Raw genomic sequence first — 144,179 nt, 5'->3', positions numbered from 1 at the left:
AAACCACCTTTAACTATCTTAAGCTAATTATTCTAAGAGCATTTTTGTCAAAGTCGCACTAGTCGGCATATTGTTGTTAAATTAGTTTAAATTTGTATGATATCTTCAACATTACACAGAGTTCAACAAATGCACAAAGTTGTATAGAATCATTATCTTTCAATAAAACCAAGCTTTCAATATCTACGAAATGCTTCCTTGACAAAGAAACGATCTTTATCGCTAACGAGATCCTCGTGCCTTCGTTATTTCGGACCATCCTATGGATTCACCGAAACAATGTGATGGACTTCACCGAGTCCAAACGGATGTATCCCATCCTCCTGTGTATCCTGTCGCTTGGGGACTTTGTTCTCCAAATCCGCCAAGTAGAATGCAAAATTCGTCCGACTCACCCGAGGACGTTGAAACGGTATTCCGTTCGATTCGCGATGGCTATCGTGAACAAATTGAATAATGATTGAAATATGTTTGCCCTACCGCAAGTTCGTATTTTCTTTTCCCTTTTCGTACAAGTTAGGTTGTTTCTTTTAATATTTGGGGTTCTTCGACGTCGCCTAAAGAAGCGAAAGGGGCCACTTATTGAGGTCGGCTGTGCCATTGATCGTTGGACAGGCGCGACACACGATCGCCTCACGTGTTGAATTGGGCGGTTGTTTTCGTTGACTACCTTCTTACTCTTTCATTTTCCCCTTTTCACCACCTCGAATGTTTGCCAGATTATTGGTCGATTTTTGTGTACAATTGGTATGCAGAGAACGTGTCGAGAACGCAGCAGTAGTTTCGACGGTGGAATTAGCAATCGATCGATCGATGACGTGTTCGATTTCGCCATCGTCCAGCTGATGTCAGCAGCGATAGAATAGTGAATAATTTAAAGCCACTGACAGACCCCACAGAGCGTTGATCGTCGTGATTTATTCCGACTGAAAGTTCGATGGACATTTGGACAACAATAGCCCAAAACCATGGAAAGTAGTTTTACTTCAAAGAAATTAAGTTTTATTTGAGAGACTTTTTAATATCGCTTCTCACACGGGACACTTCTTCAGAACTGAAATAATCGTAATCATTGTTGCTCACTTTGCCACTTCAAACCACACAACGCTCAATTGGCACACGCTTCAATGAGTCGTGCGTAATGTAATGCGAACCGGTTGACGCCACACCGGGAAACGCTTTTCTACTCCGTTGCACAGAACGCAATCGCCAACACGCAGCAGAATGTGGTCGCATGTTGGTAACGTGATAAATGCAACAGTAGGGACACCCTTTTCCTGCATGACCGACCTCCGGTTTGCTACCGATGTCCCGGATGTCCGAGGGCAGCGAGGGGAGCGCACGAGAAACGGCATCGAATCGATGTGTTTGCGTGTGGATGCGTTAGTGTTTACAGGTAAAATCGAACACAATGCAACCAGAGGCAGTAATAAACTGTTTGCGATGCATTTGCACCGTCCTGCCGCATTGGAAAGCGAATAACTTTGATCCATTAAGTGCAATTGGATGCATCGATGCGTCGGTGCAAGGTTCGCATGTGATGAATGGAAGTGGAATGTGAAGATAGAGCAATAAAATAAAAATGAAACAAATTTCAATTCGAGCTCGCAAAACTGGAAGCAAAAAGCGGATTTTTTGCATGCAAATCTCTTCTATAAGCAGAAATAAAAAGATGATTGTATGCGAATGTGGAAGAAACAAAACAAATCGACTGTTAGGATGCAAAAAGCGAGCTTTAGGAGAATCAGCGCGAATTAATACCTGTCGGGCATATGAGCTATTGGGAGTGGAAAAAATGTTTCCATTGTGTGGAAAGCTAATTGAAATATCTGTAAAAATAGAAACATTCAATTGTTTTATCCATTTGCTGAACGAGAAACGATACAAAAAGAGTTGGAAATATTTGTTGAGAAATAAATCAACATAAGCTGGCAGCAGTCAGCAAGGCACAGGAACATACAACAAATTCTGCCAAAAGAGTCCGTTTTAACCATTTTGCCCCAGCTTTGCTCCCCTTTTTTAATTCAATATTAATAATTGAATTTGAGTTGCAGTTGGAAAACAGCACGAGCTAATTTCCTGTCCAACTGCTTCGGTAAACTATTTGATGCCCACCGTAACAGAGGATTACTATAAAATAAGAACAATTGTTAAAAAAAGGGTGGAAAGCACAATATGATGACTCGAAGGCGCTGACCAATAATGCGACATGCTGGTTACTTCACTACAAAGGGTATCCATAGTATGAACGCCTTCTCTACAGCACACAGCTTGGGTTGTTGTAATAAGCTCGCAATGGTTCCGGTCCAGCCCGATGCCAACACAATAATCGTTTATTTTCGTCCTTCTTTCCACGAGAACGACTTCCTACTTACGTTGCACCGGAAATGTGACGGTGTACTCACAGACAAAACCCCCATTCCTTACACGTACTACCAGGTGGTCAAGAAGAACGGTTCGATACATTTACAGTCGATTGCATAGAAATGGCATTAACATAATAAGGTGCATTTACCCGCATGTGGTTGGGGTGTGATGAAGTTTTTTTTCCCTTCGCAATGTCCTTCTTGACTCGTTCTCCACAACCCGGTAAATGTGTTTTAAAATATGTTTTCGTATGTCCTGTAACGTTGTCCACCGGAAGACACATAAATAGCGTCGCTGTTGGTCATAATTCGCGTCCATCCACCACAAACAGGAAGTGTGATTTGTTTTCCACATTGTAGCAGTTTCTTTTAGGTCCATTTACGCTGGTTACCAGAGTCGATATGGACAAGGACCGTATTCTCTTGGCTTTGGTTCGGTCTTTTCCCCCCACGAGTCGCTAATGTGATGCTTTACAACAATAGAATTAATTTAATTATCCCACCGTCATCAGAGGGTTGCGTCCACTTTCATGACGCTCTTTATGGTTTGTCGCGGCTTGTGCTTTTGCCATGAAGATCCGTTTTCAATAACTCGCGTCGTGTCGAGGGTGAATCACGGCGGCCAAGCAGTTCCGTTTCGTTGCTGGGTTGCTGCTTTTGACGCTCGAGAATGAGAATTTTAAAACGCGTACCATTTCCATCCGGAAGTTGTTCTTTGCAGCTCCGTGGACAAGAAACAAACGAGGTCATTAATGAGAATTTACGATTAGCTCCATGCGTCCATATTTATCCACCACCGGAAGCATTCCGAATCAAGCCAGTTTGTTTGCAAAATGGTTGTCCCAGACGACGGAATCTCCGGTTCTAAGCAGACCGGTTCCTTATCAAACACCAAACTTGATTCCATTCCAAGACCTTTAAAAGGTATTCGCCAAGCGATGGATTATCTTGGTCGGGAACCGTTCTCCATCGATGGTCATCGGCCTGCCGACTTACGCCCACGTCCAAGATGGTGGAGACACGCTGATGAAATCGATGAAAAATCGAACGTCACCGGGCTTAATGTCCTTGCTGTTCGAGCAACGTTTGCTGACTCGGCAACCGTTCGATCAATCTGGACTGGTGGACTGGTGGTTGGGGAGTTGCGTTGACGCCCGTTCGGTTCTTTCGATAAATCGATGAAAAGATGATTAATGATTTGGTGGATGAAAGTGGGATTAAAAGCCCGTGGAGTGACTGTGGTTAATCATCGCATGTTCTGGTGTGGGAGAATACAAAACGAAAGACATTAGTATGGCATTCAAAAACAGATCGATCGAAGCGAATTGTCCGCATGTGGATGTGCTGAATACTTCATCAACATTTGCATATTATTTGTTTAAGTTTAAATTAAAAGCATTTCCAAACATCTGAAACGAATATTTGTGAGAAGTTGGACAAAACAAACTTCTGCTTAAAAGTAATGAGCATGAAAGTGCGAACCAATAATCCCAGATTAACTTCTCCTGATTAATGATTCCTTTTATTCGATAAAATTGTTGCAAAAATATCCATGCAGTTGGTGGTCACTTCCTGGACTGAACTGCACTTAGTTCCAACACGTTTGGCACATTGTTACGCAGCTTTCGATAAGTCGCTCGTGGTTAAGCTGATGACAAATGTAAGCAATGATCGATTTCATTTCCAAATATAGACTATCATTTGCACCTCTTTAGAATGATTGCTCTTGCATTTTTAAAGATTTTAGTCACTTTTAAAGAATATTACAATCCATCACTGATTGATATTCATAAATTAAACTTTCTCAGTATTATTGGAACGCTTTCCTTATTATATAAATCAACCGATTTCAATGTTTGATAGCGATGCTTCATTTTCTGATCAGCTTTTCCTCATGATGGTGCTACTTTTATGAATGTCTTCTCCTTCTTCTCTTGCTCCACAAATATCAGCTACTTCCAGAACGTAAATAAAGTTCCGATTGAAATGTTTCAACTCTTCGAATTCCGATACGAATATCTCGTCCCAGAGTTCGTTCGACGTGACATCCGCTTGAACGAGATGGAATTCAACGAGACTTAAGTCCCAGTCTTGTTTCAGGAAAGCAGGAAAATGTGAAAAGAAACATATAAATAAATCCATGTCACATAATTCTATATTCCGAACGGTGTTTCCTAATTTCCTGCCTCTGATAGTCGTGCTGGCAAAGGAAGGTAAACTTGCCCTCCACGTGCTATCTGTCTACACCGTGGGGAACTTCCAAACCACCACGATGAATGCGAATCTTCTTCCAAATCTCACCGTCGACATACGACTTGAGTGGATTGTAGCAAAAATGATACCTCAAGCAGAGAAGCATAATTTATTATCATCATTTCTATCATCGCTACCGTTGTAATGAGACTGCACGGAACATCATGACCTCCAGCGTCAGGGTGAGAAGGAGACAAGAAAAATCACCAAAAAATGATAGAAGCTGTGAAAAGAAGCAACTTAGACGATGAAGTGCTCACAATCTTTCCATTCCGTTGACGAAAACCTTTGAAAGTTATTCATGGTCTCACGAGGACGCTTGCCGACAGTAAGAGAACCATCGAAAGAAGATTTAAATCAGCGAACAGAGCATGAGAGGCAACCCGACAGCGGAAGTGAACCGATTTAGAGGGTTCATGGCAGGAATTGGTGATGAAATATCTTCAGAAGGGTTATGTGACGATTTTCCAGCAGGAATCGAGTGAACGAACTGAACGAGCGAGAAAAAAACCATAAGCAATCATGCTTCGATGATGTAGCAAGGCTCCAAGTGGCACCTACCCGATATGCAGTCGGAGAGAAGTGTTTAAAAGATTATTTTTTCAAACGTTTGCGTGTGGGTGGTCTATGCGAAGAATGGGGTGGATTTCCTGTTCAGTAGTGGATGATGATGTATCGCTGGGTGACAGGTTCACAGATGACAAAGATTGAGTCGAAAAGGATGTGCGTTGGAATATCAACTGTAGGAGTAATTGCATAAAGGCGGACTTTGGGAGAGCAAAAATTGTATTTTTTTTATTAATATTGGGCATAAAAAGGGCAACGAGAATCATTCTCATTCATTTCGGTTAGACGAATAAAGTTCCAATCTCCAATTTATCATGCTTTAAACATTCTTTTCCTGATGTGAGCTTGATCGTTTGGAGATTGAATATAATCTCCAGGAGTAGTAATCTAAAATGGCAAGAATGTCTATCTTTGTTTACTATCTGTCACATTGCTTCCTACAAGAACCCCACAACTGATCGATTATGGAGCCTTACAATTGTCGCAATACATAAAATCATTCTTACAAGAGAAAACAGAGTAAAATATCATAAATCGGTCATGAAAATATTTGTCACAAGGTGAGCAATCCTTCACATTCTTCCTTTTACACCGAGAACCGATTTTTTGTGAACCAACAATCTTCATAACTACGTAAAAGTAGCCCAACAGAACGCACTTCACTGGTTTGATAAATGTTTTACCATTGTACCGCACTTCTCCAACGCTGGTACTATTTCTCCAAAGACGTTTGCATTATTATTCTGCGTTCTCGTTCTGCGACAAAACTAGTTTCACCGGAAACACTCGTTGTTCAACACTATCAAGATGAAGGTGGCAGCAGCCGAGTGCATAAATTTCACCAGCATAACGCAGTAACTCCCCGCGTCTTGTCGCTCTTTCTCTCGCCTATTGGAAATGGTTAAGAGCGAACGTTTCCCAAATGCCGTCAGAACATTTCCACTACCTCAGGGAAGTACACGTTACCCTCGACGACTTTATTTTCCCTCTTCCAACTCCGAATGTGCGATAAGTCGCGGAGTGTTGCACGGCGCCTCCAAATGCTATCTGTTGCGCGGTTCCGTTGTCATTTCCTTGATACTTTCCGTGACAACTGGAACCCGCAAGAGACCCGCGAGCACACTGCAACCGATAGGAAAGTTCCTCCTTCTCATCCCTATTGTGGTCCTCCTGCCGGGTGTGCCTGGGTGTGGTTGCAAATAAAACCTGCTGGTACCTGCAGGTCATCATCGGAACTAGATAGACAATATATTTTATTTGTGTTTCCAGGAGGAGGTTTATCACACTCGCGAATGGAGTACGATCGTGTGGTGTGGTTCACCTTGCCCCTCGCTTCTGAAAGAACTAACAACCTCCCAACGCTTTAGGGTTGACAGTGTGCCGGTTGGGTAACTATGAACACATATTTTCACCTTGAAGTGCGTATCACTTTACGATATGACACAGGCACCTTGTACCTTCTAGTTCCCGGTTAAGGGTTCCGCTTGGGTGAATCCCCGACTCACCGTCCATGGGTTTTGTTGCTGTCTCTAAAGTCAATTCCAAATAATTTTCGGTGCACATAATTGCAAACCGTTTTATATCACTATCTCTAGAATGAATTCCATTTGCACTTATAAAAAACCTGAAGACCAGGACTAAGACCTTGCTGACACCGAGTCCTCTTCGTCTTCTTTTCCTTTTGCCCTCCTGCAAATGTGAGTGTTTGCTCATATGATATGATATTTATTTCGAAGCAATCCAACTGCAAATGGAAATGTCCAACCGACAGTCGGGACTCGAGCGAGCGGTTGTTTCTTTATCTGTCAACCGTGCTGGAAAATGCAATAAAGGATGCTTCCATAACTCGTCTTGGTCGCCGTACTCGGGTGGGTGATATAAATAGCGCATAAACAATAACCCGTCCGACTAGAAACAAACGAGCCGGTGGTGGAGCCGGCTTCTAAATCGCGTCAGAATCCATCCGAGTGTCTCCGTTGTCTCTTCCGGCGGATGGGATATACTGGACTTATCCGATTCTTACCGGCATGGAGTGTACTGAAAAAATGGAAACCCATCTCCCACAAAGACGTTTCACCCCAGGCCAAACAAAGTCCAGACCCGGTTGGAGCAGATAAAGTTAATCGTTTCGTGACGAGGAAAGCGAAGAGAACCAAGAAGTAGCCACGAGCAGAAGAATCATCGTACAATCCTATCCGGGAAAGTGTCACGCTCGTTTGCAAATGTGTTGATTGTTTTGAGCGCGTCAGTTGCGAAATGGGATTTGAGCAGGAAAATGGTGAGGAAAACCCGAAAGTATACAATTATGATGATACAGAGAGAAAAAGAGTTGCGATGGAAGCAGTCGTGTAGACCAAAAGGAGTCACTGATGGCATTTGAAATATATTTATTCATGTTATGTCTAGTGTAAACGATTCTTCACCACTCAGAACGAATAAAAACGGGCTAAATGCAAACTTTAATACTTAATTTCATATAAGAGATCCTTGTGGCGACTAACTGCAATCCAATACTCTCAAACTAACAAAGCCCAAAATAATCATCACTCTTTACTCCACAAAGAACTGTTATTATCCAGAAGAGAAACAAATCAATTTTGAAGGACAATAATTAAACCAAACATGTATTACCAATGAAAACTTTATTAGATGGTCGGACTTCCACCTGCATTCTTCGAAAATGAACGAAAAATCAGAAAACAAATGGTGTTCATCCAATCGCTCGATGTCTATCAGTCGCTCTATCCACCGAATTTAATCGATCAGAGAAATTAATGGTGTTAATTTGATGGACAGCTGCAATGTTCCCGGGAGCCGTACGACTGTCCCAACACATACTCATTATGGGCTGTTTACATTATGAATTAGGCCGTTAGCCGTGGCGTACTGTCTGTCGGTAGTGACCCAGAACGGTGGCGTAATGTTTAGATTGATGAGGCCCGATTACAACGACCAAAAGCCGAGCTGAGCGTTGACAGTTACAACCGTCCCAGTCGGCTCAGCGATCAATATCGTCGCCATCATCATCAACGTTGATGAAACGTGGCCACTGTTGTCGTCATCCGGGACGAATTGTTCGGCCCGAGAATGGTTGTTATCGTGGTGAAAGCAAATGCCAAGTGAAGGGGCACTGGAATTAGGCACTTGACATTCAACATCTATTTCCTAGGATTCCGTGCTACGAATGGTGATTAAGGGCTTCTGGGAGGCATCACAGGCTGATATGAGCCTTTCATCCAAAACACACACCGAATGTTTAATTTAATACAAACGAAATGCTACTTAATCCTACGTTGGGGAGTTTTTCATCGAATGTTTTCTTAATTTGATCAATCTTATCACTTTCTACACTTTTTTCCAATAGACACGGTTGTTAATTAGGTCTTTGTTTTAGCTTTGCTAGATAAATAACATTCTCCTGTAGATATTCATTGATCGAAATTCCCTGTGTAAGCTTCCCTTTTTCGATCTAATTAACACTTCTGACTTCCTTTGAGATCAAATAAACCATTCGTCTTCTTTCCTGCTTCTACTCTCATCAAGCAGCCATACAATCGTAATCAGGTTAATCGAATAGAACTCACACACTCGGTTGGGCGGTAACTTACCATATGATTAAGCTCAACCGCAGTGGCGTGAGTTCACACCATATTCCATCGGTACAACTCCGTCGAATGGTGCCCGTTGGTTGGATAATAGTTGTTTAGTCAAATAATCCGTTAATGGGGTGTAATTTTCGGCTTTTTCTTTCTACAGAACCCTTGAAGCAATTGGAGTGGGGGCACACTTGCCCCTCCACTCCATTCGATTGGCCACGGTCAGAGCGAAACAATAATTATGTTGTTAATTTCGTCCAGTTGTATGTGTTTTTCCCCGGGACCCGGGGAACGATGAAAGGTTACCTGTTTTATGACGTTTGTTTTTCACATTAGCACCAGCCACACCGCTCTGCTGTATAATTTGTCTCATTAATTATGCATCTGCTCGTGCCGCATTACATTACGGTCTGCTCCCGGTGCGGTGCGTTGTTTGTTTTATGGTGCTGTTCTACCCCTAGATCAATAAGCGATCTGTTGGTGGGGTTCGTTGCTTGCCCGATCGCTCAACTCTTTTGTCTATGAGTCGGTATTGTGCTCGATTTAGCACTCACTTATGGTTATCGCTCGTTAATAAAACACTACCGATTGGACTGCTACGCAATTGGGGCAAATAGCTACAAAATGACCGAAGGATTCAGTTCATTGGTAGCGAAAGGCGATAATCATCATAATCCTTATTGTAGAGTGGTCTGAGAGATGGAAGGAAATAGGGCCGTAAATAAAAAGAGCTGCATTATTTAACACTACTTCTCCGTCTACTTGCGTTGGAATATTCGACATTACAAAACCTCATTCATTTTATTACTTTAGTTTGTCCGCAGTGCCATTAGAAATGATTTATAAAACTTTCTTCAACGACTCAAAGTACCTTAGGAAAACATTCATCATCAACTGATTCGAACGGAGAAAGGTAATTCATTCTACCTTTCACTGCTTTCATTTGTTTCGCAACAATTCTGTTCGATTGGGACATTCATGTCTCGAGTTCAATGATGACACACGAAACCCGTTAAAGCCTGTTTCATTGCCTGTTTTCGGCATGTTTTGGGTCATCCCACCAACAGACCATCACCGACCATCACAAACGCATGTACTTTTATCCGCCTCAGTGTGTGTCAATTTACTGCAATTTTATTGTTCCGAGTGATACGATCGGCAGACGAATCGAGAGAGGGAGAGAGGCGCGAGAGAAGATCTTCGGAACGATCGACCATTGAAGAGGATGTCCAACGCGATGTAAGTAGCGTAATGCTTACGATTCACGTCACACCGACCGTTAACTGTTAGCAAAAGGCTGTCGACACAATCGGAATCAGTCGCCATCGTCAGTCTCCTGTTCCTTCGTCTCGTCGTCGTCTCATCTCCCCAGGCACCTCGTTCGATCAGTGCGCCATGATAAACCTAATGGATCGCAGGCATACGATCTAAAGTGGTTTTATTTATTTTATTTTGCCTTTTCTTCACCCTTCCAATCGCCCGTTCGAACTGGACCCCCAGGTTCCGTACCTCCGATAGGACAGAACCAGCAGCACGCCAAATCTACGATTCGCAGATCCAAAAATGGCTGTTTTTCGTTGGTTTTTGGTGTGTTTTTGCCGTCCCAGCTTAGATTGGAGCGCTCAGATTGGGAGACGCTTTCGGACGCAGTCGTACTTTTCGCCTCGCCATCACTATCAGTGACTGAGCTGCTTTTCTTCTTGCTTGGGCTTATCAGATAGCGCGCTTCCTCGGTTGGTCGTGCTAATGTCAGAGGTCCTTGACTTGCTGCACGGTGCGGAGATATTATTCCGTCAGTGTCCCAGTGGTGGACGGCGCGATACAAAGGCTGATGTGTGATAGCTTAACTAAATGGACCATGATTTGGGGTATCAGAAGACCGAAAACCTTTTACTGCTGGCTCTGGCCGACGGTTGCTGTGGCTGTGATAGGATTAGTTCGAGAGCCAGTCCGTGCTAATTAATAATCCGAGTTTAATGAATCATACACTCTGCGGTAAGCCGGTACGATCGCTGGAGGTGCTTCTAATCTGGTGAATGGTTTACTGAAAATGAAGCCAAGCGATAAACGGCGTCGTTGTGCCAATATCAGAAATGTGCTTGAACATTCTTGCGGAATGCACATCATTACTTACCATCTCATAGGCATGATTACACGTTCTATTGCAAAGAAGTAGTGCACCACAAAGTCACCCACGAAGTGAACCAATTTATCTTCGATAGGCGCCATTACAAACGATCGCCGCCTGCTTGCCCCTAAAGGGTGGTTATCCAGTGACTAACTACACAAAGCGCCTGAGCTCTTTGAGAAGCTTCTCCAGGGCTACAATTTTACATCGCAACCTTATCCGCAAAACTCCAGTGCTTTCTTGCCAAGGAAAAGGGTCTCATGAAGTCGCCAGAGAGGACGGACCATGGCGCGACAATTTGGTATTTTGCGATATATTGTCGCGATCAGCAATCCCTAAGCCGACGAAAAATGGTTTACATTTTGACCATATCATCTCTCGTTCTCTCTACTCTCGTTGACTTATCTCTGTTACCCTTGCTTTCGCCCATTCTCGTCGCTTATTCCGCTGGTTGCTGTCCGGTTTAAGGTAACAAAACTAAAGACTTCAACGGCAGCAACAGCAACGAACCGACCTACACTCCCGCCTATCGTCGTCTCTCTTTGACCCCGGTGGAGTCTGGCGCTGGCGCTTGGCGGAGAAGAATGATATCAGTTTCCTTATCGCCATCCAGCACTTAAAGCAATAAATTACGGAAATTCTTCCGCACCACCATCGGTCGAGAACCACCTTCGGGATTTATGAAATCACTCGGGCCTTATGTCCACCCCAAACAACCTTCCCTGTACACGCGAGCCTTCACTTTGCTTGCGTCGGATGGTGCGTTGAAAGCTTATCAGGGATTTATTCCCTGCGCCACGTTCTTACCGGTCCTCGCCTGCCCAGCCTTAGTAGATCGCAAATGGCTATCCGTTGATAGTTGGTTCTTTGTTGGTGTGCAAGTCGAGAGAAGCAACTGAATGCAGATGTAAATCCCGCCCTCTATTCCTGGCCGGATGGTAAAGGTTTCATCGAAAAATGGTCAGCGATCTTACCAAGCTGGGGGAGATTAAGGCCTGGCCAGATTTCCGATCGTCTTAAATGAAAACACTTTTTGTCATCGACATTATTTTTATTAATCTTAAAATATTAGGGAACTGGGCGGAGAGTTGATAAACATTTCAAAATTGAGAAAAACAAATTGAAATTACCATTAAGTTTGGAACAGCGTAGAAGAGATGAAGATGATTTAGAATTGACTTGTGGCTTAGATCCTTTAAAGTGTCTTCTTTTGGAAACTGATAAAAATATCCAACAGTTTGAGTACTCCATCATGCTCAATGGAAGAAAACGATCCCCTCATCCAAACGAACACTTTCCTCTGCATCTTTCGGACACTCTCTCGCATTCTGTAGTTCACACTCTCAGCATGGAGATTATTATTAAACCTGCGATCATCCCCTCAACATACAACTGCGCTATTTATGTACCGAGGGATTACAGTGTTGGTGAACATTGCTTCGACTCCGATTGGCCAACCGGCCAACCGCTTCGGTATGTAAACGATCGATTCCAAACACGCTACTCCCCAATGAAGCTGCGAAGATAAAGCAAGAGAGCAAAAGAAGTACGCGCTGGTGTGCAAGGAACATACTTTCAAGCACCTCGAAACGGGATGAAAACAGAATAGTCCGATAAAAAGCATGGCGAAGTTCTGTGGTGGAGCAAAACACAATTTTTAAAATGCAGAACGAAAGGGTGTATGCTTATTCGACCGAGACGACTGGCACCGCCCCAAATCGCGTGTACAGAGCGGAGTCTACGCGATCGACGGAAGAAAAAGAAACACTTGGAAGGTCTCTTTTCTTGTCCGTTTGTTGTGGAGAATATGGCTTTTATCAAGAGTGAAATGTTCCAGTTGATGTTGTGGAGGAATCCTTTTGAATGTGTGTGTTCTCCTTAATTCAATGTCTAATTAATTATTCAAATTGTGGACCAAATAATACCAAAAAGGTGCTACAATGTGGACTTTGGAAAAAAATACTCAAAATTTGATTAAAATTGTAGATAGTTTTGAATTGGTTCACTGTTTTAGCTGCGTTTGTTCAACCCTCTCCGATACAACAGAGCAATGCGGAACGATATGCGGCTCGAAATGCAAACAATAGATACTTCCAGTACACATTTTATCTGCACCTAACAAACGTTGTTTTTACATATTCCAACGTCCTCACGGCCGATGGCGATAAATTATCTCTCCACCAAAGGTAAATCCCAAGCCCTAGCGTAAACGATTACAAACGGTACGCGAGTGAACCTGCCGAAGGAATCCATCCACCCGGATAGACCAGATTTTGATTAGTGTCGTTGACCGAATGCTTTTTTGCTACGAGTCGCGAGCGTATGTGTTGTTGATATTACACCGAAAAAGTACCAACACACGTTGACAGCGACCGCCGTCAGCGTGATATCGATGCTGAAACATAAATCTTATGCTTAGACCACTTGCGTACCCTCGGACCACACCGGGTTTGGGTTGTGTAGTCGTGATTTACATGCTTCCCGATATCACACCGTCCCGGCCTGGACATTTCTGAACGCGATTGACAGTGCGAAAAATTGGACTTTTCCCTCCACTTTGGTTCTTCGGGACTTTGGGTCGAAGTTGGTCGAATCAATCGATGGAGTTGGTGACATTTTACCGCTTTCCATAATCGAATGATGGTTTATCGAGTGGGTGATTGGGGGTGAAAATGGAAGGGGGAAAAAAGTCCTTACGAAGGGGATTGTTTGTGGTAAGTGAACGCTCTTATCTCACTTCAACCACAAACAGCATTCCAGGAGGATAACGGCGTTCTGTTATAGAAGAAAGGTATCTTCTCAAGGAAAGTGTTGCCAGAAAGTAAACATTCCATCGTTACGAGTGCCGATTTTCCAAAAACGAATTATAAATTCAAACGCGTGATGGCCATCTGAAAAGCAGTTTGTGTTGATGGACAGCAATAGTAATTGCCTTGGGATGAATTTCAGGGGAAGGAATCGTTAAAGTTCTTTGACACCTTCTTGAGGAAAAACCATCCAAAAAATGGGTCTCATGTTGCGATGCTGTATTTGAAGATTAATTTGTGTTTTAAGGCAACTACACATTGGTAGAGTTGGTTAATAAAACACTTCATAAAACGAGAAGTTTCATTAGTATTGAAATAACTTTTATAAAACCACACATTCTATAGTACAAATCAAACCCAACTCAACTTTCCGGATTTGTGTGTGTCCTTCCAATGCGTCTCTCTCACAGCTCTCTTATCGGCCTCAAAACACCGACTCCAGTGTGTTATTACTGCAGTATGGCGGTATCGCCCGTCGCTTCCATTGAACGAAGGCGTTGATGAGGAAAATTCCATATCAGTTGTAAATTAATTACAACCTCCCGAAAGGTACTCAACAGGGAGAGTTGGCAATAAAAATCCAACCCAAATGTCCTGGCGCCTCGTTTCCCTTATTTGGAATGGAACTCCGGGTGGAGTTGTCCCCTAGCATGAACAGAGCAGAAGCAAGCATATGTAAAATTTGAAATGCACCTCTGAAAGCGTCTGATTTCAACTTATCGAAACCATAACACCCACGTACGTTATTTCATGGCTCAGTACCCACAACTCCACACGAACCACTGAGCTGTGAATGTGAGCTGCGGTCGCATAAACAGGTTTGTCAGTTCATAGTCTTTGTGCTAACTCTGGAGGCTTTCTGGAGGCCATTTTTTAATATTAATCATACCAAGAGCTGGCCTGTTGATTTATCTATGGCGGTGAAGGTTAACTGGAATATTTGAAACATTTAACAAATATTACTCACGTATGTACTCTATAAGAGAGTTGCGTGGAAGACAGAGAACTTTCGATGGCAGATAGGCGAGGTTCTTTGATGTATGTAAGAGCACATTGAAGGATTCGCCAAACGACAAGCAGAGCTCGACAAGCACTAATGAAAGGGTAGGCAGCCACTTAGTCGGAAACTTCCTGCATTGAATCGTCCCTTTGTCTATTTGTAAATGGTTCCGAATGCATTCTTGTCAGTTCCGGTATTGTTTCTTTTCTTATCTTTTCGCAAGCTTGTAACATTTAATCCAAACTCACTTGCACATCAGCAACAACCTACCTGAAATAGTTTAGTTGTTCCTGTTTCCGATGATGATAAGTGGGTCTGTTTATGCTCCCGATCACGTTCCCGGTTGTGCACGATCGCAGCCCCACCGGCAAGAGTTCCTATAAAGCCACACACTTTTTGCCTCGATGGCTCGTAGTAATTCTTCACGATGGTTTCCGCCCGGTTGTGTGTCGGTGCACTAGTTTCTTTAGGACTGGCGGGGGCTTTTGGGTTTAGTGAACACAGCAGAATCGAAACTAGTCTTGTCCAGGCACAGCATGAATGTGTTACGTACCTGAACCTTCCGAAGCACCGCCTGTACCAGTATCTAGTGTATAATTATTCGAACGATGCCAAAACTAAACTTATGATCCGCTGCGTCGGTTTGATACTGCAATGGTGGAACTCGGAAGGAGTCCTTAACGAGCACGTCATTGAGCAGTACTTCCTACCGGACGCTGGAGACACGACGTACCGTGAGCGAACGGCTGTCTGTGTCGAGACTAAAGCACCGGAAGGTGATGCACTGTGCAGCAGAGCGTTTGAAACGTTCCAGTGCTACCTGCAGCAGTACGGCGAGCTTATTCACTGTCCCAAGGTGGTACCTCTGAGTGACGAGCGGCTTGCCGAAACCATGCACTTCTGTCTGGACGTGTTGAGTTTGCCGCTGTCGTACTTCGAGAACTGTACCAGCTCGGCTGAATTGTTCCTCGCCACAGACCAGTCCCGTTGCCTGCTGCGCTGTTTCGTCATCCGGGCGGGACTTTATTCGGACCAACACGGACCTTTTGCGGAACGATTCAGGCTACAGTTCGGTCCACTCAAAGCGGACGTCTTCGACAATGATCTGGAAGGTGACTACTGTGTGACTCGGTTGCGCCGCGAAGGATATGACGAATGTTCGTTGGCGGCACGGTCTCTTTACGAGTGTTACTACTTCGCGGACACCCTTCTTCCGACCTTCGAGCGCATAATACCCATTCTACAGTTAGTCATGTTGTCTACATTGGACGATTCATCCGAAGAGGAGGGGATTGATACAAGTTATTGTTCAACAAACAAAATAAAACAATGCGAATAGCAAAACCGCGTTGCGCCACTTTCTATCGCGTTTCAATGTTATAAATAAACACGAAATTGAAAATGGTGGGTTCCTTCCGGGAGAAAATAAATATAAAACATTCCTTCACCGCGTACTAAAGCTCCGGACGAAAATGGGTATGGTGATAGATTTCGTTATTTCAGCTTGCTACGATTTGGGATGGTGAAATTTATTGTCGATTTCCCATACTGTTCCCGCCTGTCGAAGCTACTGTCGCTTGGAGTCATCTTTGATAGCAATATCCTTACGGTTACGACCGTCCTTCGAGTCCTGCACTGTGTGACCGTGCATAAATTTCACCTCTTTGGACATGGACATCTCCCCGTGGCCATATCCGCGTTTTATGTTTCTTGTCGATATTTATCCAATTTTTATCCTCCTTTCCTTCTTTCGTTGCAGGTAAGTTTCGCTGCGGGATGAAATGCGATAGAAAGATGATCCTTTGCTTCGTTTGCCGCTAGAAGATCGATTGTTTCGAAACCGTAAGTGAAAAATGTTGATGATTTATGGCACATACAGAGGAAAAAACCATCATTGACTGGTGATTTAGTCCACTGAGTTAAACGAATATGATAAAAGAGTTCGACCACCACCGGCTGGAACCGGAAATCATGCTCTGCAAAGATCATCAAATGTGTGTAATATCCTTTTGCAACTTCTCATAAAAATCGTCCGACACCAACGTGTGCTGACTACAGATTACAACAAGCACACTGGAGCACATGCGGACCATTCCAACCGGCAGCCATTTATCGTCCATCCAGCACGGAATGAATGGCAATAATCCGACGCCAACTTTTACCCGATAATGGAGTGTCAAAATCGGAACCTATCGAACGTCTTCATCATTATGCAAACAACCGATCCGTTCCGTTCCGTTCCGTTCGAACGATATTTTGGAGAGCCTTCCGACCACACCTTTCCAAACTGGCGAGGAAAAATCGATAGCAGGCAAGCGCTCGATCGTTGAACGATCCCACCGGAAATGGGAAAGCTGTCGCCTGGTGCATGCTGAAAGTCGTGCATTTTTCATTCCATTCCCATTCTCCGGGCTCCGGGAAATCTTTCCGAATATTATTACGACAACGGAAATAAAATGTCGTCGTTTATCGTGTCGTTGGTTTGGAAGAAGGCATGCTGGAACCGGGCGAGAAACGAGATGTCGGATTAGGTGTCCTTCTTTATGCGAGCACTGGGAATGGGGATGTTTAGAAACTTCTCTTCTCTGCTTGCAAGCAGGAAAATCAGCATCGCCTGCTTCAAAGTCCTCCCATTCCCTGCGATGACACAGCATGAACAGCGCTTCTTGCTTTTCTCTCCAACTCCAACGGCCCAAATGCTTGAGCGAACCCTTTTTATCGTGTTCGCAGTCGAACAAATCTTGTGCGATGCAGTTTCGCTATAAATTGTGTGATACGAAATTTTATAAATAATATTTAACGTCACCCAACCCATGGGACACGGGATGCCATCTTGCGGAAAACCGGGGCGCATTGGATTGTGGTTGGACGGTTTTGACGCGTTCGGAACCAATCCGGAATCCGATTTCAGTGCAAGGCAACTCAGCGATAGGAAGCTCCGGGATGCAACGATGTTCGGTATCAGTCCGACTGCAGAGCCTTTTCTTCTTGACAACGGCCAACCGAAGGAAGACCACTTTTTCCTGCTTTCCGCCAGTGCAAGCTCTGCTGCTCTGTGTGTTTGCAGATCGTTTCGTCCTTCTACGGACTCCTCGTTACCGTCGCCCCCCACGAGACAAGTTTCGTCGAGGAAGCGAGTTCTTTCCAACTTCTCCAGTGATTTCCTGCCTTGCCATCGCACGAAGGAGCTATCACTTCGCACTGATAGCCGTTCTCTTCAGCTTCGTCGGATAGCACTCAACACACAGCGGCTCCGAGTGTAAGATGTGCAGATCCAGAGCAAAAGCATGCACAATCGTTGTGCTGCAGCCAAGGAATGCATTTCAGGCTGCCCGTGCAGAAGGAGCAGACACAGCACGGATGGAAACGCCGATGAGGAAATGATGATGAACTTTATGAAGCGTCAAACCGGGCAAAGAACGTTCCGAGCGAACGTTGCATCGCCGCTGATAACGACTCTAACGAGCGGGCTAGTGAGGACGCCAGTGCTAGTGGGATCCTTCAAGATACACACACACACCCACAGAAATGCACCCTCTTCTGTTGCATGGGAGGGGTGGATGCTAAGAAAAAGAATAAATATCCCCTCGAAGGACAAGGACAGTGGCTGAGTGGTGAGAAATCAAAACCGGATGAAGCCGCAAACTTTGTTTCGTTAAACGACAGCCTCGGTGGTTGCTCAAATGGGACATAGAGGACGGCGATGGGGCTACGGGGAAGATTCTTAAAATCGCAGTATCGTGAAGATTTCCTGCTTTCGGTGTGTGTGATTTTGAAAATGGTAGACCATCCTCGCTAAGAAAAGTTTCGAAATCTGCTCAATCATTCTGGTGCATCAGCATCTCTAGTGAATCGTTCTCGCCTGCCTCACTCTCAGTCAAGGATCACTCGTGTTGCTCGTTTTTCCTTCCTCAATCCATCCGACATATCGTGCTTATCATTTGCTCAAAGACTAGTCCTGCTTTTTTTGGTGCCTTAACCCCAAAGAAATCCCTTCTTTCACATCGTTATCCTAAAACTGCCGACTCTTTCTTCTTCTCTATCGCCATTGTGGTAAAGTGGCCACCGGGAATAAAGCATTCGCTCATATCGCTTCCGGTCGACTGGCAGTTGGCAACCATTGGCATCGAATGCTAATCGAAATTGGCTTCAAGAAGGGGTAGAGGCGATGGTAGTCCCCATCCTGCCTGGCAAGTGCACATTCTCCTCTAGGAGTCATCGAAATCACCCGCTGCATCTTGCACTCGTTGTTTTAGTTTCACCCTTCAGTCCTTTTTCTGCTTTTTTTTTCAAACCCTTATGTCAGCTGGTTCCACACTCGCCTTCTTCCTGTTTCGGATGTACAATGGTGCACTAACTGATGTAAAGATGAAGCATCAGCTTCTTTTTTCCTTCTCTATTCCACATCATGATTGATCGACTGGGGAGGAAATCGATCCGAAGCAATGATGTTTGCTTTTCCGATCAGGCTTAAACGAAACGCCGGGACTGGCATGGTGGAAGAGACTGGACCTGCAGTCGTTGCATATCACTCGAGCATTTTCTCATCAAGGATTTCCCTTGGTGTTGCAGTTATTTAAAGCGAAAATGGCGCAATCATGAGCGATTGATTGAAGCGAATATCCCTTCTGCTGGCGTGAGCACTGATAAGAAACGGAAACAAACGCTGTTCGTGACCAACTGGGGTGTTTTGGTTTTTCTGGCGCTCTGTGGTGCTAAATTATAGTCATTGTTGCTATTTCCAATTGGATGTTCTGCTTTTCTTGGCTGTATTCTATCTTTGACTTTAAATAGCTTTACCTAGATAGCGTAAATTCAAGAAAATAGACAGCTGGATAGCGTAAATAGCAAGAATTGTTGAATTCCTATAGAAAATATCCTGGTCACGGCACCAAAAATTGTTCGTCGATATGCAGTTTTACCCGTTGCACTTATCAACGATCGACCTATTATTTGTTTAATCAAATGAAGAACTCATCTCAATTCGAATTTCACTTTTCATTACGCTCTCAACAATCTCTGATAAAGCTTGCCAAACACTAAAAAGTTATCTGTAGTCTAAAAACGGTGCAATTAAATCTTGCTCAATGCTAATCACTTCAAACATTCATCAAACTTCCTGTCATCGCCTTCTACAGTTCTTCCCTGTCGGAAGTTTCCCACGGGTTAGAAAAATCGCCTCCTAAACGGTGCATGAATTTTCCGAGCTTCCATGAGCGAACACGCGAAAGAACCACCGTTGTTTCGTACGTGGTCACTGGTTTTTGTCCGACTGACATTCTCTATGCAGCTCGCGAACGATGTTTGAACTTCGGTGCATCAACGGTCGATTACAATTGACCCGAAAGCATCCCTTCGCCCTGCGCCTCTCTGTTTTCCCATCTACACCAACCGAGAAAAACTGGCGACATTCCACGAAAAACGCTCGTTCCCTCATCGCACAACAGCAAACTGCATCAGAATTTCGCGCCAACAGCCCATGCCCCAACAGCAAACGAGTTGAATGGAAGGCGCAAGAGGCTAGGGAAAAATGAAACCGAGGCACAACACAAGAAACGCGCACTTTTCTACTGCAACTGCTCCACATCGAACGCAACGTGCGGTGCAATCACGCACTTTCCATCGGAAACATCCTCTTTCCAGCGGTTTTCCCTGCGAGAAAATTCAACCCACGGTGAGAGATGGAGGCATTTTCCTCCCAATTTGAATTTCCCTGTTTCCGGCCGGAGAAGGAGAAACTCCAGCTGCAGTTTGATTGCAAATGACGATTGTCAACGCTCGCCATCCAAGTTCAGTTGTGGTGCAATGTGTCTCTCTGCAGAAGGAAATGTGTTTTGTGTGGGAAAATCGAACGGAACGGCCTTCGGTTTGGAGCGATGGATGGTTTGATGAATTAGATCCAAACATCACCACCCATTCTGGCAATATTCAGTTGGCAAAGATGAACCAACAGGACCGGGTGGAAATTCGTTCCTAATCGAACGCCAAACGAAAAGCTACGGCGCCGACGCCATCAGCAACTATCCGCGAACGAACGAAGGACTGGTTGACGGTTCGACGGGTATCAATTGAAACAACTCTTGCCGTTGGCGCACAGTCGAATGCATTTCCAATGCACCGCGATGCACCGACAACGATTCTTCCGCCGCAATGATGCGTGTTTTGTGCTGTTGTGTGTTTTCGGGTGGTGAGCATTGTTCGGAGGTTTTTTCTTCCCAACGTCGTGTGACGTTCCCGTTCTTTCCTGTGGCGACAAGACTCTATCTCACTCACAACAAAGACCCAAAGCATGGTTACCACCGGCGGGGCATTATTCAAGAATAGTTTCATCGAATCAACTCGCACACTGATTTCAAAACACACGTCAACGCAGTCCGACTGGAACTTCCACCAAAAGGTCCTTGTATTCTTCGCTGCCTTCCTTCACAATTGGGCATGTGAGTGCATCAAATCAATAAGCGTCCGGGAAAGGGTTTCGCGAGAACCATGATGGATTCGAGCCATGTAAAGATCACATCCAAAAAAGTGAAAAAAGCGTCCCCTACGTCAAACTCTTTTCGACAGTTGGACTCTATCGGCAACGGGCTTATCACTATCGAATGTCACCGCGCTTCCTCTTCCATCCACAGTGGGAAGTTTCCCTTCTCCGTTTTCCGCTATCGCCTATCCCCAGCGATGACATGAACGTACACGAGGACGTTCCACGCCAGTTGTCTCGGTTGACGTTTGCGAGATTAGACATCCGGCCAGAATGCGGATGGATGGACATGTTTGTTCCGATCCGAGGTTTTTTTTTGTAACCGGTACGATTTCCCAGGCATCGGTTTTTCCCGTTTCAGTGCATCGATATCTCCCTGCTTGCTTGCTCCCGCTGCACAATGCTGGTTGCAGTTCTAATCAAATGAAAAGTTCGCTTTTTGCGTCTTCCTTGTTGCTGAAATCGGCGGTTGTCAGTCAGTCCGTCAGTGTCCGCTTATCCGCACTGTCCAACTGATAACGTCTGGTCAATGGCATCGGTATTTCGCCTGTCTGCATTCGGCGCTGTTGATGCAGTTTACAATTGTCATACGAAACAGCAAAACGTCAAACTGCAGCTCCATCGATCACGAGCGACTAGGCGTCTCCATGAATGCGTCGCTTTCGCTGAGATATTTACTTTTTCATGCATCTCACTCTTCTCACCTACTGTGAAGTGTTTTGTGTAGGTTCGAAATCTCTCACCTCACGCGAAGGGTTTCGTCTCATTCCCTTATCGCGCTTTACAGCAGGATTATGGTGGAGATTTGCAGATGAGGTTTTTGCTTCACAGTTGAGTGGATGGTTGGCCCCGGTTTAAATAAATCCGATCGTCAGCCCCTGATAGTGTTTTTCCAAGTCTCCCTTCTATCCTGTGCATCCTCGCAACCATCCGCAAAGTGTGATTATTCGCGATTTTTCGCGACACTAAACGGTCACGCATTGTCAGCAGTTTGGGACTCGGTGTTGTGCGGCTTGCGAAGGGTTAGGCGATGTTTTCTGCGCATTTCCCGCACTGAGATGATATTTTTTATTCGTCTGCAGACCTGGAAAAGGGTTTATAAAGTTTTTTAGTGAATTTTTAAAACCATCCCCATTGACCATTAAGCTAAAGGGAGACGGGATAGTGTCCGGTTTGTTTGGGAAGATTTGAGAGATTATGCTGATTTGGTTGGGATTCTAAGCAGGAGCGTTACATGTTTCAATGGCGGAGAATGGTTTTACGAGTACTGGCAGGGATGTTTTGTCGGATAAGAAGGAGAATTTGAAATGGTCTGAATGTGACAAGGATTAAGTGGTGATCTCTTTTGGATTGACTCTGCCAAAGGAATTGGCGCTTGTACTGAAAAATGTTCAATCATTTTGAAGAATGAAAAACTGAGAATTATCTTAAGCTTTTTCCCCAAAATTAAAAACCAAGCGATACTAAATGCATTAAATACCTTCAGAATGTTTTAATATTATTTTTTAATGACTCTTTATCCCCATTTGTTCCCCTGCATCCAACGAGGAAAGATCCATTAAAACAGATTTCACCGATTAGCATGCCAAATGCCGGGGACAATTTGCTTATTTAGATGGGAAAAATCATGCCGGGGAAGATTGTGCGCTTTTTAATTCCTTCCTGCCATCAACGCGTGCAGTTGTCCCTTTCCTGCGGTCGATTATCCTACGCTTTTCAGACCATTTGGCTTCTCCGGAATGTTTAGAATTTGTGCGTTCTAATGGCGAACGGCGATAATCTTTTGCGCGAATGAAAGAACCCCCCGGACTGAAGGAGAATGCCAGTGTGTATCCAGCAAAAGGTGACCAAATGTTCTTTTTTAATCACCACTGCACCTTCTAGGACGGAAACGAAACCTTCCAGAAAAGCTGCCTTTTTAATTGCAAACGCACCATCGCCATCGTTTATGTTCATTTTCACCGCCCCCGAAGGACAGGTCGCGTAGGTCAAACTTTTATTTCCATTTTTTCTTCGACGTGGCCGAAACAGTGTCTTTAATTTTCCGGCATTTTATAGCTGACGCATAAGGGGTCACCTCGAAGGACATTAGGCAAAGGGACGCGCCGTACAAGACGCGGGCGTGTTAGAGACGATCATTAAGATGTCGTTTTATTTACCATTTTCACGATTAGTGGTATCTCGCCACGGTGTCCAGTATCCGAAAGGTACGATTTTAAAACTGTCGCTTATCGCTCGTATCCTTCCCGTAGTCCCCGGTGGAACTCCCCGTCCACTCCACCGACAGGAAATGAACGATACCAGCCATGATCCGTCACCCTCAAAACCAACCCTCCCAGGTTGCGCCATCGCGATTGTTGTGATGGCGACGATGATGCTGATGATGGAAAAATGAGAGGATTAAAAAAGGTGCACGATATGATGTAAAATATCATTCGTTTATCATTTTTTATGGCGACTCTTTCCTGGCCGCTTTCCCGGCCTCGTAACACCCACCCTTCGGACGGAGGGGACGCTTTGTCATCAGCAACAGTGAGGCTTGAATGTGTTTATGCTGCTGCATCGCTGCTGTTCTGTTGTGGATGAGGATTGGGGTTGAGTTTTAACTGCCAGTCAAGCACAGTGTAAGTGAGATAAAACACGCGAATACACCCACACAAATACGATGTCGCACAACGAAAAAAAAGGAGACTCACGGAGTAAAGTGTTACATGCTTGTGATGAGCTTTATCTACCGGTCAGGTGAGCACATCCTGCAAGGAAGCACAGGACGATACTCCAAAAAGGCGTTCATCAGAGTGTCCTTTCCCTAGCGGACGTTTTCAAAAACATTCCCAAACAATCCAAACTTCCACCCTTCACCCATCACTCACGAGTAACTCGTCCGACGAATCCTTCCACAACTCCACAACGCCGAACGAACACGTGGGCAAGTGTCTGAGAATGAAACGGAAATTAAATTTGATCCATTTGAGAAGATTATCGCTTCCTTGCCACTGCGCCAGCAACACCAGACGTCCTCGGGTGCAAAACAGACACCCAAGTCCGAATGGATTCACCTTGAAAGGGAGCTCCCGACGGTAAGCAACACACCGGAAGGACGTTTTGTCGTTCGGACAGCTGTGAAGCACACACACAACCACCAACAGCAGCACTGGCAAGTCGTGCCTCGTCTGCTAATGGGTGTCGGAAATGGGTTGGAATTCTTTTTATGTCGCGAAGGATACGACCGGCAGTGTTTAGTGATGTCGAGTACGTGAATGATCCCTCCCCGGACGACGAGCCGGTCTATTTGAACAACGTGATGCTGATGGTGTAAAGATAAATAGAAGAATTTGGCCCGTGCAACACTTGCTCGTTTGTAATCAATAATTTTTGGCAACAGGAGGAGGTATTTCGAAACGGTTCTAGCTTATTGGCAGCAATGTTTAACTCTCCTGAATGAATTATTGGGAAAAAGTACTCTCCTCTTTGTACCGATCCGAAGAGACTAAGTCACTTGTTAATTAAAATAATTTTGCCATAAATCCAACACTCAACCAGTTTTATGACACCACGCTCACATTAATGGTCTGTACATGTGCGATATGCCACATGCTGCTACCTAACTGAGGCTCATCCTTTTCACTCCCCATGCAAATGCATGTCCCACTGTCTGGTCTCTACCATGTAGTTTCTTCACCGCCAAGAACAAGGAAAACTTTTCCAACTGCTTCCTCAACCCATTGAAGGCGTTTTTCCAACACACGGCCACTCTCCGAAACCGCTTTTCCTGTTTCGTTATCAGTTGCTCCTCTCAATTCTCGAGCTCCCTTTCAGGACTTGGTCGCCATTTGGTCGGTTTTCTAAGCTCCTCGAGTCCTCGATGGCAATGCTAAAGGGTAAGACCGTATGTGTGTATTTGTATGTGGTTTGTTTTGATAGCCTCTTAATAACATTATATCGCTTTTCCGTATCAGCAATCGCCCAGCAACAGAAGTGCCGTGTGGCAAGCACGAACCACCACCACATCGCGACCATTCTTCAGTCGAACACAACCCGTGCACCCTTCCTTCCTGCCGTTGCCTTCTGTCCTTCATCGCCCACACAGCCATCTTATCTTCCGCACGCCAGCTTCATCATTCGACCAATCTATAAAGCGTGTGCATGTGTGTTCGGGAAACAGGATTGTTGTCCTTATCAATGTCCTTTCCATCGCTGTGTCTCGGTTCGCTCTCCGAAGGACGCGCGAGAAGTGTTTGCCCGATCGTATCCCGGTCGCGAGTGAACGTAAACAAACCCATGCCCATCCTCCGACAGCCTTCGACAGCGAGTCCTTTGCCAGGGGCAACGATGAGTGTGTTCGTTGCCTCGCTGATAAGCAGTTTCAGGGTGAGGGATGGCAAAATCTTAATCCACTGCTCCTTTGCCTCGAATGAGAGGCCGCCGGTAGATGCCAGCCGGAAAACGCCATCCATCAGATAAGGGATGAATGAGTGGTAAGGGCTTACCTTGCCAGAAGAAATCGTGCCCATCATGGAGATTCTCAACAACACACAAGGGTTCCGTGTTGTCGTTGGTAGAAGAGATGCGATTTTGATCTGAAGCAGTCGAACGTGTTTCAAAGCGTGTGATGGGGATGAAAGAAACAAAATCGCACATAAAACCTGGAACGAATGCGAATGCTCTGCACCTTCATATGTAATTACCTTTTTATGCTTAGAAACATTCCACACATAATAATGTTAAACTTGAACGAATTATCTCATAGTTTGAAAGTAATATTCGAATGACTCATACCTTTTCTATTTTGTTGAAGGAAAGAAAGAATAATAGAAATTATTAAACGTTATTGCTTAATTATATCTCCCTAGAAGTTGTCCTTAGAACTCTTGTTGATTACATAGAAAAGTTTACTCCAATTTGTTCCTAAAGTTCATGAATTTATTCTTTTATAATTAGTCCATGAAGTAATTATTTTGTAAATACTAATTCATAACATTCTTATTCATCTTTTCATTTGAATTTCCATATTATTTAAGGAAATAAAAATGTCTATTTACTTATAAATAAATACTTTAAACACGGAATTATAGAACCTTTAAAAAAGAAGGAACCCCTGCAACATCCACAGAACATTGCAAAATGCAGGGGACAGTAAAAAATGGCTGAAATTTACACCCGAATATTGCTTGATATGAATACGGCACAAAGAATGGGGTTTTATCTCACATTTTCCATTCATTCATTGCAATCTCCACCTCACATCTACCATACCATCGTGCCCATGTCCGCTCACACCGACCCCATCCCGCATAAAGGGAACACCACGTCCCCACCATCGTTCCCAAAATGGCTTCCTTATCTACCCGGCCAAACAGACGGAAATGTATTGAATCGCTCCCAAATGCATCGGCCGGCTTATCTTCGGCTTCACTTCCGCATCGAAATGCGTGCCCCCTTGCGGTTGTGTGAGTGAGTGAGTGTGTGTGTTGGTGGTTGGCTGGAAGGATATATCACCCTCGACCACCCTCGTTGGAACCGATACGCTTTTGCCTTGCGCCTATCTTCCGTCGGCGATCGGCATTTCAGTGCGCCGTTTTTGGTCTCCGGTAAGAAAAAGATGAATGAGGATCATCGCGTCGACGGGACGGGATAGAGAGGGACGAGCACGAATGGTCGTCTGAGGCAATCGATAGGACGCGATACGGGATGGTGGATGTGGAATGGGGGTCGGTTTGAAGCAATGGCGACGAGATAGCACCGATGAGATAGTGCGCGAATCGTGCAGCACTTTGCTAACGATGGCCGAATCGTCGAAGAACGAGCCATATCCTTGCGTTCCGTACGGTGAAACAGGTAAATATCCTAGCCATACAAACACAAGAAGAGAGAGAGAGAGGAAGGAAGCGAAAGATGGAAAGATAGCAACCAACGTTGCCTCGTGCGTGGTGGAATTGTAGCACGACCAAACGGCGAACGTGCGATAAGACTGTGGACAGCGAGGAAAATAGGGTTTTCCCTGCTCCGGAGCGCGATAAGGAACTGTTTTCCACCGTTTTCCACGATCGAACGCCAAGACACGCAGCGTAAAGAAGCCATTACAGTGTGAACGAAAGATAAATAGATGGAAAATCGTGCTGGAAAAGGATGATGCGATCAGTGCGGCAAGCAGAAATGTTAGTAGAATGGCCAAAAAACGAGAACAAGCTAAAGATAAAGGAAAAAATCGACAGGACGAACAGGACCAAGAACAACACCCGATTGGGAGAGTAGATATGAAGGGAAGAAAAAAGAAACTCCCCAACACGGTTGGTGAAAGAAGTGAAGCATTGGGAAAAAGCGTCCCACCGCCATAGATAGTGAACCGTCCGATAAGACGCCGTTGTCTGTTCGTTTGTGTGCTCGATGGTACGATTTATCATGGCAAGGATAAGAGAACGCAGGTGGAGATACTTTTTCCTCGACGCGATCCAACCGAATCGCGCTGGAGGATCTTGAAAGCACGGAAAGCAAAACTGCGATGTGGAAAAGATAGATAGCGAGTCCTGCCAGCAATATGAAAGAAATGAAGCGACCGGCTTGAGTGAGATGGAGTGAGCAGGAAGTGAGACGAAATGAGAGGGTGGGGGATTCCTGGGGGACGGAGGGAGAGGATGAATGGTTCGTTTGTTGCATGAATTTTGATCTTATCAAGGGACGTCGCCATCGTCGTTTTGCCATTACTGTACCGTGAGTCCTGCCACGAGTCCTCGCCCGACGGGACATTTTCCCAGACGGAAGAGTTTTCCAACGGCGCGATAAGCAAACGCAACGATGTGTCCTTGTGCTGTCCCTTTGTGCAGGTGGACTCCGTTCGTGCTGGACGGCTCGAGGACGAGTTCGATGCAGCGAAATCCCATCACGGTCACGGCAGTTCACATTCTGCCGTATCTGTTGTGCATGCCAAAAGGAACCTTCGGGTGGGGTGGGGATCGGTGGGAAGAGCCCTGAGTCCTTATCAAACAGCACTGATCGCGCCGAGATCCACCGCAGGTTGTCTCTGTGTATGGGACCGGGTCGCATTTCTCTATCGCCGGTTCGCCATCGCCATTTGTAGCGGTAATCAGCGGCACTCCGGCACTCGAACGGTGACTCCACTCCACCCAGACGGGTTCTCCACCATCCCGGTTCCGGTATCTACGTTGTAAAATATAATAATATCGTTATCAGTTTCCATCAATCAGGATCCGGGTCAGTGTGGTGTGGAGAAGGAGGATGTGCAGTGGCCGTACAGCGAACACAGCGTCAACATAATGGTTTAGTGGTGGCGTCGTCTCGCAACAAACAAAACTCCAACCGAAGGACGAACTTTTGGCCAAAGTCCTCCGTATCCCGTCGGAAGGAAGGAACGGGAAGCGAGACGGATGGGTGAACTCGAAAGCGAGATAAGAACCTCTTTTTGCTTTGGCTTATCGGTCGCTTTCGATCTTTCGATCCACATTCCTCGCTGGGGGTTTCTCGTCGATTCCGTCGTCGGGGCCGGGTTTTCCCGACTATCCAGACATGCCACGGCACGACAGGAAAGCATTGACGGAAGCGAGTGTTGCTCTAACCCAAAACAAATGATTTCCTACCACCATGCTTTTTGGCCTCTCTATCCTAGCTTGAAGCACTAAAACTGAATGAAGGACGTCACAGTGGAGGTAGGAGTTGAATGTGAGAGATTCGATGGAAGGGTGCGTGGAACTAGTGCGAGGGTAGTGAGCGTGATTCCGCCCCGTGGCTTCTGATTGATGGCTTATGATAGTCTGCCACTACGCACAGGTGCATCAGACTGATTGTGTATTGCACTTTGGCACACAGAATACGCATCCACCTACCAGAAATGCAATTTTCTGTTTCCTTTTTGTGTAGACCGATTGCTCCAACTTCATCTTCCGAGGCCCGAATTTCCTGGACGATATCGGCTTCGGGACGACCCTTCCGAAAAGCATCAACATGACCCCGGGAATAGCTTTTATGGTCGATCGGACAAGCTTGATAAAGACCGGACTGGATCGATCCGTGCCCTCCGTTCTTCGTGCTTGCTCCTCCTGCGTCCGATAACGAACAAATCTCCCTATCAGCACCGGGCGTCCATTTGCCGTGCGTCAATTATCGGGTGGCTCTAGGACCGATGCCAACGAGGCACAAGAAGAACTCGGTGCTCAGCGCACGCAGGGATCCGATTATCTTCGGGATGCCACAACGAACGGGACTCAGTTTTGGGGAGCACTACACGAACGCTCTTATCGTGATCTTTCGTCGCTCCATTCGTCTGATTTTTCGGTGCACGCTGCAGACATGCTTTGGTGCTACAAAAAAAGCAGGGAAACAAAAATGAAAGAAAAAGGAAGTACCTCTCGTGGCAAAACTTACCCCTCTGGAAAGGTCAACTTCAGGTTCGTATCCTTCGCTGTGTGGCTGGGGGTTGAGTTGAAATACGATATTGAACGGTCTCGATAACGAACAGGTAGAAGTAAGCAGAAGATGATTCGACGTTGTTTTCGTACCTTCCAAGCTCGCACGAAGGATTGCACCGATGCGTTGATGTTATCGAACGATGCTTCCCTCTTGTCCTGGAATTTGCAACGAAGGTGGGTGTGTTAGCAAGAGCAATATTTTCTGTGGAGTTTAATGTAGGACTTGCTATAAAAATACAGAAATTGGAATAAACACTAAAGCAACCTATTGTTACAGTTGTTTATTAATGTCGTAATGGAAGTGGATTTTTTTTATGGGAACCCAAAAAATGCTTGTGCTGGTTATAATGAAAGGTCCTGTAGTTCTGGTGATGATACGAATCTTAGCTAATAAAATTACTGATAACATAATTTTTCTAATAAAAAATCATTTCTTCATCGTAAACGCTTTAAACATGACACATTAAAGTTATTATCAAATGTGTGTCTCATGTCAATTTATGTCTCTTCAGGCCTCAATTTTAATGAATTTTCTATGTGAATTAATTTTTTCGGCACGTTGCCGATCATTAACACGTCAACGAAGCGTGGTCAAGACGATTGGGCCAAAATTCACACACGCGTGCACCGGTGCCGCTTCTCATTAATTAAGGGTGCCAACGGGTGTTTTATCCACTCTTCTTATAAGCACCCCTGCAGTAACCACCCGCAACACCCGGCCGCCCATTCCGTGCCCATGATCGTGCCGCGAAGGAAACACAACGTGATTTTGTGGCAGTTAATAATAAAAACAACACAGCGCTCCTTTCCAAAAACCCGTTTCGGTGCGCATTTTCCACTTTTTGAAGCTTAACGCGCCACCACAGCATGCTGGTTTGATGTTTGCTGAATGCTGATCGGCAGACGCGCACGCGCGCACACACGATCAACACACGCACTGTTTCTCGCTCTCTCGTTTATTTCTCTCTCTCTCTCTCTCTCTCTCTCTCTTCCCTGCTTGCTTTCACCATTTTACTTTATCACTCTTCACACTGATGCGAGCACAACACGCAGACCGAAGTGAATCGTCACCGTCAATCTTCCCGACACCATTAAAATCACTCTGGTGCGGCTACGTGCCAGCCGTCAACGATTTGCCAAAACTAACACGTGCGCTCTAAAGAAACGGACGGAATGGATGTAGAATGAGGAACAAAGAAAAGGAACAGAGAAGGCACTACTTTCCTGATGTGTTAGCCACTCTAGATGTTTAGTTAATGATAGCTGATGTTATTTTTCACTTTGATTGTTGTGTTATTTTATGTTGTTCGTGTACTAGTTAAATTTACTGCACTTACTTTTACTTGCAAGCCTGCTTTACCTTGCTTTACCTTGATTTTTTTTTTGTATTTACTTTAATTTCCATTTCCATTTGAGCTACTCCAACTTTTTTAAACTTAATACACTCACTTAAATTTAAAGTTCCTCTTTGAGATAAAGTTGTACAACATTTCAAACGAATGTTTGCTTCCGAAACGGTTCCGTAACGCTTCATTCCCTCTGATCGACTGGATATCGCTGGAAACCATCGCAAAACCTGCCAGGGGGGATTTTGTTTTTTACTCTCTTCTCCTTAATCGCTTTATATGCATCACACTCGTCCGATCGCGTCGTCAACTGAACCGTCATCATCTTCACCGGCAGATCGAAAACAACTTCACGATCGATGTGAACGATCACGGACGCAGCGGATAGAGCGAGGCAGCGAAATGATGTTCGTCCATCGCAGCCACCCTCACGCGCCCATTGCGCTCCATCGTCCGTCCATCATCGTTTAATATCTAGATATGACAATCGGATTTTACGATCTTTCGAATCCACCGACCGGGTTTTGCCCCGCACACAAAAGGTTGTCCGGGGGCCACCCCTAGTGTGCGATGCGAGCGCTGAACAAGCGCAGACGAGATTGGAATCGATACGGCGAGGTTCGAGTCTCAACAATGCAGAGGAAAATAATAAAAAAAAATACCTCCACCGAGATCTCAGATCTTGCGACACGATTTTTTGAGGCCCGGTCGACACAAATCCGTCCCGCTCTGTCAACCGGGCCCACCGGACTCACTCCGCTCGCTCAACTCATTAAACGTATCTCACGGTGAAACCTCCAGAGGCGGTGATCAGGCGGAAGGGAGACGATATTAATTCGCTGCTAAATACATATGCGCATGATATATGTTCGTGTATGGTCAGTAATGCGTTGACAGGTTTTTTTTTTCATTTTTAAGCCCAAGTAAGTGTTTAATAAACTGTCAAGCGACGCAATAAAATAAACAAACGTAAACATTAAATGAGATCTGTCAAAGGAGGGTGAGTGCATCGCTTGGACGATGACCCAGTTGCCAAATGTAGTGGGGCGACCCTTTATAAAACGGGTTTTTGTTTTATATTGTAATCGCTCCTAAAAACCGTCTTGTTGAATCATCAGAAAACAATCGCACCACATCCATGTCATACGCCAGCACCCTTCAATGCGAGATGGAAGGCATCCCTCCGTAGACGACTAAACCCACCATCAGCGCGCGAGCTCTTGCGCCCGTCTTGCCCGGCGAATGTGTTCATCAGCTTTTATCGCTCCGACTGCAAACCTGCCTCACAACCAACACCCCTCCCCCCACAAGACCCATCCTGCGATGGTGGTGGAAGCGAAGGAAATAACTATCGTCCGCTCAACCACCTCGCACGCCACTCCACAACAACAAAAGCAACCAGACAAAAGCCAAAACCAGAACTTCAGGGTAGAAAACTCGGGCGCATTCCGCTTATCTCGGCCCGGCTATCTCGGTCCATTTCCTCCGCGCGGCCGGGCGTATAAAAATTTTATCGATAAATAAAATCTAATCAGCACTCTCGGATCGGTCTTCTCGGGTTCTCGCTCTCTCTCTCTCGCTTCGCTTTGCCGCGCACTCGCCTGTTTTGTTTTCGGTAACCAGGCACCGCCAGACACGTACGGATGGGAAATGAAGATTTAGCTGGTGGGTAGGAGGAAGCCAGGGAATGGCCGGGCCGCGCTTACTCACATACCCTACAGTGTTCAGCCGGATCCGTTGTGCTCGGTTGTGCCGCTTCGATGGCCATCACCAGCAGCAGCATCAGCTTCGGCAAGTTTATCTCGGTCTGTATATGTGTGTCCGTACACTACTCCGCTTTGTATCGTCCGCTGGTAACGAGTTTTGTTTGCTTCTCTTGTTCAGCTCTCTCATGGCTAACCTTGATCGTTATCAGTCAGCTCGCGTCGTCCGCCTTCTCACTTCGCAACGCTCGTCATTTCTCACTTGCTTCTCATGCTCCTCATCCTTCGCCAGAGATCAGTCTCCCGGCATGTGCTACGCTCTATGCTTTTTTCATTCTCGCAGCAGGTGTGCGTATACCTGCGCTTCAAGGCTGTGTGGGTGTACTGGATATACGCGCTTATCAGCAGCTCGCGATCGACGCTATTTTCCCTTATCCAAAAACCATTCCATCCATTCGCTTTCCACCGAACGTCACCCTTCTCGCTCTAGCGCAACGCAGCAAAGCCAGTGGTGTACAGTGGTGGAGACAAAATGCTCACTCTCAGCGTGCCTCCTGCAGTGTGTTAAGTAATCTTTCAATTTCATCCATTCCCTTCATTCCATCCATCTTCGCGCCTTTCGTGCGGGGTATTTCCTCGTTCCTATCCGAACCGTTCCGACCCTCGAGGTTTTTGGGTGCGTTTTCTCATTCCACAAGGACGGACACAAGTGAACGCAAGAAATGGAGAAGGGAAAAAAATCGCTCTATTCGTAAACACAGATAACACTTAAACCGCCCGTACTGCTTGGCGTGCTGTTGTGGTTGTGTGTGGGTACATTTCTGTTGTTTCTTTTCTGCCCAGAGTTCCTTCTACTCCGAGCGGATTCTCAACATTAATGTGTATGTCCTTCTATAGCCCGTTCTAAGCCAGAGCATTGCGTTATCTTACCAAATGGCGGCGGCGGCGGCAGCTCTGGGCCTCAACCGTTCGTCGCCAGGCATTAGATAAGACAAGAGCCGAACGACCAAAAAAAAAAGCCACTCACTCGAAGAATACGACAAATACATTCCAGTAGGTTCCCGCCGGTTTCGGTTCGGCAACAAATGTTCCAATATCCTTTGGACGGGAGACACCGCTGGAGACAAATGTACACGATCGATAAGCAAAATAAAAGAAACCTTTCGGAGCATGAAGACGATTTGATTCGTCTGTCTTGCTGCTCTCGGGGGTTTTGTTTTTTTGTTATCAAACTCGCCCGAGCACATTGGAATGTCATATTTTAGGGGATAAGTCGCACACGGACGAGATTATGTTTGATGTCTGTGTTTTTTCGTGCTCTTCCTCCATTTCTTCCCAGCATGACTCATAAAGATCCACTTAGGAGAAGATTAACCGTTAAATGGATTCCTCATACCGTCGGTATGTTGGAATACACCGAAGACATTAGACAAAGTTGACTAAAAAAGGCCTCATTACAAGATGTTCTGTTGAGTTCGGGTGGCAAACTGCCCGTTCAAACTAATACCTATTCTGCCTCGTGTACTCGTAATATATACACCCTGATTTTGCCAGTGTTTATCAGACTATTTATAAACAGCATTGTGCTGGCCGAAAGATAAGCAAAGCCCTTATCATGTACGACAGATCTAATGCTGGCAACACACCGGGTAGATACGAGACGACAACAGAAATAGCAAACAAAAACCAAAGCCCTGTAGGGGCCCGACCTACTGATTGGATTTGAAAAGTTAAAGTTAATTCCCTGCTAATGTGGCCCATCCACTCCCTTCAATTCGTTTCGATTTAATCTCACGCTAGAAAAGTCATATTCGTGGCTATCCCTTTTTTTTTGTTGCATGATTCATCCACGGTGCGGGATTAGCCAGGATGTGCCGCTGATCATAATGTCCTATTATCGTGAGGACATGTACGAAAGATGCGCCTGCCGTGGCTACCCCTCTGTATGAAGCTACTCGCAATTTGAGTGATGTGCATACCGTCGGAAAGATCTCACCGTGGAATCTGGAGGGGAAGCGGCGAACCCTAGCTGTAACGCGAGTTTGCCAACCGGCGCACGTGTCGTTCCATCAGTTTCGTGTGATCACCCTTATCACGGCACTGCATCAGCTTGCCTCGCTGACCTTTATCATTCGCACGCGGGTGAGAAAAGGGTGAGAAAATCCTTTCCGCGTGTACGAATTTCCCTTTTATTCCGTTTGCGTCCGTCGCTCTCGTTGCTTCGTTATGTTTCACACCAGCAATCGTTTCTCTCTTTTCTACACCCAACAGCTCGCTCGCTTGCACACACTGACTCACACCGGTCCGCTTATCCGGAATATCCTTCTATTCACAAACCTCAAACGCGCGAGAATGGTGAGCGTAAAGCAGCTGATTTTGCTCACGCTTGGCCCGCATTCGCTCTCTCCACACACTCTCTCTGTGTTTACATCGGATTTATCGTAGCGTAGGTTTCGAAAAGTCCGCCGAAGCCCGCAGCATGGACGTTTTGTTGGAAATCGTGCGTTTTTCAGTAACGTTTGACTCTCCCAGAGAGCCGCACCTGCACTGTACGAGAAGTGCGGTTTCTGTTCCGTTCTCGACGCGGTCGTGATCCATGTGCTTTTGGGACGGTTGTTTGATGCAACTCGAAGGCGTGTGTGTGTGTGTTTGTGCGCGCGTGTGTGTGTGTGTATTTTGCGTGATTGTTTTATCTTTGGCGTTTGTGCGAACGTCAACATCCACCACGGTAAATGCGGACGGTGATGAGCGGTTATCATACGATCTACCTGCATGTCACCGGGTGTGTTGATGTGTCGTTGCTGATAAAGTGAATAGTGAGCAAATGTGTTTGTGTGTGATTTTTTTCCCTTACTTTATTGTTTCCAAATGTGGCGCTGTGAATAAAAAAAACGTAAAAAGGCCAAAAATATTTATATATTCCCGAATTCGTCAAGCTTGAGGCGGCAGAGTGTTTTAACGCACGCATTTTGTTTGTTGGTCAGCTTCGCTGTTGTGGGTGGTGTACGCACACATACATCTAGAAACCCGATAAACACAGAGCGACGTAAAATCTGCAATCGCAGCGACGAAATCAGTCGTCGCACATGCGAATATGGCCATGGTGAGATAGCGTATACCCCATCCCAAACCCGGCCAACGTTCTCGTCATCATCGTTGTTTGCGCTGGTAGAGGCATTGTGTGCTGTGGGTGGGTGTACGGTGTGCGGAAGGTGACAGAAAATCGATCCAATGCCGATAACAATCGACACAGGCTCACGGGGTTAGCTCACTCGCACCCGTCTCGCTCACCGCGTGGTGAGAAGAACGTGACGGCGTGAGCAAACCGCGTTCCTCACCTCACACTCATCGCTTCACGTTACGTTGCCCAATGTGCTTAGGGCCCGAGCTCTCTGGCGGCACCGCTGTCAGCTGTGTTTGTGTGTATGCCTTTCGTTCGGCTCTGTGGCTTATCGCGCAGCAATCTATTGCTCTGTGGGACGACCGGTATCGGGCCGGCATTAATATTGTACGTATCGGCAAGTAAATTGTATTTTACGTGCTCTGTTCGCTTTTAGCTGTGGCCCTGGGTATGGCAGGGTGGACAGCAGCATTTGTGAATAATGCTGTAGCGCGAATGTGCGAGATGAATGCGCACTAAGCGAACAAACAACATTGTACAGTACTGTTGACCATATGAGTTTTAAAATTGAATCGGGCGGAATTGCCCGGCATTGTCACCGTTGATTTCATTTTCATACTTGACCGTTTGGTTTACTTCACTACCTTTAATTTTTTCATTAATAAAGAGTTTTAAAGATTCGATCAAAACTTATTCATTTAAAACTCGAATTATCCATTTTAAAATCTAAATCTAATTTGAAAACTTACAATTTATCAAATAAAGAATTTACTCACGAGCACAACGTCTCACTATTATGAGAAATTCCCGGAAAAGTGAGCTGAGTGAGCTGTAATAGTGAGAATTATGCCAACAGTCACCATTGATCTACGTCGTTATTGACGTTTAAAATTCGATTCATCTCGTTTCGTTAAACTTAAAAAAATTACAAAAATTGTTGTTTTTTGTTTATAGCACTTAGCACAAGTGATTATGCGCTATTAATTGATTACAAAGTGAAGTAAAGTGCTGCAGTATTTATTTCTGCACACAGTGGAATTCTGTTTACCTAGAAGTGTTGTTGATGCAGTGTTAAATAAATAACAAAGTGGCTGCCATCCCTTATGTTCACGTTGTTCCATTGTGCGGTTGTGTATGTTTGAATTGATACCAATGAAAATAAAAATTGTTCAATAAAAATACATCTCCAGTGTGGTGTATGTGTGTCGATATTTGTGGTTCCAGTTGGCTCTGGCAAACTCAACATCAACAATCGAACGTGCGAAAACATCAGACAACGGTACAGAAAAAATCATCACAGCTACGCGCTATTTTTCGTGACCGAATCAACCAACATATCCTTGCTTGTCCTGCATCGATGGTGAAGTAGACCTACAAAAAAAAACCCTCAACGTCAGTAAAAAGAGCCAACATATCCCGAACGGAGTACCAAAAAAAAAAAACTGCTGCAATGCTTCGAAGCCGTGGAATCAAATAAAAATCGTTATAAAAACGCAAACCCGCGCTTCTGCTGCAACCGCTTGGGAGATGGTGAAATATTTGGCCAATTCGGGCTTGCGACTCTTGGCATTGTGTCTCCACCCCTTCGGCATTCGGACAGCAGTAAACAATTCGTTCGACACCGAATGCAACTCGGCATGACAATCGAATGCCACGCAATTATGGCAACAGGCATGGGTAAGTAAAGGGTCCAAGGAAAAACGGGTATATCAAAACATCACTCCACCGGCGTTCAACCAGTATCCGTGTTTTTTTGATACGGCTTTTGCCCCAAAATGGCAATGGTAGTGTTTTTAGTGCAGGTTTATTGTTTCGCAATTTAGATATTTATTTATTTTTTGTTTATTTACGTTACCGGTGGTATTTACGCGCTTTTGTTGGTTTATGGTCGCTTCTACCACCGTTCAATGGGCCGAAAAGTCCGGTTCCTGCCGCGACGGTTACGGTTGTCATTAATCCGCAATAGTTTTCAGTGTTTTTAACGTGGCTCAGCTGACCGGTAAGGGTGCCGTTTTTCGCACCTGAGTTATGGCAGTTGGGAACCTTTTTTTAATGGCGTTTTATTGCGGTCGGCAAAAACAATCACTACACCGAGCACTTATTAGCGTTGTCCTGTGTTTGTGTTCCACCGTTTGGGCCGTTGCGGACATATTTTATCCCACCCCAATACTATTCGCGATGTCGGGTAGGAGTGTATTTTTATAACTAAATTGTCACTATTATGTTTGCACGCGGGCTTTGTGTGCGCTTTTCACGTTTGACGCTTGATGATAAATACAAATTTATGTTGCACTTTCGCGCGGAATGGTTGCAACCGTAAGGACGTTCGCGAAATAAATCAACCAAAATGGAGATATACAAGCGGAAAATTTTACTGTGTGTGCGAAAAAACTCATGTACAACTTATTTCCTCTCAATAAATTCTGCTCACGGAATGAATAGATTTTTGCGTTCCGAAATCCTTCACTGTGCTATAAATAAAAGCCTCCACAAGGATTATATGGCTCCTAAACGAAACATCAGTACAGAAATCCATTCCCAAAACCGGTATCTTTCATCGGAGTACTTCAACGACCAGCCACACAAACCGTCTCCATTCCCCTGCAGGCGGTCGCTTTTATTCAGCAGGCTCGCTTTTGGGGCCTTGAATATAATTCAATTCCTTCGGCAGCGTTATCGCACACCCATCCGCTTTGATACCGGACGATAACGGACATTCTACAGCTGGAGGGGGATGCAAACGGATAAGGAAATTCACTGTAGCTTCCATATCGGTGTAATTCGTGCGCTTTGAATAGGCTAAGTGGGTTTGGCCGATGCTATCTTATCGGATGTCGTTCGTGGCGGAGTGGTGGAAGCGCTACCAAGAGACACATATCAACATCAAACCCCGTAGTTGTTTCCTTTTTTGCCTTCGAGCTGTTCATGCGAGCTGCTAGAATTTATTTAATTTCCTCAATCGCAATCGATAGTGAGTGGGTTTTTGTGTTGGTGAAGGAAAATTAATTAACTCCAACACTCGTGCGGCTGTTACTTGAGCTTAAACTCCACAAAACAAGCCAAACGAAACAATCGTTCTAATAGCAACACATAAGTTTATCGTTGTGAGTAAAGCATACGCACCCGTTACTCATCAACCGGGATCGAGTGCTGCAACTCCACCATTCCAAGAAAAATGGAAATGACTTCATTCGGTTGCTCGCGTACGAAATGTAGATGGTTCCGTATGCTTATCGGGCCTTTGAAACGTCGCGATAGTGTGTACTCGCTAGTGACAGTTAGTAGTATGTTAATGTACGCGCAACGTTCCGATAACGGGCCTGCTTTAGAACGTTTTGCGCGCCGTATTTGCTTCCAATCAGGGGGGGGAAGGTTTTTGCTCCATTAGCCCCTTTTGTTTTGGTTGGCAATTGAGCTAAAGTAACCGAAGCGGGTCATCACGTGATAAACAATATTTTACATTTTTTGTATGTGTGTGTGTGTGTAGCCTCAAAGCCAATACGCACCCAAACCTTTGAAAGACATTTCGCACAGTAGCTGTACCCTGGTTTGGCACAGCGAACGTTAAAAGAAATGGAATTAAAATTATTTATAAACATAAAACCCGGTACCATGGTCGCCAAGAGACGCGAAAGTGCGATACGGGTGCGATATTTCCTCGTTCGTGATTTTTCACCCGATCGCGTGCCGGAGTTTGATAAGAAGGTTTTCCGTCCCGGTCTTCTTATACGCCCCGGGTGGAAGGGTAAATTCCCGTACCATGGTGTATGATAGCAATCGGCCGCCCCATTGCCATTGGCACTTCGGGCCCTTTTTTGCTTCCATTCCTTCATGTTGCACACGGTACGCCACAAACAAGAAAAGCAATGCAAAACAAAAGCATTCAGTGCCGCAAGGGAGCAGCATTTGTCGTTTGCCTCCAAAGCCACCTCCACCCCCACCCCACCCCGCAACAAATGGATTGCTCCCCACAATTGCAAGGATAAGCACCGATATCAATGGTCGTAAAAAGTGAATTAAGGCACTGTCGAATCACTCGCGATTTTCCAAAAAACGCTTTTCCCATTTCCCGGTTGTGTGAGTGCCAGCTTTTACCTTCCGTTAATCGTCATAATCGTACGAACGCGCGTGTCTGTGGGATCTTTTGTTTTCCCAGCACAGAGCGGGAAAAGCGAAGCACCACGAGGGGTTGGCGACGATGGCTTTTGGTGAGTGTTTTCCATGTGATAATCATGTGTTTAATTATAATTGCTAGCGGGCTGTTTGCGAAATTTGCATGCATACTTTCTTATACTTGTCGTGCCGTGTGCCGCTCTGGTCGTGTTCCCTTTTTGGCGTGGTCTTGGGGCCTGTAAACGCGGGACACAGGTGGGGGTGAGTAAGTGTTGTAAAAGGATTGCAAGGAAAGCAGGATTTTTTATCGCACACGCAGTCTCATTTTAATCAGCCAGCCCCAGAGGAGCTGAGGGGGTGTGTGTGTGTAGAGGTTGGTGTATTGCGGCACCAGGCTTTGAAGGATCTCGGTGTTGATTTTGTTACTTCCCGTTGCTACTCCTCCAGCAAACCGTTCCGCAGGTAATGGCCGCAGAAATGGGCGGGAAAACGGTGTGCCACCGCGGTGCTTTATCGTGCGGTGCGTGGTACGATGGAGCCGTTTGGTGCCATTTTTCCTTGCGAGATAAGATTTAAATTATATTGTTTTCTTTTTTCTTCCTTCCTTTTGCTTTCTTCGCTTCTTGCCACACTGCTCCTTCCATTTAGCAGCCTTGTTGCTTTCCATTTTCTTATCGCTTTCCACGTGTCTTTCCATTGCTCCACTCCAATCCAACTCTCCAAAGGGGAAAATTATCGGAGATTGTTTCATTCACGCGCGCGTGGTATAAGTTTAATGTAAAGCTTTTCCTTCCCGCGTAAAGGATGCGGATAGGATGTGGTGCAATGAAATGTAAAAGAAACAACAACAAAAAAACACCACTCCTCTGCACGTCCCACTTTGGCGGAATCGGAGCTCGATCAAGCCCACAAACCAACCATCAGGATATGGATGCGAGAAATGCGGCAATTACTATCGCTAGTCCATAAACCTTATCCGGGCTGTGTGCCGGGTCAGTTAGCGCGCCATCGCCGGGAAAAAGGGTGTAACGTGGTTGTGTGCATAACGACATAAAATACACACAAACACACACACACACAAATGCAAGGGTGGTAGAAGAATTTTAAATGGAACTCATAAATCGAGACGGGCAGCAACACGCCGCCACAACAATGCGTGGCATAGGGTGGGATTTGCGTACGGAATTTTTTCATTCTATTCTACTACCATGTTTTATTGATAAAGAGAGAGAGCGAGAGAGGGAAAGAGGCGAAAGAATCGAAAAAAATAATGAAACCGTCTACCCCTACACCATATAATGGGGTAGTTGAGGGATTTAAGAGAAAGGAAGGAATTTAATAATCGACAAGGTTAGTACATGGAACGATTGTACTTTTTACCTTGATACGAATAATTTATAATTAAAAAAAAAATCATTCAAAATTTAAGCATAATTTTGTTTATTTTTCCGGCATGAAAACAAGGGAAGCGAATTTTGCAAACACCTCCAGCTATTTTTTTTCCATTTCACGCAACCACATGCCCACAATGGCTGTGATGTCCATCACCGCCATCATTCAAATGAATATCAGATTAATGGGTGCCACAGGGAGGAAAACCAGCCATAAGAGAAGCGAGAGAGCAGCAACCAGAATGGCCCGGCGGCTATCTTCCGCGCGAGCGCGTACCGTACCGATAAGATAAAGGGTTTATGTTTTATTTTTTGTTTGTATCATCCTTTTCATACGTTTTCTTCGAATTGTACGGCTCCGGGTGTATCCCTTCATCATGTCGTTCCGATACAAAAGGGAGGGGAGGGTGGTTGTATGCAGGGTACAGGTGGTGGAAGGGTGAATGATCCACCAACGCATCACCATCGCGGAAGGATACTGTTTGGGCCAATATAAACATTCGAGAAGAAGGGGTGAAACAGTTTTTATCGTTGCCCATTTTGCATGTGCGCGCGGCCACATTCATTGTATCGTGCAGCATAAATTTAATATGTACAGCAAAAAGAACAAAATGGTGCCCTTTTTTGTTTGGTGTTGGCTTTAAATGTTCAATGTTTGTCGTTAGCGATAACGATTTATCCTTCTTCACTGTTCGGTACAATACGCGTGATGAAGCTGATGAAAGCAGCAGTGCGCACATGTTCCCGTGGCGCCATCTATTGGTCGTTACCAGGCACTAGCGCTAGCGGCTTGCAGAAATGGCGGGAGATTGACAGTGGATGTTCAGTGTGAGATTTTGGCTGTGTGATAAACGTGTCCGAAGCGAGATACACAGCCACCAAACCTGGTACACACATAATGGCATAGCGAGAAGAATAAAAATTGATTATGTTGATGTTGGCAGAGGTACGCTTCAAAATAACGTTGAGCATCAAGCGAAAAAAACGTACAAATTAATCCCAAAAAAGCCGACAATGTTTACAAAAATAAAATGATGTTAATATTTTATTGTTTTCCTCTTTATTTTCAGGTAAGTCACAAAGTCATCTTCAATATCACCCAATAGCGGAGGACAGTAAATCCGATAAATGGCAAGTTTGAAAGCCTATCTCAAATATTATCGTTTAAAGATAGCAAATAGATTATTATTTTTTAAAGTATGTTTCCTAGTAAATCTTTGTACTAGTCATACATCAACTACGATGGAATGATTTAATAGTAAAAAAAATAATTTAATTAAAAGGAAACTGTCGATCATACATACAGGCCGTAATGATCAAACTCCTCAGCGAATGTCTTCATGAAAAACAACCCTCAACTAGATAATAGGTTTTTTTGCAAACAACTCACAACCATATGTATTTATCTACATACAGCAACACTTGGCGAAGCTAAACGGTTGCCTTTATGTAGCGGGTTTGCCTCGCAACCTTTAATCGCCACCAATTGAATGTAGTTAGTACGTAAGTACGGACGGACGGAGGACAATCATACGCCAAGTGCATCTAAACTATCGGGCTTATCTTTACGCTTCACCTGCGCTCCGAAACCCGCATTCCAATTCGCCCCAACCCGAAGCAGTAGTAGGTTAAAGCGAGTAGACGACGGGCTTTGTTAGTGTTCGCCGGTACGTTGCACTTATCATCAACACTTTATCATTCGTTTCGTTGCTGGGACCGTGTATGTAAAACAGGCGTTGATGATATTTTTGTTTTCTAGATTTTTGTTGTTGTTGCTTTGTTTCGCACGTGGTCGCTACGTTGGCTTCAGTTTTATTGCTTCACTTATTTTGCATTCCCGTTGCCGGTAGTATATGCTTGTGTGTTTTTTATTTGTTTCCATTTTATCTACTTTCGGGTAAAGGTACCTCGCGCTTATCACGTGGGAAGCTAGTCAAACGCGAAGGCACTTCGTGAAATAGTGCCCTTCCTCCGTGAACAACCACCTCCCACTGATGTGTATTTTTTGTATGTGTGTGTGTGTGAGTATATTTTATATTATTATTTTTTATTTCATGCTGCTGGGTGTACGAACGCGCCCTTTTTTAACGACTTGCACACTATCGCTCCCACACAAACCTTCACCCATCGTAACCGGTCGTCCCATTTTAAATACGCGAAAAACTCAAACCTCCTCAAAAAAAGGCAAACCTTCCAAGCTGATCGCTTTTATAATAATGGATGTATCGCAAATGCGTGGACTTCTCCCCAAACTCCGGTTCGGTTCGCATTTTGGGCGGAATAAACTCCAAATGCCAGGCGACTATCGCCCCCTCCTCGAAACGGCAAATGGAGAGGAATAAATTTTAAAATGATAATAACACCATCCATACCCGTCCCTGGTGGACGCGAGCGAATGGGGAAGTAAATAATTTTTAAATAAAACACACAGCCACACAAAAAGAAAACATGTTGCACGTAACGGCAAAGGGGGGTAACGATTTTTTTTTGAGGCACTTTTATTTAACGCAACAAAAGCGGGGTACAAAAAGTGTTTGATAAACGAATGGGTAAAAAAAGCCATCCACCAAAACACTATTCGTTAAAGCTCAAATGCTTAAAGCAACCGCCATGTTTTTTCGCTCCACATGAAATGCTTGTAATTTGTTTTGGGTCTTTGCATTAAGCTTCAGTATTTTATCTGTGTCACTTACATGAAAAAATGCAATAAAATAGTCAAGAACAACACCATTTTGTAGCATTATATTTTTGAAATTAAATTTAAAAATTGATTTCGATACTTTTTTTCTCTGAATGGAGACGCCTGGTGTTTCACGATACGATCAATGCTCGGCCGCGTGGTTCCTGCTTTGCCTAATCGGGCGCGTTCCAGAATTATGGCAATTTTCGCTACTAAAAACCCACGAACGTGATGCCACGAATGCCGGAAGAAAACAGTCGGGCAGAGATTAAGCGTTTGAGTTCATTACGCTACTGCCTGGAGGGGTTGGTCGAATTCGGGCTGTACACCTTTACCTTTTTTTTGTTATTTTTTGTTTGTTTTCTGCAATCTACAACTAGACGCCGGGTAGTAGAGCAAAAAAAAACCATATGAAAAAAAAATCAGTTGCCGAGCTGGATGAACAAAAAAATCGGTTTAAAATTTAAGTAAGTACGTGCCCCGGGAGGTGTGCATCGTTTCGGTTTCGTGTGCTCCCCGCGTTGGTAAGCTCACCACGGGGGGGTTTGCCTGTTATTTTATAAGCAAAAGGCGCACGATAGTTTGGCCAGTTTGGTCGGTAAGATAAGAACCGTGCTGCCGTTTGCATTGGAACAAGGTGGAACAGAAAAAAAAACATCTTTTACAGTCGCGCTATCCTCAACATCAACCTTAAAACGAGGCTGAAAACGCAATAGTTCTCTCGTTCGAAGTAGCTGAGAGGGGCGAAAGTAGAGAAATGGTAATGGGAGAGGAGGTGATATTTTTTTTTCGTATATAATTCCCACGCTTCTTGCTGCTATTCTTTTCGTCGTAGTGCATTGAAGGTCCCCGCTGCAGTTGTGTAGCACAGTGTTCTTGTTTGTTCGTTGTATTTTTTTGTGGCTCTATGCATTTTTCTACGTTGCCTTGGTTTCCTTTTTGACTATTATTATTTTACCTCCCATTTCATTGCCATGTCCCTAGCACCACGGAAGAGTCCTGCCGTAGTCTTGATGTTACATTTTTTTGTTTTGTTTTAGTTTTTGCATTCCGTTGATCCAACCGTTAAGCAAAGTGCAGTCTGGCACACTGCTGCTTTGCTGATAAAACTGCAAACTCCCATCATTTTACTTCACGAAGCAACGAACAAGCGACAAACAAACAAACAAAATGCACTCTCACACGCGCGCGGACACAATTTTTGGCACGGGGAAATCCTGGTGCATTTCTTTATCGTGCACACGTTTTTCGGACTTTACCTAGCCGATACGGTTTAGGTGCACGTTTGCTAGTTGAGGCGGACACGCAAAACCGAAACTGTTGGGCGGTTGAGCTATTTCTCCCGTACCATTCCCCACCGGCCGGATACTTCCGGATTTTGTGTATTTTATTTCGTTTCTGTTCCTTATCGCACACCGTTTGTTGATTTTCAACCTGCTCACGCAGATCACGTAATGGTTGTGGAGATGATCAAACTACACACCGAAGGTTACTGCTTGCAAATGCTTCTTTTTTCCGGGTTTCACGTGGTTTTAGAGAAATGGTTTCACAAACTGCCATTTTGCCGGTTCTTTTCGGGAAATTTAGATATTTTAACACTTTAGCTATACATGCATCATAAGGTATTCTGTAACACTTCCCAGCTTTACTTCCGAAAAAAAACGAAAGTTTGATTAACCTATCGCTCTTATCAGTGCAGCTGGCAGCTCTGTCGGTCATTGTGCGTTTCTTATCGAAAAAAAACGGAAACGATTTACCAACAAGAGTCCGGAAAGGAAGCCATGAGAATTACTTTTCATGATCAGAGTAATTGTTACTAATAAGAATAATTGTAACAATCATTGATTTTTGTTATATCGACCGTAGAACAAACAGTACGTAACATAACTTTGGCGACACTGGTTTTTTGGAAATACCACATACCTAAAGAGAGATATCCAACCCATAATTTGGTAACTTATGAGAAATATTAAAGCAATTTAGTTCGTTAATTTAATTTTAATTTCGGATGGAGACTTTTCGTCGTATTGTCGTGTCGTCGTTCGTGAATTAAAACAAGTTTTCACTTTTTTACTTTTGTGTCATGCATTAATTAGGTCTTCATCATCTCCTCTATCCAGTTTGTTTAAGGTTGTCATTTAATCCCCCAATTGTTTAAACTTCTCAACTAATCGTTCATATAATTGTGTCAAGCACTGTAATCAGATCAAAAATATGTAGGTTGAATAAGTATAATGAAATATGTTTTATTAATATTAATAAGTATACAATACATGAAAACGCAATACAATAGTTAATTTTCACAATTTTATTTTGTTTTATTGATGCAATAACTTTAAATTCCCTTTTCCCTGTACGATGATCGATTGGGCATGATTGATAGTCAACGCTAATCGATCACGCTCGCTGCCCGTTGAAGCAGTTGCACGCTACCGCAAAACCGCAGCCCTCAACCAACTGATAATACACTCGAAACCGTATCGTCTGATAATCAGTTCACCATCGAATGTTGCTCCCTTTCCCGTTCCCCGTTGGCCGATAACGCCACGTTTCGTTCGATTGCGACTACGTTATCTTACCTGCCGTATCGAATAACTCGAACTCCGTGTCTGCGATAACCGCCCGAGAGCCCGCCGAGAGCAGTTGGCCGACTTTTGATTAGCACGGGCAATCTATGTTTCGGGGAAGATGTTTGCTTATCTGTCACGGGGAGTGCGTGTATGATGCGCTCCATCACTCCAAGCGCACCAAGGCACCCCACTGGAAAGGGAGGAAATTGATCTACCACGCTGATAGTGGCGAACCATCGATATGCGCGAACGCGAACTGTCTTCGATGGGCTGACGCTTGTCACTAAGACCCACCGTACAAGGTTCCCGTCCAAACGGTGTTCATCGTTTCATGCGCATAATTCAAATCGATCACTTTTGAATAATAATCGTTGAATGGTTAGACATGTTTAATATAAGGGTTCGAACAAAGTACTACTTAGTATCGAGAAATAGAACTGGCTTTACAGGTGATACACGTGGCCATTCACTGCTTTGTACCGGTAAACACATGTTCGCGAATGGAAACTAGGTGAACTGTTATAAACTGTCCCAACAAAAACGCTATTTATACAAACTAGTCATACTGGCCAAAGTCTGAAATGTACATAAATGCATCACACGCATAAATATTCATATCATTCCCTACGTACGTTTTGTCGCGATTCTCCTCTTGCTCTCCGTTCCCTTCGCTTTCTCTCACTCTCGCTAGAGCCGCATATCTGAAATATTCGCCAGATGCATATTGCACACCACGGCAGATAACAATCAACCACCAGAGACCACCACCAAGCACGACCTATCGTCGGTATCCGAGAGCGAGAATCTTGCGCCCCGTGTGTCCGGCGGTGCAACAAACCGGGCATCAATCTCCGGCACTTCCGTTCGGACGAGTCCACGGAACGATAACGCACCGGTTTTACATCCACGCCAGCATCGCCAGTGTTTTTTTTTTTCGGGTGGAGCCAACTTTCGGAGAAAGCTACGCACACGGGAACATAGAACGGGGACACTTTGCACGCGACATCCATCGTGACACTTTGAAGCTCCCAGTGTCAAGATTACATCTGGTGCCTTGTTTTCAGGCCTGGTCCTGGTACCGGGCGATCACAAATTTGCCATCGGTTTTGTGAACCACACCAGTGGCACGGTGCTGTTGTGAGAATCCGTCCGTACGGAGCTCGCCGTACAATGTCACAGCGTAATAGCGGCAGCAGCAGTGGCAGTTGTAGTAGTTGCGCTGCTTATCGTAAGGTTTCATTTCCGGATATGAAGTTTTATCTTTCGCTCGTACTGTTTATGTACGTTGTTCGCGTGATACGCGGTCCCCGGGTCTCGTTTGTCCGCTCCGAAACAGCCGGGTAGCGTCAACATCCCCCGGAGCAGCGAGCGCTGCTCTGATCCCATCAGGCTCCTTTATTGGGACAAATGTAGCGCCAAGTGCAAACTGCGGCGTACAGACCATGTTCTCTACGTCCAAAACTCTCGTGGTCGGGGTTTTGCTGCGGCCCGTTCTTGCTGACCGTGTGCGCTTGGGCCGTTTTGTTTGACCATCGCAGACCGTCGGCAAACAGTGGAGCACTCCGACATCCGAGACTGAGACCGGGGGTAATTTTACATGACCGATCGTACCAACCATTGTCGATAAGCGCCGGATAGTGTTCTGACAGATGAATTTCGAGTTCTGAGTGCTCTCGGTGCGTGATGACTGTTAGTACTACGATAGCTGGCATGAGTTGTGTCAGCTAACCTTTGGGCAGCATGAAAAAAGTTCCAACAAACTGACCCACAAAAGGGAGTGATGCATGAAACCAAGATTAATGTTGAACAACTGCGAGCTATCTCTGGAGGCTTTCGTTGATTTAAAATTGATAAAATTTATATTACTCACAGAATCAACTCTTAATTATCAGCGCTATCCGTCCGTTAATCAAACAAAGTGCCATACCACCATTAATCACGTTCAAGCCTCCAATGACAGTTTCAGACCAACATGCGATTATTGGGGGGATATTGTTCGATTTGTGGCCACCGTCCTGCCATCAGTGCGTTCTGGCTTCCGTTCTCGCAGTCCAAATCTATTCCGCATTCGTGGAGCCCGAGCCAAGACAAGGCCGGGTTGGGCCCATACAGCCAATGCCTTATCGGTTATTCCAATCTTTCGTGTCCGCTTATCTGGACCGGCCTCTGCGTTTCGAGTGTGTTGCCTTGGCTTGGAAATAAGATTTGAACATCGGTCTCGACCACAGAACCCCGGTGCCTTGACTCACGGGACCAGCCATGCAAGGGAAAGAGCTGCTCACGGACGGGAGGGGCGAAGGAGAGGAAAGACTGTTAATAACGTTCCATGTTTGACTAGCGATAAAGTTATGATGAATATTTTTCGCTTATCTTCGATATCGCGCCGGTTCGCCGCTGGGCGGCCGGCCTAGCCTGTCGGTCAACATATAGCAGGGACCACGAGCGACGCGCACGGTACGGAAGTAAGGTGTTCGCGTCCGGTTTTCTTTGCGTTCCACCGGCTTCTTCGCCGTACTTTTTGGGGTATCACCTTTTAGTGCCTTATCTAGTGTCCACCGATGAGAGTGTGCAAGCTCTTAGAGCTACCTAGACGATTGGATTCTCTTCGGCTACACGCACGACACGCCGGGGACACATATTGGGAGCGCCCGAGGTGTAGATATAGACCCCCGATAGTAGAGTACATTTACATACCGGTATGCCGGAGCATGGGCGGAATCGCGTAGAGAACGAGGGGGAACGACGGGAAATCCAATGGGCCAATGTGGTTCTGATAAGACTCGCCCATATATTTTGGTATTGGCGTTTGAAAAAGACGTTTGGAGGATAGGTTTGACGATCACCTTCTCCACGAGCACCGCGAGCAGACCGATGCCCGTACGTGCATCTAAGAGCATTGGGCGGGAACCTGGTACTGGTGAGGCACGGGTAAGGTGTCCAAATATAGCTTCATACCCATATCTCTAGCGCTCGCTATCGGAAGAGCGGATCTAGCGAGGGGCACTGCCTGCTGGGCCCTTCAAATCAACAAACCAATCTGCACCCCCCTCCGCCCGGCAACCTCGCGTCTCATTCCCGTCGGTTTGGCCAACCAGACGCGAGGATGGCTCTTTTCTTATCTTCGCGGGCAATTCGATTATATCTCAATCTTGGCCGTTTGTAGTGGAGAACGAGGGCCCACAATGTGTTCCCGTCCAGTGGTTTCGTCCGTCGCTGTAGTGCTCGCTGATATGCAGCGGGTAATTATCAACGGTTGAAACCGGGTTCAGTTATAGAGTGACTCGCTCCGCGATAACTACTCACTTGGCTGTCTGTGAAGTATTTTGCTACGCACAACCAGTGAAAGCAATTCAGCCTGTTCGCGAGTGTTTTTCCGTGTGGTTTGTGTTTGTTTGTGAGTGTGGTATTTCCTGTGAGTGTATGTGTGTCTGATATTTATTGTGTGCGTGTGTGATCATCCAAGTTTTACAACCAATTCAAGTTAAGAAAACCTTTGACAAATTGTCAAAGTAAAGTGCACTGTGATTTCATACTGTGAGGCGGTTTACCTTCTCCCGTGAATGTTCGTCTGCTCCGTTCATCAGCATAACCACCACCGACCGCGGATCGACGAACGCCAAATGCATCCCAAGCTGTACGAGCTGTTGCGCTCGCGAACCACAAAGATCATGTTCGGTAAGTGCGCAAGATTGGTCTCCAGATCAAGATGTACCGAGTCTCATGATGGAGCGGATTACCTTATCAGGTGGCCCCCGTGATAACGCGTCTCGTGCATCGTTATCAACCGGCTGGGCTATGACAAGGCTAGCAGTTCAGGAGCGTAAAACAACTGATATCGTTACTGAGATTTTGTGGATGTTATCGATTTCAAGACATGTTTTGAAAAGGAGTTTCGCACTAAACGCTTGTTCGACAGTGGCAGCATTTAAATTTCCTCTTTGTTGAGTAAAATACGAATAGACCTGCATGGTTGTGGAAGGAACACATTCTCATCCCCATGCAATCCCCATGTACTCCAAGTTCTCTTCCATACCACATCAACATGTATTCCATTCCGTATTATCGTTTACGGTCTGTTGATGTATTCCGAAGCACTCTTTCCCTTCAAGTTGATGGCATTCAATCATGACACTTGTCTCATAGTTATCATTCTCTTTTTTCTGGATTTCGTACCGTTTCGTCCGCACATAACCTTCCAGCTAGTTATTTTGTGAGGTATAAATTTTCGCTTCGCTAGCTGTCAACCCAGGGTGGGTTAGACCAATCCTTCCCAATTCGGTAAGATGAACCAGTCCGCTCGTGCTGTCGTTCTATCAGGATCGGTGCCTGACAGGGCCTGCATTTACCTGGTGAAGAGTTAATGCACCTCAACCCGTTGCGATGCCATCTTCAGACATTCATCTCTTAATATCGGTTGGCTTTCTTTTTCCTTCTTCCTTGTGCTAGCGACACATAAACCGTCGCTATCGCTTTCACCCACCTGTTTGCGTAGCATTGCATTTACATCACAGCGAACGCTATCGCACGGTGACAGATAGCTAGTTATTTTCACCTTATTTTCAACCACTCTACGCTACATACTGTCACTGCGCAATGCAAATAAAAAGTTGCTCGCCTTCCCTGTGCTCGGCATGTACCGAGCGTGTGCATTGTACTTCTAGACGCGGGCACCGTACCGTTCGCATCCTGTGCAGTGCATTCTATTTGCAAAGGACACCATTATGCAGTGTCTGCTTACTTTTCGTCTATTCGTTGCTAGTGGCCCTGCCCAACGGCTAGATGTTGCACCCGTTTCAGGTATCAAGCGTACCGCCATCCTTGTGCCCGGTACGACGAAATGTCTGCGATAAAAGTCCCGAGATAAATCTCGCTATCTATGGCAAACGTACGGCATTACGTTCGGCTTCATTTCGCCTACGGAGACATGGGAAGGTCTCAAAACAGCTGCACAAATGCAAAGCCCGGGGGTTGTGGAATGTCCAGAGATATTCCTTGTTTTCACACCTTCGCATCACATGTAATCTACTACCGCCACTCAAGATATTCTGCATTCCTAGATTAATTCCAAACCCACCCATTTCTTTGCCCTTAGACACTTCCTACTTCCTTCTCTTTCTTCCAAGTTATTCATTGGATGAACAATAAAAAATAAAACAAACTATTCAAATACTTTGATAACGAACAGTGATGTTAATATTCCCAAGACGTTGTAGTAAACTTTTGACCGATAACAACTCGTTCAGCACACAACGCATCAACGCTACACCCCGAAAATGGTCACGCTTCACAATGGTGCGCCGCTAGCAAATAAGGTACACACGTTTAACAAGCGCTCTACCACTGGCCATCGCCATCGACATCTGCCGGATCTTATCTGATCTTATCTGTACAAACGTTACAGTGAAGTTTTGATAACAGGCTATCAACATTGTTCGCGGTTCGCCCCCGGAAAACATTCATCTTTGTACACGCTGTCTACGAGCTTAGATATGCTTTTTTTTACAAGTGTAAATAGAACTTTCTTGTGCATTTCTATCCGTACGTGTACAAGTTTTGTACTTTTTTAGCAAATTTTATCAACGGGCGAGGAAGAAACTTCATATCATCTAGCTATTTTTTAATAGGTATCCGGATGAAATTGACCTAACCTTGCCTATTACGCAAGTTATGATTCATGTGGTCTATTTCTAAAATATATCAAACATTGATGTTACAATCAAATATTGTTTAAAAACCATCTTTATTGTGTCTTCATTGATAATACGGCAAAGAGCCGTCATAATTGAAAAAAATAAATAAATAACTTTTGTCTCCATCATCAATCCTGTACCTTTGACTTTGGGTTCGTATTCCTACTTAGAGGTGGCGCTAGCAGTAACATTAATACTGCGGATTGCCTATCCGCTAGGCGCTTTTCTAATCTCAAACAAGCAGGTTCAGCGATCCTACCAGGTTCTGTTCCGTTCCAAGGGAATAGTATTATTCCCATCACTATCAAGATCTTTCGTTGAACATTATATTATGCCATTCAATTATAATGAGTGATCGATTGAGTTACTTTGGTACTTCTAGAGTTGTACGTTCCAGGCACGTCTTCATACAAAATTATCGAATTCTTTCTATATTCTTTCACTGTTCTTTCTTAATTTTTACGATCGAAAGGAGTTATTTTCTACTCAACGATTATTACCAATATATGTATTGTGTTAGGAAAAATCTTATCCATAATCCATAATTAATGAATTTTCAAATTGTGTTAGTTTAGAAAGATTAATACGGAAAAACATCGTAACAAAACAGCCTTGAACAACTGAATACGTTTCAAATTCCTTTTGTAGATGGTGCTCTTTACCAGAAGTATCGTGGACATCATCGTTTATTGCAAATATTTAGTAAATAAGTAAAATCATGTATATGAAAATCAGAAATTTATATTATTTTCATCCCACAGTTCCACATATTTGCACTATATTTTCCATTATAATTATTTCACGCGCTAGCTCATGAAATGGTTTTACAAGAAAACGTTTTTAACCTGCACATCAATTCATTTTTGTATTGATGTTTGTAGAGAAAAAAAAAACACATAAGCGTCGATTTTCTACTTCCCACAACTATTGATTTATCGCGGGCAGCATGAAACGAATTTGCCGCAGTAGAGCGACATTATCGCAGGCGAATAAAACCCCTAAACCTTCGCTCTTATCCCATTCTCGTGGACAAATGATTTTTCAAATGAATGAATCCAGCTCAACACCTTAAAAGAGTTGGTTGCGAGTATAAAAAAAATGTGCACCTTTTTCAAGCTGGCAACAAAAACTGAACGGATTGCACAAGCAAGCTGCTCCGGTGTAATACAGCTTCACCGCAAGATCGGAAGGTTTGTGTCTGAGTGTTTGCATGGGTTTTTTTATTTTCCTCCCACAAGTCTGGAACGTTTGGGAAACAATCCGGTACCGTACCGGTACAAACGATAGAAATACACATACACTCACACACACCAACACTCGGATAAATCGCATCACAAGGACACAGCATAGATGTGGGATTAAACAACGAAAAAAAAACACTGGAAAGATGAAACGAGAAAAAAGAAAGCAACAGAAAAAAAAATCCACGACCGGCACGCCGCACACACATAAAAATGGCATCATTTAATCATTCCTTATCGCGTGTCCCCCGTGTGCTGGGCTGCTGCGCTACGGAGAAGGGAGCAAATGGTACTCCCGGGACATGAGTTTAAGGCCGCGAAAGCGTCGAACCGGGAACAGGCCAAAAAGTGAGAGAGTTAAATAACAGACACACACAAACACATCACCTACACGTGAGCGGGGGAAAAAATGCCCCAACATCACCCAGCTAGATACAGCACGCGGGGGCACGTGCCCAGATTCTGTCTCCTGTTTCTGTGCTGCGGACCGACGCTATTTGCGATAAGCGTTACCGGTACGCTGCCTCCTCCCTTTCCCTTCCACGTCCCGCACTCCCACCTGGTCGAGGAATGGTCCTCGGTGTCAGGTATACGCACACCGAAGAAAAGCCGCGGAAATATCCACTTTAAAGCGCCCGTTCGTCCGTGCGAAAATGGAAGGGAAAGAAACTATACTTCAACTATTATTTAATCCACTTCTCTGCAACTGAATCTACCTGTGCGAACCCCACCCCACCACTGCGCTCCGAACCGGAAGGAACTAAGGTAAATTCCCGGCCGGATACAGGGACTTACCGAAAACGGAGGTGCAAGGGATGTTAAAAAAAAGCCCAAATCGTGCTGCTAGAAAAAAAAGATACGATAAGAAACTGTTATATATAAAGTACTTTACTCGCTGCGATGCTTTTTTTGTCGACCTTTGCTATCGTTTCGCTTTCGTTCGTAGCCATTTCTTCTACCACCGAAGCACAGCCGCGGTACATCATCTTCCCGCTGAAGGCAGCTTCATCCGTACAGCGAGACGACGCTGGCGGTCAGCTAGTCGGCTCGAGACTTGCATCGAGAGCTGCCCGCGTGTGAAGAACGCCGTAAGGGTAAAGTCATAAAGGCATTGCTCCCACCCTTTTCTAGTTGCGTTCGGTTCTACCGGCCGAAACTGGTTAAGGTCGATGGAGAAATCGAAAAAAAAAAATGATACGATATCACATACCTTCGAAAAGGGCCGGTAGGTGCAAGATTGCCATTTTACCAACTTATTGACCATCAGTTTATCGGGTTCCGGTGCTAAAGGGAAAACCAAAGGTGCCTTAAGCTGCTGCAACCGACTATAACGAACATTACACGGGAACCTATTTAAAAAGTACCTTTTTGACAGCAATTGCTGGTAAATTCTTTTATAAAAAAATCAAAACAGGGCTACCTATCGGCCGGTGTAGTAACCATTTAGTATCAGCGCCATCTAGTGTTGATCACAATAATTTATTTCGTATAGAAAAACATTCTAAGTTTCGGGCGGCCCGTCCCTATTAATGGTAGCGGCGCTGATCTTCACACGAACGGAACGGACTTAATATCCCATCCGGACCAATCCCCCGTAGCAAGGACTGACTATACGGTTACGTGGTCAAATAAGTCGATACAGCCAGGCCGTTCTAACGAAAAGAAAATTCTAAAGCCGTCCTTTCTCGTGCAAACGCCAGTAGAAACGATTAAAATCCGATCGGTTCAATCTCAATCAGTTCCTGCACACCTCCAATTCGCAAGGCAGACCGTAAGAAATGGACGGCCAAAGCATTCGGCACCTTCGTTCAGCACGTACGGGGGCGGAAATTTCTTAGCAATTCACCACCACCAACGCAAACCATCCACCACGGATGCGTCCGGCATTGGGGGAAAACGAGCCAGAAGCCATTGCAAGTTTGCATCTTCCAGGCACATTCCATAAACCTTCATGGTGTGTTGGAGCAAATGCGCTACAAAATGGGTAACACCGATAAGGGTTTTGAAAGTTTTCCCTATAAAAAGGCGTTTTCCTATCGTTGCTACTTTTTGGCATGCCCCCACTGCAGGTGCTTCACTTCCATTGCCTATCCATTGCAACGCTTTGGCTTATTATTATGTTTCTTTTCTTCGTTCTATGCATCGAGATAAAAAAAAACACACATTTTAAGGGTGTTTTCTTCGCCAAAAAATAACCACCAGCTTTGTCACACGAGCGTATTGAAAATTAGGGCTTAAACTTCAACATGATTCACGCTTTCATTCGCACGCTCTGTCTCCAAGCGCCGTTTGAGCCATTCGCGGCTCTTGCTTTGCTTGCGTCTTTTTCTCGGACGTCTAGACGTCTGGACGTCTGGACGTCTCGTACGCATCATACAGCTATCTCCTGCGCAAAGTATGCGTACACATCACGCCTCTCCTTCTCCAGAGACACAGACTTGTGGCTCTTCGGCGGCAATGCTCTCGATTTACTCTCGATGTGAGAACGGATTACCTAATTGATATGTACAAAATCAATACATACATAAATTGAATGTCGTGAATGAATGGTAGCTTAGCATTCACAACTTCGCAAACACTATTCACTCGAATCTGCGCAACGCCAAGTGCAAAACTTGCAAAACGCACACAACGGTGAGGTATGATAACGCATTTTTTATTATAATCTATTTGCACATGCGTGGAAATCGAATGATTTCCTATCTAAACCAATACTCACGCGCTTCCGTCATTGTGGTGCATATGTAAACACACGGTGCACGAGAGAGCACAGTTCATCCGCGAGAACCGGTCAGTACCGGTCAGTGTTTCGTGCCGTATGGTTCAACGTTTGTGCTTCCGTGCATTTCTTATCGCGTGCTATAGTGTCATACGCCATTGATTGCCATTGCCATTGATCATGTCTTCCAAATCGAAGAAGAACGCAAATATCGACGAAAACTCAATCGTGAAGGAGGATAAGCAAACCCGAAAGACACCAAAGAAGGCTAACAAAGATGTGCCGAAGGTCAGTGAAAAACCCGTCGATTGTGATCCCGGCGATCAACCACGATCGTCGTTCACTGTCGTGCTGAGAAGTTCTGACAGCACGCATGAAATGGATTTGCGATCATCAGGAAGAAGTATCTGTGGGTTGTGTGGAATCGAAATTGAGGACTACCTCAAGAATTACCACAGTACTCAACACAAAAGAATGGACAGAAAGCGACCAAAATCACCGGAAGACGTTCGACCCTTTGGCGATTCAGGCAATCAGAAGCGCAACAAACCAGATTAGATGCAATGTTTGAATCATTTTTGCTAAGTTAAAAAACTGTGAATTTAGCATGATGTTGGAAGACTCAAACAATTGAACGCTATCGTGCTTATGTGGAGCGACGAATAGTGGAATAAAAGGAAGCCTTCGGTTTATTTTACGCATTTGTTCGCTTTGTTTTTGCTTTTAGTTCATTTGCCGCGAAAGAAACCGCAAATTATGCGCTTTTTATATACGAGATACCCTGTAACGAGAGACCGAAATGGCAGGCATATGTGCAATAAATAAATTGTGCTACAGCACGATGCGCAACAAGTAATGTTGCATGTTGTGAATGCTCCTTGGAGGTCATAAACGGGTGATGTTGGAGGCTTCATGAATGTTTGCAAAAGAGATTTAGATTCATGCAGTCAGTGGCGAATCAATCCCCTTGGAGCCCCTGGGCGGAATGCTAGGAAGACGAGGACGGCGTTGAGGGGAGGGGGGGGGGGGGGATGGTTAACTTCAATTCCCTCAAATAACATGATGCGAAAAGCGTGGAAAGGGGGGGTGTTCGTGAGCATATTTGATAACTGTTGATCGGAAGGGGGGAGGGGGGTCGCACTAACACCCAGTCAGTTAAGTTATCAGTTAAGTTCGAATACAGGCAGTCCTGGAGATACGCCTCTTATACGCGGATTCGAAGATACGCGGTTTTTTAGCACTAAATATAAGCAAAAAGGTGTAAAATTGGTCTAAAATAGCTTCCTCTGTCATATAAAGCATTTGTTTTCTTTCAAAAAGTCTCCTGGCTTGCTGAATAAATTAAGTGCAGAGAAGGAAGTCAACTATTTAACTTTGAAGTATAAAGGATTTTACTCCCGGATTCGAATTACGGATTTTTCCCGGGTTATAGTGGTCCGCTATAATAGCGTATCTCGGGAACTGCCTGTACATTACCAAAAACGTGGAGTAATTCATTCAAAGGGGTCGTTATACGTCACACGAAAATACGATGCAGCCAAACCCCGCTGTACGCCATACTCGTCGCAATTTCGCAATACGTCATTTTTTTAAAATGACAGTTCATAGATTGACAAAGGAATTGAGCGAACGGCAGTTCTCGAATATTGTAAACGCAATGAAGTGCTAATACTAATGCAAAGATTAATAGTTATTTGGATAGATGTTACCAAAAAGAAGCAAATTACTCTTAGTACAACGTGATTGATTTACGAATTTTTCTCTGATCCCTCATGGTTATATCTCAACTATTCAATATGAAGTATAAACGATACGGCTAAAAAAATCGCTGCACGCAAAACTCGATGTTCGCCAAAGCGTTCGGTCACAAACATTAGCATAAAGCGGGCAGCGATTGTATATTGTTGTCTGTATAAGAGATAAAAGTTGCCCAAGATGATCGAAAATCTCTCTACATATTGACACAAACAACAATTGCCGATTGTACTGCATCTGCATGGAGCGCGCGTCATATGAAGATGGCGTACGATTGTAATATGCGAGAAAGATTCGTTTGCAAACATGAATAGAATGTAGTATAATCATGTTTTATTTTGTTCATTCCCGACGCCTTTATAAAACTAAAATTGCATCCAGTTTCTAGGCATCGACAGCCGTAACATTCAGCTCTATTGATTATTCGCTATGTTCGGTTCGACTACCGCATGCATTGGCTATGCTTTCTACTTATCACACACACGTGGAAAGTGGCGCACGCATGTGCATGGCGTACGAACGAGCGAACCAGGCGCTGCATTTGTGTGGGTACTAAAAAATTCCACCACGGGCCTTGCGCGGAAGAAGTTAAAACCGCGCGCTGTGTGTGCGCGTGTAGTGGTGTGGGGCCGGCCGGCTTTACACAGCACAGCGACACCAGTTTCGATCAGTTAACGTTTAGATCTTGAAGCGATAGGACCGTCAGGACGCAATCAGGAATCGTTCCACCGTCTGTTAAGCTTTGTGTCTTCAGCGTACACCAAGAGTTAATAGAAATGGAACGGCCTGCAGCTAGCAAGCTTGCGAACCACGAACTATCACCCCAAAGCAGTGCGGCAAGTTCTTCGGTCGAAACAAATCAAGGTAAGGAACTCGTTGGAATAAAACGAGTTAGCTGTTCAAATGTGAAGTGCGCGTCACAGCAGTGAAGAAGAATCTGCACACAAATCGTACCAAAGAGATGCTTTGTGCTAAAGATCGTTTAATTGTTCCCACACGGTGTGCGCATGTTGCCACTGAAAAGTGTTGAGTTTGTCGAGTGCAAAATAGTCGTGCTGATGGAAAGAAAGAAATGATGTACAAATAAGCGGTACAAAAAGTAATAATGTGAAAAATGTCGTTTGCATGTGGCTGTGTGTTAATTATGCCTTTTTCCTACGCTGTCCGCTAATGGCTGCCGCTGTGGGCAATTCGCGCACAAGAAAATTACTAGCGGTGGTGTGATATTGACTGTGACTGTGTGTACTGCGAGTGAAGTTTTGCACCAACCAAATGTGATTTGTTCAGCGTGTCAATTTTCAAATCTGCGAGTCAATCACATCATTTCTTTCTTTTAAACTGCTGCGGAACGGAACGATGAAAGATAATCATCGTCATCAAAATCAACGATTAAAGTATGGGTGTTCACACACAATTCATCTCTTTTGTGCTACGATTAGTGCAGTGGATTTTCTTTCTCTCCAGCTGTGATTCGTTTATGCTAGCTATAAATTGCCGTTTCGTGTGATAAGTGCGCAAATATTCATGATTCTTGTCATTGCTTCGTGATTTGATGCTTGTCAGATTTTTTTTTTGGCTGAAATATTTACTGTACACGTGTTGTTTAACGGCATACAGGGTTTAACAGTGTAGAAAACAAGCGTTTCCATCTGCAACACAATGCTCGGTTTGAACAACACAATATTTTACATAACACAATGATTACGTAATTACATAGTCATAATAAGTTTTTCTTTAAATATTGCTATCACAAGGCCGTTCTTTTCGGAAAAAAAGTGTACGGATACAATAAAACCTAAATTAATAAAGATTTGTCCATTCTGTGTTTTACCTATTGCTATTATTTCCATCTATGAATATGGAATATGGCGTTTCTGTAACGCTTTTTATTCAAACTAAAACATCATCATACATGATTGTGTGCATAACATAATTGTAGCCAACCAAATTAAACATCGCCAAATGGTGTTTTGTTCAAGCCAAGTTGTTTTATTGAAATGGAGACTTTATCTTGAACGGCTAAGCTTGTGTTCAAGTCGTGGACTGTTGTGTTGTTGTTTTCTACACTGTTAAACCCTGTATTTTAGTGTTTGTCATTGACAGTTCGTGACAGTTCTATGAACACGGCATAGTTGACGCCTTTTTCGATAGGTAAATGGTATTCCTACATTGTGTTTTTGTTTCCCAAAGCTGCAAGTTCGTGCAAAACTATGAAACTATAAGATTCGTGTACAGTCGTATTCAGTCGTGTATGAAATTACAATAAAACAATCACAAATTAACCAATCGTACTTTTACTGCTTGTTACTGTGATTTTAAAAATGTTGAATATTGCGCACTTCGATATAGGCAGTTTGTGTGTAGCATGAGCAAAAACGCGCCAACTTTTTAAAAATCTATCAAGTATTTCTTCAAACCAAAGGTTCAATACATCCATTCGCAGCAAACGACCCGCAAAGCAAAGTGTTAGTTTACACCCTATTCGACCAATGCTCTGTTGGAACATACGAGATACTAAACCGGGAATCTGTTCCTTTCGAGAGCAATGCTAGCGATAGCAATGAGTTAGATGCAGCTGGCCCCGATCGACGCTCGTCCACACCCGAAACGCCTGAGATACTGGAGTCAGCTTGTGTCCTTTCAACAAAAATCATACGCGAATGCGAAAACGTACGTACCCCGACCGTTGGACAAACCGACACCGCTTTATATATACAACCAAACATGGATCATTCTCCGAAGAAGCAACCAAATCCGTTCGCATTGCATGAACATATTTCTACACGTGTCAACTCCGATCGAACCGACTGTGAATCCGTACCCATTGTTGATCTGACAATGTGCTCAGATAGAGAGAGGGAAATTCATACCGCAGATAGAGTAGTGACTGACGCAAATGCAAGCAACCATGAACCAAAGTTCGAAAATGTGATTGAAACACCCGCTTTGAAGCTAAATTCACCTTTAAACGAAGATATGTCGCTTAGAAGTGATGCAAAGTTTGCAGGTACAGATAAAGTCATGATTAGTGGATTGATAAACCGATCCGGGGTGGGGTTGTTTGATTCAGAAATGATTCAAAATCGGATTAGCAACCATTTAGAGTTCCAAATTGATGACGAAAACATTCCGCCACCGGTGGGCAAAAGCAATACTATTAGCAGCGGTCTTTTGTCGCCGAACGAGTTGGACCTTTTTCAGCAGGTTGTTCAATTGGAAACGCATGAAATTATTCCGTTACCTGAAGAAATCAGCACTGATGATGATTTTGTTCGTATGGATACTGGGGTTGATCTTGACGGTGATGAACAATTAAATCCAGAATCATCAGCAACTGATCAAGAGTGTCCGTCTTTTAACATCCATACAGACATGGATGTGTCCGTGGACAGTGATTATATAGTGATGTTTAATGAATGTGAAACGATACTCATGGATCCTACCAATATCAATTTATTTGATGAGGCCTCCAATTCAGATTCTTCTGAATATGCTTGCGCACAATTAAGTTCGCACAATAAGCGGAACAACTCTGTTACTAGCGATGCAGAAGCCAACAATGCTAATAACACACTGATTTTATCTACAAACCAACAAGTCGCCTCATGTGACATTCTCGATGCAAACGATACAAATTGTAATGGCCGTACTGAGCAGTCCAAAGTTGATTCCTTTGCCGAATCAGGATCAACTTACAGTACCGTAGTTAAAAACGATACTGAAGACATGTTAAGCGAACATGTTACTGCAACATCACACGTAATGATAACTACAGAAATAACTCCCTCGAGTCAAAACATTCCATCTTGCAGCATTCGTGGTGCATGTGGGAATGCTGAAATAAGTACGGCCCACTCCAATAACGATTCGACACACAAACAACCGACAAATGGAATGCATAGTGAAAATATAACCGCTAACACCCACCCGGAGAATCAAGCAACATTTTCTGCTGCTAAAAATCCTGCGGTTATGCCTAAACTTAGCGTAAAAATAGGGTTGGCTCAGATTTCTTCAAAATTGTGTTCACAGTGGATACAAGCAGAAAATGCAGCTTCACCACAAAGCGTCTCGCTTGCAAAATGTGGCAGAGCAATTTTAAAACAGCAGTACGGTTTAAAGGATTGCGTTGTGCCGTGTAAAGTACCACGAATGTTCCTAGAATCGCTCACTTGCATTAAAACCGCGAAAAAATCATTCAAGATGATTGCCAAGAAATATCTAAGCACGAAAAAACCACTCTCGCAGGATAAAGCTGAAATAGTCGAAACAAAAACAGAACGCTCCGGACGAAAAAGGAGAAGGAAGTCTCAGAAAAAAATGAGAACGAAACGCAGAAGAGTCCATTTTGAAATGAACCAAATCTGTGAACAAGCTTCATCATTTAGGAACGATCAATATGCAGAAGTGCGCAACATCGTTGCTAACGAAAGGGAAAGCACAAGAGTCGATGAGGATGATGATGTACTTATGAACGAAAGTGTTTGTAAGACGGAATGTATGGGCCCCAGCTGCTCATATGACGGTACGGATGGTAACCCACTAAATCAGCCAAATATTAAAACTCAAACCATTGCACAAGTTGCGGAAAACAGCTATGATCAGTGTAACAGTCCAAGTGACAACATTTATACGATTACTGCCAATGAACCGCTTGCTGCATCTGTGGAAACGGGGGATAATGGTAATTTGACATGCAAAATTGATTATTCGGAGGGTGAAGAGATTGTATCAGATTTAAGTACGTGTTCTTTGGTTATAGACGAACATTCTGAAGATGATGCGTCTAACCCTGATCCTGCACCCACTTTGAACAGCACTTCTGAATCAATGGCAACACCGAACAGTGGAAGTTACACCCACAAAACAAGCATTATTTGGAAAACGTTAGTTAGACCCACCGCGATCTCACGATATGTTGAAACTATTAAACATGGAGCGCAGGACATCTGTGACACCAATTTGGAGACTGCCCCATCGTCACTGGCGCTTGATACGGAAAATGTCGTACAAGACAATGATACTGTTGAACCTGTTGAACCATGCGCAACATCCGTTCATGATAAACCATCTACAAAATTATTAACTTCAGAGCAGGGAATCAATCTTAATTGTTCCGATAAAGTTGAAATGGTCAACAATTTCGCTAGATGTAACCCTGCAGCATTTTCATCGCAGGAATTAACGGTCTATCCAGCCAATGTCCATGCATTGGTTGGGCATTCGAAAACAGCGTCTGTCGAAGATGTTGCTTCAACATCAAATGTAGGAAGGGAGGAAGTTATTCCAGCTAGTTCCGATCAAGATGCGGTTGCTGTACGCACGGCCATAAGTACAACCGAAAGTACTTCGCTTGACGATTACCGTACTTCTACAGTCGATGGCATGTGCGCCAATCCATCCTCTCTTTCGATTGATGTGGGCTGTAATGCTGACGAAATAGATTATAGTGCAGCGATGCCTGAAGGAACTGCATCGGAAGTTTTGCAATCAACCATATCGGTTGACGCTAGGGGAAAACCTCCCTCCGTCTCAAACGTGTCTTTACTTCAATCGCAAGACGACCAACCTTCCATCGCTAGCACGCCAAGTATTCATTCTTCACCGCGAGAATCTTTAAATTCAAACGACACGCAAAGTGATGATGTTAGCAATGTTCCTCCCAAAAAACGTACTCGTTGGAGAAAAAGGAAATACACCTTGCAGAGTGTGGAAAACGAACATGCTGCTACCAATAAACGCATTTGTAACAGTCCCAGCAGGCAAGATACAGACACTGCATCAACTCAGCAAAAAAGCATCGAAGGCAAGCCTTCATATAAAACTACAAAAATAAATTGCCAGAATTTACTGGAAGAAACTACCACGACAGACATTACAGACACTCTGCAAACAGCAATAAACAATTCAAACATAGATCCAAGATCTATACAACCTGACGAATGGATGCACCATGCTAATCAGTTTCAATTCTATAACCCCTGCAACCTTATCTCACCCCAAATCTTGAATAATCGTTTGGGAAATTCACACACAAGCTTTGCGCACACAAACACGAATAGACAATCGAATACTCCATCAACACTACGGTACATTCCATTAGCACAAGGTATTTATCTAGCATTGGACCTGGATCTAAATAGATTACCTAGCTCTGAGCCACAAAATGCAAATCATGATAGAATTTTGACGCCTTCTATCCATGCAGGACATATGACACAGTTGCAAGAAGGAAGGCCCCAGTTTATTGGACCCGATATTGTAACACCGAACTCTCATGGACATAATTTGCATTTGAATGGTGGCATTAGTAACCCAGCTAATGGAAGGTTATCCGAAACTTTAGCTGAAACACAACCTGAAAGTACAGTATGTGTGAATCCGTCTGTACTTCAAAGTGCATGCTTGCCTTATATTGACCAATCTGCTAGATCAACGGCACAAAATGAAGACATACTTCCACCATCCTCGCTACTAGGAACTGTAATGTCATCTGAGCTTGAAAGTACACATACTCCACCTGTACAAACTGCTATGCCACAATCGCAAATTCCCTCTGAGCGTGAACATACACTACGTCCTCGTGATCAAACTCCTAGTACTATGTCGGCGGAAAGAGAAACATCGCAGTCCTTCTCAATGCCACAAAATATAGCTCAAATTCCATCTCAGGTTGAAAGTACGGTTTCTTCGCATGAACATACTCATATACTGCAATGCCACAGGGGATCGATTAGACTCTGTGATTTCAGTAGCCTTATGGCTAGTGTGACCAACATTCAAAATATTTCGTCCAATAATACATCAATACGAATTGTTGACCAAAATCCCTCTGACCATGAAGAAACATTGCCTCTTAGTGTCCAAACCTCTAGCCCTGCGTCACTAGTAAGAGAAACATTTGAATCCATCGCAGGAATTGCGAATCAAACTCCATCTGCACCTAAAAGTACATCGAATCAGAGTGAACAAACTCCTACGCCTACAGCATCAGTTGGAGGCTTATCGCAACTATCCTCGGTACCAGCAGTTGCGAATCAAACTCCATCAGAGCTTCAAAGGGTATTGGCTGAAATTGAACTAACTCCTAGTCCTAAGTCAGGAAGAGGGAGAGGAAGAGGAAGAGGAAAATCAAACCAAACTCCATCTGAACTTCAAAGTACATTGGCTGAAAGTGAACAAACTCCTAGTCCTAAGCCAGGAAGAGGGAGAGGAAGAGGAAGAGGAAAATCAAACCAAACTCCATCTGAGCTTCCATGTGCATTGGCTGAAAGTGAACAAACTCCTAGTCCTAACTCAGGAAGAGGAAGAGGAAGAGGTAGAGGAAAATCAAACCAAACTTCATCTGAGCTTCCAAGTGCATTGGCTGAAAGTGAACAAACTCCTAGTCCTAACTCAGGAAGAGGGAGAGGAAGAGGAAGAGGAAAATCAAATCAAACTCCATCTGAGCTTCCATGTGCATTGGCTGAAAGTGAACAAACTCCTAGTCCTAACTCAGGAAGAGGGAGAGGAAGAGGAAGAGGAAAATCAAACCAAACTCCATCTGAGCTTCAAAGCGCATTGGCTGAAAGTGAACAAACTCCTAGTCCTAAGTCAGAAAGAGGGAGAGGAAGAGGAAGAGGAAAATCAAACCAAACTCCATCTGAGCTTCCATGTGCATTGGCTGAAAGTGAAGAAACTCCTAGTCCTAAGTCAGGAAGAGGGAGAGGAAGAGGAATAGGAAAATCAAATCAAACTCCATCTGAGCTTCAAAGTGCATTGGCTGAAAGTGAACAAACTCCTTGTCGTATGGCAGTAGCAAGTGGAGCCTCGGTGCAGTCCTTGCTGCCAGTAGTTGCGAATCAAACTCCATCTGAACCTCAAAGTACCTTGACTCCGAGTGAACAAACTCCTATGTCTACGTCACCAGCTGGAGGATTGCCTCGACCATCCTCGGTGCCAGGAGTTGTCGCCTCAAATCCATCTGAGCTTGAACGTACACATCCTCCGCGTGTGCAAACACCTATGCCACATTCTGTAGCTCATTTACCCAATATAGAAATGGGAAAACGAAGAGCTAGCATCCACAGTTCATTGAATGATTTTAACCAAAATACATCAAATTATTTCAATACTCCATTACATTTTCAACAACTTCATGTGGATGGAGTATTTAAACAGCCTCTTTCGCAACAAGAAGCTGTTGCTCGAAATCCTCACGGGCATGAAAATGCAATAGCTTCTGGTGAACAAACTTCCTTAATCGAAAAAAGAAAACGAAGAGCCAGCATCCACGGTTCATTGAATAATTTTAACCAAAATACATCAAATTATTTCAATACTCCATTACATTTTCAACATCTTCATGCGGGAGGAGTATTTAAACAACCTCCTTCGCAACAAGTAGGTAATGCTCGAAATCCTTCCGGAGATCAAACTTCTACGCCTACTTCATCAGCTGGAGGCTTACCGCAACCATCCTCGGTGCCAAGAGTTGCGAATCAAACTCCATCTGGGCTTCAAAGTACATTGACTCCGAGTGGACAAACTCCTACGTCTACATCATCAGCTGGAGGCTTACCGCAACCATCCTCGGTGCCAGGAGGTGCGAATCAAACTCCATCTGAACCTCAAAGTACATTGACTCCGAGTGAACAAACTCCTATGTCTACGTCACCAGCTGGAGTATTGCCTCGACCATCCTCGGTGCCAGAAGTTGTCGCCCCAAATCCATCTGAGCTTGAACGTACACATCCTCCGCGTGTGCAAACACCTATGCCACATTCTGTAGCTCATCTACCCAATATAGAAATGGGAAAACGAAGAGCTAGCATCCACGGTTCATTGAATACTTTTAACCGTGACCCACCAAGTTATTCAAATATACATCATGCGGGAGGAGTATTCACACAACCTTCTTCGCAACAAGTAGGTATTGCTCGAAATCCTTCCGGAGATCAAACTTCTACGCCTACTTCATCAGCTGGAGGCTTACCGCAACCATCCTCGGTGCCAGGAGTTGCGAATAAAACTCCATCTGAGCTTCAAAGTACCTTGACTCCGAGTGAACAAACTCCTACGTCTACGTCACCAGCTGGAGGATTGCCTCGACCATCCTCGGTGCCAGGAGTTGTCGCCCCAAATCCATCTGAGCTTGAACGTACACATCCTCCGCGTGTGCAAACACCTATGCCACATTCTGTAGCTCATTTGCGCAATATAGAAATGGGAAAACGAAGAGCTAGCATTCATGGTTCATTGAATACTTTTAACCGTGACCCACCAAGTTATTCAAATATACATCATGCGGGACAACCTCCTTCGCAACAAGTAGGTATTGCTCAAAATCCTTCCGGAGATCAAACTTCTACGCCTACTTCATCAGCTGGAGGCTTACCGCAACCATCCTCGGTGCCAGGAGTTGCGAATAAAACTCCATCTGAGCTTCAAAGTACCTTGACTCCGAGTGAACAAACTCCTACGTCTACGTCACCAGCTGGAGGACTGCCTCGACCATCCTCGGTGCCAGGAGTTGTCGCCCCAAATCCATCTGAGCTTGAACGTACACATCCTCCGCGTGTGCAAACACCTATGCCACATTCTGTAGCTCATTTAGCCAACAGAGAAATGGGAAAACGAAGAGCTAGCATCCACGGTTCATTGAATACTTTTAACCGTGACCCACCAAGTTATTCAAATATACATCATGCGGGAGGAGTATTCACACAACCTCCTTCGCAACAAGTAGGTATTGCTCGAAATCCTTCCGGAGATCAAACTTCTACGCCTACTTCATCAGCTGGAGGCTTACCGCAACCATCCTCGGTGCCAGGAGTTGCGAATCAAACTCCATCTGCACCTCAAAGTACCTTGACTCCGAGTGAACAAACTCCTATGTCTACGTCACCAGCTGGAGGATTGCCTCGACCATCCTCGGTGCCAGGAGTTGTCGCCCCAAATCCATCTGAGCTTGAACGTACACATCCTCCGCGTGTGCAAACACCTATGCCACATTCTGTAGCTCATTTGCGCAATATAGAAATGGGAAAACGAAGAGCTAGCATTCATGGTTCATTGAATACTTTTAACCGTGACCCACCAAGTTATTCAAATATACATCATGCGGGACAACCTCCTTCGCAACAAGTAGGTATTGCTCAAAATCCTTCCGGAGATCAAACTTCTACGCCTACTTCATCAGCTGGAGGCTTACCGCAACCATCCTCTCTGCCAGGAGTTGCGAATCAAACTCCATCTGCACCTCAAAGTACCTTGACTCCGAGTGAACAAACTCCTACGTCTACGTCACCAGCTGGAGGATCGCCTCGACCATCCTCGGTGCCAGGAGTTGTCGCCCCAAATCCATCTGAGCTTGAACGTACACATCCTCCGCGTGTGCAAACACCTATGCCACATTCTGTAGCTCATTTGCGCAATATAGAAATGGGAAAACGAAGAGCTAGCATTCATGGTTCATTGAATGATTTTAACCGTGACCCACCAAGTTATTCAAATATACATCATGCGGGAGGAGTATTCACTCAACCTCCTTCGCAACAAGTAGGTATTGCTCAAAATCCTTCCGGAGATCAAACTTCTACGCCTACTTCATCAGCTGGAGGCTTACCGCAACCATCCTCTCTGCCAGGAGTTGCGAATCAAACTCCATCTGCACCTCAAAGTACCTTGACTCCGAGTGAACAAACTCCTACGTCTACGTCACCAGCTGGAGGATTGCCTCGACCATCCTCGGTGCCAGGAGTTGTCGCCCCAAATCCATCTGAGCTTGAACGTACACATCCTCCGCGTGTGCAAACACCTATGCCACATTCTGTAGCTCATTTGCGCAATATAGAAATGGGAAAACGAAGAGCTAGCATCCACGGTTCATTGAATACTTTTAACCGTGACCCACCAAGTTATTCAAATATACATCATGCGGGAGGAGTATTCACACAGCCTCCTTCGCAACAAGTAGGTATTGCTCAAAATCCTTCCGGAGATCAAACTTCTACGCCTACTTCATCAGCTGGAGGCTTACCGCAACCATCCTCTCTGCCAGGAGTTGCGAATCAAACTCCATCTGCACCTCAAAGTACCTTGACTCCGAGTGAACAAACTCCTACGTCTACGTCACCAGCTGGAGGATCGCCTCGACCATCCTCGGTGCCAGGAGTTGTCGCCCCAAATCCATCTGAGCTTGAACGTACACATCCTCCGCGTGTGCAAACACCTATGCCACATTCTGTAGCTCATTTGCGCAATATAGAAATGGGAAAACGAAGAGCTAGCATTCATGGTTCATTGAATGATTTTAACCGTGACCCACCAAGTTATTCAAATATACATCATGCGGGAGGAGTATTCACACAACCTCCTTCGCAACAAGTAGGTATTGCTCAAAATCCTTCCGGAGATCAAACTTCTACGCCTACTTCATCAGCTGGAGGCTTACCGCAACCATCCTCTCTGCCAGGAGTTGCGAATCAAACTCCATCTGCACCTCAAAGTACCTTGACTCCGAGTGAACAAACTCCTACGTCTACGTCACCAGCTGGAGGATTGCCTCGACCATCCTCGGTGCCAGGAGTTGTCGCCCCAAATCCATCTGAGCTTGAACGTACACATCCTCCGCGTGTGCAAACACCTATGCCACATTCTGTAGCTCATTTGCGCAATATAGAAATGGGAAAACGAAGAGCTAGCATCCACGGTTCATTGAATACTTTTAACCGTGACCCACCAAGTTATTCAAATATACATCATGCGGGAGGAGTATTCACACAGCCTCCTTCGCAACAAGTAGGTATTGCTCAAAATCCTTCCGGAGATCAAACTTCTACGCCTACTTCATCAGCTGGAGGCTTACCGCAACCATCCTCTCTGCCAGGAGTTGCGAATCAAACTCCATCTGCACCTCAAAGTACCTTGACTCCGAGTGAACAAACTCCTACGTCTACGTCACCAGCTGGAGGATCGCCTCGACCATCCTCGGTGCCAGGAGTTGTCGCCCCAAATCCATCTGAGCTTGAACGTACACATCCTCCGCGTGTGCAAACACCTATGCCACATTCTGTAGCTCATTTGCGCAATATAGAAATGGGAAAACGAAGAGCTAGCATTCATGGTTCATTGAATGATTTTAACCGTGACCCACCAAGTTATTCAAATATACATCATGCGGGAGGAGTATTCACACAACCTCCTTCGCAACAAGTAGGTATTGCTCAAAATCCTTCCGGAGATCAAACTTCTACGCCTACTTCATCAGCTGGAGGCTTACCGCAACCATCCTCTCTGCCAGGAGTTGCGAATCAAACTCCATCTGCACCTCAAAGTACCTTGACTCCGAGTGAACAAACTCCTACGTCTACGTCACCAGCTGGAGGATCGCCTCGACCATCCTCGGTGCCAGGAGTTGTCGCCCCAAATCCATCTGAGCTTGAACGTACACATCCTCCGCGTGTGCAAACACCTATGCCACATTCTGTAGCTCATCTACCCAATATAGAAATGGGAAAACGAAGAGCTAGCATCCACGGTTCATTGAATACTTTTAACCGTGACCCACCAAGTTATTCAAATATACATCATGCGGGAGGAGTATTCACACAACCTCCTTCGCAACAAGTAGGTATTGCTCGAAATCCTTCCGGAGATCAAACTTCTACGCCTACTTCATCAGCTGGAGGCTTACCGCAACCATCCTCGGTGCCAGGAGTTGCGAATAAAACTCCATCTGAGCTTCAAAGTACCTTGACTCCGAGTGAACAAACTCCTACGTCTACGTCACCAGCTGGAGGATTGCCTCGACCATCCTCGGTGCCAGGAGTTGTCGCCCCAAATCCATCTGAGCTTGAACGTACACATCCTCCGCGTGTGCAAACACCTATGCCACATTCTGTAGCTCATCTACCCAATATAGAAATGGGAAAACGAAGAGCTAGCATTCATGGTTCATTGAATGATTTTAACCGTGACCCACTAAGTTATTCAAATATACATCATGCGGGAGGAGTATTCACACAACCTCCTTCGCAACAAGTAGGTATTGCTCAAAATCCTTCCGGAGATCAAACTTCTACGCCTACTTCATCAGCTGGAGGCTTACCGCAACCATCCTGGGTGCCAGGAGTTGCGAATCAAACTCCATCTGCACCTCAAAGTACCTTGACTCCGAGTGAACAAACTCCTACGTCTACGTCACCAGCTGGAGGATCGCCTCGACCATCCTCGGTGCCAGGAGTTGTCGCCCCAAATCCATCTGAGCTTGAACGTACACATCCTCCGCGTGTGCAAACACCTATGCCACATTCTGTAGCTCATTTGCGCAATATAGAAATGGGAAAACGAAGAGCTAGCATTCATGGTTCATTGAATGATTTTAACCGTGACCCACCAAGTTATTCAAATATACATCATGCGGGAGGAGTATTCACACAACCTCCTTCGCAACAAGTAGGTATTGCTCGAAATCCTTCCGGAGATCAAACTTCTACGCCTACTTCATCAGCTGGAGGCTTACCGCAACCATCCTCTCTGCCAGGAGTTGCGAATCAAACTCCATCTGCACCTCAAAGTACCTTGACTCCGAGTGAACAAACTCCTACGTCTACGTCACCAGCTGGAGGATCGCCTCGACCATCCTCGGTGCCAGGAGTTGTCGCCCCAAATCCATCTGAGCTTGAACGTACACATCCTCCGCGTGTGCAAACACCTATGCCACATTCTGTAGCTCATTTGCGCAATATAGAAATGGGAAAACGAAGAGCTAGCATCCACGGTTCATTGAATACTTTTAACCGTGACCCACCAAGTTATTCAAATATACATCATGCGGGAGGAGTATTCACACAACCTCCTTCGCAACAAGTAGGTATTGCTCAAAATCCTTCCGGAGATCAAACTTCTACGCCTACTTCATCAGCTGGAGGCTTACCGCAACCATCCTCTCTGCCAGGAGTTGCGAATCAAACTCCATCTGCACCTCAAAGTACCTTGACTCCGAGTGAACAAACTCCTACGTCTACGTCACCAGCTGGAGGATCGCCTCGACCATCCTCGGTGCCAGGAGTTGTCGCCCCAAATCCATCTGAGCTTGAACGTACACATCCTCCGCGTGTGCAAACACCTATGCCACATTCTGTAGCTCATTTGCGCAATATAGAAATGGGAAAACGAAGAGCTAGCATTCATGGTTCATTGAATGATTTTAACCGTGACCCACCAAGTTATTCAAATATACATCATGCGGGAGGAGTATTCACACAACCTCCTTCGCAACAAGTAGGTATTGCTCAAAATCCTTCCGGAGATCAAACTTCTACGCCTACTTCATCAGCTGGAGGCTTACCGCAACCATCCTCGGTGCCAGGAGTTGCGAATAAAACTCCATCTGAGCTTCAAAGTACATTGACTCCGAGTGGACAAACTTCTACGCCTACTTCATCAGCTGGAGGCTTACCGCAACCATCCTCTCTGCCAGGAGGTGCGAATCAAACTCCATCTGCACCTCAAAGTACCTTGACTCCGAGTGAACAAACTCCTATGTCTACGTCACCAGCTGGAGGATTGCCTCGATCATCCTCGGTGCCAGGAGTTGTCGCCCCAAATCCATCTGAGCTTGAACGTACACATCCTCCGCGTGTGCAAACACCTATGCCACATTCTGTAGCTCATCTACCCAATATAGAAATGGGAAAACGAAGAGCTAGCATCCACGGTTCATTGAATACTTTTAACCGTGACCCACCAAGTTATTCAAATATACATCATGCGGGAGGAGTATTCACACAACCTCCTTCGCAACAAGTGGGTATTGCTCAAAATCTTTCCGGAGATCAAACTTCTACGCCTACTTCATCAGCTGGAGGCTTACCGCAACCATCCTCGGTGCCAGGAGTTGCGAATCAAACTCCATCTGGCCTTCAACGTACATTGACTCCGAGTGAAGAAACTCCTACGCCTACTTCATCAGCTGGAGGCTTACCGCAACCATCCTCTCTGCCAGGAGTTGCGAATCAAACTCCATCTGCACCTCAAAGTACCTTGACTCCGAGTGAACAAACTCCTATGTCTACGTCACCAGCTGGAGGACTGCCTCGACCATCCTCGGTGCCAGGAGTTGTCGCCCCAAATCCATCTGAGCTTGAACGTACACATCCTCCGCGTGTGCAAACACCTATGCCACATTCTGTAGCTCATTTACCCAATATAGAAATGGGAAAACGAAGAGCTAGCATTCATGGTTCATTGAATACTTTTAACCGTGACCCACCAAGTTATTCAAATATACATCATGCGGGAGGAGTATTCACACAACCTCCTTCGCAACAAGTAGGTATTGCTCGAAATCCTTCCGGAGATCAAACTTCTACGCCTACTTCATCAGCTGGATGCTTACCGCAACCATCCTCGGTGCCAGGAGTTGCGAATCAAACTCCATCTGGTCTTCAACGTACATTGACTCCGAGTGGACAAACTCCTACGCCTACTTCATCAGCTGGAGGCTTACCGCAACCATCCTCTCTGCCAGGAGTTGCGAATCAAACTCCATCTGCACCTCAAAGTACCTTGACTCCGAGTGAACAAACTCCTATGTCTACGTCATCAGCTGGAGGACTGCCTCGACCATCCTCGGTGCCAGGAGTTGTCGCCCCAAATCCATCTGAGCTTGAACGTACACATCCTCCACGTGTGCAAACTCCTATGCCACATTCTGTAGCTCATTTAGCCAACAGAGAAATGGGAAAACGAAGAGCTAGCATCCACGGTTCATTGAATACTTTTAACCGTGACCCACCAAGTTATTCAAATATACATCATGCGGGAGGAGTATTCACACAACCTCCTTCGCAACAAGTGGGTATTGCTCAAAATCTTTCCGGAGATCAAACTTCTACGCCTACTTCATCAGCTGGAGGCTTACCGCAACCATCCTCGGTGCCAGGAGTTGCGAATCAAACTCCATCTGGCCTTCAACGTACATTGACTCCGAGTGAAGAAACTCCTACGCCTACTTCATCAGCTGGAGGCTTACCGCAAACATCCTCGGTGCCAGGAGTTGCGAATAAAACTCCATCTGAGCTTCAAAGTACATTGACTCCGAGTGGACAAACTCCTATGTCTACGTCACCAGCTGGAGGATTGCCTCGACCATCCTCGGTGCCAGGAGTTGTCGCCCCAAATCCATCTGAGCTTGAACGTACACATCCTCCGCGTGTGCAAACACCTATGCCACATTCTGTAGCTCATTTAGCCAACAGAGAAATGGGAAAACGAAGAGCTAGCATCCACGGTTCATTGAATACTTTTAACCGTGACCCACCAAGTTATTCCAATATACATCATGCAGGAGGAGTATTCACACAACCTCCTTCGCAACAAGTAGGTATTGCTCGAAATCCTTCCGGAGATCAAACTTCTACGCCTACTTCATCAGCTGGAGGCTTACCGAAACCATCCTTGGTGCCAGGAGTTGCGAATCAAACTCCATCTGGTCTTCAACGTACATTGACTCCGAGTGAACGAACTCCTACGCCTACTTCATCAGCTGGAGGCTTACCGCAACCATCCTCTCTGCCAGGAGTTGCGAATCAAACTCCATCTGCACCTCAAAGTACCTTGACTCCGAGTGAACAAACCCCTATGTCTACGTCACCAGCTGGAGGATTGCCTCGACCATCCTCGGTGCCAGGAGTTGTCGCCCAAAATCCATCTGAGCTTGAACGTACACATCCACCGCGTGTGCAAACACCTATGCCACATTCTGTAGCTCATTTACCCATTATAGAAATGGGAAAACGAAGAGCTAGCATCCACGGTTCATTGAATACTTTTAACCGCGACCCACCAAGTTATTCCAATATACATCATGCGGGAGGAGTATTCACACAACCTCCTTCGCAACAAGTGGGTATTGCTCAAAATCTTTCCGGAGATCAAACTTCTACGCCTACTTCATCAGCTGGAGGCTTACCGCAACCATCCTCGGTGCCAGGAGTTGCGAATCAAACTCCATCTGGCCTTCAACGTACATTGACTCCGAGTGAAGAAACTCCTACGCCTACTTCATCAGCTGGAGGCTTACCGCAAACATCCTCGGTGCCAGGAGTTGCGAATAAAACTCCATCTGAGCTTCAAAGTACATTGACTCCGAGTGGACAAACTCCTATGTCTACGTCACCAGCTGGAGGATTGCCTCGACCATCCTCGGTGCCAGGAGTTGCGAATCAAACTCCATCTGGTCTTCAACGTACATTGACTCCGAGTGGACAAACTCCTACGCCTACTTCATCAGCTGGAGGCTTACCGCAACCATCCTCTCTGCCAGGAGTTGCGAATCAAACTCCATCTGCACCTCAAAGTACTTTGACTCCGAGTGGACAAACTCCTATGTCTACGTCACCAGCTGGAGGATTGCCTCGACCATCCTCGGTGCCAGGAGTTGTCGCCCCAAATCCATCTGAGCTTGAACGTACACATCCTCCGCGTGTGCAAACACCTATGCCACATTCCGTAGCTCATTTACCCAATATAGAAATGGGAAAACGAAGAGCTAGCATTCATGGTTCATTGAATGATTTTAACCAAAATGCTTCAAATTATTTCAATACTCCATTACATTTTCAACAACTTCATGCGGATGGAGTATTTAAACAGCCTCTTTCGCAACAAGGAGCTGTTGCTCGAAATCCTCACGGGCATGAAAATGCAATAACTTCTGGTGGACGAACTTCCATAATAGAAAAAAGAAAACGAAGAGCTAGCATCCACGGTTCATTGAATGATTTTAACCAAAATGCATCGAATTATTTCAACACTCCATATAATTTTCAACAACGCCTTGCGGAAGGAGTATTTAAACATCCTCTTTCGCGACAAGTGGGTATTGCTCGAAATCCTTCCGGAGATCAAACTTCTACGCTTACGTCATCAGTTGGAGGCTTACCGCAACCATTCTCGCTGCCAAGAGTTGCGAATCAAACTCCATCTGCACCTCAAAATACATTTACTCCGAGTGAACAAACTCCTAGTCCTATGGTAGTAGCAAGTGGAGCCTCGCAGCAGTCCTCATTCCTGGAAAATGCAACCCAAACTACTTGTCAGGTTGAAAGTGCGGTTTCTTCGCATGAACACACTCCTGTACCGGTATGCCACAGGGGATCGATTCGACTCTGTGATTTCAGTAGACCTATGGCTAGTGTGACCAACATTCAAAATATTTCGTCCAATAATACATCAACACGAATTGTTGACCAAAATCCCTCTGACCATGAAGAAACATTGCCTCTTAGTGTCCAAACCCCTAGCCCTGCGTCACTAGTAAGACAAACATATCAATCCTCATCACCAGGAGTTGCAGTCGCAACTAACCCTGAAATGGAAACTACATTACCATGCCAGATGCAATCTCCTATGCAGCAAACTTCTATCACACCGTTGCCAGTAGGATCGCTCAGTCTCCAAAAAGAAGCATCCCGTAGTCACAGCATTCAAAATCTTCTAAGTTGCAATACTAACACAAGTTCGCGTGTGCATACACCCATAACACATTCTGTAGCTCATTTACCCAATATAGAAACAGGAAACCGAATATCTGGCATCCACGGGTCATGGAATTATTTTTACCAAAATGCATTACATTATTTCAATACGGCATATAATTTTCAACAACTTCATGCGGGAGGAGTATGCACACAACCTCCTTCGCAACAAGGAGCTGTTGCTCGAAATCCTCATGGGCATGAAAATGCAATAACTTCTGGTGAACAAATTTCCATAATAGAAAAAAGAAAACGAAGAGCCAGCATCCACGGTTCATTGAATAATTTTAACCAAAATGCATTAAATTATTTCAATACTCCATTACATTTTCAACAACTTCATGCGGAAGGAGTATTTCAACAGCCTCATTCGCAACAAGGAGCTGTTGCTCGAAATCCTCACGGACATGAAAATGCAATAGCTTCTGGTGAACAAACTCCCATGAGAGAAAAAAGAAACCGAAGAGCTAGCATCCACGGTTCATTGAATGATTTTAACCAAAATGCATCAAATTATTTCAATACTCCCTATAATTTTGCTGGAGCTGGAGGATTGCCACGACCATCCTTGAGACCAGGAGTTGTCGCCCCAAATCCATATGAGCTTGAACGTACACATCCGCCGCTTGTGCAAACACTTATGCCACATTCTGTAGCTCATTGGCCCATGAGTGGAATGGGCCATGGATCGCCAAATGCTTTTAACCAATATCCACCAAATTATTTCAACAATCTACTTTATTTTCAACTACTTAATGCAAGAGGATTGTCTTCACAACCTCCTTTACAACAAGGAGCTCCTGCACTAAATCTTTCCAGGCATGAAAATGCAATAGCTCAGACTGAACAAACTCCTATGGCTACGTCACCAACCGGAAAATAGCCCCTAACCAACCCTGGGACGGATATAACGGTAGACGGGGTTGGTGGCCGTCAAGTCCACGCTGCCAGGAGTTTCGAATCTAGCTCCTTCTGAGCTTTAAAGTACATTGACTCCACGTAAACAATCTTCAGGGCCTGTGTCACATACGACAGAAACATCACTCAAACTCAAATTCAAAAGTTGAAGCATAAATTTCTTCTGAGCTTCTGAACATACATTGCCTGCGACTGTACATTATTCTAGGCCACATACTTAAGGTCAACTCGTGCTTGCTAACTAAAAACTTTGTGTGGCACAATATTTGCACTTCCTTCAGGGCGGCGGATTGTGTCAAATTCAATATGAATTTTTTAGAGTGTTGATGAATTTTAGTCTAATGGACTTCGTAATATGTACCTCAAACTTGTTGCCATTTCGAATGCTTCGTATATCGTTATATTGAAGGAACGAACTTCCTCCGTTATATTTGAAATGTCAAGTATCCCTATCGTTAAGCATCGCAAAATTGTTTTCTTCGGTTCATGGTTTTCTTGCTACTTCGTTTATGTCTTAGGTTAGGTGTTGTATGTAAAAAAGAATTTAAGAGCCATGTTAACACTACCATTTGAAAATGTGATAAAAGGTGCAGTAAAGCATTTGAACTGTAGGACCAAATAGTCAACATAGACGTTTTTTAGAACGAGGTTAGACAGGACTGATCAAATGGGTATGGAAACTTCAACTCACAAATAAGTAAACAGTGCGTAAAGGAAGGCCAGGATTGACCACTGCTGCTAAAAACCATTCGACGAAAGAGAAGGTAATTATTAAAAATTGATTAAAGTGTTTGTTTGACTCGTTAATATAAATGTACATAAATAACATTTAATTAGGCAGTTGTTGGTATCCGACTGTGCGACGGTCTGACGTAGCCAAACGTTCGACGGTGTGGTTCGCATTTTCCACCTCAATGGAGACAGACGGAGCTACGCGTACGATGATACGCACTGGTGTGGCGTACACCTTCCGGACGGATAGAAAGTGTCGGTGCAAATTGGTCGGTAAAAATGACCCTGACATTAATGAACGATACGCATGATACGCTGGTACAAAAAGATGCAAACGACCATCGATGGGATGTGTACCAAGATGTAAAGATCGTTTAACGCTCCTGCTCAATGTGATATCCTTTACCGGTGGTAATACGTTAACCGCGGATTAGGCTGCCTAATACATAAAAGAGTAGGGGCAATGGCAAGCTTAGAAGAAAGTCAATGGGATGTAGTAATCTTGGGAGTTGAATACTGTACAACCGTGTAGAAAAAGGTTCCGGCACCAGCATTTTAGAATAAAGTTTTATGCACAAGCATAATTTATTTGTAAATTAAATAAAAAAAAACAATTTTAAAGATCTTTGAACTCGGCGTACGTTCCTGGCAAACGATATAGAGCTGTTTTATATCACTCTTCGTTATACATCCCCAATATCGTAAGTATCCAACATCAAATTCGTTACATATCCCAACAACCGTCTCCCTTGGCCTCACACACCTTCACACAATCATTTCTACTGATGTTGATCGGTGAACTGGTTTCGCTTTTCTTGGCATAGCGTTACTAGTAGAATCGCTTATCTAAGCATTAAAATTCTAATTAAATTATGGATTCCAGCATCCGCTTTATCTCGGTCGGTCACCTCAGCCGGACATATCCAGTTGGTTGACTGCTGCTGCACAAACGCCATTCTCGCATGTGTACAACGTTCTCCTGGGGGAAATAGGCCAGAACTGATCCTGTGTAAGGACAACATTCTCTGAACCACCTTCCGCTCACTGGTGCTGTTGGACAGTGGAGGACGAAGGAAGCGTTGCCGGGCAGGACCTTTTAATGTCCGCAAGAAGCGACCAAGAAGTCGGTCAACTTTCTTAAATGCCCATTACCCCACTCGTTTGGTTCTGTGGCAGGCACATTGCAAACTGCAAACGTGTCGTTTGCTGTCTTCACCCTTAGAAGCAAATGCTGGCCGGTCGGTTTGCCGTCCCGTTCGCCCAACATTGGTCCATAAATGGAGTAGTGGACGTAACCTTTATCGCTGCTAAGCCCCTCCGAAGATTAGCTGGCAAAGGAACAACGCAGTGAAGCTGCCGCCACGTTGCAACCCAACTTCTTTCACACCCTGTCGCGTGATCTTTCTAACCACATCATCATTTCTCGTCGTTTAGAGCGTTTGAAATGAACGTGTTGGATGTTGATTGGGCTCACCCTTGTCCTGTGCATGTTAGCACACAACACCGTGCGATAATCTTCCCCCGGCCCTGGCCAGCCCCACAAGGAAAGGACAAGGAAATGGATGCCTAAACTCCTTACTAACATTTTTCCTTCAAAGATATTCATCGCCTTCTGCAGTGAAGTGGCTCGGTTGGCGAAACTTAAAATTGAAATTTACAGTACAGCCCGCTTAGTCCAACGTGCCCAGTTCCGGACTGGAACTTCCCGTAACACTTCCCGAGACACTTTACAAAAACCAGTCGGATGTGATGTATGCATCTCTGATCAATGTTTACTCTGCTGGAAGATATTGCATGCAGCACCCTGTGTCTGCCGATGCAAGACGATCGTTGCAAGAAGCCGTTCGTGTGAAGACATTTGTATGACGAATCGCAAACAAAAAAGAACTTTCTTATCTAAAGCCTCGTGCCGGAAAACATTACTCCACTGCTCCGAAGCGACCGGCAAAAACGGTAAGAAACTTTTCCACCCATATCAGCACACGCACACAGTTCGATCGGAAGCATTGCTACCTCGTTTCACAAATCTGTACAGAGCGGCAAATCAAGAAGTAACAATTTTTAACCATTTTTTTATGAAAATAAATGCAATGTAAATGTTTGTCATATACAATGGAAACTTCGTTATCATTTCGACACATTGCTTCCCAAATTTACTCATGGCTTATTGTTTCACAGACACAAACGCAACGCTTTTCCACCCCCAAGGGTTGATTCCTAAAGGTAAAGGAAAGTTTCCCGTGTGCTTATCTCGGGTGTTACAATTATTCCACTCGTGTGTTGATAAGGAATTTAACTGCTCCTTTGCGAGGCATAGATGCGATCATGCTCGTCCTCGATGATACTGCATTGTGAAGAAATCGGGCGTGTTTGTCGGTCAAAACCAAAAATTAATTGTTCTTTTTTCCGATGTTGGTATATTTTATTAAATTTAAATAAGAATGGACGTTTTGAAAGAAAACTTCGAGTGATTTTAATTTACATGAGTAGGTAATTTTTTGTTACATAATGATATCTAGAACCATCTATCATTTGTTTCATGTTTTATCATCAAATAATAACATTTCTTGAGATATTCCTATACTATTTTAAAACATTTTCTGCATACCATGCATACCATGCGTGGGGTGTGGTGTGTCTGCCGCTCTTGTTATTTCCGCGATCTCCTCCACACGCTGAATGCTCATTTCCCTGGCACTTATCGCAGCCACACATGAAGACTCGCGCTTGAGACATCTCACAGAACACACGGAGACTTGCCCTTCTCTTCCAACTTTAGTGCTGTGTCGGCGACGAGTGTGGTCGAGCTATTCGACCACACAGCCACCCAAACCCACTGGTCTACTATCGCTACGATCAGAGTGCCGGGTAAGGGCGAGAATTTTGCCGGTGGAAGCTAAATGTAATGCGCGGGGGGGGGAGGGGGTGTATGTATGACCGGCACCGGTGTGTCTTGGCTGCAGGAGATAAAGACGATAGAAAGTAAACATAATTTATATATGAAGGAAATGGGTGGAAAATGTTCACACATACGTACGGTTCGAGTGAAAAGTGGATGGTTGTGGAGAGGGTGGGGTGGGGGGAGAAGGGGGAGGGGGGGTCAGAGAGAGGAAGCTGACAGGGGTAGAAGGTATTGTAGCAAGAAGTGGATAAGGTGGACCGAAAAGGACCACCGTCTGGGGAAGGATCAAAGCGAAGGCCAGCCCTGGTTGATATCAGCATCTTTTGCTATTGCACTCGTGCTCTGTGTTAAGCAAAACACTGCGACGTATATGCGTGTGTGTGTATGTGTTTTGCTGGAGGAGGCAGGAAAATCCTTCTTCACATGCACACCTACGTCGTTCCCCTGGCAAAACGGTGATAGGGTGCTACTGCCTTTAAGTGCAGATGAGATAAGGCTTCTTTCGCTTCCTTTTCTTCAACGTCATCTCGGCACCTCGGCCGGAGCGTCGTGACCTCCATCGTCACACCCGGGAGAGCGAGTTGACAACTCCTTGGTATGGCCCAACCACACACTGGGCAGAAGGCAAATCCTTGAGTGAAGAAAACAGGAAAACTGCCTCAGACAAAAAGCCACACACTCGCCCACCCGACCAGTCCGGCCAGAAGGTGGCACTGTCCGGACGGGAACAACAAATGCTGCAGCTGCTGCTACCCGTGTCGTCTGCCTGTTTTTTTTTTTTGTTTGCCGTTTTGCCAGCACCGATCAGAGGTAGCAGATACGCCTTGAAAACGTCCTAGGGTAAAGGGAAAAATCACTGGTAAAAGATGATGGTGGCATCATATTTGAGCATGCGGGCCAAAGAAGCAGGTCCGAAGAAGGTGGGGGATGGTTTTCTTCATTTATAGGATATGCTCCACGAGAGCGATTCATCGTCCCCCCGGTTTTTTCTTTGGAATGGGGTGAGACGGAGCTATCAGCACCGAGACAAGACCCGATTTTGGGGACGAGCGTGGACGAGAGGCATTCAAAAATATAAAATTAATGGTTTATAAAGTTTTTGGAAAATATAAACCTGTGGCCCGGGTTCTTATCGTCTTCGCCACCCCCCCATCCCCGTGGGGATCGTTGCTTTCCAGTAGTGGAGCCGCATTATCGGGAGTCTTGCGAGATGCCAACACACACCCAGCAAAACCCGGCCTCACACATGCATGCAGTCAAATTTTGCAACCGAAGCGTACCCTTATGGCTGGCAAACGGTAAAGGCCAACTGTCTGGCAGAGATATGCACATCCTTTCGCCCTGACTGACTGCTGTGCTGGCCGGATAGCTTTGGAACGTCGTCCCGTCGGCTTCGGTGCCATTGCCATTGGCAGCGCTAGACAGGGAAGGCCACTGTTTGAAGCTCCCGTTTTGGGAAGAAGTTTTTCTTGTCTTCACAGCAAACCCCCGTTTTTAAATACCTTCCCTACTTTACGGTGAGATGTGGCTGGGATCTCCTACGGGACCAAACGACACCACATGAGTGTGTGTTTGTTGCTTTACCACTCTCTTCTGTTCTCTCTCTCTTTCTCCAGCCTGACTCGTCATGTTTCGTCTTAAAAACTCGCAGAAGGGTTAATCAGCGGATACGTCGACGATGCATAATGAAGTGTGAAAAGGCGTGTGTGTGTGTGTGGATGTGGCACCATTCGCCGAGAGTCTCTGGGGAGGTGCCTCTGAGGGGGAGGGGTGCTTCTTTATTTAAGAACCTTGGTAGTCAACCACATCGAGAAATGGCGCGAAAGATAAGACCTAAAAGTGGCGCGGGAAATTGAACCAACGCATTAAAGAGTTTGTGCCGTTGTCCCTGGTGTTCGTTTAGTGTGGATGTATTAAATTCAATGCACAGCCTAATGGCATCCATCAGCCCGCGCGTACTTTACTGCTCACTTTTGCTGTACGATTCAATAATAAAATATGAATTGTACAAATTTATGCCGTACGCAACCAACACTTGACGATACGTTTGTTGATTATTTGTCCCATCATATCAATGAAGCCAACCTTCTGCAACCTCTTGACGACGGTTCCGTGCATGTGCTTCGGTGCCAAATGTGAGCCACATTACGTCTTTGGCAATTCGAGCATTATTACTGCGTCATTACGATGCTTAACACAACGTTTAATTTATTACCAATGCGTTCCCACTGTCCCCGCCTATTGTGGGGTAGTGGGGTGGTTGCATCCCTCCCATGAATTCACCCCAACATCATCACACACGATCTGAGACGTTTCTTCCCTCATCAGTACCAATTTACATTCGCTCTTTAACGATTATTAGCGTATTAACGCGAGCACCACCAAACCCACCCCAATACACATCCCCCCCCACACACACACACGCATTGTTACCCCCGGAAACGGCACGCTTCCACATTAATGCAGGCTCCAAGCGGGAACGCACGCCTATGGCGCTCAGGTTTGGTTGATGATGAAGTAATGATGAGGTCTCGAATGAAGAAGCCGATGATGGCGTTGTTAAACTTTTACTCCCCTATGCGAGCGGCACACGGAAAGGGGGGGGGGGGATGAGTGCCACCACCACCGAGAACGTCGCAGGCGCTTCCGACGCACATAAATAATGGCCGAGCGAATGTATCATTTTCGCCGACGGATTCTCCCAGCGGTTTGCCGCTGGCGTGTGCCGATAAGGGAAATGAGTTCCATCCCGGCCCGGCCCAGTAGTGCCCGCCACCCGGCCAGATTGATAACGAGACAGCCCGAAGGTGTCCGCGTCTTTGTCCCGAAGGTGTGTGCGGCAGAAGGTAAATGAATCATAAGACACGCTCGAGGCCGCCTTGATGTGGAGAAGCGGACGGTAATTTATTTGCGCGCTGGTTGTGATGATTTTAACATTTACATCCAATTATTAAGGGCTTCGGGTTTTTTTTTCCAGTGTGTTCAATTGTCCGCCTTGTTTGTGTTGCGTTTTTAATGCGATCATTTTTCTTATCATCTGGCACAACCGCAAAGAAAGCCTGTTGCTGGATTGCTGGGAAATTTAGCACCATTTCCAGTGTTGGCATAAAAATGTTCATTTAAAGCTGCAAACAATCATTAAAACATCTAATTCAAAAACTTCATTAAACTCCACTAAAATTTCCCCGAAAATGGACATTCATTATGCTTCCATTTTCCAAACTTCAATCCGATGGGGGTGAGATGGCAAATAAAAAAAAACGCACCAAACACTGATACAAACTGAAACGCCATTACAAAAGGAAAATTTGTTCGATTTCATGATCGTACGCACATAAAGCGGTATGCATACATTTGGAAGTGCCAAAGCCGATGTTCTTCGTACGAAACAGACAGGAAAAGCGCGCGTGGTGGGATTATTTATGACGATGGCCCTATCTCGAATCAAGATGTGCAGTGTAAATTTATGATACACACACTACGCACACTACCCGGCGGCGGACTCTCGACGGTCTTGATCTCATCCTCCATCGGACACAATTCATTCGGTATTCTACTTGTTTGTCTTTTTTTTGTTCCCTTCCTTTCGCTATCAGCATCGAGACACCTTGTGTAACAGTTTTATTTGTTTCCGAACGCTTTACGGATGCGCGCCCGGGAACTGTTGCTAGTGGCGTAGATGAAAGAGAAGCAAATATAATGGGGGGGGAAAAAAACAACAGAGACACCAATACCGGCAGCATTGTTGGCCGGTTGACGAAATTTGAATGCGTATATTTGACCGTTGATGATGATGGTGCGAGCGAGTTTATCGGTTCCGTTTTCTAGTGGCTTCTTCCAAATCCCCTTTTCCCTCCGTCCGTATTTTTGAATAAAACGCCGCTCGTCTATAAAACTCAACACTGCACAAGCAAGGGTTGTAAAAATTTTGCAGAAAATATTACTTCTCCTCATCTTCGATTGCCTTCAATCATCCGGAACTGGATCCCGTGCCATCCTCAATGCCTTGCTCTCTCTCCCCCTCCTCTCCCCCCCCATTCCCCCTTATACAAACACACCCTGAAGAGGGTTAAATCTCAGGAAGATGGTAAAATCTTGAACAAAAACGACACAAATCGGCCTGCCCAGGCGAGCCCAAGCGAAGGGTGAGCCGGTGCGGATCGTTAAAAAGTCGCCCACAGACGGACGCGAATGTGTTCTTGCAAGGGAATGCAAGGGAAGGAAAAAAAGTTATTACCATAATCGGCCATCGGTGTGCGGACGCGTATGGGAGCAGCCTTCTCGCTGAGATGGGGCTCAATATTTTTTTTTCACTGACTTCGAGGAATCACCGAGGTTGATGAAGTGTTGCTTTATGTGCGCTGTGCACTATGCGTCCAGCATTGTTTGCTGATAAGCGAGAACGAGCCCCAAAAAGTCGTTCCATCCATGGCGCAGGGAGTTATGACAGGCCGGTGATTGAATTTCCCCGGCATTATCAACACGCCTTGCCGGTATATAAATCTAATCACATTTTTTTTTGTCATTGTTAGTGGAGTACCCCTTACTGGCGCATCGACGGGGTGAAATATTAATCTGAAGGACTTTCAGATGGGTAAAAGCGATGCGTAAATCGCCTTACTTCCCGAGTCTCGATATTCAAATCAATCTTCTTAATCTTCGCATTTGCAGGCTATACAACTTCACTGTTTTATTCTTCGTCGTATTGCGTGTGGATGCCCAAGCATAAATGATGTTCGCATCGCAATGTGACGAAAATATTTCTGCCAATAATTAACCAATAATAAAATAAAAACGAACCAGTATCCAGGGAACATGTTCGATCTGCAGTTTGTGCACAATAATAAAACCACAAGCACAAATTAATTGCGGTGTCCCTATTCTGGTATGCTGTAAAAGTACAGCCATGCGCAGACATGTTATTAAACCCATGAGTGAATATGCTTTGAATATGCCAATACCATCGGAACTTTAATCCGAGTCATAAAATGCTTGGCCACAATAAATTGCATTCTGTGTCGTTTTTTTTTTTAGCGAGTGCAAGCAACAGTCCACGTTGCCAAGTTCAAGGATGTTGGTGCCAATCCGGTTTACAGAGGGTTTTGAGATGAATTCGTGAAGTTGGCAATCATTTCTGGTCGATATTTTTTTTAAATTGAAGGCGGTATTTGGAAGGAAGTTGTGAAATTTGGTTACATCTTCTTCGCTTTTGCTTGGTGAGATTTTTTATGTGCTAATATTTACTCAATTTTCACAGTTTCAAAGCTATTCTATATAGTGGAAAAGGTAAATTATGAGAGAATTTTCTAGAATTGATTCCATTTTAAACAACATTCAAAAGGTTAGGAAGAATTCTACCTCTAAATATTCCATTATGACTTGAACAGAAATGGCTTCCACTTTACCACTTGAACTCAAAAACTCTGTCTACGTAAAGTTATTATTATTATCATTAGGATAGGAATTTCCAATTTAATAAAAATTGGGTAGACATACCGAGAAGGGAAGCCAAATCGAAACCCGTCAAAGCCTTAAAAAACTCCCAATTTCGGATCACATAAACTGACACGAAAACATCGATAAATCATGCCATATGACATGAAGGAATTTTGTTATGTCTTTCTAAAAACCAAAAACTTAACTGCGATCCGTTTCGGTTGCGGCTCGTCGAGGTTATTAGACAGCAGACAGACAATTCTTAATAGCCATTTTCCACGCACTAAAACATCACAAAACGCAAAAATAAAACATTAGCATAAAAGAAACTAATCATCGGGCGCGTTTTTATTGCGTAGTCGGTGTTTAACGCAGACCGTTTGATGGCAGCACCGAACGGGGTGGGTTCGAAGCAAGCCACAAATTACCTTGAAAAACCGAAGCCTTTTTGGGTTTCTCCTCACGGTAAGAAAAGTCATATCCCAAAATTGAACAAATCCGTACGTCTAGAGGAAACTAATTAAATTGAAGGATGTTGAGCCCTCTTCTTTACACGGTTGCCCCCTCCCTCGAGAACGAATGGTGGTGTCATAAATCGTTCAGCCGAACGTTCAAAAACTGACATAAAACCGAAATCATCAAACAATGGCCGCGAGCTGCTATACACAACCCGCTAGACTGGATTCCACTGGAGGGGAAAGAATATCCGTGCGGCGTGTAGGAATAAAAACAACCAAACCTTCGTAGCATTCATCGGGAACCGAAGCTGTAATCATCGCCTGTTGGAATGCAATCATGCAAGTAACATTCGGTTGTCATACTTTGCTTTTGAGGCAGTAGACTCCCGAACCAATCGCGTGCGCTGGTCAATTTTTATTACGTCTATTATATCCTTTGGGCGACACGGTGGTGTATTGGTAGTGGAGCCGATCTTCATACGACAGGACCGGTCCATCCGAACCCATCCTCAGTACGCAGGAAGGACTATCCGGCTAAAGGTAAATAAAATCAACAGAAACCCAGAAATGGCAGGCCTAGACCCCCTTGAGGTTGTTGTGCCAATGAAGAAGATTGTTTCCTTTGCCTTTGTTAGGTTTTTATCTCCAAGCATGAGTTTCAAGGTGTTTACAAAATTAACGCTCATCGAAACCCCGCTCGAATCTAATCGATAGATCCTCGAAAGGTCGAATAATCGCTAAATTATGGTTTGAAACATCATGTTAATGCCAAGCTCCGTTCAAATAAAATCCCATTCCAGAGCCACACTTTACCATTTAAGGTGATCATCATTAATAGTTTGAACTATGCGGCTATTCGACATCAAACATGCTTCTTACTACCACTGATACGATCCAACACAATCGAGACGAGTTCCACATGCTAGTTCGTAAACTCGAGGTTCACCCAAAGGCGTCGTCGAGGCGTAAATGTGTTGAGATTTTACAGTTCCGGTCACACTAAAATGCCTCCCAACTTATTGCACGCATATTGTTACCGGGTGTGCCATACGTCGAGTTAAGAAAAACGATTGTACGGGTTTTTGATGCAAGTTCAGCTGCCCGTCCACAGCGAGAACTCAGATATGATGAGTCGATCTACCGACGAAATGTTTATCCACCGTATTGCTATTTCTGGTGTGAACGTTTTCGCTTCCCCCGCCGGCCGACGCGGTGTTTTGTCGGTGCTGCACTTATTTTATGAGCACTTGCGATCGCGCTGCTCCGCGTAGGTCCGTGCACTACACATCTGCAAAAACATGCATGAAAGCAAGAAAACCGGTTACGATCGGTGTCGTACGAGTGAGTTAGCAATGTTTTGTAATTTTCTGCTCGGATCGATTAGACTGGAGTAAACTCATACACTTACACACACACATCTAGGTTTTGCTGGATGAAGCAATAGGGCCTGGCCCTTTTTGTTGAATAAAACAAGTGATAATGCGATCCGGATTTAAACTAGCTTTTGTATAAGCCGCCAGAGTTTGAACTTGAACCACAAGCGGAAACATCAGATTCGTTAATAGTTGGCATTATTTGAAGTACTACTACACTCAACTATTAGGTGATAACCTCTAACCTACGAGACTACTAACAGACACAGTCGACCTCAAATCTGCACGTGACTCCGCGATAACGAGAGCTCTGAATTGTCGCTTATCAACCTTCACACTGAAAGCACATGTTTGAGATTTGATGGAATATTGAGTTACACGCTTTTTATGCTATTAATCTTTAATTTAGTGAAACAAACAAACATTGCTGAATATTTTACAGATGAACAAGTATTTTAAACTTACTCAATTCTCCGTTTGTTTCAATTTGTTCTTATCTAAACTAGTAAAATTGACAGGCTGAAATGAAATCAAAGTTTTGTTTTTTTTTTGGGCCGTTATTACATTAATTAGACTTTACCCTAAGCAGTAAGCATTGTCAGCTGTTGGATGTCGCGCTCGGTTTTCGCTCAATCAACCTGCAATGCGATGCTAAAATTACGTTTTGTTTACAGCTCAATGGTAATGGATGTAAATTCTGCAATTTTCAGCTACACATTCGACGACTTGTCACTTGGCCATGTCAGTAGTGTTTGACATTTGTTCCATACATGCAGCCACAACGAATCTAGTAGGTGTCATTATTTTTTTTTTTGCTTGAGTGTGGTACATTAAATTGAATTTACTGCTTCATCAGTATAGTTTACAGGCGCTAAATTAATCAATAAAATAGATTATATAAATATATACATTTTTTCCAAATAGTCTCATCAGTACACAAACAATTTTACTTTGTTTAAGGACAAATTCCCGTAACATTTAACATGAGGTTGCCTGCATTCATACTTCAATGCCCAAACCGCTTCCGTTTTCCGCATTTTTGCGCACAGCAACACCCAAACTACCGCCAGAAAAATGTCCCACTCGAGAAAAACCAAGATAACAAAACACATCGGCCCGCGTCCGGGAGACAACGGTAGTGAAGAAGCGGCGGCGACCGATGGGACAACAAAAAATGCCAACCCAAGCAAAAGAGCGGACGCGAATTGCAACTCATAAAAATTAAGGATAACGTCCCGATAACGCAGGTAGCGGTTTTTAAAATTACATCAATCATAAAGCATAAACCGGCCACACGGTGGTGGTACACCTTATCCTGCGGTACTTACCGTACTGCCGGTCGGCATAAAACAGTAGCTGACGTTGGTGGTGATGACCATGTGGTTCAGGGTGGTGGCGTTCTATTTTTTTTTTTACTGCTTCTCGCCACTCGCCCCACAAGCCCCTCGCTGTAAAAGGTTTACGAGTGGGCCGGGTGGAAGAAAATGGCCTCGAACAAAACAAAAAAATCGCTCGACGCAGAACACCACCACGGTTGACCGAAGGGACAGTTTGTTTGGGGGCGGTATGAAAAATATCCACCTTGTAGTACATGCCGGTACCGGGGCACCCAAACGCCATGACTCGGTTAAAGAAGTGTGGTTTTTTTGTTTGCTTCAAACATCGCGCACCACCACAAACACCGAAACCGTGCGATAACGTCCAAAACGATGACGCCCAGCAACAGCGCCTAGTATCCCGCGTGGCGGTTCGTTAGATTCGCGATCGCTACAAAAATTAAAGCAAAAAAGGAGAACAACCACCGGATGCTGACGGCTACCTTGCACGTGTGTGAATCATGAATGTGCTGTGAGTGCAGTAAATGCTTCCCAACTTCCTGCGTTCGCACCGATACGCCATACGAGCTAATGCGGTGGAACGAATTGCGCGGCACGTTTGTTGGGGCTGGAAGGCGCGGTACTTCGCGGTTGGCACTCTATTTTAGATGTTTTTCTTCGTTGAAGTTGCTCTCCAAAAACCAAAAAAAAAGCCACGTGGTTTACGAAGGAAATAGTGAGGAATTTCCACACGAATAGATGCGTACATTAGTGACAATGTTTCACTCAGCTTGAACCACTTCAACTCACTACAGTAACGAAGTCACCCAGACCAAACGCGATGCAAAAATTATGGCAATGGTTGCAGAAATTTTAATCGCCAAAAAAAAAATACTAGTACTCTCCATATCACTTCACCTCCGTGTGGTCCACAACGCTGGAAATATTTTAATTGTACAATGTTCCTTTCTCGCGTTATGATTTACATGCTGTCCTCGGTGGATCGTTTGCTTTATGCTTCCATCGTTTTATACTGCGACATTTTTCCGATAACGAGCTCCTTCCCGTGAGTCTAGCGGGTCTGGTACGCGGCTGTCTCACTCTCCTCCGACAGCTGTATCCCAAAAAGGGGGAATATAATGAAGCTTGCGGTCCGACAACCCGTCACCCTTCTCCCAGGGTGTGCGCTGATCTTGCTGATCTTGCTTCACTTCGTACTTCCCCTTCAGCGTTCCGATTTGATTTTCATGGTCAGGTCGTCACCACCATGCGACCCCCCGTCTAAGATCGTGTGCCTGTGTGATCTTCACAGCAATTGGAACCCGCGCAAAACTTTGCATTCAAATGACAATTATGAATCGGAAACAAATTTAGCCGGCCCTTCGCGTACAGAGGCACATTCAATTACCTGTCCGGTACATGCCGGCGTTCGGGCACGGATGAAAGAGCATAAATAATAATCTTAATCTCCGCTGTGGAAATCATACGGCATCGCTCTTGGGCGGATTCCACGTCACTGTTGGTTGTTGATGGGAATTTTATGCTTTTTAACACAAGAGAAGTGCTAAGTAAAGTTGTCCAAGCAGTCAACTATATGTACGCGAATGATAAACCAAAAGCCCGTGGCAGGGTTAGATTGAAATCCGGAAAGCCAGGAGCACAACATGACAACAGTACAAATCGAGCGCCATCCTTCCCCTGTATACGATCGTCTTAAGCAAAAGCGCGCGATTTTTACATTGTCAATCGCGTTTTGTTTCGTTCTGATCTGATACAATTGTGCAAAAAAAGGGGGCCAATACGATAAGAATGGTGGACGCACACGGTTTAGGTGCACCGTTTCGCGCACCGAGACACCCGAAATGGACAGTTGTATGTGTTCGGTTTGGCAGTCGCAACCGAAGCCATAGGCTCGTAAATTATGGTGGGAATATGGCCGCACACCATTCACGATCCGTACCGAATATTGCCGTTCGACAGAGAGGGACCTCCATTGGATGCATTAGTTGACTTGTAGTTGTGTTGGATTTATGTATTATTATATTAAAAACGCGCTGCATCGCTGTTCAACTACAAAAGGAAATCAATAGAGGAGACGTGTGTGCGTGTTCCGTCGGACACCGGGCTACCGAACAAAAACAGCCACTAAATTCTAGCAGCAGCTGCCAGACAGACGGGCAATAAAATTTCAATCCTGATGAGTCATGCATTGCCACATTGCGATCATGCCGCAACAAAGCGTCCCATGCAGCGCTGTGACGCATCGTTCGCACTGGAAGACAACGAATGCCATTTTCTTATTATTGTGAACTTATTGTCGAACCCGGCAAGCGAAATACGGTTCCAGTGGTGTGCGTGTTGTTTTTTACACCCCGCCACGTCGTTCAAACCGACAAGAATGCAGGCGATTAAAACGCAACGCATTGCATCTAATGTATGTGTGGCGTAACGGTTGCGATCGTGTTTGCTGGCAGCAATTCAAAATTCGACGATTATGTTTTTTGGTGAAATCCAACTTGGATGAAGTTATTTTTATTTATTTATTTACAATTACATGCAGCACAAGCTTGCCGTTTTGCCTAGAACTAAAGAATGCAAGGGCACCTAATACCGATAGAGGGTTATTTTTATTTGCACCGAGTGTACAATAATATAGACGACCGTAGCATAATCACTAAGCCAAGCTAACATGACTTTTTCTAATTGTTTATTTTTTCTTCTCTTTCTAGGTAAGTTTAACAAATGTGAAAATCGTACACCTTTCTAATAGATAAAAGTCGGTGAGTCGAAATTTACCATGAACATACGTCTGCATCCATGACAAATGTGTAGGTAATTGCAAATTAACAATTCTTCGGTTTACAAATTAATGATTAGCGAACGTTTGCTGCAAGGTGCAGTAAAGGTACTTGCCGCGGTTCGTTTCCCTTGTGTACATTCACTCACCTATTTGCATATAAAAACTGTGCATTGCGGCTATTCGCACACAACAAACTGGGTTTCTTAGGCAGGAAAGGTAGGCAGAATTGAACACACAACAAAGAAAAATCCCTCGCACCTTATGGCGGTTCGTTGAATTCGTTCAAGTTTTAGCGTAAAGAAGAATGGTTTCTCTTATACCAACCTTCATGAATAGACGACAACGGCAACGAAATCCCATTTCCCGTCGGGATAAAAACATTACCCTTTGCTATGCGAACGAACGTTTCTGTTGTGTTAGAAGAAGGCCACAAACTCTCAAGAGTCTAAAGTCAGAAGATCAGGCAAACCAGAGAAAAAGCCAACATACGGTCAAGAGGCAAACGGAAAAAGAAACACAGCATCACCGTGTTATCGCACCGTTCCAGAAGCCATTCCTTGATCCGTTACGGATGAGCTGGTGTTGATTGAAGCATACGCAAACACACCGAAGCCGAAAATGAACGAAACATTCGGCACCGCCCGGGGTTCGATGACCAAACATGGGAAACCGGTCCCAAGGAAAACTCGGAAATGGATCCTTCGACGCATCGGTTTCCATGTTCTTTTTTGTTGTTGTTTTTCGTTTGTTTTTTGTCCTCTGGACGCCAACAAACAGTTTGCGAACAACACTGTCCACCCGTACTCGATTCCATACTGTTCCTCCAGTAGCATATCCCGTTCAGCACACCGCAACTTACCGTGCATTGCAGCTCGGCGCAGTGGAAAATGCGATACAATGCAACCGATGCAGTAAAGCGACGGCATAAAGGGAAACGTCAGGCGAAAGATTGATAAGCGAAATGAACGGGTTCGCATAATCGGCAACCCAAGAAAATGTCCCTTAACAGCGTATGTCTGCAAGATGGACTTCCTACCGTTGGAGGTTCGGTGAAATGTGTGCGTTTCGGAAGGAGGACAAAGATTGGCCTGCACTGACATGTTTATGATCGGACACACGGATGGATTTTTTTGTAAAAAATCGACATCCAGAAAAAAAAGATTTCGTCGAGAAAGATCAACATTCCCACCCTTGAATTTGCAACTAACCTTGTGTCGATCATACACCAAACAATGCAGTGAACGTGAATTGCATAAGAGCGATAGGAATGTTGATGTGACGAATGTGATGAATGTTGAGAGAAGATAGGAGTTTAACAAAGCATTATAATATCGTAAATCCTGCAGTAATGATTAACCTCTTTCTGCACTTAATTGTTTCTATTTTGTTTCATTTGCTCATTATCTAAATAACTTTACGGTTTGGGTTCATCCGGTGCCATTTTAAGGACATCACTAGGCCAATTATTCCTGAAGAGTCTAGCCAACTACTCGATCGTGAGGCGATCTTCTAAACACGAGAGTTCCAAAAGAATAAACACAAAAGAAATTTCCAACTTTTTTAAGCGTCGAAACGATGACGTTGTTTTCTATTAGCTTTGAGTGTCATTGTCAAAAAACGAAATACTATACCCTAACCTACGACAAACCAGTTATCAAGGTATGTCTAAAATCAACTGTTACATTTTTCTTTTTCGTGTGCTGTAATCAGTAGGTCACTGGTCCACATATCGGCACACGTTACTGGGGTGATAACACGTGAGGTGTTATCAATGGGAAGCTTTTTTTTGCTACGCATTTTTTTTGAAATTGTGTCTCTATCTCGCTCAAACGCGCCTTATTTCGGACTACCTAATATGTGCCATTCCGTCTGAGGTCATTCTCAGGATGTGTTTAACCAGGGACTGGTTAAATACTGAAGCTTCGTAAGACATTTTATGGAACAAATTCGATATTGACGACTGTATTACACGTTAATGATACTATAATTCACATGTTTTTGGTATAAAGCAGGAGATCTATATTTGAGCTTTTCTATTAGAGACAACTTATGCTACCATATCCAAACTACTGTCTGAGGTGTTATATGTATAGCTCTTGATCAGATCCAGAGATTGCGGAGATTCGGTGAGTTTTCGGTAGGATCTTCCAATTAAACACCAAGAAGCCATTATATGGCAGACATCAACTAGAAGGTTGACAAGCGAAGAAGTATCAGTCACACCAAGGTTATGATCGTCAACATGAACGTCCTGTTCTCCAAACAGACATAACTGGACGTTAACTGACGATTTTTCTGACTCAAAGCTAAATTCTTCATCGTCTGCCTAACCAAGCGTGTACTTCGTGCAGATTCCATGTGTTGGCTGTATGTGTATGTGGAACTTTTTGTAAGAAAAAAAACCTTGCGAATGAAAAAACAAATTTGCTAACATTTTTTTTAGTGCACAAACCACGTTAAAAAACGGAAAACGCATGCATACCAACCGAGCAAACTTTAGTGAATCCATTTATACCACACCGAACAGCAACAAAAAAGAAAGAAAAGAAAGTAAAGATCGGTAAATCTTGTGTAAGGATTTCCCTTTACGTCGAAGCAACATTTATTGTCCTTTGCCGCATTTCCGCACCAATGCGCCGGAGTGCAAATGGAACTGTCTCAAACCTGTCACCCGTTTGATGGAATGACCATAGATTTTTCCCTTTTTGTATTTACACACACACACACCTCACACTTACAGCACACAACCCCACTTTGGGTGGGGGGGGGGGGGGGGGGGGTGGAAAAAAATGGCGAATGGTGAAATACTTTCGAAATAGGGGCGCATTTTTTACTTGCAAAACTGCAAAACGTCTCGCAGATCACAATTCTTAACCGTTACGGAAGCAAAAGCAAAGCGAGAAACGTCATCTCACACTGCCAACCCAATGCTGAGTGATTCATTTCCATCGATACACGGTGAGAAGGGGGAGGGTGAGGAGAGTGGAGGAGTTGACGGTAAAGCGGGAAGAACTAATGCTCTGCACCAGTGAGTGCATCCGGTGTGGTGGAAGCGACCGTTCGATTTTTACGTATTTTTTTTGCGTTGTGTTCGATATTTTACAGCGGAGAAACAGGTTTTACCTTCCTTCCATTACAACGCACAACACATACGGTGCCCTGTAGATGAGCGAAATAAATCGTCACCAGGCACGGGAAACGGTCACATGTTGCAGTGGCGAGTGATGCATTTGAAATCGTTCATATCGTGCCGTTCCATGCCGTACCGATCGATTCTTGGTTTAAATTTTCTCTTTCCCCCCTTTTTCTCATGGCGAACGGTTCTGGAAGGAAATTGAGATTTTCAGCCTCCATTCCAAGCCAGTCGGATAGAACTTTGTGCTTTTTCTCAAATTTTACAGCCCCTTTTTTCACACACGGCAATAAGACTCGGTTGGCAATGGTCGGATAAATAAAATGCACCCTCGCGGGGCACGAGAAAAAGCTACCACCCAACTTGCCAACCTTTCAGTAAGATCACCACGGTTTGGTGTAACGCTAATCCTATTCTCCACCCTAGGGACAATAAATCCATGCACGTTGCGGTGGTTCTTAAGCTTTCGCGATTGCAGAGACGGTGCCGTAAAAAAAACAGCTCCCGAAAAGAAAGACGGTGAAAGGTCGTGGAAATGAATAAATTTTATTATCAAAAATAGATTTGCATAAAAATTTTCCAATGGTTTGCAACCACCGCGAAAGGAAAATCATTGATCGCAGTTAGGTAAGGGCGAAAAACGCCCCAGCACCTCCAACATTAATCCCATGCTGTACGATTTTGTTTTAAATATCGCCTCGAAGCGTGGTGACGCTAAAAAATTTGAATTACGTTTTTTTTCTCATTCTTCACACGTAATTTATTCCACAAAACCTGTGATCTGGCGTATGGGTTTCATTAAATTATCGGCTTTATTGTGGCAAAGAAAAGGGTCTCCACCTTGTGGGTTCTATACCAATGCACCGATACTGTATGTCTGCTAGCAAAAAAAAAGAAGCAAACAGAGAAAAACCACCCTTAAAAAGGGACATACCCTAAATAATGGTTTGAAGATGCTTCACTTGAAATGCACTAAAGTGTGCAGAGTTTTTCTTGTCGATAATCCTCTTGCTACACACAGAATCAGCTCTCGAACATAATCACCATCGGAATGCCATTTGGGCCGACACGATGGAAGCTGGCGTGAGGAAGATAATTGCCAAGCGCTTAAAACCTAATGATCATAAATATATTGCACTGTCCAAATGCTACGCGACCGAAACGTCCGAAACGATTGGAAAGAGCGAAAAATAATTGGTTTGCAAGAATAGTTTACAGCACTGCGAAAAACCTGCTCCAAGATGGAGGTTCCGGAGTGTACTATGTGCCATTCTAAAATATAAATAAGAAAAGGAGTTAGTGTTGAAGGGGTGTTAAAAAAACCTAAAAATATAGTTGAATGAAACAAATTTTACAATAATTCCACCGCTGTTCATCATTCATCTCGTCATTCTACACGAACTGCCTCGAGGAGTTGGAAAAGACCCACAATTAAGTGAATGTTTCCGTTGGGTATTAGCTTTTCCTTGGTATTGGCGATCAGCTACGCCTCCAATAGACCGAAATTCAAACAGTTGGAGTAGATCTTCCATTGGACGCATCTGAGGATTGGGGTAAAGTGGACGATCTTTGGTAAAACGTTAGCTTTTACCAACTCATATTCTCCAGTCATCTCCAGTGAAGCCTGATCGGTTCAAAAGGTTGCATACCTCAACGGTTTATTCGTCTTTGTGAACATTTGGCAACTTCCCAAAAAATATGATACGATCAACTCCTTATTCCTGAGTAAACTCTTCATGTTTTGATCACTACTACATTTGAAGCTCATATCTTCTAGGGATACTTTATTCAGATTCTCTTTAAAAATCGATCGCTCTGTCATATTTCCTGTAGGAAGAAGACGTTATAAATACCCGACATTTGTGTCCGACGGTCAGAAACTGCTTAACGATATGAAAGATCCCTAAAATCGTTCCCTAAAAAAACCTAAAACGTTCCTATTATAGCCTTTTTTCTTATAATTTACTCTTGGATGGCTAATCATGCAAGCATAAAATAAAATAATGCAAACCTTCTACACCGAGAATATTGAACCAACTCAAAAATATCCACCTTTATGCTCATACCTCTATTTGCACCGTACGAAACGGGTATGAAAATAATGAGCTATTCACTGCCCCACCTAAAGATTGGATATACGTTCAGTGCAACCAGAAGCACCAATCTTGTCGGTGTGCATAGACTATCCCTCTGCCATCTCACCCCAAATAGCCACCCACTTCGAGCGTGTGGGTGTGGACGTCCATCTGTTGTGTGGGGTTTACTAGTCCATTGCCGTTCAAGAACACAACCGATGACCACTCGGAGAAGGGGTGCATCGCAACCCCTATACAGGGGAGGAAACCGCGAAGGACAGGCATATACACAACTCGCGGTAGTATCACCCATTCCCATATCTTGAGCCGCATATCGCGAAACCGACCCACCCGCCAAGTGTACTTCCACCGCTGGGAGTCGAGAGAAAATGGAGGAAAAAGGGAGTGAGAAAAAAAAGAGCAGTCAATTCAATCCCAGAATCGCGTTTTGCATTGATTCGGAGCTGCAGTGACTCTTTCTTCTCGCGCCCGGTGCATCCGGTGCGATCCGGTCGATCCGAGTCAGGTATATCATTAGTTCGTACCCGAACTATATACACTACCCATTCACCACAGCCGCCTGTGTTTGACCATTTTCCTCCCGACGATAGTACAATTGATTATTTTAATGAGCAGACAACGAATAACGACAGCAAAGAGAAGGAAAAAAAAAACCTCAGGAAATCCTCCGCAGGAGTACTGCGAGTGTATGGGAGCGAACGCAATTTGATTGTGTTTCCGATTCGTGTGCAAATGGAAGGTTTGCCTTGCCGCGCTGTTCTTGTTGTTCATTCTCCATCATACCCGGGGCGGGTTGGGTTGGGTGATGGAAGAACCGGTACGCCGGTGGGTCAAACATGAGATCTGTTTGTTTGTTTGTCCGCCACCAGCATTTGCAATCGTCATCGCGAATCGGGACACACAACCTCTTCTCCCCCGTTTGACGATTGCAACAACTAATCGGTGCATCAAAATGTGGTGTCCAACTTTTAATGGACAACGCGACTACGATTACTACCGCTTCCACTCACAAAAATATGTTCCACCGGTGTCGGTGAATGTTTCGTCGACCATTCTTATCGCTCCGTCCCCTACTCGGTGGTCGTTTCTGCATCGTGATACGCGTGGGACCACTTATCACGAGGAGTGTTTTGGCCGTGGGACATGATCCTCGGCAACAAGTTCACGTTCGATTATGCTGCAAACACAATCCCACGATCTACACATCCCGCGCGACCCCGTTACAAGGTGCAGCCGCAGTGGTCTGTGCTGATTTTGGGTACACACCAGCGAAAACACGATAATTATCGGTCAAAGTTTGGTGGTGCTTTGGTTCGCGTTTCCAAACGACGCGCCCTTTCAAAAACACCCGCCCCATTGCTGGTGCGACAAGCAGTTCGTGATAGAGGGGGGGTTTGTTTTGCTACCACCGGATGGTACATCAATATTGCGTTCCTTCCCAGTTCAACAATGCTGAGGTTTGGCGAATTGTTATAGTGGATGTTGTCGCTTGTTGGTGGAAATCCTTGATGAGTTGGACTTGGGGTGTAGCCAGTAAGACAAGACTGCAAGACTGGATTGATCGGTGTGCATCATCCAGCTGGTATCACCCATGTTTTTTCCCCTTGTCCCGTGTGTGTGTGTGTGTTGAAGCTTCCTCGGCAAAACATGACACGAGCATAAGTAGCAAAATGTACAGGAAGTGTAAAACAACCCAACGCCAACCAGTTCCGGCAATGCGATCGCGCACCGAAACTCAACAAGCCTTTCCCTTCGTGCGCACGCATTACGGGAGCTCAGAAAGTCCCTGCAGGATGGCAACACGAAACTTAAAACTCGTCTGCTGTAGATTGTGCTTTGTGTGTGTGTGTGTGTGTGTGTGTCGTGCTTGTTTCAACATAACAACCCCGTCGTGTGCGCGCATTCATCGCGTTCAAAAACCCAACCGCATGCAGAAATTCGCGAGAGAAGAATTTATGTTCAACTGGGCTTACGGAGACCGCCGACACAGCAGTAGATTGATCTACTTGACTGACTGGCGACACGACCCGATACACAACCGTGCGCTTGCAGGACACGGGACACGATCGTGTCGTTCCTACTGCAAGCGGTTTACATGATGGACGAAAAGAAGGTAATGTAGCAAGTAAATAACGTGCCCAATCAGTAGCGTTTACCCGGATGTTTTGCCGAGTCCTCCGACTGCAGGGCCTTCAATCGTTGCTTGTCACCTGCAGATTGGGCGATCGAAATGGGATGGCTTTTCCGCTTTCTTTTTGCAGCGTTGTCATGCTTTTATGCCAATAACGAAATCGGTGTGCTGTTATTTACACTTATGGATGTAGCATAAAGTATCAACGAACGACCGTGTACTATTGAGGCGCGTCTTGCTTAACGTCGAACAGGCCCGACGCATGACTCACTTTAATCTGAATATTCTGAATCAGAACACTACGAGCTGATAATTAAATGATTAATGATCTAATTGTGATTAGATCGCAGCCATCTCCGCCACTTGCAGTTTATAAATTCATGATGCTTCTTCCTATCACTATCAATATAAAACACGGTTTCGCTTATAAAACACATCCCCTTCCTCGCGTACTGCATAGCTGAAACGTGTTGCACTGAGTGTGAAACAATTGAAGTGTTATTGAAAACCAGAAGGAATGTTGTGATGCTTGTATCGCTAGATTATTTCCCTCTGTACCCATCCACGTGCTTATAGCTATGTCAGCAAATTATATGAATGGCAAATCACTGCGCGTTATCAGTGTGCTCCTGCGGGTATATGAACATCCACAATCGGTGTCATAAGTTAGAATTATTGATGCAACAACTGCTACTACATGAATAACAAACAGAAGTACGCAGGCTAGAGAATGGAAAATAAATAAATCTATTATTGAAAATCTTAAGGTTTTTAATTATGGCGGCACGGAATGGTAAGATAGCAACACATTTCTGTCATTTTCATTTCTGGCATTCTGTGACTTTATTTACCCGTAGCTGGATAATCAGTGCTGCATACGGGGGATGGCTCAAGATGAGATTTTGGTCCCGTCAGTCCGTGTGATGAGCGCGGCCACTACGATCATGCCACCGGGCCTCCCCCACACAGGTAGCACACATAGCACACTAAAATAAGGCGCATTACTTTTCCACCATCAACATTCTTTTCTTTCTATCGTAATAAATGAACCAAAAACAGAAACAAAGTAGTATAGAATATTTAATCAATTATTGTAAATATTCGAATTTATTGCTCTTTTGATTTACTAACGAATCGCCACCGGGTGTGACTGCGATCCTACACGTCAGGGGTCTTGCTCCTCTTTCACACCGGACGATAGTGTTCCGAGCTGTGGTTGTTCCTGTATTTGTTTACTAACTTCGTTTCACAAAGACCACAAATTGTGCTGCTTGGGCGTGATCGCAGTTCCATGCCATGTTGGCTTCGAGAACTTTTCTTCATAACTGCGTTCGACGTTCCTGGTTGACTTTCAGGAAACGGCAGCTCAGCGGTTTCCGTATCACAATCCGCGGACTTTCTATTGACATCCGGTACACCATTGTTGGCCTTCTTCTGTTCGCCTCGGCGATATGACCGAATGATAATCGACCCATTTCTCTCGCTGCGATCTTTCTTGTTCCCTGATCTTCTGATCGTTACATTTCGGCTCGTTACCTTTTCTTCCTACCATTATCCTTTTCCAACGAGGCGCCCTCTGGGGCTAGCCTAACGTCGTGATTTCGAGTACTGGGGATACAGTGACGGCCACAAAGCGTGCACGCTTTACGGTCTTTAATGCAGGTGGTATAATCTGTTAAAAGACACGGCGAAGTAGAACGATCACTTCGAATTCAAAAAACACAGTAAAGTGATTACTTCGATATTCGATCTTCTTTCTTTCTGAAGCGCAACTAATTACAATTTATTTTATTTCCGTTGTCAAACTCCGGAAGTGTCAAACCTAACGTTCTAAACGTTGCATATTCTTAACATAATCACCACAAAGTTACGAAAAGATAGCTAAATTCTAAGTTAACTGCCTAAACTAGCTTTTCATAAAATGTTTCCAATATGTTGGCCATTCTTATTCTCTTGCTATTGAGTGCGACAATTTCGCTTGGCTTGCCTCCCTCCCATTCTAGAGAACACAAACCCACGCCAAACAGATACGAAATACTCTAATGAGTCGTTATCACACGTTCGTTTGCACGATGGGATGGGCCTTTTAACTTTACCAAACCGAACCGACGAGACGAGCAGAATTTGTGCACCGGTTTGGCAGAATGGTTTATGTATGAAGAATCGGGAACCGCCACCGGCTTCTTGTTCCCGGGTCTAATTATTTCATCATCTACCGACCAGCGCGACAAAACAAAAGCCACCCGGCCAGCAGACGAGGCAAGAAGGGCCCCCGGGGACTGTAGAAGCCATCGGTCACCATCAACGCGGGAAGGAACGATATCGCGTTCGTCTATTCCTCAGCACGGTGCAACGAAAAACGATACAACGAAAGGAATTAAAATGGCACTTGAGCCTTGTGCCTGGTGCCTTGTGTGTTGCTGGTACGTAGTCCTCTTGTACGGTGTGTGTGTGTTTCCCTATCTTATTAGTGCCTAGCGCTCGCCGATGTTCGGTTTTTCATGCGCTCGAAACCGTGAAATGAAGTCATCAATATGGAAAACAAAATTTACCACACATAAGACCGGTCGAAGCCCGGGGTGCCGGTTCGTGTCACCCGCTTTCTTGCCATTGCTTCCCACAATACCGTCAATTGTGGCAGGAAGGGACTGCTGTATGATCAGTGACAAAAGCGGAAAAAAGACTTGGGTTTGTGGGTGTGGATGTGTGTGTAGACCACAGCGGACGAAGAAACCGTAACCCATCGTGCACTGAGGACGATGGTATGGCTAATCTTCATCCGTTCCAAGGTCCAAATCGGTGCGAATGCCGCTGGATGGAAGCCTCTTTTGCCGAACGGAGCGAATGACAACCAGCACGAAAGCCGGGCGCACAAATTGCACCATCAAACTGTGTGCATGTTTGCGGGAACGGAGTGCTAATGCAGTTGGTGGGTGCATTGCCGATTAACTGCGAGACACACTGTGCAAAGTCGCCGTGCACAAATCGCACCGGGTGGAATATTGACGGATTGCATTTACCACAGGCGAAGCGGCCGGTGCAGTTTTATGGTCAGCATCGAGGCTCGTCGTGTGGGTTTCACCCGTTTCACATCTTTCGCTGGAAGCCGCGGCAACGGCAGCAGCAGCACCAGGTCTTATTCGCGCCTTTTGGGTTCTATAGCCGTACCGGCCGGTGCCGGTGCCAAAATGCCCCGATTCACCTTGCACCTTGGTCTTGGAAGTGTTGCCGCTTCTGCTTCATCGCTTCTTTTTTTTTTGCAACTTAATATATGGGTGCTGTAATGCTATCTCGTGGTGCTATACGGAGAAAGCCTACCATGCCAACAGCGGTTGTCGGTGTGTTGGTTCGAACCGCATCGGTTCGTTTGCATACGCACCCCCTGCAAAGTGGCTGAATGCCTAGCGCGTACTCACACTCGAAGCACCAACTTCCACGGGACAGCTAAATAAAGATGATGATGATGATGATGGGGTGGTTGTTTCGAGTAGAGATTTTCGAGGTTCGACGTCTTTCTCGTCAGCACGCACCACACAACGCCATTCAACCGTTTGTAGCTGCGTGGCGAATGGCGACTCCCTCCGTAAAGCTGTACACCCGCGCCGATGTATTGTGGCACGGCCTCTTATCTACGACACCAAACCCGGTTCCATATCGTCATGAGGCGATTTTAAGGTTTGAATGTCTTGAATAGGGGTTGTTTGTTCCTTTTCCTTTACCCAAACACAAACCAAGTGACCAACGAACGAACATTGGTCCCACGGTGTCACACAGCCACTACCACACTTACGCCCGCTATAAAACCGCTTAACTAATAAACGAAAATTTAAAGCAGATGTTCCTGTAAATAAAACTGTAACCAATGCTGCCAGCGACGTGCCATAGTTGGACGAATATGAATTGTAAACTGAAGCAAAACAATTAAACCGCGCTAAGCGCGCATGATACGCTTGTCCGCTTGTCTGAGCGTTAGACAGTTTACGACTGTGTCAAGTGGTTCCGTTCTGTTGGTTCTTTCATTTTGGAGCGTTTAGTGCTTAAATCCACAAGTGCCATAGTTTTTGGTGTGTCACAGGGAAAAATCTGAACCTCGGCCGAATTGTTTATGGTTCGTAACTAATCGAGATAACCGAAAGCTGGCGGGATGAATAATGCTTCATTGCTTGATCGGTTGGGCACAACGAACTCGGTTGCTCATATTCTAAAACGTCGCAGCATTCATTCGTCGATCGTTTCTTTATTCTTGCACGTGTAGAAAGAACACTGCACTGTAAACAGGGAAACCGATCCAAAGGCTGAAGCATCGGGATAGAACAACTTCAACCATTTCCTGGAAGCTATGCAAAACGTCTCTTTCTCTGCCAGGCAAAGACCCGAACACTATTCGATTCGCGTAGAATCAAGCAAAGCCCCGCTATTGAGCCATTTGTGACTAATTAAAGCCCTTTTAGCAAGGCAGCCCACCTAAGATCAACTCGCTGCATCACGTGCGGGTGCAGTTTCACGGAAAATGAACAAATTGTTTAGCACTTGCTATCAATTCTGTTCCGCCTATTTGCCGCTGTCGCTAACTACGGCAGCATACATAATCGTATTCGCGGGCCAGCAACATCAAACCCACACTCAACCGAGCCATCTGTTGGTCACCGTTGGAGTGCAGCACGGACACGGGTTGTAAAAGGAGAAGGAAGGGGCCAAAAGTCGTGCCACGATTCATTATTTTATGTGGTCTTTTGTACAATTTTCTACCATTTCTGTCCCTTATTGCTGGACAGCTCACCTTCCACCGGGTGGGGGAGGTGGTTTTTTAGGGTCTCCGATGTGAGCTTTGCTATCGGAATGAAACCGAACCACCCCGAGTGATAGGAGCGTTCTGTGGAGAGTTCTTGAACCGGGAAGCTCAAGGTACAACCATATAAAATCAATCGTTCCCCAAAGAGTTCGATTGCGGGTGTGCATAATTTCAGTGTACGTTCCCCCCGCAATATCTGCCCAATTCGCGTCGCAGTCATCTCGCCAAGAGTCAGTTCGTTCCGTGCTGGGGCCCTGTTAATTGATCGTCCGGCGCGGAACGGATCCTCCAACACACAGGACAGATGGCAAAGGTGCGATTAGCGGGTACCACCATAAAACTCTGAGTTTGGTTGCTGGCGATCGCTAAGAAATCGAACCTACAAGCAAGAAGAAGCATGGCGATGTACGATGCACTACTGGGAATTTTTTCTGAGGATCCCACAAAACCAAAAAGGAGCAGAAGAAAATACCCCCAATGGCCATGGTGTGTGGACCCCATATCGTCCATCGCCAAAAGTTTTGGGTCTGCTCGGGCTATGCTCTATATTCTCGCGTGCGGTTGTTTATGTTTCTTTCAATCAAATCCTTGATCTTTTTTTCCTCGGTCGTCCGGAACCAATCATGTTGCTGCGATCTGTATGGTGGAGATCTTCTTATTCCACTGTTTGGGGCACTAAAACTCCTCAAGGGCATGTATTGCTGGTGTTTAATAATAAGAAGACCCTGGGGAGTGTGGAATTCTGATTTGATATGCCGAGGCTGGAGATCAACCATATTACAACAAACTGACATTATAATTTTCTTTAAAATCCTCTATGAGATGTGACTCACTCACACCTTCAGAAGGCAATACATTTCACCCATTCGAGACAATGCCCATTTTAGCACTAATTACCCTCAAATGGAATTCTTGAAAAATCCTTCCCATGCGCTTCCATTTCACTCAATCGGATTCGAATTTCTGTTCACACGCGAACTTCATCCCACACCCGCCGTACGTAGCTTTCGCTTCCCTTGCCTTGTGGTGGGCCGATCGGTTCACGTTTCGTGTCTGATTCGCTGCCCCGGTGAATGTCTCATTTAGCATAAATTACCACCGAGATGTTGAAACTTCCCCTTCCGATCGTTGGCTTTCCCACCGTGTATCCCCTCGTGTGGAATTCATTGATTAATCTGCATATGCTTCAGTTTCGCTGCACTAATGCATTCGGCCGCTTGTGCAGATTGATGCGCGGCGTCGCGTCGTTTCGTGCCGTTGTGGCTGCCTTTGTCCCCAATCACCTTCCAAAGGGGGGCAATTAACATCGCGAACGTAAATGTCGTCATTAGTGCGGAAACGGTTCCGAAACCTTTCGTTACCAACCGAACAGGGAATGAGCAGGCGAATAGAGCTGATTTGCTATTGTCACCTTCTTGTGCATTTGCCGTACCCTCGGGAGGGAGTTGTTCGATTAAGATGACATTAATTTCACCCACCAAATCGCTACCAGTACGCGGGAGTTCACGCGTGCCACTGAGGGTGATATATGGATGTGCTCGCGTACAACACTTCCGGCACGCTTAGCGACGGGTGTGTATTGATCGGGACCTTCGGATGGGCAGAATTTAATGTCTCTCGGTCCCCAAAAAGGATATCCCTCCGTGGCAATGATTAATGTTCGCGAAGAGTTCGCCTTCCCGCAGCCGTGATAATGTGTACGACAGTGTCTAATATCTTTGTCCTTTGCTTCGCTTCTACTTGCAGGAGACGATGAGGAAGCCGGTGACGAACACCACCAGCAGCAGTCACAGACCGTAGCGGAGGAAAACGGCGATAGCAACAGCACAATAGGAAGCAACAACGGTAACAACAGCAGTGGAAATAGTAATAGCGTTAGTAATAGTAATCACAGCAGCAGAAGTAACAGCAGCACCGAAATGAATGGCGGCGGTGGAATGGAAGGTTCGGTCGGCCACGAAACAAAGCATGAGCCGGAAATGAGCGATAGAAGCCCATCGCGCCCGGGTGCGACACCTTCGCCTGCAGACGACCATCCAAGCGCCGGGGCGGTGGCGGATCATCACCCCGAACCGGACAGGGGCGACACACCGGCGGAAGAAGCGATGTTGCAGCTGCGCGAAATTAAGCAAGAACCCAACCTAGAACCGGAAACGACCGGCAAAGAGCACCGGCCCGGCTCGACGAGCTCCTCATCCCAAGGCCAAACGCCCTCACCGACGCCCGTGCCGATGCTGCGGCTAAATGTGGCACTGGCGTCCGATCCGGCCGCAAACCCGGACGCAAAGGATCTCAAAAACCTGAGCGATGCCGAAGCCGCCCTCGAGGAGAAGCAATCTCAAACCCAACAGCAACTCGCACTCAACATGGCGATCGGTCCACCACCGGCACTGCTCGGTGGGAACACGCCGCCTGCTTTGCTTAGCCGTAAACCGACGCCATCGCTCAAAGGGCCGGAATTGGCGTTGCCGGTAGAATTGCCACCACGGCTGCCCATGTACATTTGTGGGCCCTGCGGCATTCGATTTTCTTCCGCTTCGACGCTAGAAGCACACCAGACGTACTACTGCTCGCACCGCAAAGATGCGGACGATGCAGGCGGTGGTGGTGGCGGCGGCGGGACGGGAGGCACAGGATCCAACGCCGGCACGGCGAGTGCTTCCACAGCCCCGAGCGGTGTGAAGAATGCACATTCCGGCGGTGATGGAACTGGCGAACCACCGGCAAAAGCGCTCAAAACGGGCAAACAGTACGCCTGCTCGCAGTGTTCGTACAGCGCGGACAAGAAGGTATCGCTTAACCGACACATGCGCATGCATCAGTCGTCTCCATCGCCATCACCGGTCGGTGCGATCGTAAACGGTGACGAAGCCGTCGTACTCGCCGGCCACCATCATGTGCAGCAGCAACAGCAACAGCAGCAGCAGCAACAACAGCTTCAGCTCATCCAAGCACAGGCAGTGGCCGCCGCCGCTGCCGTTCTGCATCAACAGCAACAACAGCAAGGACAACAATCGCAAGGACCAGCTCCACAGGTCGATCGTTACTGTTCCGATTGTGATATACGATTCTCCAGCACCAAGACATATCGGGCGCACAAACAACACTACTGCAGCTCGCGGCACCGCGAAGGGTAAGGATGAAGCCGCACGGCCGCGGACAAACACAAACCGGCTTACGTTTTATGACCCGTACCCTTATTATTTTTTTTTATTGCTCCAAAAAAAAAACAGGCAACAGTCGAACAACTCGACACCGAAACCATCGTCCGCACCGAAGTCGGGTTCGCAGAGCCCGCCAGATGTACCGAAAACGCCACCGGTGGCCGCCAGCCAGCAACCGTTTCTGGCGCTGCCCACCAATCCCATCATCGTGATACCGTACTCGCTGATCCGAGGGGCTAGCGTGATTCCCGGTTTGCTGTAAGTAGCGAGTAAACCTTTTTTACCAATGATGCGAATATCGTTATGAAGAATAGAAAGCTAACGATCGGTTTCTATCTGAGTTTAACCTTGTACACAGAAAATGATTTAATGGTGTGGCACCAAAATTAAACAAAAAAAATCCCCTGTTGTATTTGAACGAAACCTTAACGGAGAATTCAACTTCAGATCCACCAGTTAGCTCACATTCACACTGCGATCATCACGTTCAAAGTTTTCGTTTGCTTCACAGCGCTTTATTGCACTGTCCGACCCGTTATACCAGTTGGCTATGACCTGGGATACGTTCTGCGCATTGCATACTTTTAGGCGCTTTCATGCTGTTTCTGTACGAAGAAATGTACCAACTGATTATTTATCTCTTTTAACGCGTGTTATCACATTTCTCGTCCCCAACTACAGCTCATCTCTTGCACCAGGTGTGGCCAATCCCGAATCGGCTTGTTTCATTTTTCAAAATGGAAGTTTGCAACCGATCGCCATGTCGCTAGCGTCACAGGTGCAAGCAGTAACGGCTGCCATAGTTCCGAGCGGTTTTGAAGGGCTGGTCGGACACAATCAAGCACAGCGACCCACGCCTGCTTCCGGTGTGATCGGTTGCAATCAACAGTCACATCAACAGCAGCAGCAGCAGCAACTATCCCGCGGACCGACGCCAAACATATCGAACAGTAGCGATAATAACAGTGTGCACAGCGGTGGTTCTGGTGGTGTTGGTGGTGCATCATCCACCGGTGAAGTGCTCAAGGCGATCAACAAGCGAGACAACTCTGCGAACAAGTACGTGAGATAATGGGATCAAATATCAAAACAATTTCGATAAACAAATCTTTTTTTTTTGTTTCTTGTAGAGAGCAACCGACCGGTTCTACTCCGCTGGATCTTTCCGTACGCCGACTATCACCCGGTGCGATTGGAAGTTTAAGTCTTCGCGAACGATCGCTCTCGCTGTCGTCGGCCGTTTCGGCTGATCCACGACTAGATTTCGACAGTCTCATGGAGGGAAAGGAGAATTTATCGGTCAGCGGTGATTCACTCACACCGGAACAGATTGTGTGTGCACCGTCGTTGCCCGGTAGTCCACCGCTTACACCTTCACCGAAGCGTCGCTCAAACAGTCCGCGTGGAGGCGGTGCGGGTGGTCAACCCGTATCAGCCGCTGTAGCCGCAGCAGCAGCAGCGGCCGTAGCTGCTGGACAGCATAGTCTCGGTGGCCCTGTAGGTGGATTGTCCATTTCACCGCTAACATTGCAGCAGCAACTCATGCGACCACTGCTACCGGCTGACATAGCACTGCGCCTATCCGCCGTTGGTGATCCGGCCGTTAATCTGAACCTCAACATCCTGCCCAACGCACATCCGCTACTGACGAAGCAAGGTGTCGAGCTGGCGCTGCGGCTTTCCTCCTCGGGAGGGTCCGCTTCCGATGGGTTGGCGAAGCCACAGATATCTCCACTGCTCAACAGCATCTCTCCAACGGGTGGTGGTCCGGTGGCGGTTGCCTCCGGCGGGTCCACGACCGTTCTCACTTCCCAAACACCGCAAATCTTCGTCAAGCAGGGCGATTCCAAGTGCAAGGAGTGTAACATCGTGTTCTGCAAGTACGAAAACTATCTCGCCCACAAGAAACATTACTGTTCCGCCCGCAACCAGGACGATGGTGAGCTGCCCAAGGTCAGTCCACCGATTTCACCGCAAGCGGGCGGTGCCTTACCTTCCGGGGCGAGTCCATCGATTAGCGTCGGTTCGGTTGCGTACCAGCAGCTGATTTGTGCGGCATGCGGTATCAAGTTCACCTCGTTGGATAATCTCAGCGCTCACCAAATGTACTACTGTCCGAAGCGGATCGACGCTACACTACCAGTGGTAAGTGTACCAATGAGCGAACGTTCGCTTGCAGCACTGAATGCACCACTAATCGTTTGTACGCTTTTCGATAGAACGCCACACCAGCGGCTGTAGTGACCGCGCAACCGCACAAGGAACGTTGCTCGAAGTGTAAAAGTATGCATGAACCTGGCCAACCGTGTACGGTCGCCGGTCACGGTGCGTACAAGTGTCCGATCTGTGAGGAGATCAGCCCTAACTCGACCGAGGCACGTCGCCATATGGATACGCACGGTGGCGTGAAGGCGTTTCGATGTACGATCTGTCGGTACAAGGGTAACACATTACGGTAAGTGTCCTCCCAACCGACAAATCCTACTCAGAAGCTCGAAAAAAGATCATGTCTATGGTTTCTATTAGGAGAAATACCTCCGACATCAATTTGGAACTGTTTTATTGATTTCGAATGTTTCCTGTAATCTTCAAGAAAAAACGATTTTTTCCATTTATTCCCTCGACTTACTTTTCCGAATATTAACCTCTAATCTTTTGTTTCCCTTCTACAGCGGCATGCGCACACACATCCGTATGCACTTCGATAAGAAAACGAGCGAATTTAATGAGGAAAACTTCATCACCTGCATACTGGAGGAGGACGGAATCGAAATACCACCGGCAGGAGCGCAGAATGCAGCCGCCATGGCGGCAGTTGCTGCTGCGCATGCGATCGCCTCGCAAAAGTTCGCCCCGGTACAGGAGTCGCCGGATCATACGGGGGTACCGCGCATTTCACCACCCACGGCACCGGCCGGCAATGGACAGATTGTGCGGCATCACTGTGAGTTTTGTCCGTACAGCTCCAGCTATCGGGTGAATGTGGTAAGTTCTTGCAGAGAGTTTGTGCCTCAACTCCTATTAATTCCACGTTTCTGTTGCTATTATTTTAGGCCAAACATATCAAACACGTACATGGCCGGGAAAGGCCTTCAACTGGTCACTCGCCGCTAATCGGCGAGGGAGGTGAATCTTTGCTGTACAATGGAACGATCGGTAGCGAAACGGGCAGTTCCATTGCACGACCCCCGGTTGCCAGCACACCAGGGCTTACCGTGGCTAATAGGTAAGGATGGACGGATCTTTTCGAACGATAGACTTTACATTTACACCCAGATTTTCCCCACGCGCATTACAGTCAAGTCATTAAAACGGAACCAAAGGACGATGTGCCGGCCAGTGGCACCAGTGGGCTGCAGGAGGATGCGGACAACCCGGACATTAATGTGGATATAGTGATGGAAGAACCGGCCATTAAGAGCGAACTGTTTGATCCACATATGCCCTCACTCAACTCACCGCTCGGTTCACCACCGTCTCCACTTTCCTCTCCCGCCATACCGACACTGCTACCGGGGGCCAACGTGACCCTGAAAGTGAAATCTCATCCAACGGCAACCGCAACCAACTCACCACCATTGGAGCACGGCATTAAAACACCTTCGCCACCGGTAGTCGAGCCGTCCTCCGGTGGTTCACCATCCACCCACCCATCGGTCCTTCCGCCCGGTCCAAAGTACTGTGACACGTGTGACATTACGTTCAACTACACCAACACGTACATAGCGCACAAGAAATTCTACTGCAAGGCAGCGATCGCGGCAGCAGCGGCCACAGCGAGTGTCGCTGCCAACACCACAACCGGACCCGTTGTTGGACGACGTAGTGCATCCGCATCGCCTAGCCGGGCAGCAACCGGTGGTGCGACAAGTCCTGCCGTCGCAGTGGCCGTCAACCGAGCGACGGAAACATCGGTCTAAGCAAACAAACAGAACCTACGACAGAAAGTCACCGACGAGAGCATTATCATGTGTATACGGTTAAAGTTTAGTCAGAATCGCCCTTCTGAGATGTGTATGTAGGCCCGAACCCTTCGTAGTTCCTTAATGGAAGGTGCTAGACATTTCCCTAGGAATTAAAAACAAAACGCGAGAGAATGTAAAACGAGCAGGACGAGGTGTAGTGCATGGAACACGGAACAATCAACGTTTAGCTTATACTTACTAGTACGTTGTTCGATTGTAGCCTTCGGAATCGAGCGCAAAGAAAGAATAAAGGAACTGATAAGGAATATATGCTGATAAAAAGAAACGACTAAACTAAAGCATACCCGTACCCCTAGCTCCCTTGCACAAATTACATTCCAATCCTACTAGTTGATAGTACACCAGGTTTGTGTTCGCAAACAGGGTAAAACCTTCGCTCAGTTCATCCGATTTTCTGTTTCGTATAGTAAGAAAAGGGAGCCTTTAGTTCAATGAATTTACTCCCGCGTCGCCATATAAAGCGATCACCGCCGCTCTGTGTGTGCGTGTCTGTCTGTTACGTTAAAGCCTGAGTTTACCAAAGTGTTTATCGTTTTATGTTTAAACAAACCACGCAACACGGGAAGGTTGGTATGCGTGCGTGATGTTCAGCCATTAAAGTTTATAGGAAACAGATGTGTATGTTTTGTTTTAATATATCATATAATCACCCTACCGTTCTTCCTCTGTTCAGTTGCGGATTAGTGTACATGGTTAAGTGTAACACCAGTAAAACAATAAATAACACAAAACAAGGAAAAGGCTGGATTGAAAAACTTATCATGATGATGATGATGATGATTGTCTTGTGGGTGTGGGGGAAGGTGCCAATTTAAGTAATGCAGTACGATTGTGTGTCTATACTGGGAAGGCGCTAGGGTATATATCGCGATTATATATTATACATCGTATACACACACGTCTTCTCTTCATAGCATAGACAGAGGGCGATCACGTGCACCTGAGTCTGATCCTTGCTACCATCGTAGATGTTAGGGGTTTTGTAGTGGGTGTATATGAGCACCATTAAACCACCACGGATGCACCACCACATCCGTGTCGGTGCGCCGATATCAATTCCACATAATCGCGTCGTATATAAAGTAATCCTTTCAGTAGTAGTTTCGTTATGATCGTTGTAGTATGCGCTGTATCTGTGCTCGAATTGTACACACCTTTCCCTTCTCCAAGATGCACGCGAAGGTTACGGAAGAAATGAACGATTGATATCCTTATTTTCTAACTATCCAAACCGGGACGGACCGGCAATAGAGCCCGACACGATCACGAACAGCCATAAGATGTGTACAATAAAGTGAACTGTTTCTCACCTTAACGCCCTTGCATTGAATGTACTGCTTCACCAACCAAAAGATTATCAAAATGCATATTGTCGTTTCAAGAGGAACACAAGTCAAAGAAAGTAGGTAAAGAATGTGTGATGTGAAAATCAAACGAGCGCATAAATTCTCTCGTGCATGTGAAAGTGAACAATTAATTAACCTAAACCATTAAAAGCTAAGCAAAAAACGAAACAATAAAACATGCAAAACAAACAGTTTATGGCGTCTCCGCACCACTTAATACACAAGCAAGCAAAAACGATCCAAAAGCAGAAGACAGTTAAGGCAACGTTTACGGCATAGTGAAGAAAAAAGCAAATGACAATAAATTATTATTTATTGAATATCGTAACAAAATAGGAGATTGCACACCAAACTTGCTGCTGGTTCGCGTAAGAATGGTAAACACCGAACACGGCAAAAGATCTGTAATAAACGTTAATGGAAGTAATGAATAAAGCTAATGGAATAAAAACAATAACACAATGTGTGCATTATGAATGATTTCACAAAAAAATGCAAAGAATGCACAATTGCTAATGAAAAAGAATCTTCCATCCGTTCACGATGTATCCTTTCCTACAGCCCATGCACGGATGGCACGACGGCGGTTAGACCCATTTTCTCGGAGATGAAAATAAAAGTCAAATTCAAGAAGCAAACCGAACAGAAAACAAGAACGTGTGATAATTATTTTTGTTCGAGGTTTTTCTTCTGCACATCCGAAGCTCGGCGAGGCGCACGGTAAAAGTTTGCTCCGGTGCACAAAAATGGTTCCCGGTTGCTTGCGCTACGAAATATCGACAATAGTAACAGGAGACCATACCAACGCGGCAGGTAACCATGGCGATGCGGTTAGCACGTGTATTCGCTCCAAATGGGAGGCGTGGTTCACCCCTGCCCCACCTAGGCTGATCATTTGGAGCTGTAGCGCGGGAGAGCCTCCTCGAGCTGTTCATGATCTCCCGTTACTGAGGATGAAAACACTGTCACATGTTGGTTTTCGTGGCATTCGGTTGCCGGTTCGTTTTCACTGTGTGCCCAAATCGATTAAAAGTTATTTTTAGTTCGTTTTCGTTAATTTTATTCGAATCATGTAATAGCAGATTTTTTTTCTTCTTCTTGTGATTCGAAGGTTGTCTGTTTATTTTCTTAGAGCAGCATTTAATTTTTCATCAAAATAAGTACAATATTTCGACATCAAAAGTTACTTTAACCCTCACATAGGTCATTCCAAATTCGTTTCCTCAGTTTAGATATATAATAAATTCTTTTACTTTTGGAAGTGAGATGTTATATTAAATATGTTATTTGACAGTAAGTGTGCGGTAAAAAATGTAGTCATTTATGATTTGTCTGTTTAATTAGTACGAGGAAGATAAGGAGCATACACACATACATGTATACACTTGCATCTGCTCGAGTGGAAAGTTGACCTTATTTTGCCTTGCTATTTGACCAACTGAAATCATGAAATTGATTAAAATTGAACACGTAAAAGCAAGGGGGGAGAAATCACACAAAACGCTCGTCGAGGTCGAAACGAGTCTCGAACTCGGGTGTGGGACGGAGGTTCTCTCTGTCGTCCGGGAGATGAGGCACACTCACGCAGTACGCTGAGCTATCTGGGCTCACCACCAGTGAGTGGTTCGTATACCATTTAGAAGCATACATAAAGAGTGCTTCGGCAACTATTTTTAGATCGTTTACTTGAGCGCACCCTGATGCGTGAGTGCCGCCGCGGTAGCGCACAGCTAGTTCGATTATCTCTACAAAAAATATTGGACACATGTTCCACCACTTGGAATCGCAACTTCAAGGGAAGAGGTTTCTTGAATGCGAATGGAATTTGGGTGGGAAAACCACAATTTACCTTGTCGTGTAAAATTTGTTCTCTCCAATGCATTTTTTGCTGGGGGGTTTTGAGAGAGAGCGTGAACTCCTCCTCGCCACCCTCCGCCTAGGAAAGGAAATTGACAAGGACCATCATCATAATCACCCACTGCTTCTGGGGGAGTGGTAGATATGATGATGATTATTGATGTGAAATCAGTGTGGGGGTTTGGGTAGAGGAACAAATATGTGTATTTTATAAAAGCATGCGCACGCTTCCTTTGGTTGAGAGAAGAAGAGAATTTATTGAGTGAGTGACCGACGGTCTCTACTCACGCATTTTTGTTGAAGTAGGTAACGCAGATCTTTTTTGAAACCGATCATACACACTTCATAAACAGCCAATCCACAAACCCAGCCCCCAAGGACTGAACTCTGGACCGATCGAACAGTATGTGAGCGCTCTGGCAAGATGATAGACAGAATGGTCCCTCCTTCCCCGACACACAACATACAAAGTATTGAACATATATTCCTGAGTGACTCCTTCTAACCTTGATGTCTTTTTACACACTTTTACCACTAATTGGAACACAATTAATCATATAAATCAAAGTTTTCCTCCGAGCTTGAACTACTGCTGTCCGCATGTCCACGTTTCTCTTCCCGCAGGATGCGTGCTTTGTAGCGAGCGTACGCTGTACCGTAGCGCCGAACGTCGTCCCGATTAACGCCCTGCGTATCAGTGTCGGAATCTTCCTCCTCGTCCGTGTACAGCACACCGTCATTTCGCGGGTAAGCGAACCCATCCTCCCCGTCCTCCTCCCCGTTGTCGTACCGCACATAATCTTCGTCCGAGGATAATTCCCTTTCGCCTTCTGCAATAGAAGCAAAGATACACAGTGAGTAATTAAAGTGCTGAATATTGCAACAGTCCTCATACCCAAATCAAGATCCTCCACCGCGCGCAACATATCCTCCTCGTCAACACTATCACCGTCCTGACGATCCTCTTCATCCGGGTAATCATTGCGCCAGTTACCCTCAGCGTTCGAATCTTCCGAATCTGTATCGCTCGAATCGTCCGAATCGAGACCACGGTGGGATGAGTACAGCGGATCATCACACACCATGACGCTGTGATGGCGCACGGGAAAAGAGAAAGAAAAAGGCCATTAACAAACAAATTGCGACTCATTTTACAGTAGTACCGAGACCCCTACTAAACATTATCCTCGAAGAAAGAAAACAATAACTCAGGAAGAAATCAGACCACACAGCATAATTTTACTGGGTAAAGAACAGCACACCGAACAGTGCACCGTCCGCGCCTTAATACGGGCCACGGAACGGCACTTCGTGGGGCGTGTTTCCATTCAGAGTATATTTTTATCAGAGAGTAAGTGTACCGGGTTTGTTCTAATGCTTACACAACTATGTATCGTATTGATGTAGAATGGGAGTGAAAGGACAAAGTATGCTAGCCTGCGCGCGCTAAAAGGACACCCCAAATCCCAAGCTTGCCGAGCCGAGTCGACCACGGGCCTTCTACTACTTTATGTCTATGTATAGTTCGCTGTTCCGGAACATTCAAATAAACGAGTAGAATGCAAAGTACGCGTCTTCTATCAGCACCAACCTGAGATCGTCCAGATTGTCGATGTAGTAGGGAATCTGCGTAACATTCTGGCTCGCGTCCGCTACATACAGATCGTAGACATAGTGAACACCGTTTTCGTAAAAGTATGGCAGCTGTTCCGACTGATGCTGCTGTAGATTTGATGCCCCACCAATTGTCGCGGAATTTACAATGTCCGGCGTGACACTACCGGACAGTGCAGGCATGTCCGGTGTGACGTTCTCCAACCGGGCTACCCCGGGCTCCCGTTCCACGTCTACGATCGTTGTCGTGATCGGATTATCACTCGAGTCACTACTCTCCACAGCTGCGATCGAACGTGTGCAGTTGACTATTTTGAATCGGCTGTTTTGTGCGCTCTGTTTCGTTGCCAGCCGGTTCCGGGAGGTAATGTTGGGTCGGTGCACCCGCGACAGCGCATCCTTCGCTTGATCTTTGTGAATGTTTTGTATGTGCGAAGCGATACCTTCAGCCTATGGATGAGAGTAAATAAACGGACAAAGGTTGCATTTTGAAGACAGACCTGTGCTTATGGTTTGTGCCATTAGCTCTCCCATTGCTTACCTTAGTAAATGTGCCAGCAAACTTTAGTATGGTCGAAGTACCCGCCGCAGCCGCCTCGTTTGCATTGTCGTCTTCGTCGCCCGTCACCTCACCCTCGACGCGCTGCCGTTTACAGTTCAGCACAAATGCATTCAATGGATCTTCATCCACTCGTCTCTTGAGTCGTATCACAGTTGCCATTGTTGTGTGCGCTGCTGCCTGCGATGTTTCTACGAAACGGGGTTGAAAGCTCAACTTTTTCAGGTTAGGGGCAGTGTCTGGAAAAGCGAACCACTCTTGTGCTACACTACGTCGCCCTACAATGGTGAGAAACGTGGTATTGAACACACTGTTCCAATGATTGAGGGAAAACCCGAATCGATACTTTACTTACACGATAGAATAAATGCAAAATACTTTTAGCGATGTGCAGGAAACAAAGGCAGGCAGGCGAAGTACCGAAACGACGCGTTTCGTTTGACAGCTGTACGGTGAATGACGGGTGAGCGAACGCGCTTCTCACCATTCACTGAACACCTCGAGCAGATTTGTCTCACTTTTGCGTTACTCGAGCAGGGTTTGATTTCGTGCTGTTTTGCGTTTGTGTGCAGCTGTCAAAAGCACAGCAGCGCACGTAAATAAACAGTACGGGCACACCACTCGTTGCTCGCAGTTCACTTTCGTTCTGGTAAAAACCAATTGATTCTCCCGTAATCCTCTACGCTTTCTTATCTGCTTCTAGCTGTCCAAGCTGTGCTACAAATGAGTCGTAACACAGTGCAGTAAAAACTCTCCCCCGTTATCGGAAGACTCAAACACGAACGGACAGTGTGTGTAACTCAGTCCGCATGTGATTCCAAACCAACCAGAAACGTGGGTTTCAGTGCCCAGAACAATTCCCGATCGTTAATCAGCGATGGATATCTTGATCGAGCCAGACTGCTACAAGGTGTGCCGCATTTGCATGGAAAGCTGCGAGGATGATTTCGTGTGCGTTTACGACGAGTTCGAGGATGTGCTGCTGAGCGAGGTTATCAAGGAGTGTGCACGGGTCGAAATACGCAAGAATGATGCACTGCCACGGAATGCGTGCCGGAACTGTGCTGAGTACATGATCATTGCGTACCACATTATACAGAAATGTCGTGACTCGGACGTTACGCTTCGATCCATCTTCAAGCACGAACTGAACCTGCATCGGGATGAAAAGAAAACGGATTCGTCGGCAGTTACGGGACTGCGTGCAGAAGATATGGACCCGTCCGGCTATGAGTTTCTGCTTGCCAACGGTTACGACGACATGATGCTAGCCGAGGAGGGTATGTTGTTGGAGAACACGAATGCAAATTGTGACTTCGCACCGTCCAGCGATAAGAAAACAGATGATGCGGAAGCGTTTGCTGAAACTGCTATCCAGCAGTTGTTGCCCATACAACCTTCTCAGCAGGACTATCAGCAACAGCAAGAAGATACTGCTCAACACCAGGAATTGCACACGAATCAAATGAAGCCAGTATTTTCGAATGAAGACGTAGCTCTGATTCTGAAGTACGATGGTCTAGTTATGGGCAAGAACGATGCGGTTCACGAGTCTAGCGAAACCAACGAAGAGGACGCTTCGGTCATTGTTCCTGAGTGGCAGCAAAAGTGTTGCGGTTGTCGGAAACTGTTTGATAGCGAGCAAAGCTTACGGGAACACTGTCAAACCGTTCATCTGCCGGTTGAAACATCCCCATCTAGGAGTGCCATGAATGAAGAAAAGCCGTTGCGCTGTATGTTGTGCTTTAAGCGCTTCAGCAGCCAACAGCTGCTCAAGGAACATCAACGATCCGTTAACCGGAAGTATGCCTGTCCGCAGTGTGGCAAGCGATTTATGACACAAGAAAACCTAGACATTCACAGCAAATGCCACAAGAATACGGAAACGTACAAATGCTGCGGCTGCCGGATGGATTTTGAGCAGGAACTAGACCTGTTAGTACATTCACAGGATGTACACCGGCCCGAACGAACATCCGATGCTCAAAAACCGTTCGAATGTGACACGTGCTATCGGCGCTACCCGACACGAAAATCGCTAGCAACGCACAAACGACTGATCCGCCAATACCAATGCCAACTGTGTGGTGCCATGTTTATGAAGCAACTCTTCCTGAAACTTCATGTGGAGCGGGCACACAGCCAACAGCAGGCTGTAGAAAAGCTTCGGCGATGCTGCGGTGGTTGCAAGGAAGAGTTCGAAGATGCTGCTGCCTTGCGGGAACATTCCGAGCGCGTTCACAAACCCACCGGCGATGGTTCGACCGGTTCCGGGACGGACGATGGTAAACCATTCGAATGTAACATCTGTCGGAAGCGCTTTGCGTCGGTATTCTTTTTACTGCAACACCAGCAAAAGGTATACCGGCCGAAGTGCTACCCGTGCACAATCTGTGGCCGTACGTTTGGGAGAGCCCACGACCTTTCCAACCACAAGACAACGCATTCGAACGAAATGCCCTTCGAGTGTAGTGTGTGTGGACGGCGGTTTAAGAACAAACTCTACCTGAAGAACCATCTCAAGTTGCACACGAGCAATGCCAAGGATCAGGTGTGCGTCGAGTGTGGAAAAGGTTTCCGGACGAAGGATTTACTCAAGACCCACCTCATAAGCCACTCGCAGGAGCGCAAATACGCCTGCAAAGCATGTCCGGCCACTTTTAAACGGTTGCAGTGTCTGAAAATTCACACTCGCGTCCATACGCGCGAGAAAGCATTCGAGTGTACCGTTTGTCGGAAACGATACGTCCAGTCGTCCGATCTGAAAAGGCACATGCTCACACACAACCCCGGCGACGAAGGGAAACCGTTCCAGTGCGAGTACTGTTTGAGAAGATATCCGCGAAAGGACTATCTGAAGGTACACATCCGGAAACAGCATCTGGAAAAAACGGATATCGGACAGGGGATATTGCTGCAGGATGTGGGTCTGGGGGAACCACTGAATGAGAATGCGAATGAGATTGATGATTTCATGCACTGTTAGTATCGTTTGGGTTTGGGACGATGCAATCCTAAACGTTTTTCTTATAGACTAGAGGCGAACGTACAGCATTTTTAGCAAATTCCGACTGCCATTATAGACCTTTACCTCAGGATTTTGAAGCTGTACACCAGAATCCCTGTTTGAGTGCGGCAATGAAGATGAAATAAATGTTGCGCAATTTTAATTTGTTCCGTTTTTATTGCATTTTTATTCTGAGCAAACTATACTGTAGTGAAAATGTATACGTTCTTGAGAAGATCATAAGAGATATCGGACCAAACCAGTGTTTAGCAAGGTCCATCTTAATAATATATTCCTCGTTTGTCAATTACTTTTATGAAATGGCATTCAACTTGAGTTAAGAAATATTGAAAGATAAACGAAATTGAAATTCGATTCCAGGTCCAAGAGGTCCAGGCCACTCCCGCCATTTCTGGCTTTCTTGAGCCCCCATGGCGTGCCTGTACACACAGGACCAATAATATAGTTTTTAAAGACATTCTCTTAGCTTCTATTTTTATTGATTCGAGATACACGCTTTACTGCTAGAGTGATTCAAAAAAGCTTATCAATTATTCCTTAATATAGTAGATTCACAGGATTAAGTCTTTATAAGCCAATAGCACAAATCTTAATCTAGTAGGTAAATCACGTTTCGGCAGGAGAATAATCCACCATTACAGTTGAGCTACACTGCCAGAGATAGTGTACGTCAGCGTACGCCATAAATACTAATGATTGAAAGTTTGCCCAGGAGTGTGTATAGATTTGTTCGCGCTACTCGCGACGAAAGCCGAACCATTACGTACGGTTATTAACACTCACTATGCCGCAGAGTTCCATGGAACACTTCGGCATGTGGACGGACGAACGGAGTGGACGCTAAAGTGGGCAAGCATGGGCGGCAGTGCCGGTGCTACGTAATAACAGTCCGGTCCCGGGCATGCCTTCGGATAGCTGCTGGGATCTCGATGCGATTCTGGGAGCGTACGGGCCCGCTTTAAATATACCGATTTGTTCGGAAAGTGTGCCTTCATGTGTCGTCGCCATTCGCGGAAGCTGGTAAATCTCTCGCGACACCATGCCTCCGTACATTGATACAGTGGTTTTGTCTGCAGATGTTGCGTCTTGTGCAGCTCATAGGTTATACTATGTTTAAAATGTCGCCCACAATAGGGACACTGGAAGATACGTCTTACATGTTTATGCTGCAACCCTTGTTGGCGATCGTGCAGATTAGTTACTGTGTGATACTGTGTAGATTCCATATTCCGATGAGCAATTACGTGAAGCCGATATTTTCGCAATTCTTGAATCTTTAATCCACACCGCTTGCAAGTGTGCCATTTATCAGACCCATGCACCGTACGCAAATGGTCTTCTATTCGTTCCTTTTTGCTGAAGCGCAATTGACACTCGGCACACTCGTACGGGTACCAATGGGTCTCGAGATGCTTGTTCAGTGCTTGGTTCGTACGAAATTCATAGGCACAGTTCGGTGTACTGCACTGTTGACAACGATAAGGCAGCAAGTCGTGATGCTTTATCAGATGGGACATCAATTCAGCCTCCGTCCCATAAGTTTTATAACAGACGTAACACTTGTTTCGCACGACGGTATGATTCGTTTTTTGCTCCGGTGGCAGTTTAACCGTCATCGGTTCTCGGCGTAACTCATTCACTTTCTTTGTCGCTCTTTGTGTTTGATGTCGCTCCATATCTGGTGAATAATTTTCATTCTCCTCATCATCAGCGATTTTTTCCCGAGATGATTGTTCGTTAACGATTCCATCAGTTGCTAGCGGACAGCTAATAATTTCCAGCTCCTCGATAGCTTCAATCTTTATTTCGATCACACGTTCCGATGGTTTTGCCGACGAGCTGTTTTCTTCGTCCGCTGTGACATCCATCTCTCTATCCTTACCAACTAATTCATCGGCATCAGTTTGGAGCGCTTCAGAGCCCGATTCTTCTTCTACCATCTCTTCGAACTGTAATGCATCACCAGCATTTTTCATTTCCGACAGTCGCTGGATCAATTCACCCCGTTCCTGTAGCGCCAGGAATACCTTCTCCGCGTTCAGCAGCTGCTGGTGGAAAACGTAACTGTGTTCCAGATATTGAACGCATTCTAGGCACACCTGGTTCGGATACGAAGGGGGACACAACAGCTGTAAAGATAACGTGAATTACCATCGAGACAGCATGTGAAAACGAACGCCATTAAAATGCGTACATCCAAGTGAAACATTTGCTTGATCGCCTCTTTTGCGTGCTGCAAGTTGTTGAGTAGAAGAACATCTATGCCTAACACACGTTCAGCCCAACGGGCACACAACCTGCACACAGAAAGCATTTTTTAACTGCGGGCCACCAACTACAAAAAGTTTAGGGAAGAAATTTTGGTAGTTTTCACGAGCCGTCCGCCCAAACCGGCCGATAATGCATCCGCAGGCGTTGGTAAATAACTACAGATGCAGATGCATCGCTACACAACTGACAATTCCGCACGTCACTTAAATGACAGTACTAAAAATTGTTGACAAATAGCTGGGACTATTTGAATTTTAGTACAACACTGTGCAAATTGGCCGTTTGCGCAATGCAACAGATGAAAGGAAATAGGGAGTAGAGTGGGATTCACTGGCAACTGAAATGGAGTTCCATATGTTCAATTGACGGTTAATTATCAAATAAAACAAATCCCATTTCTATTACAAAACAGCTATAAAAAAGAGAACATTTACGTTAGCCGAAATAAAGAAAAACAGACAAGTTTTCACCAATATGTCTGTAGGATATTCTACATTTATTAATGTTCTCTCATCAATCACTTTCGTACTCTAGCTTTTCAAAAAACAAGCTTTTCAATACACATAATTACAAACGAGGACAATTATGCAAACGGGTGACTCACATTTATTCACTTTCGCTCGCTCCGTTTTAGTTCTGAGGCTTTGATTAAATATAAACATTTCTCTGTACGACCCGGAACTACGTAGGAATTGTTCCTATTGCCCCGTTTGTACCGTTATTCACAAAACTGTTCTGCTACTGCCCCCATTTGTCCCATTTGTAACTATTTTATTCCAACCTAGTAGAAAAATCAATATGTGAAGGGAACTTCTTTACATTATGTTGCAGCTGAAATGCAGGGAATCGAGTTATGTATATTAATGTGAAAATTCTAGCTTGTGATTGTGATTATTTAAAGATATTGGTTTGTTACAGTAATTTATAATCAGCAGCTCTGAAGAAGTCCATGGAAGAATTGAGATGTAAAGCAAATTTTAAATCAACTTAGCTACACACAAAGTTTCCTGCATTACAAATGACCCGCGTTTATGCTGCATCTTTTACACGTTTAAAATTAGGGCAATACGTAAGGAAAAGACCCTGTAAGTTTAGTGACAAAACAAATATGATCCGATACTTCACCATGATACTGGTCCAGAGGTTTATAACCCGGTCTGTGATAAATTAAAAACATAGCTTGACAAAGTGTGGCGAGCAAACGGCGAAGGAGATTCCAATTTTGCCGTACGATGCTCTCACTGGGAATGAAGCTACTGCCGGGGTAGATTAACTGTTTCCCACATCGTCAATTACCCACACCACCCGACCTGAATTTCAGATGGTAGTTCTCACTTACAGCCCACACTGTAGCAAATAGTTTTTCAAACTTTCCGGCAACGGTAGCTCGGGAATGGCAGATTTTTTTACCCGTGCCAGTATTGCATCCCGGCAAGCACCCTGTAGCGTTGAGATACCGTATAGCTGGATGATCTTCACCTGTTTCGTCGTACCGTACACATCGATTACCACGTGCAGTGCGCCTTTCGTGTACGGGATGTCATGTGTGCATGGTCCTTGATCTTCACCATTAATGATAAAGTGCATTTCGGCTTTGTCCGCTTCGTGTTCACTCGGTACGAAGATGACGCCGATGCGAGAGTTTGTATCCGTGGGCAGAATGTCCGTACTGGCGCCACCATCTTGCGAGATTGGTTTGAGCAGACTGCGCGGAAAGACACCACGCGAAGTTTTCACGTTGATACCATTTCCAAGGATGTTGCTTTTGAGCATCGAGTTGCCGACCGTGCGCGTGATGGGGAAGACCCAACTGTGGCCAAGATTCGCTAAATCCGGAAGAGCGTACTGTAGTGCGGAAGCTGGTTTAATGTCAAGCTGCGTTAGACCTAGGTAAACGAAGAAAAATAGTGTTACATGTCTGATTTGTACAATGTAGGAAGTTTACACAATCTTTAACATATTTGCCGTGTCGCAAAGAATTTTATCAAGCGACTCTGTTGCAGCAGAATCTAACATCAAATTTAGAAGAATTAGAAGCAAGCTATAAATGAAAAGAACACTTCGTTCTGCATGTGATGGGACTCTTCTATTGCGATACTTAATTATCAATATTCCTGGAGTGACATTTTGGTACCGATCCCATCATGTGACACAACCGAGAATAGGATGAGACTTTCGAAATTTGATGGGACTAACTCATAGGTGTTTATTACGAGTGAAGTTATAATAACTAATAGTAACCCATAAATTGAATCAATGATGCGATGGTCCCCAAAGCGGACCTTGACGTTCCAAAACAAGGAAAAGCAGCATAAAATACAAGACATGACTGTGTTGTACTGAATTCTAGACACTTCTTTAGAATAGTGACCGATTAATTAAGATAACTAATGTTATCTGTATTAGATGTAATATACTGCTAACTTTACGTATATTTGTTCGAGATAAAAGAATGAAAGGATCTGTATCTTACAAAATCAGAGGATCAACTTGAAGGATACGACTTTTGCCCTTTGCGATGCATTCTACTGTTCTATTGTTTCTATAAGGATTATCGGTCTGCAGGACTTGCTTTGTTCGGCTAAATATTTGATGTTTTGGCTTTTCATAGCTACACGCCTAAGCCCCTTAGTACGTATACGCATGAACACAACACGACCCCCGTCAGGGATCATTAGCTGAATTAAACATTAGTATTCACCAAAAAACAAAACTTACCCAATCTCATGTGTCCACTCCAGCCACGCTCATTTTTCTCGATCTCTAGCAGAAAGATTTCACCCGGTTGCAACGGTTTCTCGCTAAAGGTGAGCGCATTTCCGAAACTGGCCTTCCGATACGCGACCGTGTTCTCGTTAAACAGTATAATGTTCTGACCATGGTACGGATGGAATCGGGCCAACATTTTACGTGGATAAACCACCGTCATGCTGCATTCGTCACCAGTCCCTGGTGGGGAGATTGGATGTTTCCCAGATCTCAAAGGATTTTACTTCCAGCTTAACGCTACTGCTCGAAATATGACTGTGGCGTCCTTGGTGAAGATGGTAAACTCGCTCTATTCTTGTTCTCTAAGGGTAGATACAGCACTGTAAACAAAATTTCACCGCTACCAGATAGGTCACCGATGATTTCTCTGCGCAAAAACAGCAAAAAAAAATCACTCGAACGTGTCGTGACTTGAGTGATCCGCTACACTGTTCCACACCGACAAATCTATTGGTTACGCCTGTGTGCGCTCGTGTGCGAATGTTTATGCGTATTACGTTTCGTCGCCGCTGCCCAATGTATTTTAACGCATTGAATCTATATTCACGCTCGATTGCAAATCATGCACTTCTGCCGATGCTGCTGCTGCTCCTACTTCTCTTCATTGTTTTCTTTCGCACACAAACAAACGGAGATGCAGTACACGTTATGGTGTCTGCCACTGTAATCGTTGGCCCGTGTGCCAAGCTTCGTTAGGATTACATTATCCAACACACGGTTTAATCCCAGTCAATTTGTAAGCTAATTTCAGATAGATATAAAACACGCAATACGCTTTGTTTTGCTGCAGGACAATGCCACTATTGCTTTTCTGTTTTTGTTGTGAAAAACTCCGACCTGTCAGTTAGTTGGCAACTGGTTTGCCTACACTGTACGCGAACGCTGCACTATGGTCGACTTGCCGGTCATGCGACTGTCATTTTTTAGATTATTATTTTAAATTTATGGCGCGCACTTTACCACAAAACCGTACGGCACGTGGTAGCTTGGTCCATTCGGTTGCCCTTTTCGATGAGCATCCCTCATTCTTATTAAAAATGATTCCGAAACAGTTTCGAGCTGCTAGGAAACATCTAAACTATTACTAGATCCGCAAGCATCTAGAAATTTGGATGCTGGATAACGAGTTATTTATCTTTTCTCTGGGAAATGGGGTTTCGACGACAAAAACAATGTTCAATCTACGAAAGCGTTACTATCAGTGCATGCGTTCACATATATTTGCAACCTGTTTTCTTTTTTTATTATACAATCACGATAAATTAAGGTTTTCAGCATATCTTCGATAAAATTGATTGTTGGATAAAGTTACGGATTAAAAGGAGTCAGAAAATGAATGTTCTTTAAAATTATGTCTCCACATCTGGCTAATAAAATGCTACCAAATAGGGTGTTACGGTTAACAATAAATAAATTTGCGTGCACTTTAAACGCAATGCGAAAGTTGCAATTTAAATGCTTGTTGTATGCGTACAGCGTTATTGGATTGCCGCTCAATTGCTACATCCATGTCGCTAAAACAATTGATCTACCTTCGCGCGAAGGTCCACACATTATGGTGTAGTTTTACAATTCATTCAAACGAACCAGCGTGATTAAATGATGTAATATAAATGGGAAGGGTTTACACTACCAGCCTGTTTTGTAATCAATCTCCGTTGGGACGGAAATGACAAAACATCTTTACACAAACCTCCCCCTATATTAGATAGTCGATTGGATTAAAAGGTGTTAATATATAAAATCAAAGTAAATCTCTTTTCGTCAACTAATTACGTATAAAGCTGATAACTATGCACGTTGCTCTGATTTAACCTGTTTCAGCAGCTTCTGTCATTGCATCATTTCCCAGTTTAAGGATGCGATCTAACAATCTTCCGTCAAAATAGTGGCGCATTTCCACTAAGCATGAGAGACACGTTTCAGGACAATTGATATGAAATCTAAAACCATCTTCATAGATGAGTGAGCATAAGAACAAAAGAAAATCAATAAAGATCAAATACCATCTGTTTCATACAGAACATTACTGTACAAACCGTAAAATTTTGTTCATACATACTGAAGAAGCGGACATCTTTAAGACTCTTTGCAGCTACTTCCACTATGCATTTGAAACAAACATTAACGTGCAATCAGCACGCCAATAATTAAAAACAAACTATTGCCTGCTTTCGAATTGGAACGCCTGGGAGTAGGTGAACACGCCATTGCATGTGTGTACTCGCTCGGTCGAGGCACCATAACACTGGTCCAAGGAAAGATAAACTATATTCCTCTGCCTTAAGCAATCGCAAGGGCCAACGCTAAAGACTGCCTTACTGTTCCTGCTGCAAGCGTAATTCCTTCACTTTCGTGGCTAACTTTTCGTTTTCTCGTGCCAGATCACGCGCCAGCTTTTCATCAATTTCTGCATTCTTTTCAATGATTTTCGAGATGGTCTTGAGCGTTGCTTTAGCCGCACCTGACACGGGTTGTGCCACATTAGTTTTAGTAGTTGAAATAAAATTTTCATTCTTATCGCCACCTGCGGCAACTACACCCGCCGTACGGTTTCGATTTAAACGATCCTGCACACTGCTACTCTTCGGCTGTGAACCATTGCCTTTTCCATTCGTTTGTCCGGACTTTTTGGCACTTTCTCCACCACGATCCGATTTACGACCGGCGGTGTTGCGATTTAAATGATCAACCGGATGAGACTCTTTGCGGCCGGTGGTACTAGTAAGCGGCAAATGGTGTTGACCATGAGGCTGCTGGTTATGATCTCCTTGACCGGTGTGAAACTGAAATTGGGGTTTCGCAGCTTGGCGAGGCCCAACACGGCCACTCCCGATAATTGGAGGAGATGTAACTGGTCAAATGGATAAATTGAAAATATTAATCTAACTATTGCACTCTTAAATGAACCAATTGAGATAGCTTACCTTTCACACTCTTAAACTCGCCATCACGCGATATCGAAACCGTCAAATTCGGTTCCAATTTGGCTGAGGTATGCAAACCACTATCGTCCTTGCTGCGGCTCTCCTGCCCATCGTGTTGTTCTCCGCGCCTCCAATGGGCGGCACCTTCGTGTGTTACGTGTGTCGTACCACGGGCACTTCGACGCTGTTGCTCCCCTGATGCAGATCGCCATCCATCGTGCTCATTGGTGGAAAACGAACGCTGAACGTTAGTCCCACCGCCATGATGTTGATGATGGCCACCGTGGTGACCATGCTGCTGCTTACCACCACCCCTCGTTCTCTGTCCAGAGTGTGAGCCTATCGCATCTCTCGAAACACCACCTGGCCGATGTCCGCTTCGATTGTTAGGATTGCGACGATCGAAGTGTTCAGCACCCTTCCCGGGTGGACTTCTACCATTCGGTGTAATTATGGCTGCATTGCCGTTAGGACTACCACCATCACTAGATTGCCCCGTTTTCTCACCGTCACGTTCTACATCGGCTAGAAAACTGTATGCCGGATCCGGTGGTGGTCCTTCGCCTTCCGCAAATCCTTTATACTCTTTTGCTATCTTTTGAATGAAGGCATTCTTTTCCTTCTTTCTCTCTGTGAATAGAAGACCATGAAAAAGTGAGCGATACGCACTGGCATAATATCGGTATTTGGAATCGGAGACAGTTATCATATATACCTTCCAGCTGTGCGAGCGTGCTTTCGTCAAGCTCGTAGTTAAAATCGATCTTATCATACTTATGCTCGCGAGGCCAATCGTCGTCCTTGGGTGGCTTTATCTCCACCATCGCATTTTCCTTCATTGCTCGCAGCCGGTCCTCTTCAGCCTCGCGGTACTTCTGCTCAATTTCCTCATTTCGTTTCTTAATGCGTGCGATCCGTGCTTCAAGATCTTCCTGGCTTTGGACGGATGTCATGTTTGCCTTGCCTCTTCACTGTTTCACAGAAGAAGTTCGATACAAAGCACACGGAATGGGTAAACTGCAAGAAAAACCTACGGTTCATATAATGGGCTTACAACAAATGCGATCAAGCATGAATTTTCGCATTTTTCATTCCTTCTTCTACGCCACACTTTCAACTTGTTCTTTTTTCGGTGAGCCATCCAAAGTTCCACCTTGTGAGATGTGGTTTCCTGTTTAAAGCTTCTTCGATCTAATATAAATGAGAAGTCACAAGTGCATTCCAATTAGGAGTGCTGTGTCCTTAGTTTTATTCCTTTCTTGCCCATTCTTCCGGTCAATCTACGGCATACGATCGCATCCGATGCAAGCCGCCAGTAGAGAGAAACCACCATGCGCAGCCTGGCCTACTTCGTTCGTGGCCGCTTTCACATATCCAAGCAACGATGAAACGTTTCATCACGATTTCTATATGCGTCGCCAAGCAACGGTGCAATGCACTACCACTGCTTGGTGTATTTTCTTCTAGACGCATTCAGCATTCTTCTTCATTTATGTGCCCTTGGGTACGTGACCAATTCCTCAACGTGACCCTTTGCTATCCGAATTTGGTTGGCATGCCACTATAGGATTTTTACCTGATGAACTCACATGGACAACACACATCCACAATAGCTAATTGTTTTGCCTTAACGATGCCGTTTACACTTTTGCTGATCGTTTCGATCGCCACTATGCCGTGGAATTAGCACTCTTCTTTCAACCTGTTCCAATCAAAAGTTTCTCATGAGCGGACGAAAATATGCATCTGTCTCAACGTCCTATCCGCCTTACAGAATGATCGAGTTTTCAACGCACATTTTTCACCACTTTCCAACATCCCCCACCCGCCGACTGGCGCAAGCAACGTGCAACGCATACCAAAACCCTCAAGCAAGGTTGATGGTTTTGGACGAATGGTGTCCGTAGCATTCTTGCCAGGCGAAGTTCGTAAGATATGCCACGTACCAAGCATGCTGTGCGGAAAAGCGGAAGCACGGCAGAAGTTGTTTCCCTATTTTCTCTCGACGATTGGAAAATCTTTCGCGTGGAAGGAACGTACAGTAAACAATGCACAAAATTTGGCAACATTTTCTCACCTGCGTTCCTGGGATAGCAGCGTGTTGTGTGCAGCTCTGCAGTGTTGCTGGTACACGGGAACGTTTTAACAACGAGCTAGGAACAACATTTTCGGCACGGGAATGAATCTTATTCAAAGATCTTCTGTAAAAAGTTTCTATCGATGCATTTAGCACTTGTTTCTGTTTTTCTTCATGTTCGTTTCACGGTCGGTCCTTTTGACAGCGCGTGAGGTGGGTTGTTCGATCAACCGTGTGGGTGGTAAACATGAAAAGAAGAAAAAGAAATCCATGTTTCCTTGTAGATTGGCTTGGTTGTAAAGAATATCAAAATGAAGTGAATAATTGAATAAAGAATAGAAAAAAAGTTATATTATTGCAAAATCTCATTCAGCAGTTTATCATCAAAAACAGCGGCCCGGACCGAACTATCGAGTATCGCTTCAGTTGTCACAGTTGTCAAACGCAATCAGCTGCCAATTTTCTCCAAAACGGTCTGTGTTCGGAATAAAAACAACACAGAGAAATCAATAGCAACACAAATTCACGCCGGAATGGCCTCACGGATGATTCTTTCGCCTGCACGCCGGCTGGCGAACGTGATCGGTTCCAGACCCATCAGCACACAGGTCCTGGCTACTCAGTGCGCCACAATTAAGGATGAAATCACTCACACTGGGCAGGTAGGCAGCATCAGCCCGTGAGTGGCACGATTACGCAAGTCCTTCCCGCGGAAGAGTAGCGGTGTGTTATTGTAATTTCCATTTTTGTTTCAGTACTATGAAGCTAATGACTACCGGAATGCACGTTTCGTGAACGCAACCAAAGTGGTCAATCCGAACTGGGCCATTAAGCTGATTGACGAAGCGCCGATCGTCAAATCGGAACAGCGTGTAGTATGCTGTGACGGTGGAACCGATCCTGCTCTAGGCCATCCCAAAGTGTACATCAATTTGGTAAAAATCCTAATCCCCTAAAACAATGTCCTTAAATCTTAAAGAATTTGTCACACATTTCTTTGTAGGATAAACCCGGTGCTCATGCTTGCGGATATTGTGGGCAGCGTTTTGAGAAGATCGATCATCATCACTGAGAATCTGTGTGTCTAGGTAGATGATAACATTCTGCTGCACCATGTTGCTTCGTTGAACCCTTTAGTCAAATAAACGGAGGATTTAAAAACAAACAAACGGTTCCCTTCCAAAACTCATCGTGTGTGTTAAATTGTATTTTTTTTCCTTCTGAAGCTGGGTAATTAAACAGACTCTCGTTTACCAACAATACTACGTGAGTAATAGAAGTTTATTGGATTTTAATGGACGGTGCGCATAATGTTAAGCAATTAAAAATTGATAAAATAATGTCTCGCCAGGCTGACCAGGCAAGGCATTAGATTCCGGAGCCGGAGCATGCCTTCTTTTTCTCGCTACTTTCATCGAACAAAAACAATTTTGCATACTGCCATCTCGCTCGAGCATAACGTAGAAGAAGGAGGTTGCTGATGCGCTTGCGTTGTTGACGCGCATCAAAGCGCCTGACCCCCCCACTGGGTTTGACAGCTGAACAGGAGATTTTCACTATCAGTCGAGTCGGGCCTTCGAACTTTTCTAGAACCTTTGCATCCGAGCACCATCAGCAATTGGAATTTCTACAAACGTGTACATTTATTTCGTGTACTTTGTTAGTTAGTTCGCCAAATCTCTATTCTTCTCCCTGGTGCTGAATACTGGTCTATTCGATCAGCTTAAGCATTTTTCCAACGGGATTTTATTTCGGTTTCATCTCAGCTGCACACTCGCCTGTCTCGTAAAACCTCGTTACAGCAACGAAAAGTGGAAAATATTACAGCATAATTGTGTCTTCTAAATGCGAATACTCTAAACATTCCACCGCTCGAGCATTCGTTTGCTCGTGTGCGATACGCAAAACAAAATATCAGGTGACGGCAAGCCGAAAGGTGACCTACGTGACTTTTGGGTAAAACACCCCAGGTTGCTTGCATCAGACCAAACCCCCTTTCCTCCAATCGATTTGGTCTGTGTGACCGCTAAACCGTGCTAATCGTCGCGTGTGTAATCAAACAAACGAATCGAAGCAAGCTGCTATACATACAGTTTCAGCATCAAAACAAACCAGCATATAGCCAGCGGAACATAGCATTCGTCGCCGCCGCAGCCTACTGCTCTCGCTTCTGTAGTAGCAGTGTACTTTTTTTTGTTTGAACCCGTGTCCTTTGAAAGGCATCAAAATTTGCGTCGTAAAGATGGACCTGTTAAAAAAATTTATGGGCTTAGACGGCCGGAAGGATGACGATGATGATAACAGGTAGGAGTTCCATCGATTCCATGCAGTTAACGTTAACGGCTTCTTACTTTGCACCGGTTTTTATTTTATTACCAAACACAGGGCGAATGCGCCTGTCCATGGTGTAGAAAAAAGCATTTTCATATTTTCCTGTACTCTCTATTTTCCGGTTCAAAACTTTTCCGACACACACACATACATAGAAAGAAAAAAACAACACTCAAGGACGAGTTCCGCAAGCCGATCTGGGTAGAGGAGGACGACAGCGATGACGAGCTGTTTGATAATCGGAAAATTTACGGTGTGCAAATTTTTACCAACCCGATCGAAATGCAGAAGTACTTCGAGCAGCAGATGCAGGAGATGTGGAAATCGCTCGAAGAGTATGACGGTAAGAAAATGACCGGAATAGCGTCCACAATAAACTAGTGCATGGCATAGATGCTAATACTTTATTGTACCATAACAGATAATGTGAAAATGTTCGATCATGATTTGAAGCAAGATTTTCTGAAGCCAGGCTTTGAGGAAGCCGAACTTGGCAAGGATGTGAAGCGGCAAGATACTGACCTGGATGGAGAGTAAGTGTATCGGTTAGGTATTTTTTGAATGATATTTGAGTGAAACGTACACGAACTCTCTCCCATGTTTATTAGGATCTATGCTGATCAACTGCATTCACTGCTGCAGCGCATATCGCCGGATCTGAAGGAACTGATGCCGAAGAAACGCAAGGACAAGGTGGAAAATAATAGCGCTACAGCGGAACGCCGCCGACTGACCGACGATGAGAAAGTGATGGATCTAATCCATGGTATTACCGACCAGACACGGCTATCATCCGGTGCAGGCATCTCCAAACCGATGAGACGCAACGGTAGCCTGCAGCAACGTTTCCCCGAAGGTGGATTGTTTGAGGGCGCGTTCCAGGGACCGCGCATGTTTGGCCAAAGCATCATTTCGCAGACGATTCGCCGCCCGGATGGGGTATTATACGTGTTCACTATACTGCCACATAAAGCTAGTTGTTGTTGATGTTGCGGTTTTTTTTCTTACTACATTTTCATTTTAGTCCTTTGAAACACGTCGCACGGTACGAGATTCCCAAGGAAACACTCAAACGACCGTCACGTTGTCCACGAAAGATGGACGCAAGGAAACGGTCACCACGTACGATGAGGCTGGAAAGAAGGTTGGATCTGGGGATGAAATATTTGGCATGAAAAAGGGTGGCGGAGAAATTGAAGGGCATGATACGCCGACCGGGGCACTGCTAGCACTGGACGGCAAGTTTGGGCTGAACTACAATGGTTACGTGTTGCCGAAGAATCTCTGGTGACTTCACGCGTCGCAAACCGACCGTAATGATGCGCTGCTCTCCTGTGAACCGACTGCGGGAGGATGGAGTTCACAGTCAAGCAACAGCAGCGAATCATACATTTATCCCTATTCTGAATGTAGTAGCAACGGGAACGCACGTTGCCATAGAATTAGTACCAGTTCCATTAGTGATCGTCTCGTAATGACCCATAATTGTGCCGACTGTTGCCACGATCTCTTTCCCCATCTCAACCCGTATCAGTGCAAGACCGATCACTCAGTGTGCACCGACCTTTCTTCCTACGATCGTTCTTTTTTCATCGCACTGTATTGCATCACCTGTGCTTCATTGTTTATACCCTGTTTAGTTTATGTCCCTGCTATTTATTTTATTCTGGTCCTGCTAACACAAAGCAGCGCATATCCCATCTTCGGTCAATCCGTCACCCATCAGACTGACACTTTCTTAAGATCTATTACCCGTTGGAGTCTGAGTATTACGTTTCCCATGCTGGCTGCTCGTGCAAACAGACGAAACGGTTGGCAAACGTATTCTGCACCGATCGTACCCTCGATCGCTTTATGAAAGCTATTGCCAACGCACCTCGGTGCGCCTCGTCATCCACCGGTGTCGGAAGCTAACGATGGTACCGGTATTGGATTGAGTTTGTGATATTATTTTATACCGTTTTGCAACAGCCGTCGGTCCCAAAACGGACCGATGCGGCACGTGCATCACTCGCGATGGACAGTTGTGAGCGACGGTTTTGCTAAGTGTAAAGCGTTAATTGTGATTATGATTAGTACGAATATGATTTTAATAATTATTATTAATATTACCACTACTACTACTGCTACTATGGGCGTCATTTTGATGCGCGATTATGCTAAGTTCGTTAGAGTGTACGATAAGTTCCGTAGCTGATGGTGACTGAAACGTTGCTCTGGTACCAGGGAGACTACTAAACTGGATTCCATCGAGTGTCGGATAGCATTAAACGAAAGTAGGAAAGTACTACAGGGACTATAGGGCAAGCAAGACAAATGGGAACTGTTCCCGATCGTAGGCCTAATGTTTTCATTCGTTTGAAATGATTTCCGAGTATTTTTTGGTGCAAACTAACAGTTATCATATGAAAGTTTTGGAAGGATAAAGCTTTGTGGGCATTGTGAAACTACTATTGCACTGTTATCGGATATTGCCTATATAGGAACTCCTACAGAGCGAGTGTACGTGGAACAAATATGTCGTAGAAGTAACAAATGACACGTGCACAATGCGCTATTTAGCCAAATCGTCTACAAAAACGACCATATACAGCTGTTAGTTGGTGTCGAACAATATTGCAATACGGGGTACATTGTAAAACTGTGGAAACAATTTAGATAGTTACTTATTTTGCAAAGAACAAAGTTTTCTACCGATTCTACGAGGTTTCGTTTGTGTGTTAAGGAACGATGGCATAGCGTTGAACGAGGAAGGGTAGGAAGGGATGGATCGGAAAGCAGAAGAATTAAATGACTGAGAATACGCACATGGACAAGAAAAGTAATGGAGTTGGGTAAAGATGATGGAAGAGAGATGGCACGGTGCTGCAATATCGGCTCGAACGGCCGGCGGTATGTTTGAGTGCGTGTGTGCAATGTGTAATTTTAACAAGCGTTCTTTCAAACCATTTTTCTTTTATTGGATTTTATCAGATAAAACTAAACCCCATCGTCGGTTCGAATGTTATTCAGACACATTATTCTAACTTCAGTGAATTACTTTTATAACACCGCCAAAAATAAATCCTTTGGACTGAAAAGATTAACCAGAGAGAAACCAGATAACAACTACTATAGTAAAAGGCGGATCGGAACCTGTCAGTTCTGTTTTTAGGTTTTTTTTATTGCTTTCTGTCATCAGGAAAGTGTACACTAATTCACACCAAAAATACGAACATACCAAAAGATACACAAAAAAGGAACAAAATCCATAAAACCAATTTCGTAGTTCATTGACAGAAACAACCTTTCTCATGATGTATTGCCATTTCTAGTACAACTTAACGTTTTATTTTAAACAACCGACAACATTTCAAAGTCGGATTATGCATTTTATAAATCTTCAAATCCAGCAAGGCAACAACAATCTACCTGGTTTATTTTCCAACCATCCATTCAGAATAAAATACCTTTCGTCTCATATATATATTGAAACATTGGCTATCTTGCCTGTATATCTTGGTTGAATATCCAACCATTAACTCATCTAAACCCTGTTTGCTTACAACAGAATGCAATATGAAAGTTTGTGTGTACTCCCGTGTCTTCTTCATCGGCAAGTAGTATTATAGTAGAAGAATAAACTATTCCAAATGATCCATTCATGAAAGATGGGGTTTAAATTGGTTTTATTGCCTGTTTGGGCATAACAGCAAGATGACAAAGCGTGCGTCTAAAGGTCGTCCAAGATGAGATCTGAAAGCATCTATAGCTAGAATTATAATCACCAATAAAGGGAGATGCCATCGTGTTAAAAGTTTGTGTTGCAAGAGAACTAAAAGTAAGTTATCATAAAAATCTCGAGAATGATGAGTAATGCTCACGCAAGTAAAACTCTTTACACAGTCCGGCGTCCGTTTTACTCTACGTTCAAAGCTCAACTGATTTATTTCACGTATTTACAAGTTTGACAATTCGCTGGCAGTGTTGCCAGAAAAACAGAAAGTTGTTATTTACATTCAACACTCCTCCTAAATAACTACTGTTCAAAACACATAGTTAATTCGAGCACATTTGAATTTGCTTCAAAAACTTCCCTATCTGAGGCGCAGATAACGGCTTTGTCAATGCATCTGCTATCATTTCGCTCGACTGACAGTATATCAGCTCCACAGTTCTCTGCTCGCATAATTCACGTATGAAGTTCCTTTTCGTATCGATATGCTTCACTCGCCCACTCGATCTCTCTGCAGTAGCAAAGCATATACAACCTTGATTGTCTTCGTACAACACAATTGGCATGGTCTGTGGTTCGTCGAAGTCTTCTAGCAATCGCCGCAACCATAGCACCTCCTGACACGCCAACGTTAATGCATTGTACTCTGCTTCCAGTGACGATAATGCAACACTCGCTTGCGCTTTGCTGGTCCAGCAAATTGGTCCACCACCAAATAAGAAAACAAAACCACTCGTAGATTTTCGTGTTTTCACATCGCCTGCCCAGTCAGCGTCAGAGTATCCTCTTAAAGTCCAATCATTGCCGGATCCGAACTTCAACCTAAAGTCCTTTGTTCCTTTAAGGTATCTCAGGATTCTCTTTCCAGCTGTCCAATCACTTTCGTTGGGATTTTCCATTTTCCTTCCTAATAGCCCAACACTAAGCGATATGTCAGGTCTTGCATTTACTGCTAGATACAACAACGCTCCTACCAAACTGCGGTACAGAGTCTTGTCTTCAAACATTTTACTGTCATCGTTAACCAGTGAATAGCCGGGGTCCATTGGAGTCTTAGCAGGATGCGCATCTTTCATTCCGAACCTCTTAATTAGATCTTCTATATAACCTGTCAGTCGCATAGTATACACTCCGTCTTCCTTATGAATCTCGTAACCCAGGAAATGTCGAACGGGACCAAGCGAAGTTATGTTGAGTCGATCTTTTAGGTCAGCAAAAATTCGATCAATTGTTGCTTCTTCTGCACATCCCATCAGTAAATCGTCTACGTACACAAGTAAATACACTGTAGACTGATTTCCACGAAGTACATAGAGACAAGGGTCGGAGTCACATTGTACAAATCCAAGCGTCGACAGAATTGCATGTAAAGCCTTGTTCCAACAGCGGGCTGACTGTTTTAATCCGTAAATGCTTTTCTGTAGCCTGCACACCATGTGTTCTTTTCCACGAACTTTAAATCCCGATGGCTGCTGCATGTACAACTCCTCCTCGATAGTGCCATTGAGATAGGCCGTCTTTATGTCGTATTGCTTCAATATTAGCCCCTTCTTCACAGCTATTGCTAGCATCGTACGTAATGTTGTTTGTCGAGTAACTGGAGCGAATACTTCCGTATAATCAATGCCAAACTTCTGCGTGTAGCCCTGAGCTACAATTCGTGCCTTGTGTCGCACTATCTTGCCCGTCTCATCCCTTTTCAGTTTGAAAACCCATTTCGCTCCTATGGGCTTCACTCCGACGGGTAAGTTTACAAGCTCCCATGTTTGGTTCTGTCCATGGGCTTTCATTTCTTCAATCATAGCTTCTTTCCAAACAGGGATTTTCATCGCTTCATGATAACTTGATGGCTCTTCGTCATGAGTGACCTTGCCCACAACAAAGTCGTCATAACGTTTGGGAAGAACGCCACGCGTACTTCGACCTTCTTTTAGTGGCTCTTCAGAAGTGTCACTCTCTTCTGCATCTTCATACACAGATATAGTTTCTTCGGATTCTCCCACAGATACTTGATCCGTCCAATCCAGTTCAACAACTTCAGTCCGAGCTTCCACCGGCACGTTTTCCACAGTGCACTCCTCCTGCTGTTCGGAGCCATTACTTAGCTCAAGAAAACGGGCATCACGACTAATGATCACGCGATCTTTATCGATGTTTAGAAATCTATAAGCCTTATGCTGGTCCGAGTAACCTAAAAAAATAAGTTTCTCCGCCTTCGCATCGAACTTCTTTCTTCTTGGGTCGGGAATATGAACGTAAGCCTCGCTTCCAAACACTCGTAGTCTGGACAAGTCCGGCTTTGACCCAGTCCAATGCTCGTAGGGTGTACGGTTTACTACTCTTGAAGGGAGTCGGTTCTGCACATAGGCTGCTGTCATTACAGCCTCTCCCCAGTACCGTTTCGGCAGTCCAGCATCAAGCAGCATACAGTTCGCCATCTCTTGCAAGGTTCGGTTCTTTCGTTCAGCCACTCCGTTAGATTGTGGTGAGTATGGAGTGGAATATTGTGCGCTTATACCTTGGGACTTATAAAATTCCTGTAGAGCTTTAACCGTATATTCGCCTCCCCCATCAGAGCGAATCGCACTAGGCTTCCGACCAAAGGTGTTTTCTGTCCAGCGAACATATTCGACGATCTTATCGGCTGCTTCATTCTTCGTTTTCAGGAGATAGATCACACAGAAGCGACTAAAATCATCAATAATGGTCATGAAGTATTTGTAACCACTTGGGGTAGGATTCTCCATCGGTCCACATATATCAGTGTGTAAAAGGTCCAATGGTTTCTTGGATTTGCGTTCGGTCACTAAAGGAAAAGGCTTTCTGGATAGCTTCCCCTTCAAACAGCACTCGCACACAATCCTTTCTCCGCAATCCTTCACATGTAAACCGCTTGCTAACCCTTTATTCCGGATTGCCGCGACAACATCGATACTCCGATGACCGAATCTCCGGTGCCAAGTATGTTGACACTCTTCTGTGTGATTTCCTCTAACTTTCAAACACGCCTCTGTAATCTTCATTTTGTACTGGTTGCCTTCCATATCACCAACCGTGATGACCTCACCCTTACCACACTTTATTTCGCAACCGTTGGCATTAAAAACGACGTCAAAACCTTTTTGTGCCAACTTTTTTACTGAAATTAAACCTCCCTCTAATCCGGGAACATAAAGAACGTTTTCGAGGGTAATGGCGATGCGTTTACCTTCTCCAGTTTCACCAAAGATAATACCGTGTCCGCATCCCGCCGATTTTACCTTTGTTCCATCGGCCAGCACCACGTCAGTCACATAACCGCCTTTGAACTCCGTAAAAAACTCGCGATCGTTGGTCATGTGACACGTGCAGCCACTATCTATCGTCCAAGCGCCAGGAATCACTTCCCCAGCAACAAAACACGCCGCGCCATGAACAGCAGTATCATTCCCTGTTGGTTGTTGCTTAGCTTGGATACGCTTAGCTTGCGCAGGTTTCGAAGTCTTCTTATAGGATGGCCGTTTCTTACAATTTCGCTGGAAATGACCAGGTTGGTGACAATAAAAACATTTCAACTCACCACGATCCTTTGTTTCAACCTTAAGGACTTTCTCCTCCTTACAGTTTACTCCTGGTTGACATTCGCGCTTCATGCTTTCTTCTCGCAATCGAGCCAACACCGATTCCATAGTGACGTCTTCTTGAGGACACGTCTCCACCGATGTGACAAACGTGCTGTACGATGGCGGCAAAGTCCGTAGAAATAAGATGATCCGTAGCATTTCACTCAAATCGACGCCGGCGTTGTCCATTTTTTCGTAGATGTTTTCCACATATTCGATATGCTTTTCCACATCAGCATCCTCGGCCATCATAGTAGAACACAATTGATGCAAAAGCAAAGCTTGGTTGCCAATTGTAGCCTTTTCGTGGTAACAACGTAGATTGTCCCACATTTCCTTGGCTGACTCTGCTTTCTTGATAAAGCGCAACTGGTTGTCTTCGACAAACATCGCAATTGTATTCCTTGCCTTTGTGTCCTTCTTCTTCCATTCTGCAAAACTGTCGTTCTTTTCGTCTGGTATAGGAACCTCGATCACTTCCCATACCTCCTCTCTCTCTAGCAGCGTTTGCATACGGAATTTCCATGCGATGAAATTCGCATTGTTCAATTTCGTAAAAACGGCCTTAACGGAATCCGCCATTTTGTACACTTAGTGACGCCGGTTGTTCAGGAACTTTATCTTTTCTTACGATCACGAAGAAAGAAATAACGCGCAAACTAAATACACTCGCTTAGCACGTTTCGCAAATTACTCAAACTAGCAATTTTCAGCTCCCGGGCCCATAACCTGATGAGTAATGCTCACGCAAGTAAAACTCTTTACACAGTCCGGCGTCCGTTTTACTCTACGTTCAAAGCTCAACTGATTTATTTCACGTATTTACAAGTTTGACAATTCGCTGGCAGTGTTGCCAGAAAAACAGAAAGTTGTTATTTACATTCAACACTCCTCCTAAATAACTACTGTTCAAAACACATAGTTAATTCGAGCACATTTGAATTTGCTTCAAAAACTTCCCTATCTGAGGCGCAGATAACGGCTTTGTCAATGCATCTGCTATCATTTCGCTCGACTGACAGTATATCAGCTCCACAGTTCTCTGCTCGCATAATTCACGTATGAAGTTCCTTTTCGTATCGATATGCTTCACTCGCCCACTCGATCTCTCTGCAGTAGCAAAGCATATACAACCTTGATTGTCTTCGTACAACACAATTGGCATGGTCTGTGGTTCGTCGAAGTCTTCTAGCAATCGCCGCAACCATAGCACCTCCTGACACGCCAACGTTAATGCATTGTACTCTGCTTCCAGTGACGATAATGCAACACTCGCTTGCGCTTTGCTGGTCCAGCAAATTGGTCCACCACCAAATAAGAAAACAAAACCACTCGTAGATTTTCGTGTTTTCACATCGCCTGCCCAGTCAGCGTCAGAGTATCCTCTTAAAGTCCAATCATTGCCGGATCCGAACTTCAACCTAAAGTCCTTTGTTCCTTTAAGGTATCTCAGGATTCTCTTTCCAGCTGTCCAATCACTTTCGTTGGGATTTTCCATTTTCCTTCCTAATAGCCCAACACTAAGCGATATGTCAGGTCTTGCATTTACTGCTAGATACAACAACGCTCCTACCAAACTGCGGTACAGAGTCTTGTCTTCAAACATTTTACTGTCATCGTTAACCAGTGAATAGCCGGGGTCCATTGGAGTCTTAGCAGGATGCGCATCTTTCATTCCGAACCTCTTAATTAGATCTTCTATATAACCTGTCAGTCGCATAGTATACACTCCGTCTTCCTTATGAATCTCGTAACCCAGGAAATGTCGAACGGGACCAAGCGAAGTTATGTTGAGTCGATCTTTTAGGTCAGCAAAAATTCGATCAATTGTTGCTTCTTCTGCACATCCCATCAGTAAATCGTCTACGTACACAAGTAAATACACTGTAGACTGATTTCCACGAAGTACATAGAGACAAGGGTCGGAGTCACATTGTACAAATCCAAGCGTCGACAGAATTGCATGTAAAGCCTTGTTCCAACAGCGGGCTGACTGTTTTAATCCGTAAATGCTTTTCTGTAGCCTGCACACCATGTGTTCTTTTCCACGAACTTTAAATCCCGATGGCTGCTGCATGTACAACTCCTCCTCGATAGTGCCATTGAGATAGGCCGTCTTTATGTCGTATTGCTTCAATATTAGCCCCTTCTTCACAGCTATTGCTAGCATCGTACGTAATGTTGTTTGTCGAGTAACTGGAGCGAATACTTCCGTATAATCAATGCCAAACTTCTGCGTGTAGCCCTGAGCTACAATTCGTGCCTTGTGTCGCACTATCTTGCCCGTCTCATCCCTTTTCAGTTTGAAAACCCATTTCGCTCCTATGGGCTTCACTCCGACGGGTAAGTTTACAAGCTCCCATGTTTGGTTCTGTCCATGGGCTTTCATTTCTTCAATCATAGCTTCTTTCCAAACAGGGATTTTCATCGCTTCATGATAACTTGATGGCTCTTCGTCATGAGTGACCTTGCCCACAACAAAGTCGTCATAACGTTTGGGAAGAACGCCACGCGTACTTCGACCTTCTTTTAGTGGCTCTTCAGAAGTGTCACTCTCTTCTGCATCTTCATACACAGATATAGTTTCTTCGGATTCTCCCACAGATACTTGATCCGTCCAATCCAGTTCAACAACTTCAGTCCGAGCTTCCACCGGCACGTTTTCCACAGTGCACTCCTCCTGCTGTTCGGAGCCATTACTTAGCTCAAGAAAACGGGCATCACGACTAATGATCACGCGATCTTTATCGATGTTTAGAAATCTATAAGCCTTATGCTGGTCCGAGTAACCTAAAAAAATAAGTTTCTCCGCCTTCGCATCGAACTTCTTTCTTCTTGGGTCGGGAATATGAACGTAAGCCTCGCTTCCAAACACTCGTAGTCTGGACAAGTCCGGCTTTGACCCAGTCCAATGCTCGTAGGGTGTACGGTTTACTACTCTTGAAGGGAGTCGGTTCTGCACATAGGCTGCTGTCATTACAGCCTCTCCCCAGTACCGTTTCGGCAGTCCAGCATCAAGCAGCATACAGTTCGCCATCTCTTGCAAGGTTCGGTTCTTTCGTTCAGCCACTCCGTTAGATTGTGGTGAGTATGGAGTGGAATATTGTGCGCTTATACCTTGGGACTTATAAAATTCCTGTAGAGCTTTAACCGTATATTCGCCTCCCCCATCAGAGCGAATCGCACTAGGCTTCCGACCAAAGGTGTTTTCTGTCCAGCGAACATATTCGACGATCTTATCGGCTGCTTCATTCTTCGTTTTCAGGAGATAGATCACACAGAAGCGACTAAAATCATCAATAATGGTCATGAAGTATTTGTAACCACTTGGGGTAGGATTCTCCATCGGTCCACATATATCAGTGTGTAAAAGGTCCAATGGTTTCTTGGATTTGCGTTCGGTCACTAAAGGAAAAGGCTTTCTGGATAGCTTCCCCTTCAAACAGCACTCGCACACAATCCTTTCTCCGCAATCCTTCACATGTAAACCGCTTGCTAACCCTTTATTCCGGATTGCCGCGACAACATCGATACTCCGATGACCGAATCTCCGGTGCCAAGTATGTTGACACTCTTCTGTGTGATTTCCTCTAACTTTCAAACACGCCTCTGTAATCTTCATTTTGTACTGGTTGCCTTCCATATCACCAACCGTGATGACCTCACCCTTACCACACTTTATTTCGCAACCGTTGGCATTAAAAACGACGTCAAAACCTTTTTGTGCCAACTTTTTTACTGAAATTAAACCTCCCTCTAATCCGGGAACATAAAGAACGTTTTCGAGGGTAATGGCGATGCGTTTACCTTCTCCAGTTTCACCAAAGATAATACCGTGTCCGCATCCCGCCGATTTTACCTTTGTTCCATCGGCCAGCACCACGTCAGTCACATAACCGCCTTTGAACTCCGTAAAAAACTCGCGATCGTTGGTCATGTGACACGTGCAGCCACTATCTATCGTCCAAGCGCCAGGAATCACTTCCCCAGCAACAAAACACGCCGCGCCATGAACAGCAGTATCATTCCCTGTTGGTTGTTGCTTAGCTTGGATACGCTTAGCTTGCGCAGGTTTCGAAGTCTTCTTATAGGATGGCCGTTTCTTACAATTTCGCTGGAAATGACCAGGTTGGTGACAATAAAAACATTTCAACTCACCACGATCCTTTGTTTCAACCTTAAGGACTTTCTCCTCCTTACAGTTTACTCCTGGTTGACATTCGCGCTTCATGCTTTCTTCTCGCAATCGAGCCAACACCGATTCCATAGTGACGTCTTCTTGAGGACACGTCTCCACCGATGTGACAAACGTGCTGTACGATGGCGGCAAAGTCCGTAGAAATAAGATGATCCGTAGCATTTCACTCAAATCGAC

At 45.0% G+C, this 144,179-nt stretch overlaps 9 protein-coding genes across 9 annotated transcripts; 5 read left to right on the top strand and 4 right to left on the bottom strand.

The window, feature by feature from the left end:
• Positions 1-15,144: 15,144 nt before the first annotated feature.
• Positions 15,145-16,056, top strand: LOC128716332 (general odorant-binding protein 45-like). The gene has a single exon (XM_053811252.1). The coding sequence runs from the start codon at positions 15,145-15,147 to the stop codon at positions 16,054-16,056; it is 912 nt and encodes a 303-aa protein (XP_053667227.1).
• A 34,046-nt stretch (positions 16,057-50,102) lies between these two features.
• LOC128715853 (zinc finger protein ush) lies at positions 50,103-111,642 on the top strand. Its single transcript, XM_053810771.1, has 9 exons — positions 50,103-50,217; positions 106,305-107,691; positions 107,792-107,980; positions 108,404-108,781; positions 108,853-109,867; positions 109,942-110,177; positions 110,395-110,707; positions 110,776-110,948; positions 111,021-111,642. The coding sequence occupies exons 1-9, from the start codon at positions 50,103-50,105 to the stop codon at positions 111,640-111,642; spliced, it is 4,428 nt and encodes a 1,475-aa protein (XP_053666746.1).
• Positions 111,643-115,460: 3,818 nt separating this feature from the next.
• Positions 115,461-117,246, bottom strand: LOC128713575 (probable RNA polymerase II nuclear localization protein SLC7A6OS). The gene is made up of 4 exons (XM_053808436.1): positions 117,067-117,246; positions 116,503-116,975; positions 115,807-116,000; positions 115,461-115,741 (listed from the first exon to the last, which is right to left on the bottom strand). Exons 1-4 carry the CDS (start codon positions 117,244-117,246, stop codon positions 115,461-115,463), a joined length of 1,128 nt encoding a protein of 375 aa, XP_053664411.1.
• A 715-nt stretch (positions 117,247-117,961) lies between these two features.
• Positions 117,962-120,070, top strand: LOC128716097 (zinc finger protein ZFP2-like). Its single transcript, XM_053811017.1, has one exon. The coding sequence runs from the start codon at positions 117,962-117,964 to the stop codon at positions 120,068-120,070; it is 2,109 nt and encodes a 702-aa protein (XP_053666992.1).
• Positions 120,071-120,894: 824 nt separating this feature from the next.
• LOC128716327 (zinc finger protein 14 homolog) lies at positions 120,895-122,426 on the bottom strand. Its single transcript, XM_053811247.1, has 2 exons — positions 122,307-122,426; positions 120,895-122,241 (listed from the first exon to the last, which is right to left on the bottom strand). The coding sequence occupies exons 1-2, from the start codon at positions 122,424-122,426 to the stop codon at positions 120,895-120,897; spliced, it is 1,467 nt and encodes a 488-aa protein (XP_053667222.1).
• Positions 122,427-123,718: 1,292 nt separating this feature from the next.
• Positions 123,719-125,315, bottom strand: LOC128714283 (neuralized-like protein 2). The gene is made up of 2 exons (XM_053809159.1): positions 125,102-125,315; positions 123,719-124,269 (listed from the first exon to the last, which is right to left on the bottom strand). Exons 1-2 carry the CDS (start codon positions 125,310-125,312, stop codon positions 123,719-123,721), a joined length of 762 nt encoding a protein of 253 aa, XP_053665134.1. The 5' UTR covers positions 125,313-125,315.
• Positions 125,316-127,470: 2,155 nt separating this feature from the next.
• LOC128714936 (filaggrin-2-like) lies at positions 127,471-129,032 on the bottom strand. The gene is made up of 3 exons (XM_053809819.1): positions 128,795-129,032; positions 128,080-128,709; positions 127,471-128,006 (listed from the first exon to the last, which is right to left on the bottom strand). Exons 1-3 carry the CDS (start codon positions 129,030-129,032, stop codon positions 127,471-127,473), a joined length of 1,404 nt encoding a protein of 467 aa, XP_053665794.1.
• A 1,657-nt stretch (positions 129,033-130,689) lies between these two features.
• LOC128711953 (NADH dehydrogenase [ubiquinone] iron-sulfur protein 6, mitochondrial) lies at positions 130,690-131,228 on the top strand. The gene is made up of 3 exons (XM_053806844.1): positions 130,690-130,818; positions 130,912-131,091; positions 131,160-131,228. Exons 1-3 carry the CDS (start codon positions 130,690-130,692, stop codon positions 131,226-131,228), a joined length of 378 nt encoding a protein of 125 aa, XP_053662819.1.
• A 1,170-nt stretch (positions 131,229-132,398) lies between these two features.
• LOC128714146 (uncharacterized) lies at positions 132,399-133,778 on the top strand. The gene is made up of 5 exons (XM_053809020.1): positions 132,399-132,460; positions 132,643-132,830; positions 132,909-133,020; positions 133,096-133,426; positions 133,512-133,778. Exons 1-5 carry the CDS (start codon positions 132,399-132,401, stop codon positions 133,776-133,778), a joined length of 960 nt encoding a protein of 319 aa, XP_053664995.1.
• Positions 133,779-144,179: the final 10,401 nt, after the last annotated feature.

The sequence above is a fragment of the Anopheles marshallii genome, chromosome 3, assembly GCF_943734725.1.
Source record: "Anopheles marshallii chromosome 3, idAnoMarsDA_429_01, whole genome shotgun sequence".
Lineage (NCBI taxonomy): Eukaryota > Metazoa > Arthropoda > Insecta > Diptera > Culicidae > Anopheles > Anopheles marshallii.
This window is presented reverse-complemented; position numbering and strand designations above follow the sequence as displayed.

Excerpts from the sequence above, each read along its gene's own strand:
- LOC128716332 (XM_053811252.1), top strand. The coding sequence starts at position 15,145 with ATGGTTTCCGCCCGGTTGTGTGTCGGTGCACTAGTTTCTTTAGGACTG.
- LOC128715853 (XM_053810771.1), top strand. The coding sequence starts at position 50,103 with ATGTTCGTCTGCTCCGTTCATCAGCATAACCACCACCGACCGCGGATC. Across the intron at positions 107,692-107,791 it reads AGCTCGCGGCACCGCGAAGG|GCAACAGTCGAACAACTCGA; the intron begins GTAAGGATGAAG and ends AAAAAAAAACAG. Across the intron at positions 110,708-110,775 it reads CCAGCTATCGGGTGAATGTG|GCCAAACATATCAAACACGT; the intron begins GTAAGTTCTTGC and ends CTATTATTTTAG.
- LOC128713575 (XM_053808436.1), bottom strand. The coding sequence starts at position 117,246 with ATGGCAACTGTGATACGACTCAAGAGACGAGTGGATGAAGATCCATTG. Across the intron at positions 116,976-117,066 it reads TTGCTGGCACATTTACTAAG|GCTGAAGGTATCGCTTCGCA; the intron begins GTAAGCAATGGG and ends TCTCATCCATAG. Across the intron at positions 116,001-116,502 it reads GACAATCTGGACGATCTCAG|CGTCATGGTGTGTGATGATC; the intron begins GTTGGTGCTGAT and ends GCGCCATCACAG.
- LOC128716097 (XM_053811017.1), top strand. The coding sequence starts at position 117,962 with ATGGATATCTTGATCGAGCCAGACTGCTACAAGGTGTGCCGCATTTGC.
- LOC128716327 (XM_053811247.1), bottom strand. The coding sequence starts at position 122,426 with ATGCTTTCTGTGTGCAGGTTGTGTGCCCGTTGGGCTGAACGTGTGTTA. Across the intron at positions 122,242-122,306 it reads AGCAAATGTTTCACTTGGAT|CTGTTGTGTCCCCCTTCGTA; the intron begins GTACGCATTTTA and ends TTATCTTTACAG.
- LOC128714283 (XM_053809159.1), bottom strand. The coding sequence starts at position 125,312 with ATGACGGTGGTTTATCCACGTAAAATGTTGGCCCGATTCCATCCGTAC. Across the intron at positions 124,270-125,101 it reads GAGTGGACACATGAGATTGG|GTCTAACGCAGCTTGACATT; the intron begins GTAAGTTTTGTT and ends TCGTTTACCTAG.
- LOC128714936 (XM_053809819.1), bottom strand. The coding sequence starts at position 129,032 with ATGACATCCGTCCAAAGCCAGGAAGATCTTGAAGCACGGATCGCACGC. Across the intron at positions 128,710-128,794 it reads CACGCTCGCACAGCTGGAAG|AGAGAAAGAAGGAAAAGAAT; the intron begins GTATATATGATA and ends TTCTATTCACAG. Across the intron at positions 128,007-128,079 it reads CGAGTTTAAGAGTGTGAAAG|TTACATCTCCTCCAATTATC; the intron begins GTAAGCTATCTC and ends CCATTTGACCAG.
- LOC128711953 (XM_053806844.1), top strand. The coding sequence starts at position 130,690 with ATGGCCTCACGGATGATTCTTTCGCCTGCACGCCGGCTGGCGAACGTG. Across the intron at positions 130,819-130,911 it reads AAATCACTCACACTGGGCAG|TACTATGAAGCTAATGACTA; the intron begins GTAGGCAGCATC and ends TTTTTGTTTCAG. Across the intron at positions 131,092-131,159 it reads CCAAAGTGTACATCAATTTG|GATAAACCCGGTGCTCATGC; the intron begins GTAAAAATCCTA and ends ATTTCTTTGTAG.
- LOC128714146 (XM_053809020.1), top strand. The coding sequence starts at position 132,399 with ATGGACCTGTTAAAAAAATTTATGGGCTTAGACGGCCGGAAGGATGAC. Across the intron at positions 132,461-132,642 it reads GATGACGATGATGATAACAG|AAAGAAAAAAACAACACTCA; the intron begins GTAGGAGTTCCA and ends ACACATACATAG. Across the intron at positions 133,427-133,511 it reads CGATTCGCCGCCCGGATGGG|TCCTTTGAAACACGTCGCAC; the intron begins GTATTATACGTG and ends TTTTCATTTTAG.